General features: G+C 40.7%; 1 protein-coding gene across 1 annotated transcript; it reads left to right on the top strand.

The window, feature by feature from the left end:
- Window positions 1-4,288: 4,288 nt before the first annotated feature.
- Window positions 4,289-98,163, top strand: EIF3H (eukaryotic translation initiation factor 3 subunit H). Its single transcript, XM_048286805.1, has 8 exons — window positions 4,289-4,437; window positions 24,726-24,882; window positions 80,965-81,132; window positions 82,633-82,732; window positions 84,158-84,307; window positions 92,426-92,546; window positions 95,748-95,880; window positions 97,901-98,163. The coding sequence occupies exons 1-8, from the start codon at window positions 4,318-4,320 to the stop codon at window positions 97,996-97,998; spliced, it is 1,047 nt and encodes a 348-aa protein (XP_048142762.1). The 5' UTR covers window positions 4,289-4,317; the 3' UTR covers window positions 97,999-98,163.
- Window positions 98,164-121,853: the final 23,690 nt, after the last annotated feature.

Raw genomic sequence — 121,853 nt, 5'->3', positions numbered from 1 at the left:
CAACAGATATTCACATCACTCCTCAGTAATTTGCTTTTTGTAAAGATAATACACAAAGCTTTCAAATCTATTATCTCTTAGAATTGCATCTCCCTCAACACATGCAGATTTTTTAGGTGTAAATCCTCCTCCAAGAGCAGAGTCTTCTCAGCCATGCTGGGGAGCCCCCACTGCAGCCCAGGGCTGGCCCAGAAACAGGGCTGGGAATTCACGTCACTGTGGCATCAGAACTGCCAGAGGCGGCCACGGAAATGCACAGATGGAGGTTCCTGGGCTGTCAGAAATGGTTTGCCGGGGCCAACTGGCACCTGGACCAGGGCAGTGACCCTTCCCCTCCATACAGCACTGGTGAGGTCACACCTCAAATCCTGCGCTCAGTTTTAGGCCCCTCACTAAAAGGAGGGCATTGAGGGGCTGGAATGAGTCCAGAGAAGGGCAATGGAGCTGGTGAAGCCTGATGAGGAGCAGCTGAGGGAGCTGGGAGTGTTTAGCCTCGGGAAAAGGAGGCTCAAGTGGGACCTTATTGCTCTCTACAACTCTCTGAGAGTGTTGCCCAAACAGGTTCTTTCACCTGCTGTGCAAGAGGCCAATCCACACAGAGCTGAGGTATTTGATTTATTTACAGTTCTGTGCAGAAGGGGGCGCTGGGTGGCAAATCCACAAAGCCAGCACAACGACTACCAAAACTTTTCACTATTTATACATTTTAGCAAAGGCACTGTTATAAATGCAATTAGTAAGGTTGGCTTTTGTAAATGGTTAATGAGAGTTTCATGAAAATACATTCATTATTGATGAGTTCGTTGTTGGAATCACCATTAAATGTAATTGGTCGATTGTAAAAGTTCTAGAAATAGATGATGTAATCTTGTTCTAAAAGGGGGGTGTGGGTTTAACCTTCTTTACATAAAGGGATAAACGGGGAACCCCTATTGCACAAATGACAAGCCAATAAGAAGACCCTGGAGACAACGAGCCAATGAAAACATTGAAAGAAGGCAGTCAGGGAGGAGTTAGGTCAAAACCCCGGGGTATAAAATCTGTATCCCTTAGCTGAAGGGTGTGTCTCTGCCTGCATCCTGTCTGTCATCATCCACTCAGCGCTGTATCCCTCTGTCTTGGTTGGATAATTATTATCATTCGACCCCTATTTCAGTTAATAAACAATTAAAATTTCAAACCGAGTGAGTAGTTTTTCACAGGCACTAATGTTCATTTGTTAGAAGTTACTTAGTTTTCTTATTAATTAGTGTTCTATGTTCTATTGGTTAATGATTCTCTTGCTTCTCGTGTTAATTAGTCCACATGCTAAGTCTTTCTCTTCTTTTGAGTTGGTCGGTGTCATGGGTTAGCAAGCATAGTCCCGGAAGTGATGTCCCTGCAAAGGGGTGCTTACAGCTTCCTCTGTGACCTGACCTGACAGAACCTCTCAGCTGGCCAGTTTGAATATGGACAATTCTTTAAGCCACTTAAAGTTGTGACCGCCTCTGTGATCCACACTTAAGAATAGACAAACCCCCCCCAAGCTCTCTCTCGTTTCCAGTGCTGCAGGGCCCGTGCGGGGACCAACGGGCCTGGCCCAGGCCCTGCTTGGGCCAGGCCGGGCTGGGCCACGGCCATCCTGGAGCCGATGGGCCCTGTTCCAGCCGTGGAACCCCCCGCCCCCCCAGCCCTGCTGTGGGCTTGGCTCCCCCTCTCCAGTGCAGCCAAGATTCAGCTGAAGCTGCCCTGCTGTCTGGCAGAGATCATGTGACCAACAGCGATAAGCGACATTCCAGCTGCAAGGCCTAGGTGAGATTAACCCTTTTAGTGCTGTGAAGAGCTGAAAATCTGAGGGAGAAGAAAGAGGAGATGCTTAAAGCTGAAATTCGGTTGTAAAGCTATGATGCATCAGAGTACCCGTTGTAATTTCATGAAGACATGGGGGGTGGAGCGTTCAACTTGTACTTGTGAGCAAAAGCACCTGCGCTGAGATAGGCAGATGCTAAAGCAGCTGTAATTTCATGAGAAGTTTGAACAGGGAGAGATGGAAGTGATGAGGACTTTTGCTCCAAATGGAAAAGGAGAAAACCTCAGTTCCTAGAGATGCTCCCAGAGATAGTCCTAAAGATGAAGATGAGGAAGACCCTTTGCTTCCAGGGAAGGAGAAGGGCCTCTGTTCTTAGAGATGAAATGCTCCCAGAGATGGGTGAAGAGAACTTTTGTTTCTGAATGGCTCAACCTTAAATTTGTACCCCAGTAATTCAAGAGTGGATCCTCAAAAGCAGTTGTGGGAAAAGCTGCAAGTCGTGGGAAGGGACTCACATGCGAGCAGAGAACCAACCCGGGCAGCTGTCTTGTTGTGATAATGCTTTCATAGCATGAGCAAGAGAGACTCCTCTTCCTAAATGGACTGAACAAGGTTATTATGGAAGTGGTAAACAGACTGAACATCTCAAGGGTTGTCTTTTTACATTGTCAGTGGGAGATGGGAGAAAGGTGGGGGGGAAGGAGAAGTGTTCTGAAGGTGTGGTATGATTTTTCTTTTCTTCTTTTAGGTCTGTTAATAAACTTCTTTATATTCTTTCAAATTTGGTGCCTGCTTTGCGTTTCTCCTAATTCTTATCTCACAGAAGGTAAACGGTAATGAGTATTTTGGACCAAACGACAACACTAAAATGGTGTTTCTGCCCGGTTACAAACCAAACCCACTACAGTTGGTTTCTTGAGTTGGTGGTCATGATTTCCTACTGCCAGAATTGCCTTTCACCCCATTGCAGCTGATTCAGCACAGTTGCTGTATTGTCCTTATTAGTTTCTTCCTTATCTTGGGGGTTCTGCCAAATGTCCTTGTGGCCCATAAATTCTGCATTCTTTTTGTCCACTGTCAGTAGTACATTCTTCTTCCCGAGCTCCTTGTTAACCCCCTAGGTCTGAGATCATTCAAGCATGTCCATCACTAAACCTTAACAAGGCAACAAGTAATTTTTCTTTCTAATGCCTGGACATCACTTAGACTTTATCAGCTGCTATCTGATTCTCAGATTAAGTCTCCTTTCTTGTTTATTAGGCTTGAAAGTATACAAAGATCAAACATCAAAGAACATCCTTTCTCAAAAAAATTTTTACATACTCCACATTTTGGAACCAAAGAAGGTTGTAGCCAGGTGGATGTTGGCCACGTCTCCCAGGCAAATAGCAACAGGATGACAGGAACAGAGGACATGGCCTCAAGCTGTACCAGAGGAGGTTTAGGTTGGACATCAGGAAAAATTTCTTCACAGAAAGGGTGCTTAAGCACTGGAACAGGCTACTGAGGGATTGGACTCACCATCGCTGGAAGCGTTCAAGAAACGGCTGGATGTGGCACTTAGTGTTATAAATAAGTTTTACTTTTCTATAATTAATTAATTAAGTTGGTAAATATGTTAGTGGTGGGAGTCGGGTTGGTTGATGTTTTCTGTGTTAATTATCTTGTTAGACCAAGTTGTGGACAGTGTACCGGGTGTAATACCTGCATGTAACCATCGGGTGGCGGACTCAATACCATGGGGAAAGGGGAAGTTTTCCAGATTGTTCCAACAGATAAGAGTGATGTCACCAAGAACATGGATTGGACGTAGCATGAATCAATTGCTGGAGGTTCTCAGAAAATGATTGGTGAAAAAGGCATCGTTGAAATGGACCAATGACAGCAGGAGAAACGAGCCAATAGCATGAAGGATCCAAAATGGACCAATAGACTTAAAGGACTGGGTATAAAGACTGATTTGGGGCTCAGTGTCTGGTTCTCTGCCTATTCGCATGGGGTGGGGGAGCGCTCAGTGTTGTGCGTGCGCCGCTTTGCGTCTCTGCCTTGCTGTTGGGGTTCACAAGCTTAACCTCGGTACCCGTTCTTAGTTGCTGTTTAATAAAGTGGTTGTTCTTCGCGGTAAGGAGTGAGTGGTGCTGCTTGCCTCACCTACATCACCCTTCCTGTCAGTTAGTGCCATGGTGTAGGTGACAAGGTGGTGTTCGGTCATAGGTTGGACTCGATGATCTTAGAGGTTTTTTCCAACGTAAATGGTTCTGTGATTCTGTGGAGAGGAGTGCTGGCAGGGAAGGCTGTCTCGGCCCGTCCCACGCCGGATGAGCTGGGACAAGGCACAGCCTCTGCAGACGCCCCCGGGCCCGCGGGGCCGAGCCAGGCCCGGAGCCCTGAGGCGGCACCGCCGCAATGCCGGACCTCGCGCGCCCCCCGCCACGTTCCCGCCCGGGGACCTTTTCCCGCGCACCGCCCCGGCCGCGCCGCTGCTTCCGGTGTTGCACGTTTCCCTTTCCGGCTGTGCGGGGGCAGCGATGGCGTCGCGCAAGGAAGGTTCGGGCGCTGCCGGCGGCGGCTTCGGCGCCGCCAAGGGCAAAGGCAAAGCCGCCGCCGCGGGGGACTCGGCCGTCAAGCAAGTGCAGATCGACGGGCTGGTGAGCGGAGGGCCCGGGGCCTCCGCGGGCGGGGGGCGGGCGGGGTGACCGCGTGGAGCCGCCGGCGGGGCCCGTCCGTGGAGCGGTGCCGTGGCGGAGCCCCGTGTCCTGCCGGGACCGGTGCTTACCGACGGCCAGGAACGGCTTCGTACCCCTGCCGAGCTTCCCGGCTGTGGCCGAGCTCCTCTATGCTCGATCCTGGTCAGGGGAGCGGCTCCCGCCCTGTGCAAGCAAAGGCCGGGCCAGGGCAGAGTAAATTGCCTTTAAATGTCCCATTTCGTCTTTCAGCTCTGCCGCTCCTGTGCCCAGAGTTGCTATTTTCAGCTTTCATACATTATGCTCATATCATATACCCAGAAAGTTTCGCAGGTGTAAGAGCAGACAAGCACGGTGGGTTTTCCCTCACCCGTTGTGCTTTTTTCTTTCTCTGTCGCGGCTGCCAGGGGCTACTGCGTTTGCTTAATGAGAAATAAAATAAGCGGACGGGTTGAAGGGTCTTAGCAGAGAACAGAGCCATGTTAATACAGACAATATATGCAGACCTAAAGTGGAAGAGTATCTATTAAAGTTGGTTCCAGCTTTGCTGCTGGATCTTTTTGTGTTGGTTCGTGTCTTACAGAGTTGGTAATAACTATTAATGATGCAAGAAAAAAAGAGTTACTTTTTAAGGATAGAAGCATTGTTACTTTATTATGTTTGTCAAGTGTCAACAGAACACTGTATAGCAGAAGTGTGAAGGAGAGAGTTGGTACCCTGGTTATGAGAAAGAACATCATGGTTTTGAGACAAGCTTTGAAGCCTGCTTGACATTAATAGTGGTAGTCCTCAGTCATTACCCTGGAGTTACACGGGATAGTAAATATATGGGAAGAGAAAGAATCATGTATTTGTGCATAGTAGGTCTTGTGAAAGAGAAAATTTGAATCACATTTTTTCTGCCTTGTTCTGGCCAACTGTCTGTGTGTCTTGGCTTTGGCATTTTCAAGGAGTGGTGAAAACCGATCAATTGTGAAATATTCCTAAAAACCCAGCAGTGGATAGCAGACTGCTCCTGCAGCAGGCTGGTGCCATACACTTTGATAGCAACTGGTACATTTTATTTATTTTGCTTCTCATTTTTCTTTGTCCGGCATGTGATCTGCTTTGTGAGCTGCTGTTGATTCAGATCAACTGTGAGTGGCCCTGATGGTCTGCTTCTGACAGTCCAGCAAAGGCTTATGATTTTTTTTGTTTCATGCCTTTTTTTTACTTCTTGTGTTTTCTTCTGGTACAGCTCAGTGGTGCCTCTCGCATGGAGTCAGTACAGAGGGAGGTGATTTACTGAAAACTGTGAAAGCTTTCAACTTTCCACCTCCTGAAGATATCTCTTAGACCAAGTGTTCTCAGGACATTAGCACTGGTTCGTAAACTTCCATGACATCTGTGATGGAGAGAAATGTTGGCATAAATTTGCTTGCTTTTTAAACAAAGTGGCTCCTGTCACAAGTCCTTCAAATGCCTTACTGAAATTCTCCTGATGAGTTTCTAATACCTCACTGATTTAAATGTCTTCTCTGTGCTCTCACAAAGCAACAAGACTTCATCAGTCATCTTGATGATGACCAGAGTGATTACATGCCAAGAATTCTGAATTCTGGTGGGCATCAGGGAAGTTGGTGATCTCTTTTTCTTCACTGTTTTCTCACCTCTTGGCAGTGGCACAATTAATCTTTCAAATGGGGCTGCTTTGAAAGGAAAGGCATGTTTAGGTAGGTTGCTTTTGGGTCTGTGAGTGCAAAATAGAAGATGCATCAGTCATCTCTGTATGTGAGAATGTGAAAGTATGTTTAGAAAGCTTGGTATTTCAGAAGAATAGTAAAGTGAAAAAACCCCCAGTATTTGTAACAAAGAGAGAAGTTCTAAATGTCGGGATGTTTCCTTAAAACATAATGTGTCAGTATGCAGCAATATCTACTTTTCGGGCCTCCTTTTCAAATCTGGTACAGATAGAGTGTCCTGTAGTTAACTTCTTTCTTATTTTAATCTGTTTAATTTCTTAATGAATAAACTTACATTGAAAAGGGATTCCAGTGTATGTGGTCTAGGTTTTCTAAGAAATTAGAAAATGCAGGGTAAAAAATAATTCTCTAGAAGCTCACATTTATGATGTGCTTTTTCTTTCAGATGAGGTGTAAGAATGCATGTATTTGTTTTTGGCCATCATGACAAAAAGATCAGATGATTAATGCCATATACTACATCCTGTTATCTTTGCTTCCTGTTGTAGAAATTTCAGTAGAGATTCCATCATGTTTTCTCCAGTCAAGTAGCCTGAAGAAAGCTTGTGTTCATGGTAGTGAACAGTTTGGGAAAGAGTGACTGGTGGAAAAGAACCTGGGGGTGCTGGTTGACATCAACTGAACATGAGCCAGTGTGTGCCCAGGTGTCCAAAAAAGACCAACGGCATCCTGGCCTTTATCAGAAATAGCGTGGCCAGCAGGAGAGGGCAATGATTGTTCCCCTGTATGCGGCACTTGTGAGGCTGCACCCCAAATCCTTTTTTCAGTTTTGGGCCCTCCCCTACAAGAAGGACATTGAGGGGCTGGAGTGTGTCCTCAGGACAACTGTCCTCCTGGGCTGGTTGATGGTGTCACGGAGCAGGATGGTCCCCCTGTTACCCAGGAGGAAGTAGTCAGAGACCTGCTGAGCCACTTGGATGGTCATAAGTCTGTGGGACCAGATGGGATCTATCCCAGGGTGATGAGGGAGCTGGCAGATGAGCTTGTGAAGCCGCTCTCCGTCGTTCACTAACAGTCCTGGCTCACTGGTGAGGTTCCAGATGACTGGAAGCTGGCCAGTGTGATGCCCATTCACAAGAAAGGTAAGGAGGAGGATCCTGGAAATTATAGGCCAGTCAGTCTGACCTCAGTACCTGGTAAGGTAATGGAGCAATTTATATTGAGTGCCATCACACAGCACCTCAGGATGGCCAGGGGATCTGACCCAGCTAGCATGGGTTTAGGAGGGGTAGGTCGTGTTTGACCAATCTGATCTCCTTTTATGACCAGGTGACCCACCTGGTGGATGCGGGAAAGGCTGTGGATGTTGTCTGTTTGGACTGCAGCAAGGCCTTTGACAGTGTCTCCCACAGTAAACTCCTGGAAAAGCTGGCAGCCCACGGCTTGGACAGGAGCACTCTTTGCTGGGTCAGGAACTGGCTGGATGGCCAGGCCCAGGGAGTGATGGTGAACGGTGCTGCATTCAGCTGGCGGCCAGTCACCAGTGGTGTCCTTCAGGGGTCTGTGCTGGGGCCAGTTTTGTTTAATATTTTTATTGACAACATGGATGAGGGTATTGAGTCTACTATTAGTAAATTTGCAGATGACACTAAGCTGGGAGTGTGTGTTGATCTGTTGGAAGGAAGGAAGACTCTGCAAAGAGACCTGGAACAGTTGGATGGATGGACAGAGTCCAAAAAGATGAAGTTTAACAAGTCCAAGTGCCGAGTCCTGCATTTTGGCCACAATAACCCCCTGTAACACTATAGGCTGGGGACAATGTGGCTGGACAGTGCCCAGGCAGAAAGGGACCTGGGGGTGCTGGTCGACAGCCGATTGAACGTGAGCCAGCAGTGTGCCCTGGTGGCCAAGAAGGCCAGCGGCATCCTGGCCTGTATCAAAAGCAGTGTGGCCAGCAGGACCATTCTTCCCTTGTACTCTGCACTGGTGAGGCTGCACCTCGAGTACCGTGTCCAGTTCTGGGCCCCTCAGTTTAGGAAGGACGTTGAGATGCTTGAGTGTGTCCAGAGGAGGGTAACAAGGTTGGTGAGGGGCTTGGAACACAGGCCCTATGAGGAACGATTGAGGGAGCTGGAGTTGTTTAGGCTGGAGAAAAGGAGACTCAGAGGTGACCTTATCGCTCTCTGCAACTTCCTAAAAGGAGATTGCTGACAGGTGGGGGTTTGTCTCTTCCACCAGGCAGCAACTGACAGAATGAGAGGTTACAGTCTCAAGCTGTGCCAAGGGAAATTTAGGTTGGATGTTAGGAAAAAGTTTTTTACTGAAAGTGATAAAGTTCTGGAATCGTCTGCCCAGGGAGATGGTGGAGTCACCATCCCTGGATGTGTTTAAAAAAAGATTGGATGTGGCACTCAGTGCCATGGTTTGTCATGAGGTGGTGTTAGGGCATGGGTTGGACTCAGTGATCTTGAAGGTCTCTTCCAACCTGGTGGTTCTGTAAAAAGTTCTGTGAAAAATACAGAGAAGGGCAACAGAGCTGGGGAAGGGTCTGGAGCACAAGTCTGATGAGGGGCAGCTGAGGGAGCTGGGGGTGTTTAGCCTGGAGAAAAGCAGGCTCAGGGGAGACCTTATCACTCTCTACAATGCCTTGAACGGAGGCTGTAGCAAAGTGGGGGTTGGTCTCTTCTCCAAGGTAACAAGTGATAGGACAGGAGGAAATCGCCTCAGGTTGGTACAGGGGAGGTTTAGAGTGGCTATTAGGTAAAATTTCTTTACCAAAAGGGTGGCTAAATGTTGGAACAGGCTGCCCAGGAAAGTGGTGGAATCATCGTTCCGCAAAAGTGTTCGAAAAAACATGTGGATGTGACACTTAAGGACATAGTTTAATGGTGAATATCGTAGTGGGGTTGGGTTGATGGTGGGACTTGATGATCTTAGAGGTCTTTTCCAACCTAAACAATTCTCCAATTCTATGATTATCATAAGCTGTCTGAAATAATTGTAAAGCAGTGCCATAATTTGCTTACTGCTTTTTTTTTTTCGCAAGAGGTGTTGGTGAACTCAGGTTTGTTGTATTCAAGAAATTCTTCAATGGGACCCAATTTTTTGTAATTCAGCTGCTGAAATTAATGAGATTTGGTTCACTGATATTATGGCCTTTTCAGTAAGGTGCAATATATTTCAAACTATAAGCTGATGGATTTTAGGACATAAGAAATAATTATTCCTTTGAATGGAGAGAAATTTTTAGGTTAGCTGAAGATTCTAAATTTCCATCAAATATTGGAGACTTTTCTAAAATGCTTTCCTAGTGAAACTTCTAACTGTATTCCACTGTCTAAAATTGCAGTTATGGAGGGCTTCCTTGGCATATTAATGCATTTCTCATGATTTTAGTAGTGATATCAGCCAACATAGAAAACTGTGAAGGCAGAAGTGAACTGGTGTATCATTCAAAGGCCTAAGATCTGGTATGGTAAGTAGCATTTTTACAAGATGAGCATCAAAGTCTTTGTAATTCTGAAATTGAACTAATATCCAAAACCAAATACTCCATGTGGTAGATTGTGGGTTGTGTCAGACCACGAGTATGTAGACAATGGATATGTGGAAACTTCCTTTGGGAAAATAACAGCTGTGTGGTGGGAGATGGGGAACTCTTAGCAAGGCAAGTGTGCTGCTAGGCCAGATAAGTGTTTTTATTAATCACATTTGCCTTCAGAGTAGTTACGAAGCACTGTGTTGTTGCTGGGAAGGCGTTTCATTCTCTGCAAACCTTTTGCATGAGGTTATTCTAGGAAGGAAGGTAAAAGTAAAGGAAAATAATTCTTCATCTAACTAAATTCTTAAGTGTGGGGTATGCCCAGCCCCTGCCCTGGAGGGATGTCTGCTGAGATTGCACAATCCCCAGCAGGACTCACTGGGGAGGCAGCTAACCTTTTTACTCAAGGCGAGAAAAGACAGACCCAGAATCCTCTGGGAGATCCTTTGTAACCCATTGGCCTTTACCCTCTGAGACCCATCCCCTGTATCTCTATAAAAGCTGCCCTCTGCCCCTGCGAGAGGAGAGGAGAGCTCTCATCCCTGGCTTTCCCCTTCGCCAGAGGGGACCAACAATAAAGCTACCTTTTGTGTGGAGCCACACAAGCCTCTCGTCTCTCTGTGGTCTGGCATGGCCTGGAGGCTGCCCTGCAGAGCTGAGCTGGAATCACGAGCTGACAATCACTAAAGAGCTGACAGCTTCTGCACGGGCCCTCCTGCCAGCAGCTGAGGGAAGACACCGGGCCTCAGGAAGGTGATTCCTTTGGGGACCATCTCTCTGGACCGGTCACCTCTTCCTCGGTCAGAGCTACTGACTCCTCACCAGCTGTAATACTTAAGCACCAAAATTTCTTTTTAAATCTTGCCCTTGCATTTGTTTATGCATTCAAAAAATTACACCCAGTAATGATTTTGGAGAACAGTGCTGGCTGACTGAAAAAGGTTTGCTTATACATGGCTCTTGTGTAGCAATATAACTGGATCCTTAATGCTAAAGCATTAATATGTGCATTACTTTTATCATTTCATTAATGGAAATGATGGTTTTTTTACTCAACCACTGCATATGATTTCTTTTTATACTTACATCCATTGCACAAAATTTTTACATATTGTAGGAAGTAGCAAAAGTTATGTAGGCTTCTCAAAATGCCTATAGGTTTCTATTCCTACATTTTCTTAATTGCTAATGTGCAAACCCTTAATACTAGTAACAAATTACCACTAAACCTTAAGATATCTTTGTAAACTTATTTATATTAAATGCAAACATACATTGACCAAAACATAAATATGTCAAGAAGATGGTTAGAAGTTACGACTTGTCTGCGTTTGTGCACCACCATCACCAGTGTGGCTATAGTACCACATTCTCTTGTGTCAGATAAGACTCATTTAATCAAAGATTGTTATGTTAAGCTTCATTACATCATCCCTGATTTGATGATGGTGTAGTGTGCCTGGTGCTTTTTATTCTTATCTATGGTATGTAGAGGATTTATTTATTTATTTACAAAAACATAGATAAGGGTATGTGAGTCTACATTTTTAAAAACCTCCTCATCTAGTTTTTGAATTCTTTTTCAGTAGTTGCTCTATTCATAATTGTGATATTTAAGTTGCTTGTGCATTGTTTTCTTACTACCATCCATTTTTGCCCTAAAGGGTTTGGATAGATTGGACTGTATCCCCAGCTGTTAATAGGGAAAGCCTAGTTAGCATCTTGGGTGAGGAGCCCTTCAGAATATGTTTGATCACAGTAAATGAAGTAAGGTGCCATGGTTACTGAAATCAGTTTCTAAGACTTTTCTTGCAAATGTTTGTTTAATCACTTTTAAAAATGATAACTTTTGACACTCTTGAAAGAAAGCAATCAATTTCCATAGTATTTGAGTAGTTTTGTAGTACCAGTGAAGCCTGTATTGAACTGGCTGAAATCTCTGACATTTCTTAAGTTGTGAATATTGTGCTTTTCCTAGCATTTCTTGTGGTTTTTTTTTTCTTCTTTACCTTTTCTGAAGACTTTGCAAGAATGCACACGTGGTGGGTTCTGCCTGCTGTTCTTCATAGAGTTTTCTGACATTGCAGAGCTGTAGAAGAGTATTTTAGGATATAACGTCCTTCAGGCTGTATTGTATTTCATGTGTCTTTCAAAGGAGTTGAAATGGAATTTTAAGTTGAAGTTTAATCTTGTTGACTTTTCCTTGACCTCTTTCCCTAAAATATTAGCTCAAATTGTGCTGGCTCTGAGAGTTGGTGTGTGAATTGAATACTGGCTTGATGTATTCATGGATACCTTGAATCATGGAGAAGATAGAAGAGCTTTGTTTTATATTCTATTAATCTTCATGTGTTAGCAGCGAGTTGCATGAATCTAACCCAGAAAGGAGTTTCTGACATACAATCTGTGCTTAAATTCAGAGGAGAAAGCATTAATGTGTGCTGGTAAGTTGAAAGGGCAAGAACCTCCTTGGAATGTAACACTTTCCAGGCTTAGTGAAATTTCTTTAACGGCAGTGGGTAAAGTACCCGCATCGTGATAGTCTGAGAATGCAAATTTCCGTGTATTTTTTCAGTGGATAGCAGTGGATACTTGCTAACAGAGCACAAACTTTAAGTGATTTGTAAGAGTGCATTGGTGCACTCAGCATCTCCTAAGTGTCATGGTAACTGTACCCTAGCGAGGCATTTAGAACTGGAACATATGGTATCGCTTCACACCGTGAAACTAGTGTGCTGACAAAAGGAGTTAATCTAAATGTGGAGATGGCTTAAATGTGTTGAGCAGTGTTACACTTCAAAACTTGAAGGGGAAATTTCAAAACAGGCTTTTCTTTCTTTTGCTGTGTGCAAAGGGAAATAATGTGTTGCCCTCTACACTGCTGTCATTAGCAGTTAAAGTTCTCATTATTTTTTGTCCATCTTATGTGCATATCAAACTGGTCTCTGGTGTGGTAATTGTGTATTCATAGCTCCTGTGAAAACAGTAGATCGTGCTCTTGTGATTCCTATTTAGTTGTGTTGATACTGAGGACAGGAGTATTTCCACCAGATATCTTTCAAATAACTTCCTACCTTTTAGTGGTGAAAATGTTACATCTAAAACGCAGCAGATAATAATCATTACCTTTGTGTCCTGTTTGCTGTTAACTTTGACTCTATGCATCAGGAGGTGACAAGTGATGGCTTTGTTGCTGAGGCAGTGCATTATGTCTGCTTGCACGCTGAACATTGTTAAATGTTCTCCTTTGGTTTTCAGTTTATTGGAAGAGAATTAGAGCTTTGCAGCTAATGTTCAGTGTGATGTAGGTGAGGGAAGTGTACATGGAACTGCACACCCTGGGGAGAAACCCAGCAGGTACAGAACTGAAAGGCCCTTGGTGGTGTGTATGAAATGAACAACTCCTACACCCTTTTTCTTCCACCTTTTAAATAAATCTTACAGACTATATGAAAGACCTTGTAGGAAGAGGAGCAAACTCTTCCCTCCCCCCCCCCCCCCCCCCCCGTCTTTGAAAAAGGATGATGTATCTTCAACTTACTGTCGCTATAGTATTTTATCATTAATCTTTCTTTGCCAGAGATATTTTTTGGATATGGTTACTTTAGGTGTTGTTTTTCCATATTTACACACAAGCTGAAAATACCTTCTCAGTGACAGTACAGTTTAGAACATACTGTTCTTTCGTATTATTTTTAGTCTTCCAGCAGCATTCAGTTTGCAGAGACGTGATACTGGCTTTACTGACACTGTGCAACAGTTTCATTAGGTTACTGTATAACAGAATAATACCAGCTTTATGGAAAGTAAATAAACTGTTAATGTACCAAATGGAAAAACATTCAGGCTCATATAATAATTATTCCTGTTAGTATTTTGTATGATTATTCAATAATCTAAAACCATGACAATAGAGCTTAACTTTGATAATGTATTTTGTAATGTGCATGCACAAAATTACTTAAGCATAAGGTGGGAATATTTTTGAATGACTTGTATGTGGATATTTATTTCAGATAAGCATTCTATTAATTTCTTTTGGCTTAATCAAATTTTAAAGTTAATAGAGAGGCTTATTTACTCACTGGAGTTTGAAGATACACCTGGATTTTGCTTTATGCATGCAAAAATAGGCTAATTCTCTTCTATAAATATTTGCATTTTTTCTGGAAAGTGGAGGTTAGGATGTTGCTTTGAGCATGTAAGAGTTGTTGGTCTTTGCCTTTGTTCTGCTCACATGTTGTACTGTGCTTTGCAGCATGTTTGCTGCACATCCTTCCTGTTTCTTGGAACCCATATCTGTGCAATAAGCAATGTGCATACCCTTTCCTGTTAAGCAAGTGTTCTTTGGTGTTTAAGAACTTGGAGGTGTGAATCACTTATTGATATTTAGGGATTTTTTTATGCATACCTGAGAAAAGTATGCAGTCTCTGACAAAATTCTTCTTCATTGTAGGGTTGAGTTTTGAGCACTTAGGACTCAGGGTTTTTTACGATCACATTATTATCAATGCAAAAAAAAAAACCAAACTGTTTTAAAGCTTTTTAAACTTTAGATGAGACATAGGATATTTACTGCAGTTGTCATCACTCCATGAGAACAATTTGAGAGCCATACTGCCTTCTCCATTGGCATTCAGTGATAAAATTAGAATGGTTGTTTTTAATCTCATTGTCACAGTAGCTGTTATTAGAAATGGAACTCTTCTGGAAGTGATTTTCATGTGGCAGTGTTCAGATGATGATACAAAGGCAAATCTCTGTTTGAAAGATGGGAAAGCTGAAGCAATAACTGACGTTCATGGTTTGGTTTTGGTTTTTTTTCTCAATTTTATACTTTTAAGTCAGCAGGAAAACTGAGACTCCATCCAGGCTTGGTTCTCTGGCACTAGCTGTTACTAGGAGGATCTGTCTCTGTTGCAGCCCCTTAGCACATAACCAAGTGTTTGCCAGAAAGGCTAAGAGTTTCAGTGTAGAAAAAACTGTTGTGCAAAAAGTTATAAATTATTAAAATGATATGGAAGTCATGTCCGGTAGGGATTTTACTGATTACTTGGAAGCATCTGTTGAATGCATATGGAAGTCATGCTTCGAGGACACACCCTTAGATGGTGTATTTCAGTTTCGTTGTGCAGGGTACGTTTTTTGAAATAGGTCAGTAGTATCAGATGAGCTCCCACGCCCTCCTCCCCATCTAGGTCTGCCCTACTTTGCTAATTTTTGAAGGTCAGATGGATAAGGGTAACTGTCTTGCAGTTTTTCTTCAGCTTCAAAATGGTAACAGTCTGGCACAATCTGGTTAAAGAATAGGCTGTTAAATAAAATTGCTCCTGCTGCTTTTGGCTGTCATCTTTAATCTTTTTATAGGAAGCTGTTCGAAGTTGATGCTAAGGAAAACCTTGTAGTTGCAATACACTCCTCACTTGAGCGCCATGAATTTTGAATGATGGTGATTCACTAATACACAGAACATATGTGTCGACTGGATGTTGAAGTATAAATGTATAGCTCTGGTGTTTTGAGTAGAAAATGTTGAAACTGTGCCTGCCTCTACCGCTTCTATATAATTTCCATATGTTGTGCTCTGAAGGAGTATATTCATCAGCTTTCATTCTTGAAATGACGGCTAGATACTGAATTCATTACAAATAATAAATATGAATTATATTGGCAATTTGCAAAAGCTGCCTGAAATATACTGAATGTTTTCAAAAGTTTTTTGTTCAGTGAGATTTGGGAAATAAATAATACACTAAGTAGTCCTGGGGAAATGCTCCATCCCACTTGTAACAAGCAGAATATTGGATGTTAATCTCATTGCATCCCTATCACTGCCTCCTGACAGTGTGCTAATAGCATCTAATGCCCTGCCACTCGCACGATTGAGGTCCTGGGGCTGTCTTACAGAAATATTTCCACAAGAAAGTGATTCTGCAGTGCCAGTGGCCTTGGCAGTTTCCATGGGAATGTGCATGAGTCCATGTACTGTGAAATGTGTTATGAAACTTTGTATTGCGGAGAACTACATTATACCAGTGTGTGAACACAGCAATGGGGAGTCTCAATACACGTGTAATGGTGCATTTTTGCTTACATTGATGCAATATTAAAGTGTGCTAATGGCTTGTGATTAACCCTGGACATGGTTGTTAACCTGAACTGGTGTAAAATTCAAATGTAGAGGGACAATAATGAAGAAGAGTGGTCTATTTGGTAACCTTGATTAAAATTCAGTATTTTTCTGTGTTTTAATAACCTTTGCTTTTCTCCACCGTTTAATTAATTTTTCCTTTGATGTACTGCAGTTTGTGTTTAACTTCTTCCTTTTGCAAGAACAAGCAGCTCACTTGGACATGAGTAAATAAATTACTTAAACAGATATTTCGTGGTACCTACAAGACGTTAGCTGATGAATGTAGATTCCTGGAACAGTCAAGGAAAACCACAGCCTATGAAAAACCAACATGCCTCTAACCAAAACCCAGTAATCTTCCCTTCTAATGTTGTACTTGTGCAGAAACAGGCTTGGTGTCTTCACTATTTCAGTTCTTAAGTCTGAACTCCACCTACCTGTGGAGTCTTGTCTCAGTTTGTCTTTTCCATCTTATATTTTAGATACTAACCAGTTTTAGTTCTAGGTATTGAGAAATGGTCTCTTTCATGTTCTGTGTCTGGTTTTATATGAAATGAGTGAGTTTTGTAATTTGACATAGCTTTTTTAATAGGCTTTGATTTTGTTTTTTAAATCTTTGTGACTTTGAAAGTATCCCAGTAATAGAATGAGTGAGCAGCTAACCCATGTTTACAGCAGCCGAGCTTGCTTCCCGTGAATAGCGTGTGTGTCAGTCACTTGGCAGTGTCTGTAGGAATCTGGGCTTGAACTGTGGGAACGACCCCCTTGGCTGGAAACTGGGGCTGTTGGAAGGTGCAGCCAGGCTGTGTCGCTGTAAGGAGGCTCCTTCTTGTTAGGTTGGCTTTCCCTCTTGCTTTTAGGGAAATTCTAGAGCTCTTAAATCACAGCTCTTAAAACACAGTAGTTCTTCTTTAAATGAGAAGTAAAGCAACTGAAAGAGCAGGTACTCTAGAAGTATTTTCTGTGGGGCATTTTTGGTGGTGGTTAAAGCTTTTCTTTCAGTTTGTGTTGAATGTACTGCTGAGCTACACATAATCTGTGTAAGAGTGTTCAGAAAGTGAAAAATGAATGGAATGTCCACTTCTTCTAGACTAAGCTTCAGGGTAAGCAAGGTACAACTTTTCCAGCCATGCCCCAAACAATGCACATAAGCAATTAATGTTCAGGAAGGAGCAATAAAATGCTTCTTGGCCTGTCACTGACTTAAAATTGTGCTTTGAGTCAGCTGCTTACTGAGATAAAGTGGCAAGGGATGTTATATCTGGCTTATGGCTGTGTATGGATATTATCACCTTCTTTGTCCTATTGGAAAATAGCCCCAACCAAATGCTAAAGGAAAGTGAGATGGCTATAAGCAGGAGGTAATATGGAAAACCATCTAGATTCCTATAATTACAGGGTGAAATGGTTCCTAAACTAAGCAGAAGTGACAGAAAAGACTTACATTAAATCAATAATCTGTTATGATTTGAATAGTTTTCTTTAGCCTCATGTACATATTGTGGAGCAGAAAAGTTACTGATGTTCCCTCTTGCAGCTAAGTTATCTGAAGTCTTGAGGTTTACAAACTGAGCAAGTGTTGTGGTTTAAGCAAGTGATATAAGAAGACACCCAGGAAACAAAAAGCTTTGAATGCTTCTCATGTGCTTCCTAATACCAAAAAATGTTAATATAGTACAGAAGCATGTAACATCATTCCCCCCATAGTTCAAGATGGACTATCTTCCATTTAATTTAACATGGATTTCCAGAATGGTTTAATGCTGAGGAGCTACATGAGACAAAATTGTCAGACTCCTATAATTTATCATTTCAGTGTGAAAATAAATGTAGCATCCTCTGCTTGAGGACCACCTCAGATCAATACATATTGTTCATTGTTGGTGAATTCAGGCTCAGCTCCGAGAAACTTCCACTCGTGTCAAAAGGAGATTTTGATATTTGCACCTGATTGAGATGGTATGAAACGGCATGCATCATTCCGTTACGCTTCCTATATAATTATTGTTTTTAAGCCCCAAATTTCTGTCAAGTTCAGAAATAAGCTTTTAACATCTGGTGTTTAATTAGCTGTTGAGTGACATAAAATGTAAGCTTACTATTCCAAGAATTGTATTTACAAAGGCTTTATAAATGTTGGTGTTTGGGCTCTAGCGAGTCAAGATAAAGGTAAATTATTGTGGGGCGTTTGAGGTCGTCTGTCCAAAGGATGACTGCTACACTTGCTAGATAAAACAATGAGGGCTAAGTCTCGTTATTTCTGAAGTTGCTGTTCAAAACAACATTTTTCTGAAGTTACCTTGCTTTTAAAGTCTACTCGGTCTTGTCCTTTTGGCCTTAGATTTTTTGACAGAATGTTTAGATTAAGTATCTTTCTGATTGCTTCTCAGGGAATTAAAATACTTTTTTTTTGGCCACCAAACATAGTTGGGACTGAAAATATCTGCCAAAACATTTACTTTTAGGATGTTGAAGGTCTTAATGGAAAACTGTATTAAATTTTTTTTCTTTTACTTCTCCAGAGATAAAATTGGTCTAACAGCTTTAAGAACTTTTATTCTTAGTATGAAGAAGAAAAGAAAAAATGTCTAGACATCCTTCATGTCAAGAATGGTCAAAAATGCAGTCCTGTTCAATAAGAGAATCTAGAAAAATTCAAAGATCTCTGCAGAGGAGCTAGAATATGCATTTAAATGAATTCTGTGTTTATCACTAGAAATTGTCATATTTCTTGAGATTAGTGTAACCTGTAAAATTCAGTTTCACCTCTAATCTTCAGTTTCATAGAATGGTTTGGGTTGGAAGGGACCTGAAGAATCATCTAGTTCCAGCTTCCCTGCCATGGGCAGGGACACCTTTCACAAGACTAGGTTGCTCAGAGCTGCTTTGAACACCTTCAGGGATGGGGCATCCACACCTTCTCTGGGCAACCAGTGCCAGTGCCTCACCACCCTCACAGTTAAGGATTTTTTGTAATAGCTTATCTAGAGCCAGTCTCTTTTGAGTTTGAGGCCATTCCCCCTTGTTCTGTCACTACCTGCTTTTGTAAATCCTCTCTTTTACCCTTGTAGGCTCCCTTCAGGTGCTGGAAGGCCACAACCCCAAAGCCTTCTTCTCCAGGCTGAACAAGCCCAAATCTCTCAGCCTTTCCTCACAGGAGCGGTATTCCATCCCTCTGATCATCTTGGTGGCCTCCTCTGGATTCGCTCCAATGGATCCATGGCCTTCCTGTGCTGGGGACCCCAGAGCTGGATGCAGCACTGCAGGTGGGGTCTCATCAGAGCAGAGTAGAAGGGGCGGAATCACCTCCTCCACCTGCTGCCCACACTGCTTTTGATGCAACCCAGGATACACTTGGCTTTCTGGCCTGTGAGTGAACATTGCCAGCTCATGTCCAGCCTCGCATCCACCAGCACCCCCAAGTCCTTCTTGGCAGGGCTCCTCTCCATCTGCTCATCCCCCAGCCTGTGTTGGTACTGGGGGTTGCCCTGACCCAGGTGCAGCACCTTCCCCTTGCTCTTATTAAACCTCATGGAGGTCCTATGGGCCACTTCTTGAGCTTGTCTAGGTCCCTCTGGATGGCGTCCTATCCTGCAGGATTGTCAACCACACAACTCAGCTTGGTGCTGAGCTCATGCCACGACTTTATATGGTGACAGGTCTTGTGCCGTGAAGGTACTTATCCAACACCTATGAGACCGAGGTTATCAACCTGTTGATTTTGTGCTTTTGACATGTTATCTGTCACAGTGCTTCCTAGAACCCATTTCTGTGGACTGCACTGATTAAGTTGGAATTTTTCATGTGTGTCTATAAACATCTGTCTCCTTAATCTTGTGGAGGAGAGCGTTATATGTATCAGACATACGTTCCCTTACTCTTAGTCGTTGCAATGGTATCTTTAATTTACTTCAGAGTTCCTTTTCTCCTGGCAGGAAAGTTGAGAGTTTCTGTTACTGTCTTATCAAGTGGTGCTATACCCAGGAGACAAATCAGTTCAAGGCAAGTTTTTGCTTGGTCGGCTTCCAGACCTTGTCTTTTGTAAGTGTAGGATAAGCCCTTATCTGTAATGTGTACAAACCTCATCTGGAACTATTAAAATGTTAGCATTGCTCACGTTTCACGATATCTAGGTTTTTTGTATTTTTTCCCAAGTCTTTGTTTAAAAACAAAGCCATTGCGTGGTTACTTGAGGATTTCAGAACTGTTTAATTGAATTTCATTTTTGCACAGCTAATTGGTTGTTTCAACACGACACCAGTTTAGATTTGCTTTTAGTGTAGGGTGACCTGGGGAAGGAGACGTGGCCACTTAATTAGAGTAAAATGTGGTATGTCTTTATGTGGATATTAGTTGCTAAACAGTTCAACTCTATCCAGAGGTGGCATATGTGCATTTTATGTGTATCAAGTGGATGTTGATTCTGGGCATCTTGGAGTGAAACACAATTGCCTGAGTCATTGTTAGTAATGACCAACGTTGAGATTGATCCATTTACGAAACTGCATTATCAGTTCTCTCCTGAATTTGGTTTATGCTAGGAGTTTAAGTAAAATTGCTCATGCTGAAACACTCAAATATAGAAGTTCTTGGTTTGAGTTTTAAGAATTTGTGTGAAGGCTCCATATGTGATATGGATGTATTCAAAATACATCGCACATTCTTAGCAGTCATAGCTTTCAAGACCCTTTTGCCAAGCTGAATATTGATCACCTTTGCAGCAGTGTTAAGTACTGAGAGGATGAGAGAGTCATGGCACCTTCCACTTTGGTGCTAAAACCAGCTACATAACACAGAGTTACTTGATTCTCTCCCCATCCTCTTCCCCAGATGCTGGCAATTGATGCTAGTGGTTGTGACCACAAAGCTTTCTTGGGGAGGAAAAAACATTAAGCATTTAAAAAGATATAAATGCTTAATTTAAGACTGTAGATCAGTGTGCTACATCATGTATCCAGTGGGCTAGCAGAAACTCTCTCTTGTTTGATTTCACATGTGTAAGACACGGCACAGGTACTGGAAATCTGGTTTCAATATGGTGATGTTCAGCTCTAGGGAACACTGCCATAAGTGAATCGTCAGTGCTTTGATTTGCTGTTGTTTCTCTTTAGATAAATGCAGAAATGTGCATCTTGGTGTATTCATGTCCCTACAGTAGGATGTTCCCAGAACCCCCCAAAGGCTCACAATACTTGAGCTAAGGGTTCATGTTACACGTATTTCTATAATGAGGTACAAACTTTAGAAATTAACAACTGTCGGGATGTAGTTGAAGTTAAAATCTGGCAGTATGCAGTTAAAATATGTATCTTTGATGTTCTTAATAGTTTCAGAATGGCTTTTAATTTTTTTTTTAAATTTTTTTTAGTATGACTTCATTCTTGGTGTTTGAGCAGTACTTTGAAGATTTGGAGATTAGGAGCACTGCAGAACTGCAAGGTTGTTTTTTTTTAATTGAGGATTAGCGGTCATTAAAATCTGACAAATGGCTACTCCAAGTGATTCGGTGTTTTGAACATTAAATTTATAAGGTTGGGGGACTCTTTGAGTTTTATTTAGGAGTTACTTATATATCCTTTTCTAAAGAGTCATTATGTACGTGAATATTTCTTACATGCAAATTTGCTAAATCATGCTGCGCATAATTGTTGACTTGTCTTCAGAGTATTAGAGTTTAGAAATCTGAGGGCTTTTTTTTTTTATTTGATACATTTTCTCCTTAAGAACATAACCTTTCCTGGCTGGCCAGCTGCATTACTTAAATAACAGTAGCAGTTGAAATGCGGTTTGGTTTGGTTACTGTTAATTTTGTGTAGCTATGGCATAGCAGCGGAAGGTCTACAGGTATTTAAAAACAAGCATAGCTTGTACAAAGGGGCAATATCTCCTATTAGGCTATTGAATAGTTGGATGGGAATTACAGGTGGTATTTGGAAAATGAATCAGCATTGACTGAAAGATGCTTATACTGGTGTTCATTTAGATTTCTTTGCGATTTTTTTTGAAGTGTTATTTGGAAAAATTGGTCTTTTTCAATATGCTGTGTTACTTGCATTGTTTATATTAACACTTCTTGCATTTATTTTCAGACCAGTATAGCTACTCTGATTATGTTCCGATGATTCACAAACATAAAATATTTTTCTTTTAGGAAACGTCTAGATACAACTTAGTGCTCATTTTTCTTGGTTATATGTGGATTATTCAGTATGAAGCACTGGTTTGTACATTCAATCAGAAATGTCATGGCACTGGTGTTTGCATAGCTCTTCCTGCTGTATCTAGACTAGCAAACAAATGGAAATGACATTTTTAGTGTTGTAGCTGATGTTATTAGTAGAGAAATAGTTCTGCTTTACACCTGAAGGTCTGTTTTTAGTACTGAAACACAAGTTTCAGAGCACATTTCATGCTGGGTCATATGGTAGTATTTTGGAGGCAGGTTTTTCAATCTGAGTTGAAGAGTCTGCTGTACAAAAGACTGGTGTCTTATGTGCTAAATAAAACTGTCCAGAACAAAGAACAAAATCAAGGATCCTGTGTCATTGGATGTATCTTTTAATAAGTGATTTCGGTAGCTAATGTATTCTCCAGTGCAGGCATAAACACAAACTTCTGCAGTGCCCTAATGGTTACGAAATGCAGAGTATGGAGTTCATGACCTTCTCTGCTCCCTTTCTCAGACTCTGTTAGAAAACAAGGTTGCAGGTAGGCCTAAATCCCTGGGGTCTTTATCTCTCTGGATAATGTCTGCTTTGGTCTTCAGACTGGAGGTTGAAAACTGCAGACTTATGTAATAGCTTCATTGTGTATTGGGGTAAGAGCTTTGAACTCCTAGTTTTCTTTTGCTGAAAAATCATTGATACTCTGTGACAGCTCATGCGTGTTTCATTTGTGGCTGCTTTCTGTGAGCAATTATCATCAGAAACGCTGCAGCAAATTGGCATCGTATCACAAATGCTCCTGGAATGAAATCAAACAGGCAAACAGCATTCACATTAACAGGGGCAGTCAGTATGCGTAGAGAGCTCAAGAGAAAATGAGAAAAATACTGGAAAAAGTGAAGCTTACGAGACTGTAAAGATGCTGAGAATAGTTGTATAGTAGAGAGCTCTCTGTGCTGTAATCTGGCAGGTGACTATGGAAGACAGGGCTTATGGCAAATATATGATAAACCTTAACTTTACACTAAATTCAAGTTGAGTATTATTTATGTGCTGATTCTGTGGTACATTCATCTTCTACATCCAGGTGATCTCAAACTGGTGGTTGCTGTACTGCTTCCATCACTGTTAAATACTGCTTCACTGCCCTCTGATCTTAATTTGCTTACTGTTTTCCAATTAAATGGGATGTGTATTACCAAAGTATGTCTTTGTGTCTCTGCTCTGTAGACCTGTTTTAACAAATTGGATAAAAAGGTGTGGCTGCAAAGGACTTGAGTGACAGATGTGAATGTGTATGGGAGTGCAATGTTGTATTCTACCTATGACTGAGAAGCTTCAATGCAAGTATATCTAGATGCATGAGGAGGCACAAGTGAGTGATACTGTAAATAAACAAGGAATCAGTGGATGTTAGTCCATTTTGATACTTAAATCCAACTTCGTTGGAAATAGGTATTTCGTTTTGGTTTTACCCTCTCTGCCTTGCCTCCAAGTAGGCTGCGCATGAAGTTCATTTTCCCATTTTAGCCCAAGAAGTCAGTGTATTTGTAAATAATTTCTGTTCTAGTCTCCTTTTTCTTCCATTTAACCTGTATTGAGGTACTTTAATACGTTAGTACTTTAATGGTGTTTTACAAAAAGTGACATCTGCTAATCAACAGAGGAGAAGGCTCAAGTATATGTTCCTGACAAGTATTGAGCTTAACTTCTTTTTTTTTTTTTCCCCTCCCCTGTAGAATGCTCTCTAAATGCCAGTACTTACACAAGGTCTGTTCTAAGGGTGGTTGAGCTGAAATCTATTAAACTAGTCTGTTTGCCAGCAGACGTTAAAGTAGTATTGCTTTAATGAAGACATAATCATCAGACATTTTCTGTTGCATTTTGAATGGATGGATTAGGGTTTAGTAAAATAAACCCCACTTATGCTGGACAAAGCATAAGTTCTTTGAAGTCTGTGTTTGTGATTCATGTCTTACCTTATTGTAGTTCTAGTTAAGTATAAAATGTTAAGTATGAAGTGTTGCTAGCAAATGACTGGCTATTCTTGAGTGGTTTTGTTCATACTGTTCCAATTTACAGTATCATCTCATGAGAATTTTTCATTGTAGAGTTCAGAGTTAAGGAAGGAAGTAGCAATTATATTGTTAAAAATATAATGAGTAGTTCATGCATCTTTCTATTTCTTTGTTTTATCATTGATTTTTCTTAAATATTCTATGACATGGCATTCACAACACATAAATTGAACTATCATCTGAAGTAAAACAGCAATGAGATGTTCTTTGGAAGATTAATGCAATTGAAATTTGGTGTGGTCTCCACCTTTTAAAAAATTTCTACCTGTTTCTGAATAGTTTTTGAAGATGTTTTGTTAGTTTCTTGTGCACTGTTTCCCTTAAGAGGGGGCTTATTGGGTCTGCAAGATACTGTTAAAAACTCACAGTTACAGCAACAAGCTAAAGTAAAAAAGATCAATATTTCATTTTAGAATGGTGTTTCAGAAAATTGGTTTAGAACTGCATTTTGATGGTTTGTTTAATGGTCTATTTTTTTCTCCTACAGTATTAGGATGGCTGGCTATTTCTCAACCTGTATTAAAATTTCTGGTGCTTAAGGCAGTAGCTCACTTGGTTTGCAGCTCTAATCTGTGCAACAAATTTAGAATTCCAGATAGTTTGAGGACAAAAAGAATGCATTGCATATTGTGATTTTATTGTTTTGTGTTCTAGGTTGTGTTAAAGATCATTAAACATTACCAAGAAGAAGGACAGGGGAATGAAGTGGTCCAAGGAGTACTGCTGGGTCTTGTGGTGGATGACAGACTTGAAATCACAAATTGCTTCCCTTTTCCTCAGCATACAGAAGATGATGCAGACTTTGATGAAGGTAACAGTTACAGTTTTGTAAAACTTAGGCTAAAAAGAAAATTTGTATGGGCTCGAAAAGACTTTTTTCCCTCACAGTGAGCAGAAGCTTGTATGTACTCAGATTTTTTAAATGGGGCTTGAGGTGTCAGCGTGTTAATCACAGTGCCATCCTGAATATCCAACTTAAAGCTTGTCTTTATAAAGGAAGTTTTAGGGGATGAATACTGTATTATATGGACACATTTATTTTAGGATAAGACTGTCCACACAGGAAGTTAAATTAGTTTCCTGTCTATAATTCATAATCACTTTAAAGCTTTTTATGGAAATGGCCGTGCGTATGTGTATGCATACATACACACACATTGGGATGTAGCTTGGCACATGGATTGCCCCTCCATGGATTTATTTGTGCGTGTTAAGTGTTCACTGAAAGCCTGGAGAACAGAGCTTTGTAAGTTTTAAGAGGCTTTGGCTAACTTGAAGTCTGGGTGATCATTTTGCTTTTCCAAGTGAGCTAGAAAGTAGCATGGGTGGTTTCTATCTGTCTCAGTGTTTTTTGCTGGTCCTAGTGATGTTTTGTTACTGACACTGTAAGTTAGTATGACTGGCTTGGCACAGAATGACATCAAATTTATAAAGCAAACTTAAAAGGCTTACAGTTCTAATCTTGATACTGTAAGTATGTGTATGCGTATTTAATGATACTAGTAGGAAAACTTTATTAGGGCATAAAGAGAGTCAGTTTAACGTCAAGAGTAACTAAAGAGGCAATGTAGTCAAAGTAATTGCAGTTGATTCTATCTATTTTGATAATTCAGTTTGAGCAAGATTGCTTAATCTGTAAGTATAAACTGCTTTTTCTTGCTTATAATGAGATCAGGTATTATTAAATTAATATTTTATCTTATAACCAAAGAATCTTATCCTGCTTTTATAGCAGAGATAATTTTAAGAATTCTTTGCAACTTGGTAAGGTTTTGTAGCTGTTTATTGCTTCTTTTGTGGGATTATACAGTTTGCTCAAAGAAAAAAAAATGCAAAACAGAAAGGAATTTTAATTGTCCTACATTAACATGGTGCTTGAATCAGAACTATATTTTGTTAAAGCTTAAAAAATGTTTTAAAGATTCGTTCTCTTCTGGAGCTCTTCAAAGGATTGAAATAATCTAAATTTTTAATTAGACCCCATGCTTCATTTTTTTTGGTAGAAAACGGCTGAATTTTTTCCGTGTAGCTGGTAGGAGAGCAAGTATTGAAACGAATTTCTCAGTGTCGGAGATGGATGCAGCTTACCGTAGGATGGCTCCTATGCTGAGCTGTAAGCCTGTGATCTGGTATGCAGGGTTCAACTGTTCCTGTTTGGGAGAAACTTCATTCCAAGAAAGCAATTTTTGGTACCAGTCTTTCTTTTTCGCTTTTTCAGCAAGTAGGCAATAATCCTGGCTTTAAGTAAGGTCCAAAGGCAAAGCTTCTCTCACCCTTAGCTTTTCAGCTTCATGTTCCCATGCTGTGGGCACAGAAAGCAGAGCAAACTCTAACCCTAGTAGGAAGTGAGCCTGTGGCAGTGAAGCTGATGCTTCTGCCTCCAGCAGTGGTGGGGATCTGCAGCCAGGTCAGGGGAGCTTGCTGAACCCTTTAAGCCAATTCAGGAGACATTTCCTGTTGGCTTCCATCTTCCCTAGCGTCTACTACATGGATCACAGAGATACTGCCTCTGTATTCTTCTCAGTGAAATACACTTAAAGAGACTGAACCATTTAGGAAATGCAAAGTGCTCATGTTCAGTCTGCATTCCCTTTGCTAGGGGTCTGTTCAGCCCTTTAACCTATGTGGTAGAACTTAGGAAAGATGAAAACATGAACAAAATGGCTGTTGAGGTTGCCAGCTTGAGCCTTTGGTGTCTTTTTAGGCTCCTCAGAGTTGTCTTCTGTCTTGCCAACGTGAAAAACAATAGTTTTATAAATACCCCCTGTTTGTTTTCCCTGGAGCTGTGTTTCCCTATGCAAGCATCCTGCCAGATTTTCAAGCTATTTTTTTTTTTTTCTAGATGCAGATAATTCAGGTAGAGAAATCTCTTGTTACGTGCCAGAATGTTCAAATTCAGGATACTAAAAACCAGAGAAAGCAAGGCACCTCCTTCCCCCCAAGGCCTGTGTGTTACTTCAGTACCCTCTCTGGTTTTATATATTTGCACAAATTCAGGCCCAGAGATATGGAGGGGAAATATAAGGGCCTTGGCACTTCAGCACTGCTGTCACACAGAATAGTACTTAACGTTGTGCTCTATTGTCAGGATGATGTTGCATTGTCTTCTGCCTTAGTGTAGGCCTTAGTGGTCTTGAGATGATTGTTGTTAAGAGAATTGAACTTTTGTACAGGAGGGTGTTATTTGAGCAAACTGATGGAATATTGGCAAGACAAATTTAAGTGAATGTTTTCCTCTTTTAAGCTGTGCAAATCTAATATAAAACACATTTTTGAGGGCGCTAAGAAAATATCCTTAAATTGAGCTTGAAATAGGTATGCATGACATTTAAGAATCAGTTTGATAAAGATGTATTTAAACTTGCTTGTAACAACCATTTCTTCAGATATGCTTAGTTATGCTTTTGTTATGGTGTCATTTTGTCTCTTGCTTCTAACGCCTGAGATAATATCAAATTTCGACTGTTTGCTGTTACAAATTCCTTCAAAACTTAAATTTTTATTTAAAAACGTATCTGAACTTTTTCTTTTCATGCAAGAACATTCTTTAATGCAGCTTGAATTGAACTATTTCTAAAACTACAGAAAACACAAGAGGTTTTTAGCTTGAAGTAATTCTTATTGGAAATCTGAGGAGGCTATCCACCATTTATGAATTCACAGGTGTTTTTCATCTTAGAAAGTTTCTCCTGCAGTGATGTCTTCCTATGATTCTTTTTACAAAGTGTAATTTTTTTCGTAAGATTTCCTGTCAGGAAAGTCTTAAACACTTGGGTTGGCCTGCTGCAGCATGAGATTTTTAGTGGGGGTGAGAGGGTTCAACCCAGCTCTCTGTTAGAAATCTGTAGGTGAAGTTTAGTTGATGATGTGTGAGCTAATGGAGGAAAATTGCAGAATTGTTGTTGAGTCCTCAGCAAAAGATGCTTCAATGTGAATGTTTGGTATTTTAGGGCTGCACTTTGGGCTTTTGGTAAGGCATTTACTTTTCAGATAATTGTGTTTACTTATTGCTGGTGCACTTAAATCTTCATAGGCATTGACTTTATTTTTCAAAGCACTGATCTTTAATTATATGAAGATACTTTCAGTGATTTACACATACAGCCGCTATTCCTGTGCCCCTGCCTTCCCTTCCCCACATCCTTCACCCCACAGATTCAACTCTTGTTTAGGGAAAGTCATATTTCTGCTGTAAGGATTTTTGGCTTAGTTACTGCTGTGAAATTATGCAGTATTCCAGCTTGTCTTGTTAAGGATTGTTTTTTGAGAAGTGCTTTCACTTCAGGGCACTTCCAAGCCCTTCTCTGAGCATAGTTTTGCTGTCTTTCAGTTAAGGTTTACTAAAAACCTTCTTTTCTATATGTTCTTCCTGAGAAATAAATGTGTTTTTCATGTCTGTAAACTTTGTTTCTAAGCAGCATGTTAAGTTCAATCCTTTGCACTTAATTGATTTTTTCTTCAGTCATTTTCACTGAGTAGCTTTTCTCCCCACTTAAAGGAAATTTATATTCCCTTCTTGGAAATCCAACTGTTAAAAATGAAGTTTACATCTTGTCACTCATTATAGATGTTGTGAGACATTATTTTGAAACAGATTTATTTCAGTCTGATGTATTTTAGTAACTTAGTTACAAAACTAAGATACTAAATTAAGTCCTGTGGTAAATATGCCAGTCGAAACCTCGAGACAGTTCTATAATTATACATCAAAATAAGTTCTGTGTGGTTGTAACTTTTTCTTCTTTTATTAGATTCCCTCTGAAATGCTACAGAAGGAAAGCTGATGCTGCCTTCTCACCCTACCCCCAACATGATTTTTATTTTGTTACTTGAGAACATTCATTTTGGTTTTCAGGTTAGAAGTAGCTAGATGATTAAATGTTCTATTACCTTTAGATTTCTGTGCTTCAGGTTGTATTTAGTTGTGTAATCATTCAGTAACAACTAGAAATAATACAGTGCAACATTTCCACAAACCCACCATTTTTTTAGCCTCAAATGGGTACAGTTGCATGTGGACAAAGGTATTGTAGCTCATAAATAGTGCTTATTCAGGATTTACTTGGCCGGGGCAGCAGCAGTTTGTGCTGCTGAGCCTTACCTGCAATGCTGCCCGTTTGCTCACCTGTGACACGTGGTCCTTGCAGAAGCAGAGGGCTTCAGGTGGAATCACAGAGTTGTCAAGGTTGGAAGAGAACTACAAGATCATCATGTTCAACCATTGCCCAGTACTACCACTCTAACCCCTGAGCCACATCACCCGGGACCAGATCCAGATGCCTCCTAAACACTTTCAGGGTTGGTGACTGCCACCTCCCTGGGCAGCGTATTCCAGTGCCCGGCTACCCTAACACTGAAAAAAAAATTTCTAATACCTAATCTGCATCTCTCCTGTATCAGTTTAAGGCCATTTCCTCTGGTCCTCTCACTGCAGGCATGGCAGAACAGGGTGGCCCCTGCCTCACTGCACCCTTCTTTCAGATGGTTGTAGAAAGCAATGAGGTTCCTCCTGAGCATCCTCTTTTTGAGTCTGAACAAACACAGCTCCATCAGCTGTTCCTGTAAGACCAGTTTTCTAGACCTTTCATGAGCCTTGTTGCAATAGAGTCCAAATGGACTCTGTGAGGGTTGATTTCTTTTGCCAGTATTGCTATAGAAGTCCTGACGTCATTAAATCACAGCCCCCCAGCAGTGTTGGTTCATCGCCTGTCTGTAAAGGCTCCTGTCCAGGCTATATTTTGTCTGTTTTTCTGACCAGGAGTCAGAAAATCCTAAACCCTAAATCAAAGGTTTTATCATTGTAGGCGTATCTTGTATTTCTCTTGTATTGTTGCATGACAGACCTTGAACATGCAGTGACTCTAACTTATGTTCTGAATAGGCAGATGCAATTTTAGCTGACTGTTTTTTTCTTCTTTTTTTTGTTTGTATAGGATAATTCTCTTTAGATGTTGTAGCTCATGTGTTTTACTTAAGAAAATTAAATGTTTATGAAATGGAGAAATCAGGTTGCATGAAATTTGAGTTTTATTTCACTAAAGACAGGGACAGATGACCCAAAAGCTCCTAAATCACAGCCTTGGTTCTGGTTCCAGTTGTAGTCCATTTATCTGAGTTCCTCATCCGTGTTTTTCATAAGTCCTGTAGTAATTTAGGAAGAAAGCCTTACTATGTAAATGTTGACTTTTCAATTACTGAGTGCTGGTGAAAGCCTGTCAGGTTTGTGCATGCATTTATGAAGTTTCGCTTTGTGCTCTATGTAAAAAGGATATTGAATTTTGAGGGGGTTTTTTCTGTATCATTTGGGTGTAATGAGTGTGTGAAATAGTCCATAGGCTCAATAAGGTTTGATTTATATAAGGAATTCAGATGATTATGACAGAGGGTGGATGGTCAGTTTTTAAGTACTCAGAATAATCTCATCTGATCTTTGGTATTTTTTTATTTTTTTGTGGATTGCCAGAACTGATATTGGAATATACTGACGGACAAAACATTAGTTATTAGTTGTGCTTAATTGTCATCTAGTAAGATGTATCAGATATTCAAGATTCTTTAATAAAACTGCTAATCACACCTGAATTATTTTGTACTTTACCTGTCCCTAGTGCAAGCCCTTGATTTGTTTCCTGAAAGAAAGCTAGTATTGACATGGTTTGTATAATTGTGATGGTTCAGTGGAGTAGCAGGCATGCAGCATGTTAAATGTTTTGCCTAAGTTTTCATACTGTGCAGACTTACCTCTAATGGCTGGAGGTTTTTGTCTTTATTGAGCAGGAAAGAAGAAATCCCAGTAAAAGGCTACTTTATGGGGTGGGGGCCGAAGTGTGCCTTGGGTGTGTGGATGCGTGTACTTGTCTCTATCAGATGCGGCAGTGTATGCCACAGTATGTTTTTGTAGTCACAAGTGCTAAGGAACAGTGCTTTTAATTCTCGTGCTTGGGGCAAGTGAATTGTTGGTGTGTCCCCCCGTGCCCGTGCCCGTGTGTGTCCCCCCGTGCCCGTGTGTGTGTCCCCCCGTGCCCGTGTGTGTGTCCCCCCGTGCCCGTGCCCGTGTGTGTGTCCCCCCGTGCCCGTGTGTGTCCCCCCGTGCCCGTGTGTGTGTCCCCCCGTGCCCGTGTGTGTGTCCCCCCGTGCCCGTGCCCGTGTGTGTCCCCCCGTGCCCGTGTGTGTGTGTCCCCCCGTGCCCGTGCCCGTGTGTGTGTCCCCCCGTGCCCGTGTGTGTGTGTGTGTCCCCCCGTGCCCGTGTGTGTGTCCCCCCGTGCCCGTGTGTGTGTGTGTGTCCCCCCGTGCCCGTGTGTGTGTGTGTGTCCCCCCGTGCCCGTGTGTGTGTCCCCCCGTGCCCGTGTGTGTGTCCCCCCGTGCCCGTGTGTGTGTGTCCCCCCGTGCCCGTGTGTGTGTGTTCCCCCGTGCCCGTGTGTCCCCCCCCGTGCCCGTGTGTGTGTCCCCCCGTGCCCGTGTGTGTGTCCCCCCGTGCCCGTGTGTGTGTCCCCCCGTGTGTGTGTGTGTGTCCCCCCGTGCCCGTGTGTGTGTGTCCCCCCGTGCCCGTGTGTGTGTCCCCCCGTGCCCGTGTGTGTGTCCCCCCGTGCCCGTGTGTGTGTGTCCCCCCGTGCCCGTGTGTGTGTGTCCCCCCGTGCCCGTGTGTCTGTCCCCCCGTGCCCGTGTGTGTGTCCCCCCGTGTGTGTGTGTGTGTTCCCCCGTGCCCGTGTGTCCCCCCGTGTGTGTGTGTGTGTCCCCCCGTGTGTGTGTGTGTGTTCCCCCGTGCCCGTGTGTGTGTGTGTGTGTGTGTCCCCCCGTGCCCGTGTGCGTGTCCCCCCGTGCCCGTGTGTGTGTGTGTGTGTCCCCCCGTGCCCGTGTGTGTGTGTCCCCCCGTGCCCGTGTGTGTGTGTGTGTCCCCCCGTGCCCGTGTGTGTGTCCCCCCGTGCCCGTGTGTGTGTTCCCCCGTGCCCCTGTGTGTTCCCCCGTGCCCGTGTGTTCCCCCGTGCCCGTGTGTGTGTGCGTGTCCCCCCGTGCCCGTGTGTGTGTGTGTGTCCCCCCGTGCCCGTGTGTGTGTTCCCCCGTGCCCGTGTGTGTGTGTCCCCCCGTGCCCGTGTGTGTGTGTGTGTCCCCCCGTGCCCGTGTGTGTGTCCCCCCGTGCCCGTGTGTGTGTGTCCCCCCGTGCCCGTGTGTGTGTGTGTGTCCCCCCGTGCCCGTGTGTGTGTGTCCCCCCGTGCCCGTGTGTGTGTCCCCCCGTGCCCGTGTGTGTGTGTCCCCCCGTGCCCGTGTGTGTGTGTCCCCCCGTGCCCGTGTGTGTGTGTTCCCCCGTGCCCGTGTGTGTGTGTGTGTTCCCCCGTGCCCGTGTGTGTGTCCCCCCGTGCCCGTGTGTGTGTCCCCCCGTGCCCGTGTGTGTGTGTCCCCCCGTGCCCGTGTGTGTGTTCCCCCGTGCCCGTGTGTGTGTCCCCCCGTGCCCGTGTGTGTGTCCCCCCGTGCCCGTGTGTGTGTGTGTGTCCCCCCGTGCCCGTGTGTGTGTGTGTGTCCCCCCGTGCCCGTGTGTGTGTGTGTTCCCCCGTGCCCGTGTGTGTGTCCCCCCGTGCCCGTGTGTGTGTGTTCCCCCGTGCCCGTGTGTGTGTGTGTGTTCCCCCGTGCCCGTGTGTGTGTTCCCCCGTGCCCGTGTGTGTCCCCCCGTGCCCGTGTGTGTGTTCCCCCGTGCCCGTGTGTGTGTGTGTGTTCCCCCGTGCCCGTGTGTGTTCCCCCGTGCCCGTGTGTCCCCCCCCGTGCCCGTGTGTGTGTCCCCCCCCGTGCCCGTGTGTGTGTGTCCCCCCGTGCCCGTGTGTGTGTGTCCCCCCGTGCCCGTGTGTGTGTTCCCCCGTGCCCGTGTGTGTGTTCCCCCGTGTCCGTGTGTGTGTTCCCCCGTGCCCGTGTGTGTTCCCCCGTGCCCGTGTGTGTGTGTTCCCCCGTGCCCGTGTGTGTTCTCCCGTGCCCGTGTGTGTGTGTTCCCCCGTGCCCGTGTGTGTTCCCCCGTGCCCGTGTGGCCGCGGCGCCGGGCGGAGCTGCCGTCAGAGGGCGCTCGTACTCAGCGCACGGCCCCAGCCCTCGCCGCCTTCCCAGCCGGGAGCCCTGGGGGCTGCGGCGGCGCGGAGGGTACACGGTACCTTCATCTGATAAAGTGCACGTAATCTTTTACACAAATGAATTGAGAAAATATGTTACAAAGTGCACTGACTATCCCGGCTCTTGTTTTTTCGGTTCTTAAATCAGCCTAAATGTGCTGTGTGCTCTGAGGCTCGGCATAGATGGGAAGAATTTGATTCAGACCTCCTATGTGTGGGTATCCTAAAAGCAGGACAGGAGCTTGCTTGTTCTGCGGGTTTGCATCTTTGCCTCCCAATTCTACCACGTGTAAGAAAGAGGAGGCAGCAATTGTGATGGAACCCCTTGGCTTATCTAAGGGGATTTATAGTACTGAACTGTGCTCTCTTAAAGATTGTGTATCAACTCTTCCTTTTTGACAGTATTGCACAAACTGCTTGAAATGCTTTGTTTACTGCATTTCTGGATTTTCACGTTGATTTTTACCGTAGGGGCAATGCTTTAAAGTGGTAGGCTAATCCTTTTGTTCAACATCTAATTCTGTATTGAAAAAGAGAAATCATTTTGCTCTTTAAAGTACCACGCATATTACATTTTATTTAAACCAGGTTCCACTGAAATTTTGCAATTTTGCTGCAAAAGAAGTTAGTGTAATTTGATTTCAAATGCAAAATATTCCACTAGCTCTCAGCTTTTTTATTTTTTTTAAGAAAACATATTTCATGACATTTTTCCTTGAGCAATTTTAAACAGAAAAACGTAGCCTAAAATCTGTCATGGGTTGTTTGATTTTTTTTTTCCCCGTGATTCACAATTGCAGGCATATTATTATCATACTTAATGAACTTCCATGCTGTACTTTACTGAAAAGTGTATTTAAGAAGTTTCACTTGCTTAGCTGGAAAATTATGTTAAAGAAGCATCTGTTTTAAGAGATAGGTAGTTTAGATGTATGCAACCATTTTTTAGCAGCATTAGAATGAGCTGGGAGATTGTCTCCAACTCAGCTATGCATTTAAGCATTTCATTACATGGAAGATTTCAGCTTGAAACCAGGAATTTTTACTTGATAGCTTGTGTTCTATCTTAGCTGTATTCTTTATTTAAAATCATGATATACAATAATTTAGTTTGTTATATGGGTATTTCATATAATTTTGTAAGACTTGCAGAAACACATTAATTTTTATGTGGTCAGCAATATGAAAGCCCAGTTTCTTTTACCTTCAATTTTGGTAAAATATTACAAATGAGCCATTCTGAATTTAATTTTTTTGGTGCTAATATAATCAGCTCAGCTTTGACTAAAGACATAAAAGTGCGCAGAAGCGGATAACCAATTAAATAATGGAAGTGTGTGTGTGTGTGTGTATATATGTATACTTAATACCTGTTCTTGTGGCTACCTCTGTGTTTGAAGGAACTAAAGCTTCATCCAGAAGGAAGCCCAAACCATATGAAGACAACATTGTCAGTGCAGCTAAAACCTTTCAACTTCTTCATCCTTGATTATTATTCCTTGATGTTGGACAATGTGGTACAGGAGTGGCTGTTTCCACTGGACTGCCTGGATCACACTCTGTGCTTTTTGCATGTCTTGCTTCAGCCTGTAGCATGTCCTTTCTTAAGGGACCAATTGTCTGTGGTCCTTGTGGTCCCCCTCAGTCTTGGCCGTACATTTGGACTATACGGTCATTTGTTCTTTTCCCAATAGGACTGGACCCAAGAGGAAGAGAGAGTTCTTTTAACGCCTTCTTATTACCTCTTTCCATTCCCCCTCCTTTCCTTTTTTGCTAATGCAAGTATTTAGCCATTTCCTTTCCCAAAGAATGCTGTAATAAACTTGAGGGAGCTGAAGGAAAGCACAGCAAAATGATCAAATCCCCTATTTTTTTTTCTGAGAGCTAAAATTAAGGAAATGCCTATAGTGCTATTGAAAAGCAGTTCAAATCAATACATCTGTGTGAAAGGTAATAGAAACTGATTGAAATAAGTAGTAGCAGTAAATTATGAAAAATAATTTTCATTCTTATTTCTTGTTCAATAGTGTTTTATGTATTTATCAACTGCATAATGTGGAAAAATTATGTAGCATTATTCTCTAAGTAAATGTTCCATACTCAAAGTATAGTACACATGAAACCTAAGTTGCACCTCTTTTGTTCATAGTGTTTGCATTTGTTTTACTGATGGAAAGGCAGAGACAAGAAACTGGCCCAAGGTTGACGGCTGAATATGGAATTAAATACTTGAGGAACAGACTTGAAATCCATTTTGCTGGCGGGAAACCTACTACAGCAGTGGAGTTAGAGATAGAAGAATTTTTTTCATAAAAATATAGAACTTTTAAAGATCTTCTAGAAAAATACTAGTCTTTGATAGAAAAGAGAAAAATCCTTAGTAGAGTTTACATTCGTATTTTTATTTTAGTATTAGTTGTTTATGACTAGTATGTGTTGTGAAATCCAGTGGTGCAGTCAAAAATATATGGAGAAACTGAGAAAGCTCAAACTGAGCAGATCTTGCTTATCTCTGTAGTTTCAAGGTAAGCTGGTATATAGAATCTTAATATCAGCAAAATTTAAGAAAGTAAAAGCTTCTTTAAAGCTCTACTGAAGATGAGCAGGGTGTGCATAGTTGCATATGTAATACTGTATGGTAGCTTAAATTTATATAGTTCCTTATGGACTTTGTCCACAAAATGTATTTATTGCAGAGAAGGCTCTCACCCATCTAACTGAAGAAATTTACTCTGTTTTGGTTTGTGGTGTGTGGGTCGATAAGTTGCTGTAGTATGCAGCTTGTCTTTTGATTCACTGTGCTGAATACACAGTTTGATTTCTTTTATTGGATTACATGCTTCAGTACAGCATAAATTCATGCAGTAGAAAAACATACATGAAAATAGGTTGTTTACAGTAAAATACTTCTATGTTTTTGTAAGTTTAGTGTGGTAAATCCTTTGTACGTATTTATAGCCAGTATGCAGCCGTGTGGAGTTCTAGTCAGTAATAAAAATGGAAAGATTTCTTAAAACTTTTTTGAAAAAGAAGACAGGCATGTTCTTTGTGTGATATATTTAGGTCAAAAGGGACATCTGCTTAGGATAATTTTTTAACACTTGCTAACAATCCTAATATAATACGGCCTATTCATCAGTCATATTGTTCTTGACTTGGCTAGCATGGATTTTAGTGATTCCCGATGTGCATTTAGACTCTCTTAATTGCTAGTTTCTTGCTGTTCTATCTTATTGTTTTGTAGGACAATGCATAAGCGGGCACAGAATAATCAAAATGGTTTCCCTGGCCATATTAGGCACCTAACAAGAGATCTATTTGCTGTGCAATGTGTGCATGTTTTTGCAAGTAGAAGTCTCGTTGAAACAAAATAAATCATACCAGGGAAGTAATTCAACAGTATTTGAACATGCTAGTCAGTGTCTGTATATATATATATATATATATATATATTTATATATAAAAACCTGATCCGTGTGGTGTGTCTTGCAGGTTTTATAGTGTTCTTTTATGCAGCAGAGAAGTTGGAGGGGTGAGGGAGGAACTACAGACCCTGAACAACAGGATTTTGAAGTTCTCAATAAACTGTTAAATTGTGCCAGTTTTGTGTCTTTGGTTGAGAAACAAAAGCTTGTTTAGAGATATTTGCAGTAGAGCTGAGATCTAATCTTTTAGGTTTTAATGAACTCAGAATTTCACTTAGCTGCAAGGCATTTGACTCCTGAAGAGGTGCTTGAATTGTTCTTGCAGCTTGCACACGTGAGGCAGATTGTGCTGGGCTTCATTGTTTGAGGGGAGAGATGTTATGGTGAGGATTGGGGTTTGATGTTAGTGAAACAGGAAAACTGACCAGATAAAATTTGGCAAAACTATTGAAAGGGGTATTTGCTATTTGACTTCCACATGTAGATAGAAATACATTTTTTTTCCTTTCCCTGACTGTGTTGGTTTTTGTTTTTTTTTTTCTTTTTCCCAGTTTGTATTGCTCCATAGTACTCTTACCTACTGATATAATTATAGCTGTTTAATGCTTTAGGATAACTCTTATAATAATTAAGTGTTTTATCTTGATCTGTTTTCTGCCACTCTCAACAGTTCGTGATAGTGAAAGAAAAAAAAGCTAGAAATTGTAGCTTTTGTAGCAGTTTGGAGGCACTGCTTTCTTTGTAACTTACTCCAGGTGTTGAATCTTGGTTAAAAGTAAACATTATCCCTCTGATCAATTTTGGGAAGAACAAAACAATTTTATTTTCTAGATCTGTTACTCTCAACTAAGACTCAGTTGTCTTAGCCAAGCACAGTCGATCTTTAAAATCCTGCATAGCTGCAAAACATGAAAATTGTTTGTTGTTGGTTTGTTGTTTTGTTTTGGGGTTTTTTTTCCAATTCTTTTAGTGATTTTTACTTCTGTTCTAGCAAAACATGTTTAGGAAGACTGGTTTGGACTATTAAAGTAGTGCCAATAATCGAGAATAAATCAGCCTGTGACTGTGAAGTCAGTTGTTGAGTACAGTTGAAAGACCATGGTCTACACAAATGTTGATTTCATTCAGAGTTTAAATCTGTAGCTATGTGGCTTAATTGAAGTATTTTACTGGACTTGATATTTGTTCTCCACATTGAATAGTTGAAATTTTCATTCATCTATGCACAGTTGATTAAAACAGTTTGGCAAAAAGTGTGTGTAAACTACTTTACTTAGAGTATACGTGCTGTTTAAGCAGAGAACTGCTGATTTTCTGTAACTGCAGCCTGGGAGAAACGAACAAGGAAAGACTGAGAAGGGAACCAAAGACGCTGTTGTAAGGATGCAGTTTGGACACTGGGTGCCACTCCTGGTACACACTGAGGCTTGAAAGCCTTTCTCACACAGTGGAACAACAGGCACTTGTAAAAATGGAGGTCTTTGTTACTCAGGAAATTCTGAAGGTCTTCGTCCCGCGAGCCTAGTGGTTCTTGTAGTTGAGAAACGTTTTCCTCAGTCCTACAAGGAGTAACTAAAGATACAAGGGAAGGAATTTTTTTGTTGTCGTTATTTCAGTTCTACTGAGCATGATTTTCTAGACTTGATACATTGCTGTCTAGTTACATTCCTCCCATCAGGTATAAGAAAGACAAGGATGCAACACCAGCTATTCAGGAACTAGACCAAATGTGACAATTCTCAGAAATAGAAAAATAATTGCAATACCAAAAAATGTTAATGAAATGTCTATCTGCAAGACTATGTATATATATATACATGTGTGTGTATATATATACAATTTTTTATATGTAGTTTCATTCTGTCATGTGCTTTCTTTTTAGATTAGTTCAGTGTCAAATTGATTTGGTGTTACTGATAGAAGACTAGAGGAAAGGACAGTTGAGGACGGGTTTGGGATTGGTCAATTTACTAGACTTGAAGGCAGTGATGGTTTCCAATAGGCACCAAGTGTTGAAGATATGAGGAATGCTGATGAGATGGAATAAGGAGTGGGAGTAAGAAATGTTTAGATGTAAATTGGAATGAGGTTAGGGCTCCCACCCTGAAAGCTGTGTAGCTCTCAAACTAGGAAGCGTGACCTGATTTATGCTTTACTGTGCTCATGCCCAGAGGCGTCAGCTGGCTCTGGGTGTCCTGAACATTATACAAACACATACTTGCTCAAACATTTTAGAAACAGCACAGCACTTTAGGTGTCCAGTTCTTAATGGCTTTCAGTGGAATATTGTTGGCATCTCTACCTGGCTAATTTGGAAACTGAAATTTCGGTTATAACTGAAAGGCAAGTGGGGGTTTGGAAGGCGAAATACCATAGCATTTTAGAAATGTTAGACCTCTAAACCTGATTTCCATGCAAAAATTTTGTCTCTTTTGTATGAAAAGAAATGAAAATAGTGGGTCAGAAGATAAAATGTGCTTGGAGGGGAAGCAAGACACTACTTGAAATGATGAATGACAGGGTGGGTGATGAGGAAGCGCTTTGTAAAATTCTACTTTGTTGCAATGGTGTAAAATTAAAAACAAAATGTCCCTCTATCCTCAAGTGTAGGAATTTGAGCTCTTGGTTTTAATTTTAAAAATGACATTTGAAAAAAGGTTCCTGCTATTCACAGTGCTTCACTGTATGATACTTGATCAAATCTTCCAAGACATTTTTCTTGGAATGTTTCAAGTGAAAAATTAATTAATGTATTCGGATGCATAAAGCACAAAGTTAAAATGAAGAATAAATGTCAAATGAGCTTTTTTTCTCTTTGCCTGCTTGCTGCCAGAGCTTATAGTAATTTTTAAGGTAAAGACTTCCATAAGTAGTTAAAAATTTTGACTGTGTTTTTACATGAAACTTGCAGATTAAGTCTCTTAAAGTTGACGTTAAATTTGTAAATTTTTTGGACTTTTTTGGATAAACATATTGGCCCACAGAAAACTATGGCAAATATGAGTCATTTGGTATTCCTCTGTAATTAGCTAAGCTTTATGTAGATGGTGAATAATACAAAGACACACTGGTTTCTGTGGTTTTGCCAACTGTGGCGAAATGCCCGATTTTAAAATGAGTATTTTTTAACCTTTTTTTTTCTTTAATATTAGAGCTTCTTATCAAAAGGCACCAGATACATAAACAGAGCCAGAAATGAAAGAACTGGCACAAACCTTTTGTTGACACCTGGAAATCTATTAAATGGGACACTTGAAATAATGAGTACGGCATATGATAAGCTAGAGCCACCTGGGTTTTATTGGGCTACTCGATGCTTTGATCACAACTTTATTTAAAGAGGTGTCTGTTTACAGCATCAGTGTTCCTTGTCATCACTGTGATTTAGATTTTAATCTGACACAATACAAAGAGGAATTGCAAAAAATCAAGACAGTACTCAAATGGGAAACTGGTATGGGAGAGATGCTAGTTCAGTGTGTCAACCTGGGAACAAAAGCACCTGTTAAACAAGACCTGTAATCTGAAAGAGCAGTAGATGACTTTCAGCAGATCTGGGACACATCATGCCATGGAGAGAGTGGTAATAACTCAGACTTGCTGGGAGCAGACAGAGAAATTTACATGGAATGGGGCACTGCCATCTCGGACATAGGAACCAGGGTAGATGTCAGAAGGACATGTGTATGTTCGTGTGGTGCAGCCATGTCCCTTAGGAGCTGATGTCACAGGGAGTCATGGCTATAGGCCTGGTGCACAGCTCTGAAATGTACTTCTGGTCCAGCCTCGGGTTCCCAGGACAGCCCTTTGTACAATGCAGACATGCTCCTTAAGATTCCCTTTTGCTTTCTCTTCTTGCATTTAAATGGCACTTTAACATGAAAGAAGGAGCGCTTGGGTCCAGCCTCTGATCCTGCTCATTCTTGCTAATAAATTAATAAAATCGGATCCATCTTAATACCTTAAATAGGGGAAAGATCTGTTTGTATTCTTTCTATTGATAGAATTTTGATACAGTTTTGCAGACATGAAATAAAGCCATCACTATATGTAACTTGTGTAGGTTATAACTCTTTGAGGCTTTGCTGATTCGCAGAGGTAGGAGAGCTTCTTGTTTGTTGGCATCCGGGTATTTGGTTTGGTCATGGATACTTGAGCATATTATTGAGCCTCGAACAACACTGCTTTTCTTGCTGAGTTATCTGCTGCTGAAAATTCTGTCTCCCCTGCCTTCCCCCCCTTTTTTAGATTACAACTATGTAACAGCTAGTGTTTAATAGTAATGGCTACAGTAGTTAGTAATTGGAATTGTTTCTGTTGTGTGCTTTTGGTTTCTTCATTGTAGTGAGGGTGAAGGGACATTTGATTAAATCTCTGTAAAGAAGAATATTGTTGCCCAAGATCTTTTCCTGTGTCCCGCATGGTTGCAAGAAGCAGCAGTGGGTTTAGCTTGTATTGAGGATGAGTCACAAGGGGAAACATTGTAAGAGTGGTACAATAGGGCAGGTCGAGTGGAAACCTAGGGAGGTCGTGCAGGGTACGTTAGCCAGATTTTGCTACAAACAGTGTATAATGGGAGAAAAGGGCTATCAGATGACTTTTAGCTCTGTCGCTATGATTTTGATATTCTATTTATCCTGAATTTGAAAGAGACTTTTAACTGAAATTGATGCATTTTAACTACTGTAATTTGATCAACTTGTTTAGTAATATTTTCCATACACCCTCTTATATGTGGAAGTCTTCATTTGTGCAGGAGCTGATGAGAAGGTGGTTTGATTTCACTGGAAATATATGTGGTTATGAAATGGAAACCCAGCATTTGCATGAAAACATCTCAACTGTTGTAGTTCAGGTATCTCAGAATAGTATAAAGAAGAAATAATATTTTAATTATTTGGCATTTTATTCAGTTGTATGTGTTATAGTTTTTTCCTTTTTAACATAGAGGAAAGTAGTTGATGTGAACATGGTAAACACAGAGTAATGCCCAAATGTCTTTTCAGATCCACTACTTTATAAAATGAGAACAGGCAATTTTGGTAGGAAACAGGACAAATTTGGGGGAAATAGGGCAAATCCTCCCCATTATTAAATGTTTGATTTTGGTTTGGTTTTTCTTTTTCTGTTTCCAAACTGCATACAAAAGTTAGAGCTCCCATGTATATTTTATTGGAAAATCTGGTTTTTTCTTGATTTTTTTAAAGCAATTTTAGTGTTAATACTAAAATTCATTAAATATGTGCAAGTAACTGTTTCATTAGTCCACATTTTCTCATTCAGAACAAATAATGTTTAATAATTAAGCTAACTTATGAAATAAGTTTTACCACTGACTTTTTTGCATTCAAGGAAGTGCTACAATCTTAGTTGAAATGGCAGAAGGTCTGTATTTCCAGGGCACGCACATGCAGTCTGTCTATAACCTTCCTGCTTATTTCACTTTTCCTTGCTTCAGAAGTTCTCGTCATTGTGTCACTATGCTTTTGCTCACTTCAAAACTTAAGAGAACCTCTTTAAACACATGTCCACAGGAGATGCTGGACTGACTTGTGTGGACCTGTCCTGTCACTCCTCCTAGTGACCAGCTGGTGTGTACTTGGTGCCACTGTGTGCTCTGGGCCGGGCTGGGGTCCTGCTCCTGCGCTTTACACCAGCAGCAGTTCCAGCCAGATCTGTAGCCAAGCCCTTGCTTGTACAGGTGTGAACTGAGAAGTGCCATATAAATGGGGACAGGTGGTCACTGCTTGGGATTTCTAGATCTAGCCTGTGTATTTAAGAGACTTTCAGCTCTCTCTCATCAATTGGTATACTTCTGCCTGGATCAGGTCTCAAATGTGACACTCTACTTAATGTTAAAAAGGTACTTGTGAAAAGAAGCAAATGTTAGTGGTCAATTTTTATATTCAAGTGTCAAAGCATAATATTAATGTGCACTCCCAATCCCCATTAATTCATTAAGTTAGCTATAATAGTGACACAACTTCTACCATAGTTTTAAGTCTTTCAGCCGAATATGTGTGTTTTAAGTATGGAAACACGTTGGTAAAATTATTTGTTTATTGTAAACTTGGATAAAAATAGTGGTTGTCACTTCTAAGAGTATACTTTTGGATATGCCATTTTTAGGAAAGGTGCTGCTAATGTTCTGGGTCTTCAGCTCAAGCAGACTTTTTTGGTTTTATTTCCTAGTAAGGTACTGGAGATCCTTGGTAAAGGCCTATCCCTGTGTTTTTGAAAATTACAGCTAACGGTTATGGTTACTGTTACTGCAACTCTCCAGGTCACAGGTTGCCAGGAGTACCTCATACCTCTCCCCGAGGCTGGGGCCAACAGTTCTTTTGCAGAAGGTGTGCTGTGGTTGAAGAGCTGTGTCACCCGGTGAAGGAGCTACAGGAGGAAGCGAATAGGTGTAGTGGTTTGGTCCAAAATACTCATTACTGTTTATCTGCTGTGAGATAAGAATTAGGAGAAATGCAAAGCAGGCACCAAACTTGAAAGAATATAAAGAAGTTTATTAACAGACCTAAAAGAAGAAGGAAAAAAAAATTATACCACCTTCAGAACTCTCCTCCTCCCCCCACCTTCCTCCCTTCTCTCACTGACAATGTTCAAAGACAACCCTTAAGATGTTCAGTCTGTTTACCACTTCCATAATAACCTTGTTCAGTCCATTTAGAAAGAGAAGTCTCTTCTTGCTCATGCTATGAAAACATTATCACAACGAGACAGCCGCCCACTTCCAAATATTGTTCAGTCCATTTAGGAAGAGGAGTCTCTCTGCCTGCGTGTGAGTCCTTTCCCCCGACTTGCAGCTTTTCCCGCAACTGCTTTCGAGGGTCCACTCTTGAAGTTTTTTGGGGTACAGTTTTAAGGTTGAGCCGTTCAGAAACAAAAACAGAGGCCCTCCTCCTTCCCTGGGAGCAAAGGGTCTTCATCATCTTCATCGTTAGGACTATCTCTGGGAGCATCTCTAGGGACTGAGGTTTTCTCCTTTCCCATTTGGAGCAAAAGTCCTCATCTGGTTCATCTCTCCCTGTCCAAACTTCTCATGAAATTACAGCTGCGTCAGCATCTGCCTATCTCAGCGCAGGTGCTTTTGCTTACGAGTTGAACGCTCCACCCCCCATATCTTCATGAAATTACAACAGGATACTCTGATATATCATAGCTTCACAACAGACTTTCAGCTTTAAGCATCTCCTCTCTCTCTTCCCTCAGGTTTTCAGCTCTTCACAGCAATAAAAGGGTTACTCTCACCTCGGCCTTGCAGCTTTGCAGCTGGAATGTTGAATGTTTCTTATCGCAGTGGAGAGGGGGGAGAGCCGAGCCGCTCCGGCTGCCCACGGCAAGGCAGTGGGGGGGGGGGTTCCACGGCTGGAACAGGTCCATGGCTCCAGGATGGCCGTGGCCCGGCCCGGCCTGGCCCGAGCAGGGCCTGGCCGGGCCCGCTGGGCCCCACACGGGGCCCGCAGCCACCTGTCCCAGCGCCGGAAACGAGAGAGAGCTTGGAGGGGGGGTTTGTCTATTCTTAAATGTGGATCACAGAGGTGATCACAACTTTAAGTGGCTTAGAGAATTGTCCATATTCAAACTGGCCAGCTGATAGGTTCTATCAGTTCCCAGAGGAAACTGTAAGCACCCCTTAGCAAGGACGTCCCTTCCGGGACTATGCTTGCTAACCTATGACAATAGGCTACATGGTGTTTCAGCAAAGGAGCAAGAGATTGACCGGTTATTTTCAGAGACGCTACAGTCTCAAGACTCTTGGGAGTCTTAAACCTCCACTGTAGAGGAAAAGCAAGTGGATTCAGAACCCTGCAGGACTATTAGTCAAGGGTCTGTTCACGATGAAGGCTGGAAGCAGATCACTGCACACAGCAGGAGGAAGGTTTCTCCTCCTCGGAATTTGACAAGTAGGACTGGCACCTTCTACAAAGTTGTGAAGCTCTGGAACTAGAAGGCCAGACAACTGATGAGGTGAACGAAGATCTTTCTGGGATAGTGGGGCCTCCTAAAGCAATGCCACCTCTACGCTGCACCACGACCTCTTCTGTTAACAGAGGTGGGGTAGTTGCAATAGGAGACTCCCTTCTAAGGGGAACAAAGGACCCAGTATGAAGAGTGGACCCCACTCACAGGGAAGTCTGCTGTCCCCCAGGGGCTTGGGTAAGGGACATTACTGGAAAACTCTCCAGTGTAGTAAGGCACTCTGATTACTATCCCCTTTGGTTGTTCAAGCTGGCCGTGATGAAATAACAGAGAAGTCTGGGGGCAATCAAAAGAGACTTCAGGGCCTTGGGGCGATTGGTAGAAGCATCAGGAGCACAGGTAGTGATTTCCTTGATCCTTCTGGTAACAAGGAATAATATTGATAGGAATAGGCAGATCCATCAGGTCAATGCATGGCTCTGAGGTTGGTGTCAATGAAAAAATGTTGGGATTTTTGATCATGGCATGACCTACTCAACACCCAGTCTAACACCTCACAGGATGCATCTATCTCAAAGGGGAAAAAGAGCTCTAGCAGAGGAGCTAGAAGGGCTCATTGCTAGAGCTTTAAACTAGCTTGGAAGGGAGAAAGGGACTACCACACCCAGGCTTGCCAGTGATGAGTGATGGGGCTGTGTGCCAAAATTTGAGGAAAGGAGTACTAATGGATCCCCCAATCTGCTTTACCAGGTGTAGGCTATGACTACAGTCTACCACACCCCAAACATTTCTACACTAATACATGCAGTGTAAGGAACAAACAAGGGGAGCTTGAAGCTTTGGCCCAGTCCCAGAGATTTGCTATTACTGGCATAAGTGAAACCTGATGGGATGAGTCCTGTGTCTGGAGTGCCCTGTTGGATGGTTACAGGCTCTTCAGGAGGCACAGGCAGGGCAGAAAAAGCTGGGGACTGTCACTGTGTTTGAAGGGTTTGAATGTATGGAGCTCACAGTGGTCAATGGCACAGTTGAGAGTCTCTGGGTGAGAATCACAGGCCCAACAAATAATGCAGATGTCATTGTAGGAGTCTGCTGTAGACCTCCCAGCCAGGACAATGATGCTCATGAATTTGTTCTTTGAGGAACTGAGGGACACTTCCAAGTCAACAGCCCTTGTCCTTATGGAGGACTTCAACTTGCCAGAAATTAACTGGGAGCATCACACAGCTGGTACAACCTGGGCCAGAAGATTCCTAAAAAACCTGGATGACAGCTTTATGGACAAGGTCCTAAGGAAGCTGACTGGGAAAGATTCCCTCCTTGATCTGCTGCTTGTTGACAGAGTGGATCTCATGAGCAAAGTGGAGATTGGTGGCTGTCTTGGCCACATTGACCACAAAGTGATAAACTTTAAAATCTCTGTTGACAGGAAGAAAAGTGCCAGCAAAAACTCAGCTCTGGAAATGAGGAGGGCAGACTTCAGGCTGCTCAGGGAATTAGTGAGTAAAGTCCCCTGGGAAAATGTTTTTGCAGGTGCTGAGGTCCATCACTGCTGGTCACTTTTTAAACATCACCTCCTAAGGGCACAGGAGCAGGCAATTCCCAAATGCTGCAAGTGAAGCAGCTGAGGGAGAAGGCCAGCTTGGCTGAGCAGGGATCTTCTCTTGGAAATAAGGCAAAAAAGAAAGGTGCATGCCCAGTGGAAGCATATGGGAAGAATAGAGAGATGCTGCTTGCCACTCTAAGGATAGAATTTGTGCGGCCAAAGCTCAGTTGGGGTTGAAGCTGGGCAGAACTGCGGGGAACAATAAAAAGAGTTTTTTCAAATCTGTTAGTGGCAAAAGGCAGTGTAGAAATAATATCGTCCTGTTACAGGATGAGGATGGTCACCTCACCAACAGGGACAGAAACAAGGCAGAGGTGTTTAACGCATTCTTTGTCTCTGTCTTCAACACGGAGGAGGGGCCAAGGGGTGCTCTGAGCTGAAGGACCATGACTAAGAGGATGATCAACTCCTAGTTGACCCTGAAACTGTGCAGGATTTGCTGCTCTAGCTGGATCCCAGCAAATCTATGGGACCTGGTGAGATTCATCTGAGAATCCCCAAGGAGCTGGCTGATGTCATCACAGAACCTCTCTTAACTTTTGAGCTGTTTCAGGAATCCAGAGAGATCCCAGCTGACTGGAACTGGCAAACATTGTCCCGATTTTCAAGAAGGGAAAGAAGGAGGAAACCAGAAACTACAGGCCTGTCAGTTTCACTTCATTGCCTGGTAAAGTTAAGGAGAAGGTTATTCTGAGAAATACTGAAAAACACCTGGAAGACAGTGTAGATGTAGGTCACATCTAGCAGGGCTTCATGAGAGGAAAGTCCTGGTATCAAACCTGATTTCCTTTCATGTCAAGGTAGCCCATCTAGTTGATGAAGGGAAGCCAGTTGATGTAATCTTTTTGGATTCCAGTAAAGCTTTTGGTGCTGTCTCTCACAGGATCCTTCTGGACAGGACACAGCCAGATGAACGTATCATGGGATGGGTGAGCAGCTGGCTGATGGGTTGGGCACAAAGGGTTATAATGAATGGGACGACATCAGACTGGCAACCTGTCACTAGTGGGGTTCTGTAGGGCTTCACCCCAGGCTGTTCAACATCTTCATAAATGACTTGGATGCAGGACTGCAAGGGATACTGAGCAAGTTCACAGATGATACAAAACTGAGAAGAGCTGTTGACTCCCTCGAAGGCAGGGAGATCCTGCAGAGAGACCTTGGCAAATCAGAGGACTGAGCAATCCCAAACAATATGAAGTTCAATAAGGGAAAGTGTCAGATTCTGTACTTGAAATAGGACATCTCTGAATGTGTGGAAATACTGGGGAATGAGAGGCTGGAGAGCAGTGCCGTGGAAAGGGACCTGGGGGTCCTGATCAATGGCAAATTGAACATTGAGTCAGCAGTGCCCTGGCAGCCAGGAGGGCCAACCCTGTCCTGGGGGCATCAGGCACAGCATCACCAGCTGGGCAAGAGAGGGGGATTGTCCCTCTCTGCTCTGCACTGGGGTGGCCTTACCTCAAGTCCTGGGTACAGTTTTGGGCACCACAATATAAGAAAGATATTAAGCTATTAGAGAGAATCCAAAGGAGGGCAAAGAAGATGTTGAAGGGCCTTGAGGGGAAGCTGTATGAGGAGCAGCTGAGGTCACTTGGTCTGTTCAGCCTGCAGAAGAGGAGACTGAGGACAGACCTCATTGCAGGCCGCAAGTTCCTCATGAGGGGAAGAGGAGGGCCAGGCTCTGATCTCTTGTCCATGTTGACCAGTGACAGGACCCAACGGAATGGCCTGAAGTTGTGTCAGGGGATGTTTAGGTTGGATATCAGGAAAGAGATTCTTCACCTAGAGGGTGAAGGAACAGGAACAGGCTCCCCAGGGAAGTGGTCACAGCAGTGACAGAGTTCGAGAACTGTTCGGACAATACTCTGAGGCACATGGTATGGCTTTGGGGATATGCTGTGTGGGGCCAGGAACTGGACTGGATGATCCTTGTGGGTCCCTTCCAACTCAGCTTATTCTGTAATTCTGTAAAGTGGTAAAATAATACACCTTCCAGTCTCATCAAAGATCACTGTCATATCTTGATTAACACAAGGCCACCGTTCTGATTTTATCAAGATGTGGCTAAAAGTGATAAATGAACTGTAGACATGGATGAATAACTAGAAGTTTCATAAAATTTATTTACTAATGCTAAATGTGTTTTGTTTATACATCCAAACTCTTACATTTTAAGACCACCCTGCCCGCCCCGCATTTTGTTATGTAGGAATAGAATTAATATGGCATAACATGAAGAACATACTTGATCAGGTGTTTTTAAACACATCAGCAGTCTTTTAATTTAAAAAGTTTTTAACTATTTAGAAGTGCTGTTGATATTTTTCTTCCCAGAATGCTTTTCTCCTGTCAGAACTTTTGTAAAGATACATATGTGCTTCTTTTTGTCTCTGCATAGAAGAGAGGTGTACAGTGCACTGAACATCTATAAAATGCTATTGCTGTTGGCTCTGTGAAAAGGGAAAATTACTCAAAAGAGACTTGGAAGAAAAGAATGGAAAGGGATCTTGGTTTCAGGCTTGGGGAACTGCAAAGCACTTCTGAGCTGTGGAAGAAAAAAAAAAACTTTGTTTATACTAGTAAATCATAACTTGACGCTATAGTGAATGCAGGACTAAAGTGGATTTAGCCAGTGCTGTGTAACTTTGATCATCATTATGGTTTGTTTTTCATTTCCTTCGTGGTGTCCCAGGCTATCTTTGAAATGGCTTTGTTGTCATCATGTCATCCACACGTGCAGACTCCGAAACTGCTGCTCTTCTGTCCTATCTGGAACCTTGCAAATGCTGTATTTTCTTTAGCTTGCGCCTTATTCCGTCTTTTTGTATGGAATATCACTCTGTGGTAAATTCATTTTTACTGTCACCTCTTTTTTAAAGTCTCTCCCATTCCCCATCCAGATTATGGCATTAGGGTTATATTTGATTTATAGTTCTCTTTGTCTTTTGCCTTGATCTTTTTCTTTCCTTCCCCCAGCTTGTCCTGTTAACATAGAACAGATCTGCCCTTGCTTGCACTGCTGCTCTTTTTCCCCTGCACTTCCTGCTTGGAAACCTTTTTTCTACTTGATCTTCTGACCTGCAGACCAGGCTGATAAAAGCACTATCTCTTTGCTGCACTGTCCTTTTTGCTGCCTCTGCTGGATCTGTATCACTGGTGATCCTGAGTGTGAATTTTCCAGTGTTTATGTTACTTCCTCTTCTAAACTTAAAGTTGTTTTATTAATTTACAAGGAAGTCTTCATCTAATACATTATTTAAATAACATTATGATGAATGAAGTGTAAGCATTCTAACTGGTAATAGAACCAATGCATGTTTTGAAAAATATGCAATTAAAAGTTAAACTTGCAAGGGTGGCTGGTGGTCCTTTTGCTGCTTCTATGCTACAGCTTTTATGCTCATTAGATGGTATCTAGCAACATGTTACATGCAGCTGACAGAAGTTTCGTGGATCTCCTAATACTGCAGCCAAAAACACAGCCTGTATCCAGCTTGCAGGCTGTGTGTTTGGGCAGTCTACCTGAAGCTGCAGATGTTTTGAACCAAATGCCCTATTTTATGTAGGAAAGTGTAGGTAGCTGAACCACAAAAGTGCACTGTGTCTAAGATGTCTGCTGCAGGGAGTCGAGCCAACGTAGGTTGGAGAGAGTTTTAATGGCTGTAAAGCTGCCAACACTAGGTAAAAGGTGGGATAAGAGAATGATTTGTACATGGAGTGTGAGATTAATACCCTGCACTTGCATAGCACCTTTCATTTGACGATCTTGGGCATGCTTTATGATCAGTTAATTGCCTCATAACCTCTCTGTGAGGTAAAAACTATCACTAGTTTACAGTTAAAGAAGCTGATGCATAGAAGAATTGAAGTAACTTCCTTGGGATGCGTGGGTAGTTGTGGGAGAAATGTTTGAAGTTTGTCTCATGCTAATTTTGGAATGTCTAGCATCACAACACTGAATTTCCCTATACAAAAGGCAATAATTGATTCTTTCTCCTTTTGTTCCTCCAGCTCTTCAGTTGTGTGAGTTCCTTTCCTGTGCTTTTTTTCCCTGTGGTCCTTTGAACTGTGGTCTTACAGGTGGCAGCTGTAGGGAACTGTTGAAAAGGAAAATGAAGTTCTTTTAACTGAGTAATAAGCACTGCAAATTGTCTGTCTCTTTCAGATGCTGAAGAGCAGAGTTTTATCATGAAAATAGTTGAAGTCTTGACTTTCTTCCCACTTCTTAAAATGCAGGTGTCATAAAGCTTCCTCGCATATTCCTTTTTGTTCTTGTCCCTTGGAGAAATCATAAACCAGTAATCCTGTAATGCCCAAGTTGCCATGCTTGGAGCTAAATATGTCGTTTGCTGGTGGTGGTTGGGCAATTCTAGGTGAATTAGAAAGTAACTAACAATGCTCCCATGAAGTCATGGCTTTGTCTCTGTTAGAATTTATGAGCATTAAATAAAATTGCATTTCTCTTTTTGTGTATGGACACGCCTCTCTGTTACCCAAAGCAAACTTTCAGTTAGTTTTTTCCTATTGGTCTTTTTTTTCATGTTATGAATGAAATAACCAGAGCTATTGTTTTATTGTTTTAACCATGTCTGTGTAAAATTCCTGCTTGTCCATACTGGTTAGGAAAACAGGAATAAGTAGAAGTTAGCATGTCCTGGGAAAGGATACCTCAAGTAATATGTTGAAGAGGAATATGAAAATGAAATTTGTGTTTTAGGGAAACAGTGCTACAGGCTGCATCCTTCGTAGTAGTATATGTGTAAAGCTATCTTCAGAAAGGTGACTCAAAGTAGTAAATCTTAAGGTAGAGAAGTACTTTAGCCTTTTTTGGAGCTATGACAATTTATATTCTGGTTTGAAGTAAGCAAGGATAAAAATGGACACTGCATACATACCTCCCCACACCATAAAACATTATTTCCATATTACATGTACTAGTTCTTATTAGTAGTGACTTTCTTTTGGTTTTAACACACTGGACAGTCAAAGGTAGTGAGAAAAAGATGATAATGGTCATGTGCTCAGTAAGCAGAACACATTTTTTGACCTCAGCTTTGTAGAAGAAAAAGGAAAAAGTAAACAGGATTTTCTGTTAAAGTACTGTGGACTTGACAGAGCTGGAAATTGGTTTTAATCTTTCATTTCAGCTGCTTTGCCTCACAAGATGAAGTATTTTTTTTTCTACTTCTTAATAGGCCACAGTGCATCTCATGCTGCAAGGCAAAATCATAAGGTCAAGTATTCAAGATAGATGAATTTTTTTTTTTTTACTTACATCTTTTTTACCCCAAACCTGCTGTTTGTCTTTTATTTCTGATCTGCATCTCATGTAGGAAAGCCATACAGTGACTTTCCTATATAAGTAATACATAAGTATTATGTGTATATATAATACTTAAAATACATAAGTATTTCTTCCTTAAAATAAGAGCAACTAGAGCTCAACATAATTTAACTGGTTTCTGAAAGAGAAATATTTTGAAACAGATGTACAAAGCCTGTCTTTGTTACAGAGAACAATTTTAGAAGCTTTTTAAGGTGGCACAAGGGTGGTTGCTATGATGAGAAAGGTAATGGATTTTTTCCAGGGAGGAAACTTAGAATCATTAAGGTTGGAAAAGACCTCCAAGATCATTGAGTCCAGCCTTTGACTGAACACCATAGCACGTAGTGGCATGTCCAGACATTCGTTGAATACTTCCAGGGATGTGACTCTGCCACTTTCCTAAGAAGTCTATTCCAATGCCTGACTGCCCTTTCAGTGAAGCAATTCATCCCGATGTCCCGCCTGAACCTTCTGTGACACAGCTTGAGGCCATTTCCTCTTGTCCTGTTGCTTGTTGCCTGTGAAAATAATTTGGTAGTTTTAATTTCAAGTGACAAGTTTAGAGGTTTTGAGCTAAGTGCAGCTGCTGATGCTGTTTTTGAAAATTGTAGAATCATAGAATGATTGCCTGGGTTGGAAGGGACCTTAAAGATCACCTAGTTCTAACCCCTCTGCTGTGGAAAGTGATTCTATGAAACTGCTGTAATATATGCATACATATATCCTTAACCAACTCAGTCTAGTTCATCATCCAACTCCAAGAAAGTTAAGTAGGGTCACAATTTTATGTTACAAATTTCAGAGGTTCATACTGGTAGGTGTTCAAACTGGCATGGTAGAGAGTGGAACAGAATTAGTCCCTTGTAAGAATACCAGCAAACCTTCCGACCGTGGCTGTTCCAGTGCTTGGTACTTGTTCCGCATTTGGCATGTAATTAAAGAGTAGACATTACTGGAGTACCTGTTGCTGTAGGCTTGGTAGATTTATGGTCATCCTGAAGAGAAGCATCCCCTTTGGTTGTTTTTATCTTCTGTGTAGTACAACATGCATGGTGCTCTGGGCGGTTTACTCATTCCTGTGCTCCTTCTGTGTGGAATTTCTCTCCTGCCGGACTTGCATGCGTTTTTCATTGTTGAAATGGTAGTGGCACATCACCCATTTTCAGTGCTCAGTTCATTTGTCACACAGAAGAGAACTGACTCTGCTGCCATAAAATTTGTTTTATTGCCAATACATTTAAACACTTTTGATTAACTTTTATTGGGGCCATTTTATTAAATTTGATGCCTGCGAATATCATGCTGAGGTAAAGATTGCTACTTCAGATGCCACAAATTTTATTAAATTGTTATCTGAGAGCATGGTGGTTCTTTGTTCCTGGCCTGGACATCAAGTTGATTTAGAATCTGGCCAAAGAACATGTCGTTTCCTTCTTTTAAACTGGCATCCTGCTAAGTAGTAGGGCCTCCTGGTTGCTTTACATGATTATTTTTAAGATATGTAGAACGCCCCAGAAATATGAAGAAGCTTCTTTTAGAAGCTTGATGTTTCATTGAAAGATACATTTATTTGCTTATACAGAAGAGTTCGTAAAATAATAATGCCCAAGAAAACAGAGCTCTTACATGCAGTGTTATTGGCTTTACAGAAAATAATCCAGCTGACCTATTTGAAACACCTGTTTACTGTTTGCCTTCACAGTGGGCTGGAAATGAAGTTTTTAGCATTTAATGATTCAGCCCTGAAGGAAGAGATTTTATTTTTATTTTTTAAACTGAACTGACTACTTCTAGTGCAAGTTAATTAGACTTTACACCCAAGAAGAGTAACACTAGTAATCTCATTGCAGCTCAATATTAATTTGAAGATTACATTTTATTAATTTTTTTTAAAAATTAATACATTTTCCTTATTTAAGAAACTGCTGTGTAAAAGTAGGTGTCCTTATATTTATTGATAATAAGTAATTTTTACAAATATAATGGATGTCATATGATTCTTTATAATGGAGACTATGTAGTAATTACTTGATATCATAGCAGTGAAATAGTATTACAGGCCCATTCTGCTGAGGAACAGAGATGTTCAAGTCCCAGGATGTAACTGGTACAAGTGGGTTATTAATTTTAAGTAGTAAATGGACTACAAGATAATGCTTACTTAAATTTTAACTGGGAAAAGAATGTCTTTAATATGTTTTTTGAGAAAAATTTAGATAAATTAGACCTAATCCCCAGTGGTAAATAGGCAAAGAAGGATTGGCAAAAAATATCAGTGAGAAATGCAGATGATAGTGTACCACTTTTATATTTATAAGATGATAATTTACTAGTTTTGTATTTACTCAGTGAGAGTTGCATAAGTAAACAGGCAAAGCTTAAGCAGCAGGGACAATGGTAAGAAATATGGGCATTAAATTGGCTGAGTGGAGAGAGAGAGAGAAGAGAATTTATACATGAAGAAACAATATATTTACTGTAGTGGGAGTTGTAATTTGGTGTTACTGGGAGTGAAGTGGTGATGGAAAGTAGAAGTTACAAGGCAGGGTGTTGGTTTTAGTATAGTCTCTTTTGGTAAAGATAGGGCTAAAATGGGTAAATTTATTTTCTACATTGTAAAAATCAAAGGATTTTATTCAATGCATAAAAACCAGCATTTGAAAAATTTGATGAACTGTGTGCTAAGTGATTATTTTACCTCCACAAGAAACCCTGAGGCCTGAAAGTTTTTGACACTGAGGGAAATGTGTAATTTTTTAAAATAACTCCTGCTGTAAACCTAAGGGAGAACTTCCATATGGAAACCTAATATATGTGTTCCCTTACTCATGCCAGAAATGCAGATATGGCGTTTCATGTAGGCTTTTCTGTGGCTCCCACAAACACAATTGCTGAACCTCTGACAGCAAAGAATGTATTTCACCATAAATTGGTAATAAACTGTGTTTTGTATGAGAAGAGGATAATCTTTTGCCTCATGCCACCTAATCTGATAATGCTACAAACGCTAAAAAATCAAAATATGGGCATCTGTTCTAGAACATGGTGATTTCTTTTTTAATAGTAATTTCTACTTTCAGTTTGTGTCTTCTGTTCAAAAAAACTTTTTTAAGCTTTTTTTTCCCCCAAGTTTAATGGACTAATCCTTTCCATATGAACCTATGGCTTTCCTTTTCTAAAAATGAAGGGACTGGATATGAAATGTATAATTACTTGAGCTTTAGGTAGATCTTCATGTGAAGAGCCAAAGCATATCAGACTGCTCCCTTTTTGTCAGAGCAACATGCTTTGTATGCTTTTTAAAAATGACTAAAAGTACTTTATCATGGTGTATTCCATCATGGTAGACAGTATTTCACAAAACCCACATATAACCTACAGATTACAAAAACTTAGTGTACTCTGCAGATATTCTGGAAGGTGATCTGTCTACATACCAGGAAAGATGTTTGCTTCTACTCAACAAAACAAGATTATTTTCTTCAGCAAGAGAGCTGTTTATACAAAATATTGTCACTGCAGGACACATATGAAGTTAATGACTAGAATCTGTTTGAGGTGCTGTCAGATGGTAGTATACATTTTTGGCACACCATACTTACTAGTATTCTAATGTTTCAGGCCAGATTTTATTTTAAACATAATTTATCTGAAAACTGGGCATGTAAATAGTGCTCTCCCTCCTCACCAACAGAAAAATGCCTTCTAAAAATTTTCTTTGAGATTTTTAAATGTGTCATTGTAAAGCCAACTGGAGAGCAAGACCTGAACAAGTTACAAGAGTGTATTTGAAGTCTGCTCTGTCTGCTGCTTATCGTAGGTATATTGTTTTCTTTAGAAATGAAAAGAAATTAAATTTCAGTGAAATACTACAACTGGATGGCCTTCATGGAAGTTGAAAGAGAAATAGCTGATTCACTAATAGATTGTATAATTTGTTATTGAAAAAAGGATACTTCACATATATTAGAAGACCGGACAATATTATAATCAGTGGATTGTAAGTCATTGCAAAATAAAGCAAGCTTGTGGTTCTTACTGTGATACTGAAAAGGGAGAAAAGTAAAATCTTAAGAAATATTTTAATATGTTGGTTTTTTAAGTGTAATTAATGGCTCCTAATTCTTTTTCCATGTAATTTTTATAAGTCAATTATTACCAATGGTAAAAAAATCCAAACAAACCCAACAGATTTTCAGTTACTTTTTTATACAATTCCACAAGAGGTGAAGTCTGGTAACTTCACTATTCCATGCAGTGGGCAGATTGAAGCAGGATTTTTAAACATTTCTTTAGAATAAGCCAGCAACATACCCAGTTCTGAAAAAGTCCACTAGTCTCAGCTAACTGAGGAAAAGGACATTGGGAAATTGAGTTGGCCATCATCTAGTCACATTTAAGACCTAATGCTACAGGCACAAGGAACCCTACTGTTTTTCAGATGCCTTTTTTGGCTTTCTTAAATAGCGTGAAGGTAACATGCAGATTTTCCTAGTTCTTCTAGTTCTTTGAGTTTCTTGGTAGCTGCTGTGGAAGTGTGGGCTGTTACAGACAAAGGGAGCAGTTTACAGAGGTGGAGGAAGGTGGGGTAGAAGCTTGGGAATGTCCCTTAACAATATCTCAGAGACCAAATTTATTCTATTGAGACAGATCTCTAGGCTTACTTTCCATTTATAAAATTGTAAATTTATTCTCTCTCTCTCAGAGAGTAGTTAATTTGTTGGCAGGGAAGAGCTCAAATGACATTTCACCCTAGAATGAGAAGGTACCTGTAATCTGGCCATAAAAAAAGCACAACAGTGATCAGAATTAAGCAACAAATTATAAACCCCAAATATGTTAAATGTTTCAACCTGTGAAATGTTTGAAGTATTTACTGAAGGAGATGATAGTTTTTCATTCCAAGTTTATAAGGCAGTACTATGACAGTTACACCCTTGCAGAAATATGCAAGTAGAGAGATGATAAGGTGAGATATCTTCCATTTTACTAGATACAGGAACTGCTTTCAGTGTATAAATTTTAGGGGTTACACATTTGTTTTACAATAAGATACTAGCTTTTAATGAAGCTGATACAGTCTGATTTTTTGCAAAACCTCTCATGAGTTCTTTGTTTAAGCACATTTTAAATTGTAATTGCACTCTGTGTTCTGGTGACATGGAGAGGCCTGTATCTGTGAGTTTTGTTTTGTTGTTTGGTTGTTGTTTTTTAAGTATATGCTGAAACAGTTTCTTAAAAATCATTCTAGTGTTTGGATTCTTATGGTACCTCAGCCTTACAAGTCAAGTATTCAGTTTAATGAACTGTGTCTGTTAAAACACAAGCATGTTTTCTCTGCTGTGTTTTTATGTGCCTAGAAGTTGGGTATCTCAGAGGATTTTTAGAGTAATTTGTAAGCTACTCACTAATTTTTTGTGGAACTCAGTCTTTTTCCATAAATTGCATTTTGGTGACTCAGAAGTTGTGAATGGGTTCTTCAGTTCCTAAGCAAAGTGTCCTCCTTGCTGCAGCATCCATTTGATGGCGTAGCAGGTAAACCCCACTAGAATAGTGGCCCCAGAGGGTTTGCTGTAGTTTGCTTATTTGTGTCAAGATACCTGTAAACCAAAATGTGGTCATGTTGCATTTGTGTAATACAACAACTGCCCTGTTCCCTTGCTTGGAAGTGTTAGCGACTTGAGAGTTAAGATTAAAATAGTCCTGATAATTAATAGGTTTTTATCAAAGTTTCTCAAGCATCCTGACAGAGGAGTTGTTCCTCAAAGAAAAGTGAGAATCATTTGCAGCTGATTTTGGATAAGACTTCATAAGCAAAGATGGCAGTGTTCGGGTTTTTTATAAGAAATGTAGCTGAAATAATGCAAAAACGTGACGGGAATGGAGTGTGAGAATAGCAAAATGGAAATGAACCTTTAGTATCGAAGGAGTATTTACATGCAGAAAATGGAAACGCAGACAAAAGCTTAAAAGTAGAGAGATAAACTCATATTTGTTGTAACAACAACAGCTTTTCCCTTCTCCTCCATCCTTCTTTATTAGAGAGTATTAAAGCCATTGGATAGGAGAACTCTCTGTATTAGCTTTGTGAATTGATATGAAGAAATTATCTGTGTACTGGTCAAAGTCAAAGGAAAGCCAATTATAATGATTTTTAAACAAGAAAATTCCAAGAGACTGGATTGTTTATTTGTCTCTTTGTGGTACCTGTACATATGAATGGCTGTGTTTTATGTTGCAATTGACTTCTTTGTACTAGTTTGAAAACAAACCAGTGGGAGGCACCAAGTCAGAATAACAATTTAATAGGGAAATTAAAGAAAAGGGGGGAAAAAAAAAACCACCACTGGTTCAAACTGACAGAGTCAGGATACAACCTGACACCCTGTTAGTCAGGGTGGTGGTAGCAGTCCAATAAAATGGTGGCTGCAGTCCTCCTGAAGTGGTGGATGTGGTTCTGTTGAAGCAGTGATCCTGTAGAGAGGGGCTGCTCTTCCTCAGAAGGTCCAGTGGTGGCTGTGTAGCTCCTGTCCTCTGGGAATCCAGTGGAAAGGGTGTCTGTGGTGTTTGGAATCTCGGATTATATCCAGGATGGAATTCTTTGTTCCTTCCTCTGGGTGGAGCATCTCACAGTGGGATGATGAGTCATGAGGCCAGGCGTTGATGGGCTCGTTAACAGAAGATAGTTTGGAGGGAGTTATCTCTGAGTCATGTGGCATGGCATTGATGGGCCATTAACAGAAAGATAGTCTGGGGAGAGGAGGCAAGGAAAATACTGCCCCACCTGGTTTCAACAGCTCATGAGGATGGTAGTAGAATACACTGCAACCTAGGACATCTTTTAAGAATGTGTCTAGGAGAGAACTTGAGAGGATCTCCACATGCTGACTGTAAGCAGTATATTTAGTGAGCTTTACATATCAAAAAGAGCAGATGTGTTCCAAGGTGGATTTTCTATGCAAAGTAAAGCTTGCTTGGATTGAAAAGAAAATGAGCTGTAGGGAATGTGAAACTAAGGAAGAAAGGCAGCTGGGAGTAATAGTGAGAATATACACTGGCTAGTTTTTATCAGCTGTACTACTCCAAGAGGAAGTTGAGAGGTTTTGTGAAATGGGTGGAAGGGTTCAGTGGGTTTTATCAAGCCTGAGCTGGTGGGGTGGCATTCATTGAAGAGGAAAATGCCCAAGCATGTCACTTGCCTAGAAAGGGTATGGAGGTGTTAGCTAGTCCTATGGGAACATGCTGTTGTAATCCAGTCTGAAGGATCAAACTCAGTTTGGGGACTTTATCCTGCATTTGCTGTAAAATTAAACATATGCTTCAAGCCTTCTGGTTGTTCTGCTATTTTGCCAGTTTACCAAGAATAGAAATCTCTGTTCCCTTTCTTTGTCTCAAGAAATGCAATTCACAGTTGAAATTTGGATAATATTTTTTTTAATTCATATTGTCTGTGTAGCATTCTGCAGAGAGGAAGAAATTTTCTTTGATGGTTCCTGTCCTATTTCATGTAGTTAATTGACCATAGATTGAAATACAGTATGTACCATTATTTCCTCTGCATAACTTGGTCTTACTCCTACTTGCGGACAGCACGACAAAGCTGTGTGTATGGATGGAGATAGTGATTTGCACACACTGCAGGATGGGGAGGAGAATGCAGAATGACTTAAAGCAAGATATGTTAACGTTTTCAAGTCCTGCCACTCTGCTTGGCGATAGAACTTATCAGAAACTGTTTCCTAATTTAATTTTAAATAGAAATACTCAAATCAGTAATTCTAACACCAAGCAGCCTGAAGACCTTGACTATTAATGCCTTCTTCTATTGCAGTTTTTTCTGTTTCAGACTGGTTTGGAACTTTAATCATTAGAAGCCTTTTTGTATTGATACATGGTGCCCCCCCCCAAATACCTGTTTTAGCTGACAGAGCAAATGCTTGCTCTGTAGGCTTTCCACACAGAAGTGAGGGGTTTTGTTTGTTTGTTTTTTGTTTGTTTTGTTTGTTTGGTTTTTGTTTGTTTTGTTTGTTTGTTTTTTGTTAAGAGAAGATCTGTGTTTTGGAATTCTGACACTGCTTTTTAATCATTTGCTGCATAAATCGTGTGTCTGTATGTAAGGCACTCTAACTATGTATTTATCCTTCACATTGTAAATTCAGTGAATTAAAGTTTCCAGTTAATGACACAGGGCCCTTGCTTTTAGTTTAAAAATATTTTTTCAGTTTCTCAAACGTAAAAAACTTAAGGCTGTACATATGTATTATTTGATAAATTCTGTACTTTCTGGATGAATTTAAATGTTTTTTAAATGTCATGCTGGTGTTTTCCCTAATTAGTTATAGCTCTTGTTAGGGCACCCATTGCTAGGAGCAGACTATTTCATTGCTCTGCCATTTCTGAAGCAAATTATCATTGCTACAGGAAGACCTTTGTAGGTAGTGTTTAATTTAAATATGTTCTTGGCTGTTAAATTTTGTAATTTAAGCATCCCTGGCAAAGCAAATCTTAGCTAACTGAGGCATTTATATTGTGGCCTGAAAGCAACAGTGTATCAATTAAGTTAGATGATTTCAAGAATGGTAGATTAACTGTAACATGTAATTTATCCCTTCTTTGGTATTTTTTAGGACAGGTTTTTTTTGAATGATGTATAGCAAAAAAAAAAAAAAAAAAGGATTGGGTATTTCTAGTTACAGTGCTGTTCATTCTAAAAGGAGTGATCTGTTAATCTGCAGTTGAACTTTCATAATACATGTGATTTAAGCTATCAGCCGAGTGGTGGGGTCGGTCCCAACTGCTCCTCTGTGCATTTGGCTGTATATTCCTGTCTCCTGCCTTGTACAGGATCTAGGGCTTGCATGGCCACAAAGTGAGTCAGATCAGCTTGTTGATCTGCTGGAGAGTGAATCCAACAAATTGATGAAGCTCATGTAGCTGGAGGAAGATTGGGCATGGACCACCTGTTTCAGCAGCAGTTGAGGGTAAAGGATTGAGTGTGACATGAAACAGTCTAATTTTTGTTCCCAGCTTATTTACTTTGTTGTCTATTAACACGGCAGAGAGTTTATTTTATCATAAAATTATCAAGAGCTGTAAACATTATTGTGGTGACTTGTTTTACTCTTGGCTAAATATGCAGATAATGTCAGATACAGTAATTCTGAAATAAGCCTGAGCAAAATATTATCTGTGTCACAGCTGTAGATTTGTCAAATACTGTAGAAAAGCTAAGCAGCTGCTGTGACTGTCATTAAAGGAAGAACTAAATTTGAGCTCACAGACAGGTTATCTGAGCGTTTAGATGATACTTGGCCTGAGATTCATCCAAACTGCTCTGCTATGTACAAGGCAGTGTAAATAGATAATGATTTCCAGACCGTAGCATGTAAACTTCAGTTTGGTTGTTTGTGTTGGTTTCGGGTATTTGGGGTATGGGGTAGGTTTTTGCCCTACAGCTGCTTTGAGTTCTGAAAAGCTTTTGCATCACACTTGTCTTCAAAGTATTCCAAAATTATATCGCAAGGTGGATTATTTGCAACAGTTATTTGGAACAGAAGCTGGGGGTTGCTTGTTTTTTCTTAAATCTGAAGAAATGCAAGTGCCCCCTCCATGCCTGGGTTCTCACTGTGTCAGAAGTGGTCCCTCTTTGTCCATTATTCTCCTGCAACCTTTCATCCCTTTTCTGCAGGGTATCAAGGAGCAGGACACAAGTAACACCTAATAATTTGGTATGCTTGATATTGCAATTCTATTTCTGCATGATAGATTCTTGGTTTTGTGCACGATTTATATCATGACACTACTGGTCTGACCACGTTTTCTGTGGCCAGTCCTTAATCTCTGTTCCTTAGGTGATCACATTACATTCATCTCTTCCCTGTTTTTCTCCCATGTCTTGCATTAAATATATGTAAAACTTTTTTGATTATTATAATAAATGCATTTTTGCAAAGTTAAGTGGGAGAAAAGGGCCCTGTACTGAGGGAGTTTTCTGCAGCACAGTTTGTGTTACCATGTAGTCTATTTTTTGAAAAAGTTTCAGTGTTCCTCTGTTTAAACATCTTAATCATTTTCAGTTCTGCTATGAAATTTTTCTGTAAGAAAAATAAGTTTGACTGTGGATATCACTTCTTCATCTTCTGACTAATCAGATGCTCACTTGGGTATTTATGCTTCTGATTTTTGTCCCAGGTTTGATGTTAGAATTGTTTAGTGACTGATTTTGTTGGTCACCAAATGTTGTTTAGTGACCAGTTCTGTTTCCTCTGCCTGTAATGTTCCTACCACATATAACACTGTATAAAATCCAGTCTCTCTTTCGTCAGTACTAATGGAAGTGAATGATAGTATGAGGTGATGGAAACATTTTATTTCCTAAACACTTCCCAGTTTGCCGTTGGTTTCAGTTTCTCTGGAGGACTGATCTTTCACAGCTGTTGCAAAATGTGTGTTTTTTCCCTGCTGTGCAGATATCTGCCTTTTTCTAAACTCTCCATGGCACAAAAGGGTCTTTTTAAAATGTCACAAATATAAAGCAGTTTATGTTGGCATTAAATGTAAACATTTTTCTGTCATTGTTTATGGAAGAAATTGAAAGTTTAGGAGTGAATGGGTAAAAAAAAGATAAATATTGAGCAATCTCCTTATAGAAACAGGAATGTGACTTAGACATAGTTTGCTCCTTAGGAAATATCTTACATTCAGTTTTAATCAGTTACTGCTTGAAAATACTTATTACTTGCTACTACTTGAAAATTCTGTGTAATTGCAGTAACTATGCTGTCTACTCTGTTATTTTACAGATAAGTTTTGTCAAATGTAATGACATGGATGAATTAATTGTTGTAAGTTTGCTTGCACTCTAAAACTAGTGAAACTATACATATATGCACATATCTAGTTTTATCTATATATATATGTGTGTATATAAATATGCCTAGATAAATGGTTGCATGTGTTTAAAACTACCTAAAATTCCTTATGATATAAAATAATAGGATAGGTTTTAAATGAAATAACTTTACTTTTAGAAATTATTTTCCACTGAGGGTTAGCACTGGGCATTAATGCATACATATGGAAGCATAATGTTGATTCAGATGGAAGAGGAAATATCAATTTAGATTGAGGAATGTGTTCCCTATAATCCTCCCTGTTCTCAGTTATTCTTGTAGAGCTTTGCAAAGAGCTTGTAGCTATGGTGCGGGAATACTAACTTCAGTAGCAGATGTGAGCCTGAAGCTTATTACATGTTTCACCAGATGTTTCATTTATCTTTGGGGCAACCTTCTGGTTTGTTTTTTATATCAAACACTGTGAGAAATAAAATTCAGAATATATTTTAAACATGTAATGAATTTTTGGAGATAAAGGAAACCTTTTATAACTTGAAGAAGCACTGTAATGTCTCATATTAAATATATTTTTCTTTTAGACTTTATTTCAACAAGATATTTTCTGATTTTGTATAATGATCCAATCTGATTTAGACTAAGCTTGCCTGTAAAGATAATGTAACCCTAAACAGAGCAGATTTTGTATGTTTATGTAAGCTCATTGTCTACTTCTATATTTATTAATAGTTCATGTGATTTGATATCTTATGTACTTACTGCTAGAAGTTGTTCACAGCCTAAAGTAGTCTTTTGGATGAAGAAGCCTCAGCAATTTCAGTAATAATTGTGACTCTAAAGAAGAGATCCCTTAAGGTGATGCAGTTGATATTTCTTGAAGGAAATTGATCTTTGGGACACCTGTGTGACTCACTGGTTTTGTCTTTGCACAGTGGCCTTCACCTCTGTGCAGAATAGGGCATCAGAAATTCAGCTTCTGTGCACCCACACCTGCTCTCATGCTCAAACCATGTGCTGCCCTTGCTGTATTTGAGTTACAGCATTTTCTGAAAGCTGATGTGTGTCTGGTGTCTGTGAACAAAGTGTAACAAACCCACATTTTGGGAAGTTTTACCAGGGAAAATTGTAGAAGACAGCAAGTGAAATATTTATGAAGTGTGTTTAGTGAACTTTGTTCATCAAGCATGTTTAATAGCGTGGGGACGCATCAGGGACTGTCTCTGCCTTCTATGTTTTCTTTCATCACTGTATCTGTTCCATGAAAAAGAAATACCCCATTTGCACCTCAACAAAAAGCAGAGTGAATCGTTAGTGAGCTTCAGCTAGAAAGTAAGCAGGAACTGAGTAAACTCTTGACACGTGACTGTTCAGTAGATCTGAATATTACTGTGGAGTTCTGGAGCAAAAATGTTAGATGTCAAGAAATTAAGCAAAGATCAAGTGCAATTCTTGAATTTCAAATGCAGCATTGGAAAGCACATTCTTTATTGCTCTTGTCCTTGAAAGAATTAAAAAAGAGAGTAATTTTAAAAACACTTGGATCAAGAGTTTGTGAATTCCTGTGTAATATGGAGCAGGTCTTAACAAAGACTATTCTGTGTATATATTCTTTGTTTGTGGATCTCTCCTTTGTGCCTGTGCAACTGTCTTTTCCCTTTGGAACTTGATTACATAGTCTCCTTCTAGCAGCTACAAGTGGTTACCTAGAAAAGTTGTATCAGGAGAGTGTTTTGTGTATTTATAACCTTTTAAAACAGCAGATGGCTACCAGGGCCACTGTGTTGTGATCATCAGTTTCTCTCCAAAACAGAATTTGGAGGTCTGGGGTAGTATTCCTGATCCTCCTCATGCTTCCAAAGTAATGCCTAAGAAAGGAGGCTGTGAGAACTGACTTGGATTGCCACATGGCCTTTTGGGAAGAGAGGAGGAGAGGAGAAGGGCTTGGGTTCCTTCTCCTTTAAGGGACAACAGTGGAATGGGCAAAGTTTCAGTTGTGTTAGGGTGATCATATAGCTCATGTAGCCAGTTGCCTGGAAATCTCTCTGAGGAGTGGTTGTCCATTGCAGGAATGGGATAGTTCACCATGGACTGGGTTATGCTGAGTCACAGGTGGAGAACTGGGTTTGTGAAACCATTGTGAATTCAGCTCTCTGCAGTGCAATTGTCAGTTTGTTGCGTGTTTCTAACTCTCAGGACTTTTGGAAGGACATTTTTCTGTGTGGAATCCTCTCTTCCACCTGCTGAAGGAGTTTCAAGACCCCTCAACTCCTTAAGTGTAAAAATTGAAGAAAGATTATTTGTTAAAAAGTGTATTAGCTTAAGCTAAACAGTAACAGAATGTATTGGGCAGTAAAAAAGCCTGTTGTATTACGCTACCAATCAACATGATTTGGTTGATGTTGTATGGCTAAGGCTCTGTGCACATACACGACAAGCTCTGTGTCTGTGGATGCATTAAGGCTCTCTAATAAGCATCACTGTGATTCATAGGCTTCACACAGAAAGAAGGATTTTTTTCCAGTACCCTTGAGTATATTCTAATGATGAGGAGGTGTTTAAAACCCAAATTGCAGGTTTTTAAATAGTTGTTTAGAGACTCCTGAGAATGATCTAAACATCTTTCTTGTAAGGCAGAGTAAACTTCTAACAAAGTTTGCAGATTTCCTGCTGGGACTTGATACTGTGATTGTTATACATAAAAATAAAATACATTGGGAAATTTAAAATAATTAAGTAAGCAGAAGTCGAGCTTATTCTTACTGAATTGTCACCTTAGCAGATACCTCAAAGTTGACACTGTTCGACTTATTAAACTTGTATTAGTCTGAACCGCTCTCTGGTATAAATGTGTAACTGTGGCAAATTGAAGTTTTTTGGTTTTTTTCAGTGAAATACCTCAGGAAATAGCATTCTTTGTAATATCTTGCAGAGAAGGAGTCTTCAGCAGTTCATCTAGATTTAATTCTGGTTATATTAATATTAAAGAGAATTTACTGAGTTTGCTCTTGATGGCTGCAACACTAATTTTTTTTGTAATTTAAATGCAACTTTAGAAATAGGACACCATGGTCAGTGTACTAAAATGCTTTTTAATTTGTATTTCTTTCTGTCACGTCTCTGTTGAACAAAATGAATTCTCTAAGCCTCAATTTTCAAGTCCTCTTGACATTGCAGTTCAGTGTTATTCGGTCCTTGGCTTTGTTTCCTCTTTGTCCTTTGACAGTTCTGTATTTTCCTATTTGCTTACCATATTGAACTGCAGTTGCAAATATAAGCACAGTTTGTGTAACAAAATATTTTCAGACTGGCTTACCCATGTTAGTTTTTTGGAAACAATTTCTGTTACATTTTTGACATTCAGTGAGAGTGGCTAAAATGAATATAGTCTTGTGTCTGTTAACCAAAGATTTTGCACCTATTGTGACTCATGTCGTTTGCATTTGAAAAAGTATTTAGGCTGAATCCTTTGAGAATTATATAGTGCTCTGCATAATTGCTTTTAGCATTTTCAATAACTAGCAAAAAGATGAATGCAGAATGAAAATAAATGCTTTTGAAACACAAAAAGTCTCCTTCAGTGAGATTTCACGCTATGGTTGGTTGTTTCTAGAAACCTATATTTTACTCAAGCTAAACTTGGTTTACCTAGATTGTGATATTTTTATTTTAGCAATTAACAGAACTTTGTGATCTTGGCACCTTAAAAAAAAAAAAAAAAAAGACCAATAATGTTTTATTGAAACATCTGCATTGAAACAACTGAAATTAATGTTTGGCCTTTTTTTTTGTTATTTTTCTTTACTGTGTTCTAACATACTAAGCCATCTTTTCCAGTCATAGAATCATTGAATTGCTTGGAAGGAATTGGTTCAATCCCCCTACTCAGAGCAGTATCAGCTAGAACAGGTTGTTCACATGAGTTTTAATTGTCTCCAAGGGTGGAGGCTCTGCAGCTTCTCTGGGCAGCCTATTGTGGAGTTTGCCCTTCCTCACAATTTGAAAGCAAGCAGACAAATAAGCTATTTTGTCATATATTTAAGTTGAACTTCCAAAGTATTCATGCATATGGGTAAGATCCCTCTGAGTCTTCTCCAGCTCTCTCAGCCTCTCCTTGAATGACAGATGCCCCAGTCCTGAGTCATCTTTGTGGCCTGTCCCTGAACTCTGTGCAGCAGGTTCATGTCTCATACTGAGGAGCCCAGAACTGGACACAGCACCCCAGATGTGTCTCACCAGGGCTGAGCAGAGGGTATGGTCACCTCTCTCGACCTGCTGACAATGCTTTGCCTGATGCCCAAGAACTACCGGCCTTTGTGCAAGGTCCATTGATGGCTCAACTGAACATCCATCCAGGACTCTTTTCTGCTGAGTTTCTTTCTAGCCAGTCTGCCCCAGGATGTGCTGGTGCCTGGGGTTCTTCCTCCCCAGGATCAGGACTTTGCATTTCCCTTTGCTGAACTTTTTTCCAGCCTGTTTAAGTCACTCTGAAAGTCAGTGCAAACCATCTCCCGGTTTTGTATCATGGCAGACTAGCTGAGGGTGCACTCTGTCCCATCATCCAGGTCATTAATAAAGATGACAGAAGAGTATTGGACCCAGTCTTGATCTCTGGGGCACACAAATAGTGACTGGCATCAGCATGGGCTTCGTGCTGCTGATCACAGCCCTGCATGGCTCATCATCATTGTGTTTTTTATCTGAAGTCTGTTGGGATAGTATTAATCTTGTTGTATTCTTTTTTTTCCCCTCCAACTGCAATTTGAGTTTGTAAATACAATGCTGCTACAAAGGCATTTTGGCAGTCAGTGAAAAATAGGTGCCACCAAATGATTTGATGATTCATCTCTTCCTCAAATGAAGTTGTTTTACTTTGAAGCTTTGTTCAGAATAAGTGATGAGTGCTGTCCCAAGGGTTTATAGTCTTCAGAGAAGAAGAGGGAGTGGAAAGAGAGCACTTGTCCAGTGCCCATGAGGGAGTCCTTCAGCTGAGCAAGCAGTGGCACTGCAGCCTACTGCCTCCAGCTCTGATGTATGTGCTTTTTCTCTTACTCATTAAAGAATTGATTGCAGTGAATCTCCCCCTCTGCTTCCCAACTTGTTTCCCATGTAAAAAACCTTTAAGTTTGTAACTTCCTTCTTGGCACAGAGCACTTTTTCTGCCTGTTGAAACAGGGTGTGAGTTTAGTTCTTGGCTACTTTAAAAGAACAAGCCACACTTAGATATAAAAGTTGCAAGTGCTGTGTTGCTGAAATATTAGCTTTGGCTTGCAAAATCCTGCCATATGATGTTACAAGCCCTAGAATGAGGAGAAATTCATCCTGACTCTGTCTTGTGTAGCTTGATCGAAAAGCTATGAGCTTTATTTTCTAAATTAAATATTCTTAAATTGTTGTGGGTTTTAGTTTTGTTTAAATTATTTGATATCTTTGCATCTGAACATAATGCACGATCTCAAGTTGTTAGGTGCCAAAGGCTGCTCATGTGAAGGCATGACTGTCTTTTACCTCGATACCTAACCACTCCTGATTTTATTGTTCCTCTTGCTGAATTATGGAATAGACTTCCTGAATCCGGCCTGAATTCATTGGTTTTTTTTGAAGACGCATTGACGAAGTGATACTAATGCAGGCATTATTAGTGTTAGCTTGGGCTTTAGAAACTCATCTGAGTAATACCAGTGGTGATGCCATTCAATAGATGCTGTGCAGTGTTGTAGTTCCTTACTGCAGCCCTAATGCTCAGTAAGATGGGGATTTCTGTTCTGAGCTATCTTGGCCTGATTTCCCCTAACCATCACATTATTATCTGGGCAGTGGTGAGAAATCAAGTGGGAGTGGGGTAAGGATAGAGATGAACTTTGTAATACTGGAAACAAGTGCTGTCAGTCTTGTGTCTTGTTTGTTGTTGAGAAGTTGCTTTTACTGTACTTTTTCTATGTATATAAAAGCATGGTCACGTGCATTAATATTTACCATGGGAAATCCACTTTGATTCTTGGTTAAATTAGTATTTACGTATGGGATGTGTGTGTGTGTATGTGTATGTATGTGTATGTATGTATTCTTTCTCTCTCCCTCTTCTTCCACCCCCCTCACAGCTCTGTGTGTGTGTGTACATATATACACACACATACCTGAAAACAAGGCACCACTAAGTGATGATGATGCTTCTGATTTCCATGGGAAGAAAATGGGACAGGTAGTAGCTGACTCTGCAGGTTGTCCAAGACAAGGTTGGACATCTGGTATAGAAATAGTCTGGGGATTTGGAGAGTGTTAATGCAGTTAATGCACAGTTAGTCTGGATCTTGACCAGTTGAAATGTCATTTAGGTGTACCAGGTTTTACTTTTTTTACATCCATGTAGAAAACCTCTGAAAACTGAACCGTTCTTGCTTAAATACTGCAGTAGATTCCTGAGTGTTAAAAGAAGATCTGGTATTTGTGTCTCCCTGACTTTGATGATTCTTGTGTCAAACTGGAGCGATAGCTGTGTTATGATCTGGTTTAAACTCAGAAAAGCAAAGAAAGCTGTGTCTCTGTGCATAAACCGGAAAGAACTTAGAAAGTTCAAAATATTCCCAGAAATGAGATTAAAACCAAACGAGGTTAGATGTTGATGCCAAAAAATTGATGTATTTTATTTAATAGTGAAAGAGGCAAAAAGAAGGGAAGAGAAAAGAAAGAGAGAAAGAAATGGAAAGAAGAAGTGTGCATGGGGGGTGGGGGAACAGGGAGAGGTGACAGGGGTTAGGTGGAAGCGTATCACCCATCCGAGGGTCCCAATGACGTCTCGTTGCTCCCCTCCATCTGGTCTGCTGGTGGTGAGGGTCCCCGTCACCGCTGTGGCCACGCCGCCACACGCCACCACACCACATGCCACGCCAAAGAGTACAGAATTTTGTGGATTAATACACGCTTTGGGCCAGGTAGGAATGCCCATGTGTCTCTCTTGCGGGGGCTGGCTTGACACTGTCCCTTGCAACACTGAGGGTCTGTTGCATCATCTCTGGTGCTCTGGTGCAGGGTCTGGGGACCCCTTTGAGGGAGGCCCCTTTGATGGGCCACGTCACCTCCTTCTGCTGTGGATAAGCTTCCCCCTCCCGTGAGGACCCCTCAGCTGGGCTCCTCTGCACAGTGGAGGATGGGCAGTCACTGTGCCTCTGACCAGTGGCTTTTCCCAGATACCCAAAGCCTCTCCTCCCCCCACCCTTTGGTGCAGGGGGTCTGTGTGAGCCTGGCAGCTGATTAGCCCTGGGGCTGTGGTCTTCACCTTGGAGGTGTTAAGCTTGTGCTTTGTGAATGTCCCCAGCCCTGAGTTGTTACTTTATCTTATCTTCATCAGCGAGCAGTGTAAGCCCTCAGTCAGGTAGTCTTCTTTGCAGCTTTTGTAATACAGTTTTAAAAGTCCTTAAGTAAATGCTTAAGTCATAAACTATAATATTTCAGTCTCTTGACAAGCTGCCACTTTCAAAACTGTACCTGGTGGCTTTCCATGGCACCTGTGTTGTAAATTGCTAACCCTGTGTTAAAGCATCGTGTTGGAGTTTTTAAAAAGTCGGTGCTGTTATGCCTGAAACTGTACACTTTTTAAACCTTAAGTGCTTTAATACTCTTTCACTAATTAAATGTTACACATGCTAATTAATCGACAGCTGCTGTGGTAGCAGTCATGTATGGAAACAGTACAATGATGTATTAGTGATGTTCTTGAACATTTCTGTTTTGGAATTGGCATAAAAACAAGGTTTCACCTAATGAAGCATTACATCCTTCCTCAATTGATTAGCTCCTAAATTCTTAACACATTGGGTTTTTTCTAACATCGTTGCTTAGCTGTATGGGATGAGGTGTGTTGAAAATTTGGATGCCATCAGTTCTTGATGATGAGTTTCTGGTCAGAATGTCACGTCTCTCATCACTGTAAGCTCCTCCTCCTAGCATACGTGGCCACTGTATAACTTCTTGCATCTCCAATACCCTCTGCTAATGCTATCACCTGTCATGTTGAAATGCACATACTATTATATGTAATATATAGGGAGCAAAGGAGGCTGATTTTCACATGCAGGAGGGACTACCTCTATCAGAATTTGATTTAATCTGTTGTTTCTTGGTGCAGCCAACAGCTCCCGAAATTACTGTGCTATGACTGTTGGTTGGCAGGGAAGACTTAATAAAAAAGCTGAAAATGTCTTGTCATCTAATTGCAGTAATTTAAGAGTCTTTTGGGCAAATTCTTTCACAAGGTTTGAACCACTAGTCCTATTCTTCCTCTGAAATGGAATATTTTTCCTCAGGCTCCTTAGAAAATATTGATCAGTGTCTTCTACTTTTGAGCTCACATAAAATCAGTTTCCTTCATATTATTTCACAAACTCAAAACTATCCTGAAGAGAATTGAAAACAGGTCTTGGTAGCCAACATGCTACAATAAAATACTAGTGCAATGTATACCCCTCAAAAAACGGAGCTGTTTGGTATACTCGGTTCTGGCTCTCATTCGGCATCATCTCTGTATGGACCCATGGCCTCCACATGTGCAATGACAACCTTTCACTTCATCTAGAGAAATCTTTAGGTGGAAGGGTTGTTTACTTACCCTTTTGTAAGCCTGCTTGTTAAGAGTCTCTTGTGTTAGAGTTTGGATAATAAAAGCTGAGTTTTCCCTCTCTTTTAAAGAGTTGCCCAGTGATAAGAAGTGATGTTGAGTAAGTGTGTCTGCTGTGTAGTGGCTATCATTAGCTCAAGAACTAAACCAGAAGGGAACCTGTCACTCTAATCTGTCTGCAAGCTAAAGAAGGGCAAAGGTTTCTGTTGTGGCAGGCATTGCAAGCAACAGGAGTTGACTCATTTTATCTGGAAGTCAGTGCTTGGCAAAGCAAATGTCTGACCCTGGATCTTGTAGTGAAGAGATACTTTGTCATCTGTCTGCTGGGTAGGGCTTGGCTTGAATTCTGACTTATTGGTACCTTGTGTGAATTGAAGTTGTGTTGCTCATGGCTTGAAGACCTGGCTGACAGCCATGAGGAGCGTTTGTAGGTGGTCCTACAGCAGAGATCCAAGTGAAGCTGCCCTTGGTTAGAGCTTTCAGCTTAATCATTACTCTCTAAGCTGGTCAGATGGGATGTCTCAGTCTGTGTTATGGACTGCTCAATGGGATGTGTTACTTGGAGGTGTAAGTGGGGTTCTAAGAGTGTTGTAAGAGGTGTGCTGAAAGTTCATCTAGGTAGTAGACAAAGCTCCTAGTTACTACTTTAAATGAGGGGTGAGAGTTAGTGCTATTCTTACTGAAAAGAAAGAATTTAATGTGGCATTTTACAGCTGTTTGCTCAGTGAGTAACAGCACCTGGGCTAGACAAAACTGGTAGACTTTGTAAAACTAGTGTGACTTTTGGGGGTTGTGTGGGGTACTTCTGTCGTCCTGAGAGTAGCAACAGATGTTGACTGCTTCAAGCCTTCCTGGTGCATGGGGAGGTCTTGCTCTGCACAGTAGGCCCCCAGTGGAAGAAGCAGTAAGGGCAGTGCTGAAGATACAGTTGTCTTACTTTTTAGTAAGACACTTGTATAGTTTTGATTCAGAGGATGAGTTTATGGGGGTGACTACCATGTTCTTCTTCTGTTTTCCCAAAATTACAACTTCACTGATTCTCTCTGCCTAATGTTTAGCAATGTTATCCGTACATGATGGGCTGATGGGGGTCACAGAAAAATAGCTTGTGTAACTTTCACCTGAAGAAATAGGCAGCAGCAATGCTTTTTCTTTTAATGAATCCTGAATTGCTAAAAAGACAGTTCAGGAAGATTGCTGTGTGGGGGCTGTGTGTGCTTCAGTGTTCAGACTGTGCCTTGTGAGCTTGAAATTTAAGAACAGTGTGAGAAATTCTTGAAAACAGACTTGTGGATATTTAATACCAAGCCATCAGAAAACCACTTGCTTCATTGTATCTGGTAACACAAGATGGGTGCTTTGACTTTAAATAAGCGGTAGAAGATGTCCTTCCACTTCCCACTGCCCTTTGAATTTCAGCAATGCAAACAATGATTGGTAGAAAATACCCAAATTTTGAAGCTGTACAAAGAAGAAAAATGTTTTTTCTGCATTTCAGGGGGAGATGAGGAATTTAAAAGCCCCTAAACCCCTTATGTGAATTCATAATTTTTCTTCACTCTTTGAAAAGTTATTAACAAAATGAGACTGACTTTCTTGTGATGCATGCTGTATGAAATTACTGATTTTCAAAATGCAGGGGTTTCTGAGTTGTTTCCATTTCAGTGTCTGTTCCTGTTTTGCTTTCAAATTGTTGACTATGAAAATCTGTGTTAAATTAAAAAAGTAAAAGTGTGTAATTCTTTAAACATTCCTAAATTTTTCCAGATAATTGAATAACCTCTCTGAGTATTTGTGTAATACGAAATTACATAAAAAATACATTAATCTAATTGACATTTATGTAGGAAAGGAATTAGAGTTTCACCACACATTTTTGTGTTATGGTGTGGTTAATTGCTTTGTAACTTAGAGCACTAAGGTAGACATTTGTAAAGAATATGTTGATATTTTGTAAGGAAAGAGCTTTTGCCTGTTAATATAGCCTCACTAGAGTAAACAAGCAAAAATCAGTGGCTGTTAAACAAACTTAAGGATATCTTAGGAAACTTTAAAAACCCACATTTTTTTTAAAGGAGGTCCTTTGTTAGATATGAGGTTACTGTAACGCAGAGTTATTTTTTGACCATGCTGATTCCTTTTCATGCCTTTAATCCTACTTTGCTGTTAGCAGCTAGAATGATACTTAATGGACAAAATTGGTGTAAGTAAAGGCTTCAAGGTGCTGAAGTTCCTGGGAATACACTCCAAAGAGAAAACAGTTGATGCTTTCATTAGGCATGTGATGTTTATTAGGAAATGTGATATCATCTTCCTGCTTTCTTACAAGGAAAGCGAGTTTTAAGCCACACAGATGGCATTTTTAGTAGTACAGTTTCCTGCTGTCATGACAGTGTAGGCTGACTGAAACTTTTTCTCGTGATAAAGATTTCAATCTCATATCAAATTTGTCTTCAATCAATGTAGAAATAGTAGTGTAGTAAGCCAAATGGATGCTTAGACAAGAATAATATTACCTGCCATATAGGAGGAGATGGAGGATTAATTGGTGAGTGTTTGTAAGAGATACTGTGAAGATGGAGCTTTCTAGATACATGCAAAAAAAAATACTCCAAAGATATGGTAGAAAGTCTTCAAATATGTTGCTTTTTCTTTTGGCCATTGCTTCTTAATAATCATTGCCAACAAAATAGTTGAATTATATTGCTTGATTTTAACTTTAATTTCAAGATGCTAGTTTAAAATGAATTTATGAATTAAAAATGCTTTTTGAAAACTCCGTGTTTTAATATTTCTGAAAGATAGTATTATAATGCTTTTATCCTTTGGAATAATGTTGCATACATTAGAAGACAATTTTGCAGGTTACCTTGACAGTCTTGACCATCTTATTTAGAGTTGTCTTGAGGCTTGGATGTATTTATTTAAAAACAGAACAAGTTTCCATTATCTTGAGTTGTGTAGAGAATTGTGTGGTCGGTGAGATTTAGCTTGTCCAAGGATTTATCTGAGTGTTTGCTCATGTGTTAATAAAATGCTGTAATAGGTTGATGGGTTTGATTGCCTCCTAATTCAGTGGTTGTGTGCTTAGACCAGAGCCCCAAGCTTGCTGTCAGAAAACCCTGGGTGAGTGCCAGCACATGTGCAGGAAGTGGCGTGCCTCCATTTGCTACTTTCCCGTTGTCCTGTCACGCACATCCCTGTGCTCCCCATTCCCTTGTTTTACTCATTTGCTCTCAAAACTTGTCCTCATCCTCCTTTCTTCCCACCAGTGACAGAGCTGCCCTTTCCTACCTTGTCCTGCTTTGTCAGGAGCTGTGTCCTTGTGTTTGCCCATGGCTTGGAGGCACCTCTGTAAAGTAGCAAGGTGGTCATGGGCAGTCACTGCTGGCCTTGGTGGGGTGTCCTGTACCCCAGGAAAGTCATCCCTGTCCCTAATAATAGGACCATGGTCATCAGCTCTGGTGGGGACTGTGCTCTGGCAACTGCTGGCTAAACTGATAATAAATAACAGTCTGGAGATAAATGCTCACACTTGGGTAAGTATCTCCAGATAGAAGCACTCCAAAAGTTGTTTTTTATTTTATTATGTTCTGTTACTTTTCACTGTTCACCTACTGATTGTGGTATCTCCTCTGGGTGTCCTGTACTTTTTTCTGTAGAGCATAATTAATATCACCCAGTGCTGTCGTAAAACTAATATTGAATTGTGGTCAAGGTTAAAAATGAATGAGTTTACTGGGCATACATAATGAATCGTTACTTAAGAGTTTTTCCTCTTCTGTTTTTCTCTCATAAAATGAAGGATCTTTTTGTTTTAGAAAAACATTAAGGCACTAGCAAAGCCTCAGTTGCTGTAATAAGCATTCACTCAGAAAAGGCTGGCCTTGCTCTTACTAGAGCAATAGTGTTGGTGGCATGGATGGAGGGGGTTCCTAAAGGTTTGTAGTGAATTTATCTCATAGCCTATACCAAAACCACAGATCTGTGAATGTTCAGTTTTTCCACCACAGTTGCTAACGCATTAGAACACAAAATTCCTTAAAATAATTTGGCCAGATATGTTCTGCCTTTTTTTTATCCTTCAGTTTAGCAATTAAAATGGGGTTGAATTAAGTCCTTTGACTTGCTTTCAGTTTTGTGCTCTTATGACTATGACTCTTGGACTTTTGCCTATTTTCAGGTGATTTTTTTTCCCCATCCAGCTACCTACAGACCCTGGTCTGCTTAGCTTCCAAGTTTAGAGGAGATCAGGTGCTTTCAGCCCAGTATAGCAAAAGTGCATAAAATAGAGCACTGTTTTGTCGCCCTGACTTGATATTTCAGAGGAGGAAATTAATATTATTGAGGAAGGCAATATTTACTTTTAATTTTTTTTTTTCTCTGTGAATATAAGAATTGTTGAGTTACTGAGCTTGTGCATTTGTCTTGGGAGAAGTGTGTATGTGTGAGGTGGTTGGACATAGATAAAAATCTGTAAATATTTGTATGCATATGTGGTGCAAACTTTAGACAGAGAAATGTATTTCAACAGTGTCTAAAGGCTTTTTCAGATAAAACAATGCCTTTGCTGGAATTAATTCTGAATTCTTGTTTCTCTTTGCTCATTCTTTTTATTCATATTTTTTAACCAGAACAAGTTGGTTGTGGTATTCCTTATATTTGTATCTTCACAATTGGAATTGTTATCAATAGATGCAGTTATTGTGATTCATAGTTTTTCAGACAATTAATTGAGATTGTGTGTGTGGAGGGAAACGAATTAATCTGTTGTCTCCATAATTCTCTGTGCCAAATTAAATTAAATAAATCAATTTTCCTTCTTTTCAAATGCATACGCTGGTTCCTTGGACTAGCATCTGCTAACTTGGTTTAGTCATTGAAGATACTGTCTGAAGCATACATGTGGTTTGGCAAAGTTAATATGTATAGAAAAACCCAAATTTTTTCTGCTGCGAAGTGTATAGCACTTGTTCAGTATGCATGCTACCACATGGTAGCACTTCAAAACAGACAAATTGTTGCATCAAAAATACTGTCCACATTAGCAGCGGTGCTATAAAAGGAATATTGTGGCTATTTTTCAGTATATTTTGACCAGATTAACCAAAATGTGCCATGTTCATGTTGCCAGTTAAATTCAGAGAAGTGTTAGCACAGAAACTGGATGCTGTCTCTTCTGAGGGACTTCTGTCTCCCTTGGACAGTATGCCTAGTCTTGAGTAAATTTTAGGGAGTTTTATTTCATATGTTTTCTGGGTACTCAGCATTCTTCAAGGAAATAATATTCATCCTCAGATTCATTCTCCTCCAGAGAGTCTTTTTGAGGAGGCTGTAGAAGGTGAGGGAGCAGTAAAGGTCCACTTTGTTCTTGAACTAGTGACCTGCCCTCCTGAAGGCACACGTCATTTCTGCATTAGAGCACAGTTAAAGAACAAATTTGGGAGCCATGAGTCGAGACAAGCACTTAGTTGTGAAGGGCAGACCGAAGGCTACGCAGGTGTTAGTGGTTTGTAGCATAGAGTTGGTTGTTCCCTCCTCTGCAGAGGGTCCACTGCAGCAAGCTGGGTGAGGAGCAGCATAAAACCAGTCAGTCTATGGCACCTAACCCTGGCACAAAGTTCTTCCGCTTCAGTAGGGCTTGGCCTTTTAGGAGGCATGTGGATTGCTACTGTTAAAATCACATTTCTTAAGGTGTATCAACTTAAATTATCTTTTGGAAATTAAGGCCTTGAGCAGATGAGGTGTCATCAAATATATTGTCTCCAGGCCACCACTGATGAGGGTTTCACATCACAGTATTTACTGATAGTCTGAATGTGGCCAGGCTGAAATGCATCTCCTCTGATGGTAACAATAACTATTCAAGGACTAAATTTCAGCAGTGTGCGCATGCATATGTGACCCCGTGAGAGGTGAATTCTAATGAATTTTTGTTGGTAAAGAAACAATTTAGTAATAGATAAACGTGTATCATTTGCCAGTTGTTTTTGAGCTCTAGGGTCTTAGGTTTGTTTGCATTTTAGAATAATGATGGACCTTTCTTCAGTGCCTCAGCTGATTTGTCCTATTCTGGAATTAGGTTTTCAAATAGTGAAATTATTGACCAAGGATATTTTCAGGTATAGAAAACATGGCTGAATTGCCCCAGGGTTAACTTCTTGGCCTTGTATCTGATATATTATATGTTATATATTATATGTTTTTTATTTTGTGGTTTTTTTGGTTTTTGTTTTTTGGTTTTTTTTGTAAGGCAGGGTGTATATCTCCTATATGTTAAACCCCAGATAAAGTTTCTAATTTTGGCAGTACTTTCTAGAAAAGGAAAATGTCTTCATGTTATTCTAGTTTTTCTTTAATCTTTTACAAGATTTATTAAATTGGGTTTAGGGGAAAAAATACCCACCAAACTACTGTAATAAGGTTTACTGTCAAGATTTTTCAGTCCAGGCATTTTGGTAATACAAATTCACACAAGTCAATAATTTTCAAACCAAACACTCCTATAGTTTTGCACTTTATTTGCTTCAGACAAATTATGGTAACGCTTTCTAGCTTCCTTAATCTCCCCCCATTTCTTTGCAAACTAACAAATCACCATTTTAGAGGAAGGAGAGAGTTTTTTAATAATAGAAGAAGAGGGAATCTTTTGTTTATAAAAATCTACCTCAGAAAGGCGCTCAGGAGAGGGGTGATGGCTCAGGAGACAGAGGTTGCACGTTCTCAGTGCAAGCAGCACCACTGAGAAGTGCAAACACGGCTGTAGGCTTTCCTCATCATAAGGACACCCCATAACAAATAATTTGTTTTAAAATGTAGATACACTGTGTTAAATGTGAGGGAGAAGGAGGAAGCATCCTGGTCTGGCTGTTTCCCTGCCCTTTTCTTTGCTCACCTCAGTTCTGGGCACTCTCAGACTTAGTGGCTCTTTTAGTGTCAACTTTGCAGAGTGGCTTGGATAGGACTGTGACACGGAACAGTGAATTCATTAGAAAAAGTGCACAACTGTCCCAAATTCTAGGAGACTGAGTACTAAATACAAGGAGAAAGCTCTTGCCCAGTCTGTGCTAGGTAAAAAGAGGATATTCTGTAGACTGGGGAAACGATGTAAAGAAACAGTGGTAATAGTATCAACAAAAGCAACTTGGGGGCTGTTACCCATTTGTGCAAGTTGGCAGCTTGTAGGAGCTATCTAGCTACTAATACATGTTATAAAATATATATGTTTGGTTAAAAGAGTTTCCATTTCTCCCTGGTGGGGACTGCATCATGTTTTAATTTCTGCAGTTGTTTTCCCAAGGCAAAGATGTTAGCTATTGATGCTTTATTGGTTCTTTGACATTTTTTCCACTATTGCCTTCATTATCATCTAACTGCTAACAGTCATGAGGGGAGGAATTGCTGACATGAAATCTGGATGGTTTTCAGTGAGTCCTTTTTCTTCTGGACAGTATCTCTTACATCGTGTTTAGTTACATGTTGCTGGGTGTACTGTGTTTAAGAAAAGAACTTGTCCTGGAACTTTTGTTACAAGTTAGCTCTCAGATGAACACTTTTAAGAGCATGATATGCCTGCATTCAAGTTTGCAAAAGATCTGGATGTTTTCCTGCTCTTGATTATTACACTTCTCAAGGGGAAAATTGTCTGGATGTATCAGCCACATGATTTCATAGGAATCTATGTCTAAGTATCTCTTCCCCATCATTACATGACCACCTCTACTTTGACAGTGTCCACCATTACAGGAGAATTGCCACTGCAAGGAGCAGTCTAGCTCAGCTATCTAAAAGGCAACATTTCATTTAATTTCATTTAATTATCACAAAATCCTTTGTCCTTTTCAGCTGCTTTTGAAAATCCTTTCTAGTTTTTCCTCTTCATGACTTCATCTGGCTACAAAGGATCTAACTATAATTTCATTTTTTAGCATGTTGTAGCAAGTAATGTGAAAACAGGTCATACTTGCTTTCCACACAGATACACCTTTGAAAAGCATTTTTTAACCAAAAGAGTTTATTCTAGCTACATTTAATAACTGGACCATACACTTTCTTCAGTTCAAAATCATGGTTACAGCAGGAGTCTTCTAGTTTGTTCAGGAGGAGGACTGTGTTCTTGTTTTAATTACAAAAAAATTTAATTACAAAAAAAAATTCAGAAATTTACCATCTTCACCTCCAGAAAAATGCACCAAAACCTTTTAAGTTAAATGACTGAGCTTCTTCAACAAACTAGATCTTAGCTTGGCTTTTGAGACAAACACTCAGTGCTGAAGCATTGGGCTCTGGGTAAGGAGCTTCAGCCTGGCCTCTGTTTCTGGAAGTAGTACAATGAGCTTGCTTTGGTCTGGCAAGGGGGAAGGTTTTCATTCTGACTTGGAAATAGCTGTTGGATCAACTGTGCACTCTTCTGCCCTGAAGAGTGTAGAGGCATCTCCAGATTTGCCTTGGTATAGAGACAGGCACATGGTGCAGCCCTCTCCTTTACTGGTTGAGTGTTAGAGGATTTCAGAATGAAGCCTGGGTGGTTTTGCTGTATTAGTTTTGGGATGCTGTATTATCGTGGTGCCCTGGATAAAACACAAATTTTAAGTAATTTCTGTTAAGATGCTATGAAATAGAATGCAATCACCAGCATATACTGATAGAAGAAGTCTGCAAGGGTTTCTGTAAGTATACATGTGTACTTACAGAAATATTCTGTATTCTGTATTCAAAAATACAGTCAGATATGGCAATTTAATGAGAAGGGCCACAAGACTGCAGAATGTAGTTTGTGCTGCAAGGGTGAGTGATAAGTTGGAAAAATATTTGTCCAGTCTTGAAGAATGTCTCCTCATATCTTTAAACAGTATGTTTGGATTTTTTTTCCCCTTTTGCAAGGATATGAAGTGGGGTCTGAAAATGTACCACATTCTGCGTCTAATTAATTTGTGTTGCTTTCTTTTATAATGAGTATCATATTTTCATCTGTACAAGGAGAAGCCTTGAAAAAATAAACCAAAAATGAATGCATTGTGTGTGTGTGTGTGTGTGTGTGTGTGCGTTAGTTATCTTTCTAATTTTTGCAGCTGCAGACAAAACTTAAGGATTGTGTAGTGTTATTGCATTTGATTTCCTGTCAGTTGGCTCCAAGTGTTGGTTCATCTGATAATCACACTGAATTCTCTTTCTTTAAATTTAACCAAAAGGCACAGTGTCTGTTTAAATGGTCTGATAAGTGATAAGGTGTGTTGTTCTGTTTGATGGGATTATGTGAAATATTCCTGAATAGAACTGTGCTTCATGAAGGTGATCTGTTTGAATGAAGCATTTAATAGAAATAGAATTTATGTGTAGGTACAATGAAACATTGCAGCTGTTGGTGTAAAAAACCTTACCAAAAAATGTTCTCTGCTTGTTTAAGGTGACTTGCGGTGTATAGATATATGTGTATTATATACAATAATACATACATGCATGCATCCTTTGCATTTATATATGCCTAAAAAGAAGAAACAGTGTTGAAAATTGGAAAAAAAAATGCAATCAAAACTATTTAACAGCTACAGCTGGTTCCCCGAACTCTAATACTGAAAATGTAGTTTTATGTTGTGAAAAAGACAAGAGTTTATAATCTATTGCATATACTCATTAAATAATTCTCCTTTTGATTCCAAAAGTTACCTAATTCCAGACAGCATTGCAACTTAAATCACAATAAGTCTTTGTTACTAAATGGTAAAATGTAACTGCTTAATGAAACTCAGTATCAGATTTTTTTTTAATTAATGAGGAAGGTAATGCACGCTGTAAATGATGTGTAACAGTTTGTTGATCACTTTAGCAATTAACTGCAGCTGAAAAAAGTCTGCTTACTCAGGCTGGTCTTACTCTCATTCTCTGAGGAAACTCTGGATTTTAATGAAGACAGTCCAGTGAGTAAATAAATTTCTAGGCAGTTGCAAAAATGAAAATAAAATACAATTTATTCATTTAATATCAAGCTTTCTCTTTAAATACAGTTTGTGTAAGTTTACTTTTTAAACATACTTTTTATTTAATCTAGTTCAGTACCAGATGGAAATGATGCGAAGCCTTCGCCACGTAAACATTGATCATCTTCACGTTGGCTGGTACCAGTCCACATACTATGGCTCTTTTGTCACTCGTGCCCTCCTAGACTCCCAGTTCAGTTACCAGCATGCAATTGAAGAGTCTGTAGTTCTCATTTACGGTTAGTATGAGGTTTCCTTTATTACTCTTTTCCCCTCTTAATATTATTACTACTATTTTTGTATTCTGTCTTTTGCCTGTAAGAGTAGCCTGGCAGGCCTTTTCGAGTAAATACCAACCCTGTGTCTACGGCAGCCTCAGCAGCAGCTAAGTCTAGACAGGGTTTCCTTCTTTCTGTTTATTTTTCTTGCTATCAGAGCCCTGATGTGTACGTTTTGGAATGCTGGAGTAGCTGCTTCATTTTTATTCCTTCATCTCCCCTCCCTCGTGGAAGGGGCTGGTGGAACCCGACCAGATGTCTAACAAACCCCGCTTGCTAGCGTGTCTGGCTCTGTACGTGACTGACCAATCATCACACGAGTTGCCAAGTTTTTTTATACCTCTGACAGAAGCATACAAAACCTGGACTGTTTCTTAGCACAAAGATTTTTTTCTTTTCTGCCTATTTAATGGTGTTTCCTCAAGCTCTCCAGACCAGATGTTCTGTGCTGTATCAGAACCGTAGGCAATTTAACAGCTTTATAGCCTCCCCCTCCCCAAACACTCACAGTTTGCCATATCTGGCAGACTTGCATATAGTTTCCAGCTGAGAAGTAAATGTAACGTCCTGAGTATCTGTCAGAAAAAATACTAATGAATACGATCAATCTTATGAGCTGCCCCAAAATTGTTTCAGTATGTTAACAATTGGATTACAGTAAAGAACAAGTTGTTAAAGTATACTTATATTGGCTGGAAACATTGCATCATCAGACCTTGATGAATTTTCCACTTGTTTCAGTCTATTTTGGTTTTCATTTTATCACCGATTGCTAAAAGTTTTACTGTGTTAAGTTTCAGACAACATGAATGTTAACACAGCTTTTATTCTCGTGTTGGCATGCTTCAGCCGTTATCATGCTGCAAGTGTTAAGCTTCTTTGTCCAAGGAATGTAACAGTTTGTTTAGAAAATTTCCCCCTAAATTCAGCAGAGTATGTCAAGGCAAAATGAATCTTTGTATACACCAGTTACATCGTCATGCACAAAGCAGCATGGCAACTTGATCGGAATTAGCTTATTGCTACTCTAAAATTACTCTTTTTTTGGTGTAAAATGATGTTTAATTAATATTTTAATTTACGGCAGAATGACTGGAAGGGAGACTCTTTTTTTTAAAATGAGGTCACTCTTACATAAGTTCTGTGGATAATTCATATGAAGAAAGAAAATGTGAATTGGACCTTTAATGGGGAAATAATACGAGTAGAATGGGTCTAGATTCCCCTCAAGTTCTCTAAGTTAGGTTTAGTAATTGGCTTCACTGTATATTGTTGTATTTTACATTGCAGTACAATAGGACTACCTCTGCTGTAGTATCTTTTCTGTGTTTGTTGCCTTAATTTTTTTTTCCACTAGGACTTATTAGTAATTTTCCTTCTGTTCATGTCATTCAGATATTTAAAATGAAAATGGCACTCTGGGTTTGGTAATAATAGGCTTCCTTCCATTTTTAATAATAGATCCAATTAAGACTGCCCAAGGGTCTTTGTCACTGAAGGCATATAGGCTGACTCCCAAACTGATGGAAGTTTGCAAAGAAAAAGACTTCTCTCCAGAAGCGTAAGTAACTTCAAAGAATGTTTTCTCATAGGGTTTGCTAAATTATTTGGGATGCAGAACGGTACCCGGGATTATGGAACACTGTATTTTAAAATCTCATGTAATGAATAGTGTGTGCTGGGGAAAATGGGCCTAAATGGGCATTGATAGGCGTGCAGTGGCACAGTGCGCTGAGAAGGCTTGAAAGGCTGTCTGGGCATCTCTGTAAGTGGTGGAACCTAAACTGGGTTTAAGGCTAGTGAGTGAATGTGCTCTAAAGACCATAGGGTGTATAGCTCTATGTTGGAAAAGAGCCAAAAGTAGAAAAAAGAAATGTAGGAAGGGAAATAGTTGGTCTGTCTTAAAGCTCTTTTTTTTTTTTCCAGAATGAAAATAGAACAGCTATTTTGGAATTGCTGTCTCTGTGTATTTATTCCAAATTAACTCCCCCTTGTGGCCACAACCTTCTGGAGTAAAATGGGATAGTTAATTACTCTGTTTCAAAAGATTAGCTGCTTGATACAAGTGCAGGCCTTAGTTGGCATCCTTTGCCTCCAGCTGCTTGGTGTTCAACAGCAAAAGCGCAAGCCCTTGTTAAAATCACTTTGTTGAGGAAAAATGTAATCGTTCCATTGCTTGATGTCTAAAACTCTAATGATGAACAAACAAATCTGTGATCAGTCAAAAAAAAAAGGGGGGGGGGGGGGGAAGGGTTGGGGGGAGGCAAAAAGCAAAAGTTTTTGTTCCAAAATCCAGTATGAATATAAAGAAGTTAAAGCCCTATTTCCTTAGAAACTTCTAGATCATGCTTTTATTTCCAGATTTTATGAAGGGTATTACTGTCTACTTTATTTACTTTATTATAAAGCCATAGCAATAGATTTTTATGTGAATATTGTAACAAAATACACCATGAAAATTTTTGTTTTGATATTCACCATAGAATTTAATTATTCTAAAACATGCACTATTTTGTGAATCTTATTTTTTGGTTAGTAAAAATTTTAATTATTCAGCTATTGGGAAAATTGTTTTTCATTGTAGTAGTTACTATTTTAAAGGTGTTTTAGCATCATGTGTTAACTAACTGTTCAGTTCTGTTTAAGAAACGCTGATGGCAGGGGAATCAGTAAAATATTTTGGAAGGGGCAGAGTTAATCCTGTCAGTACAGTCTCTTGCTGGAGGCTTTTTCATGTAGGTAATCTATTAGCAAGCAAGGCAGCTGCTTGTCTTCTGAAAGTTTTTCCTAGAGCTTTTCCTTATCTTTTAAACGTGAGGTTTTGCCATGCAAATGCTTTCTTAACAAAACTCGACTCTTGTTTAATTGTGAAACTATGAAAATCAAGACTTTTTACAAAATTGTTGATTGTTGGAGCAACAATTCAACAAAGAGAATAAGAGAGTTACTGTTTATATTAGTAAATATTCCATAACTTTTTTCACAGCTTGAAAAAAGCAAATATTGCGTATGAAAACATGTTTGAAGAAGTGCCTATTGTAATTAAGAATTCATACCTGATCAATGTGATGTTGTGGGAACTGGAAAAGAAATCTGCAGTAGCCGATAGACATGAGTTGCTCAGTCTGGCTAGCAGGTAAGTACTTGTTACAATAATGGATGTACTTTTATTCGCTTTCCCAAACCACAGTTTAACACCTTGGGTGAAATCCCAGTCTCATTACAGTCCATGGAAGCTTTGCCTTGACTTCTAACGGGGTTAACACTTTACCCTTCATGTTCGTTTGCTGAAGGAAAAAAACGCATGGTAAAACTGAAGCATTAGATTCAAGGACTAAATTCAGTCTGTAATCCTCATATACTTGCAGTGCTTGAAATGTATAAATTTTTCAGAAGTGTGTTTCTTCAAGAAAATATGGGCACTCAGAAAATTCAGGCAAAAATAATTTGGTTTTGTTAAATATTCCTTAAGTAATTACATAAATTATTTTAATAAAAAAGAAATTGCATTTCTTTTGCTTTGATAGCAGGATGAATTCGAAAGTAAAATAATAAAGGGTCTGACAAACTGGCAAAAATGCCACTGATTGTCATGACAGCCAGCATTCATGATGTCAGAAATTGTTTTAAGAGTTTCTAAAATGATCTTCTCATAACTTTGTCTAGGAATAACTTTTTCTTCTTGTAGCACTTTGCCCTGAAAATACACTTTTGATAACAAAGTTGGCATGACTTCTAGCAGTATGATCAAAAATTTGGTGGTATTTAAATATTATGCAACACAAAACAGTTGGATTATTACTAATCTGACGAAAATAATGAGATACACAAAATAATGCAGTATCTTATTGCATGTAGAAGATGGGTTGTATTCATTAGTAGGCTTTTGGGGTAAAACACTTTACTTTGGCATCAAGGTATGGTCTGCCAAGATTCTGATCCTAGTGGCCTCTTTTCTTTTTCCTTTTTTCTCCTGCTCCCCCTCCCTCCCCGGCCATTTAAGGCTGAAGCTAATGGATCTATATTTCTAGTGGTCCCTATGTTGCCTAAGTTGGCAGAAATTTTCCACTTTCTCTACTTGAGCTTATGTGGATTTTCTGAGGGATCTGATAGCTTTTAGAGAAATTGATCAAGAGAGAACAGGTATAGGGTTGAACTCTGCTGGTGAATTTACAAATGCCACAAGTAATACTTAGTCAATAATTCTGTGTAGTAAAGTTGTTACTTGGTACATTGGAATTAATGAAGTGAAGAATTCCTGCCGAGATATTCAGTCTGCTTGACTCTGCAAGCATTGTGTAAGTCCTTTTCTTTCCTTGGTCAAAGATCACAAAGCTTTTCCCATTTGAGGAGAGGGTGAGCACTGGATGTAGGAAATGGCAGTGATTTGATTCCTCGTGAGCTCTGTCACTTTATGGTGAAATGGAGGACCGTGCTGAGAATACAGAAGGTTTCCAGGTGACCTGACAGCATTGCCCTTGGTTGTTTCTTTGGATTTGCTCCTGTATAAAGGGCTGGGACTTCCCGGCACCCTGGATCCTAGCAAGGGCTGCTGCTAGTGACACAGTACAATTCTGGAAATGGAAAGTAATTTGTACAGTTATTATTTTTATCTTATTTATTTTATTTTTATCTTATTTATTTTATTTGAGTCAGGACAGTGGCACAGAGCAGTTACTACATAAGACGTAAACCTGTGATTTGTGATCTATCCAAATTACTTTCCATTCTGGTGTTAAATGTCTGGTGCAAGACAGGCTTTTGTGTTGGTCCTTGTATCGGTAAAGGGAATGAGAGGTGAACAAGAGAAGTACCAGCCGAAAATTAAAGACAGACTTTCCTGGCAGATTTTTCAAGCTCACCTGGTCTCTTTGAGGAACTTAAGGTGCTTAGCTTGGTTTGAAGGAGAGAAAGTTTTGGAAATTACTCCAGTGGGTTGTTTGGAGGTTTTTGTATTTGTCCTTTTTTTAATATTTGATAGCTGCTTTTAGTTAGCAGGCATGTTACATTCAATGGTATCTTACATTGGTATAACTGGCAAAGCAGCTAGCAAATTAAAGTATTTTAATGCTTTTTTATTCAAGGTTAGGTGACTTGTACTGCCTGCTGAAATACTTAGATAGTTTTTACTTGAATTCAGCTACAAAGGTTACTCTGTCAAAGCGTATATTACCTGAAGTAGGGAGTTCAAACCCCCACTATTGTGGACTTTTATTTTCATGTTTCCTTAATTTTGTCTTTCAGCAGTTTAGGCTAAAACATTTCAGATAACAACTTTCAATTTTAGTGCACATCTTCCTCACTTAACTTTGCTGTTGTTGACAGTAACTTCAAAGCTACTTTTTGGTTTTGGCCTCATTTTTTGGGTTTTCTCTAAGTTTGTTATGTTTGATTGTGGGGATTTTTTGGTTTGTTTTGGTTTTTTGTTTGTTTGGGGGGGCGTTTTGTTTGTTTGTTGGTTTTTTTTGATGGTGGTAGTGGTTTTTTTTGTTTGTTTTCATTGTTGTTTTACTTCTTTGGAGTCTCAGGTTTCTTGGGCTTTTGGGGACTTCCTTGGCTCTTTGGGAGCATCCCTGGACTTTTATACTCTCTGAAGCAATGGTTTTGGCAATAAAATTATTTACCCATAGTTCTTCTCTTCTGGAGAGTTTGCTTCATCAAGATTTTCACATGTTCAGCCACCCACCTTGTCTGAATTTAAAGCTCTACCTATTTGAGGTACTTTGCTTGCACTTTAGTATCTTTCTGCATTTGAAGTACATTTGTGATAATTGTGTATAGTAATTTACTTTTTTGGACATAAAGTTGTGTTTCTCTTGGGAAATGTGAATTGACTCGAGTACTCTAGGCAAAGAAGTTGAAGGCAGACTAGCACAAGGCTAGCAAGTAATAGCAAGTAAAGGCCTTTTACTCAGTTATCCTGCTACCCTTAAGGACCAAAATGTCTTGAAGACCTTGGAGAGCTGCCAGTCTTTTGATAGAGACTCGAGAATTAAAATCCTGTCAGATAATGTTCCAGATCTTCAGAGAAATAATTACAACCAACTTTCTCATTCTCATCCATCTCTTCCGTGTTCTATTGATGATCTAGTTTAAATTAAAAAGAGCTTTTTTGTGGTCTAGCTTCATAATAGGGTTGTTCTATAATATCTCAATTTGTCTCAAGCAATTTTTCTAATAGTGTGCGTCAGTCGAAGCAAACATGTGCTGAACATTTACTGCACTAACATCTACTTGGCAGTTATATTTTTCAAACATCAGATGCAGTATTTTTGTAGAAGTGACAAAAGAAAGGTTGCTTTGGCTTTTGAAAACAATATTAACCTTTATGCATTGCACAGCTTGTTCAAAAATCTCAATGTGCTTAATGGATTATTAAGATGATTATGAAAATCTCTAATTTGCAGATGGGGGAACCTGACACAGAGAGAGTAAATGCATTGCCCAAAGGCACACATCAAAGTCAGAATAGAAAATGGAATGGAACTCAAGATTCTTGACTTATGTATCTCATTCAAACAAAATCCTCTTAAACAGCACAGGTTGAACTCAGGCTGAAATTCTGAGATGTAAAGAAGTTCTGCTAAGTGGTGGGAATGTACCTTACAAATTTTTAATCAAAAAGATGTGCTTTTCCCAGCAGTACTTCTCTAATCCACCCAACGCTGTTCCCACCAGGAGGAAAAATGCTGTACAGGATGGCACCTTTCCCAAAAAGCAGTCGCTGAGAGGGGCCTCAATGGAGCTGTTGGAAAGTGGAAAAAATGAGCAGCAGATACAGCATTTTCTAACCCTTCCTCTTGCTGTTCTTGTTGTCATCTTCCTTAGCTATAGTACAAGCAAAACACAATTAAATAAGTGAGGGGGTCCAATTCTGGTAATTGTAGGCAAGTTTAGGGGGCCGTCTTTTTTGCACATCTCCAGCTTCAGAATTGTTATAGCCCAAAATTCAGTGCCTGGGTGCAGCACGGTGACTCGGATCTCAGGGGAACAGAGAGATGCAGCCCCCCGGGCCAGCGCGGGTTCATGGGCTGTGCCAGCTGGGGCCCGGGAGCTGTGCCTAGAGACAGGCAAAGCCAATGAGCAGGGCACGGGCACTGGGAGCCACAGGAACTGCTGCTTCTCTTTGAAGCTTGGGTGTCTGACTTGAAGCTTCATTTTGGATGTTTCAGACCTTTAGCAAGTGTGTCTGGAGTCCCTTTCTGATTAAAGATGCTGAAGTAAATATGGGCTTCATGTGTAGTTCCCCATTATGAATGCTACAGAAGCAGAGCCAGTTTGAGGTTCCAGTCCCAGCTGCTTGCCTCGTTTCTCCCCATTACCCCTATTTCATCTCTACATCCCTCCCACCCTCAAAGATTTTAATTCCCTCATCTGTTTCAGAATATGGCTGTACAACTAGCTTTTGTGGAATAGTCTAATGGAAAAAATCAGACTCCCACTCTTCCCTTCCAGCCTTTCCCTCTGCCTCCCTGAAAAAAAAAAAAAAAAAGAAAGAAACCTCAACAGGGGGTGTTTTTGCATTTACAGTAGACTATTTCACTGAAAGGGTTTGAAGTGTGCCCACGCAAACAGCTGACTCCATATAGCTCAGAGTGCTGTAACCTTTGGGCAAGGAGGGAGAGGCAAGAAGATGCTGATGCTGGAACCTCTTAAACTGCCTTTGCTGGCAGCAGTGAACTACACCTTTGCTCTCCTTAAAATCTATCTGCAAAGGGAGGGTCTGGTGGTATGAGCACTCCCTGGGAAAGATGAAGGCTCACGTTCAGGTCTCTTAGTCAGATCTGTATCCTAAGAGGATGCCCTTGTGTAGTGAGTGATCTGTGAGTTCAGTAAATGTTCAGTTGTCGCTTTCTCCTTTTGTTGTTGCTGGACTGCATCACTGCCAACTGCAGGGTTTGCCAGCAGGAGGAACAAGACAGGAAAGACCGTGAGTGTTATCTGCAGATTAAGCTACTCTGCTCACAGGTTTCTACTTCTCACCCATAGAATTAATTGACCCTTGTATTTGATAGTTGTTAAACAAGGAATCAGAAGTAATCCATGTGTCAATGACCTGATCTTATATCTGCCCTTGTGCGTAAAGAATTATACCCCATCAAATGTAAGGCTGTTACAGCAAAATTGCACAGCACAAGGAATTGCTTTCCAGACTATAGTTTCTAGTCTGTTTTATGATGTAAAAAAGCTTTGACAGTTTCCCTTTGACAGTTTGTATGTGTTTGTCATTTTTGGGCATTTTTGATTATGCTATCTAAGCTACACAAGTCTCAAATGATAAATTTCCGGAAGTTCTACGGGTCACTCCTTACAGGTCCATGATCCTGGTAACAGTTCTGGTGAAGGAGTGCTCTCACATTAGATTATTCTTCATTAGATGTGTAAGAATCCACATGGCAGGTAATTTTTCTGATTTATTTGTGATGCTTAGTATGAAAGCAGTTCTGCAGCTGATAGTTTTCTTCCAAGAAGATTCACTGATAACAGAGGAGTTGTGGTCTCCTGGTGCTATCTTAAGGTGGAGCTGTCTTCTAGTTCAATTCAAGAGTGCTCTCAGATCATCACCACTGGGTGATCTCAGACCTGATTTGTTTCAGATGAAGCTAAGCTGTAAAGAGGCATTGGGAGGATAATTACTGTGCTTCAGCCACTTTTAGATCACCGGACCATGTCAGAAGTAGTGATAAGAACCCCCTCAAACACATGTAGCATGGACATTGGTTTCTCAGCACCAGCTGTTTTGCTTTATAGATCTGTTCCTGTTGGTCTGCATTACTTGCTAATTTAAATGTAAACTCAATTTAATTGACTCTTTTGCTGAATCTGCTGACTGAAATGCAGCCATTGAAATTGCAGTTTCTTTATTACTGATCCTCCCAGAACAACAGCCAATGCAAGTGCTGAGCTCCACATTGTCTACATTTGACTATGACAGAGCCTTGTAGGGAAGTGAGGATAAGGATATGAGCAGCTCTTACTGGCACCCCTTTTTAAAATAGATATATTTTTAATTTTTTTTTTTTTAAGTTGTATTGATGCATTTAGGTACTTGGCAGTATGATCTTTGAGATCTGCTGTAGGGAATGCACAAGGTAAGGAGGTGTCTAAAGGATCCTTTGGGCTAATTAAGCGTATGATGAGTGTTACGGGCTGGAGCAATGTGATCCAACTTCCTAATTACCAGAATAAACATCAGCTGAATAAAACTTTCTTAAACATTGTACGTACACGTTTTTACAAACTGCTTCCTATTTGTCTTTCTATTTTTTTAAGAGATGGCGTAAAAAAGGGTATCAGCTATATGAGAACTGAGGAAAAAGCTGGTCCTGTATTTGCAGCATACTTATCACTTCATGTCTCAGTTCACATCTGTTTAAGTTATCTGTTTTTTGTTGCCCTGGTAATGAGAGCAAACACTGTGTTACTGCAACTTCTGACAATAACTCTCTGTTTCTGTACTCTGCTGTGCTAAGCTGGTCCCAAAGAGATTCACATAAAATCATTCTTTGTAACCAGCTATATTTCACTTGGACACTATCTGTAAAATAATTTCTGTTGTGCACATACCTTACAAGGCTATTAGTGTGTACCTACACAGGCATTTCTGATAATACCCAGTTCTAACACTAGCTCCATACAATATAAACTCTATAAAAAACTGGAAACATGCATGCCCCTGGCCATGGCAATATTCCACAGTTCTAAATATCATGTGCTTGAAATATTCAACCAAAAAAAAACCCCAAGAAGTTTAAAAATAATTATTATAGTGGCGCCTTTCTTGCTGCTGTGCAGCTGAAATCCTCCTCACCATCTGCCTCTGTACGCAAGTGAGATTTAACACTCTGGCTTGTAAATAAATTGTGGTCTGAAGTTCCTGATGCAGCCCTTTGTTCAGTGAGCAGCTCAGTGAGTGAAACAGCTGTCCTTGCACTCAGAGATAAGGGTGTCTGCAGGCTCTGTTCTCTGCAGGTATTCCTAAGTGCAGCTTCTGTGTCCAGCTATGAGTTCTATGGATTTGGGGAGTAATTTACACTTACAGAGGGATGTGCACAGTATTACATGTGTGGTTCTCTTTTTACTTTATGCCTATGTCTTCCAGTTAGTTTCTCCAGTCCATAGGCTGTAGGATTATAGGAAAGCATTGTGAAAGACAGAGAGAATCTCAGATAACATGGTGAAACAGTGATTGAAGGATGTGATTCTGACATGGAAGTGCACTGAAGTTTTAATTGGAAAAAACCTCTCATGAATATTAGTGGATTTCAGTTGAGGAAGAGAAGGATGGAGTTTAGCTTTTGAGTTGCTGGTCTTCAGCCAAGCAGGACTGGGTAAGGCTTAGATCAGAGCCAACAAACTAGCTTCTGATCAAAGGGATCAATAGAGAGCAGACAGTGTCCTTCTTTCATTGCTCTACCCCGTAAACACAATTTAGGAGGATGTCTCCATGGGCACCAACCTAAAAACTTCCAAAACTTTGACTTGGAAGGTATACCTTAAGTTGAACATTCCTGCAAAATACTGAATCCATTGCTAAAAATGGTAACAATAAAAGTTGTTTAACAGACTGCATTTGTCTGGCCAAGGCAGTAGATCACATAACTGGAACTAGATGCGCCCAGCCTGCTGCTTCCATGTTGCCTATGGTATGGAATGTGGAGCTGGCTGGACTGGGCGCAGAACTCCCTCTCAACAGCTAGGATCAAGCAATGTCTGCTGAACTTCCAGGCATGGTTTGATAGACTACTTAATGAGATGGAGTTCTGAAGAATAATTAACTATTCTTATTCAGAATAATATTTAACAGAGGGTTAGTTAAAAATTTGTGAAAAACCAAATTCAAGTAGTGACTTTTAAGTAGTCATTTGAAACCAAGCTCTTTGAACACATCTCCTGGAACATTGCTTGGGTTGTATGTCACAAAAGCGTCAGACTTCTTCTTTTAGATGTGTGACCTGCATCTCTAATAACTGTAAATTCATGCAAGGTATTGTTTTTCCATTACTTGGAGGTTCCTGGAAAGACCAGAACATTTAAACTTGGTATTTGCAGTGAGACAAAGATGCTAGAGGAGGAGATGCCATGTAAAGTATCATCAAATAAATATTTTAACAAAGATAATTAGGAACTTAAAAATTTGCAAATAGTGCTGTTAGTGCAGAAATACTGGTCAAGAGACAGAATGAATTTTTAATTTAAAATCTTTCTTTTTTGTAGTAAATTTAATCTTTCATGAATATTTCTCATATTTCAGTAATCACCTTGGGAAGAGTCTGCAGCTGCTGATGGACAGAGTGGATGAGATGAGCCAAGACATTGTTAAATACAATACCTACCTGAGGAATGTAAGCAAGCAGCAGCAGCAGAAACACCAGGTTGGTAACATGGAAAAACCTGAATGAGAGCTTTTTTTTCCCCACAAAATATGGTTTGGGTTGTGTTATCCAAGACAGATGAATTGGGATCTAAGCAAGATCTTTCAAAAATACACCTGTTAAGCAGTGCGGTGCATTGACCCTGGCTGGGTACCAAATGTCCCAGAAAACCAGTTTATCACTCCTCAGCTGGGCATGGGAGAAAAAAATACAGAAGTCTCATGGATTGATCTAAGGGCAGGGAGAGATCACTCACCAGTTGCCATCTCAGGCAAAACAGGCTTGACGTATGGGAGTTAGTTTAATTTATTACCAATCAAATCAGTGTAGGGTGATGAGAAATAAACCCAAATCTTAAAGCACCTTCCCCTCATCCCTCCCTACTTTCTGGACTCAACTTCAGTCCCAATTTTCTCTCCTTCCTCCCCTCAGCAGTGCAGGGGGACAGGGAATAGGCGCTGTGGTCGGTTCATCACACGTCTCTGCCGCTCCTTCCTCCTCAGGACTAGGTCCTCTCACATTCCTCCCCTGCTTTGTGGGCTGCAGGGGCACAGCTGCCTCACCATGTTCTGCACCGTGGGCTGCAGGGGAGTCTCCTTCCCCACTGACCTTGGTGTCTGCAGGGCTGTTTCTCTCACATACTCTGATTCCTCTCTCTTGGCTGGCATTAAGGGCTTTCTTTTCCCCTTCCAAAATGTTTTATCCCAGAGGTGCTGTCACTGTTAGACTTGGCCTTAGCCAGTGGTGGGTCCATCTCAGACCCAGCTGCTGTTGGCCATGGGGGCAGCTTCTGTCAGCTTTTCACAGAATCCATCCCTGTAGCACCCCTGCTACCAAAATCTTGCCACACAAACCCGATATGAGAAGATTTATAAAATAGGTTAGTCAATAGGCAATTACCAAATAAATTCACTTCTAGTGACATGGTATGGATTTAGCTTTCTTTGCTATTTTACATGTTTATTAGTGATTTATGGTAAACCAAAATAATTTATAAATGCACCATGGACACAGGAATAAGAGATTCAGTAAATGAAAGAGGTGAAACTGCAAGTTTAGTTCCAAAACAAACAGTGTCTTAGTACCATCACATGTAGTCATGCACCTAGAAATAAACATAGTCCAGTGGACTGTGAAGAGGTTGGACTGTTCTCTGGTTGGAAAGGACATTTTAGTAATTTTTGTATCAATAAATAGTGATGCTGATTGGGTGATGCTGACTTTCAATTCCTGGTGCCAAAGGGCCTCTTTAAAATCCAAAGCAGTCTGATTAGAGAATCTTGAGTGTGGAGAGCAGCACTAGGTGATCCTGCTTGAGCAGAAGGGTTGGCCAAGGTGACGTCCAGAGGTCCCTTCCAACCTTAACTATTCTGTGATTTGGAGGCAGTATTACTTTCTTTGCTCTTGCTGCACAGATAAAGCAATGCTGTGTCTGACTGTAGGAGAATGGTGGTAAATTGGAAAAAAGCACTATGAGAATTATTTGAAAGCCTGGAGAGAAGATTTTGGTGAACAGCATTCACATCACGTGATAAGTTATCAAATTACATGCTTACTCAAGAGATACCTGCATGAAGAATAAATTGGAACTCTTTAATCTAGCAGACAGAGATATGACAAGATTCAATATTGGCCAACTGAAAATGGGCCAGATCACTTTTAAGATAAAATGTTGCAGGTATTGCTACACAAAGTAAGTGATTATTAAAAAGAGTATCTGTTGTTTATGTGAAAGGCTTCATCACTGACTTTTAGAATCAAAATTGCCTTTTTTACATAAGTAAACAGGGAATATTTTAGGGGAGCAGCACATGATCAGTGGTCTGTCCTGGCTATGTTATTTCCAAGGACATAGAAGCTTCATGTTATCTTCAGAAAATTTGTTTTCCTTTATTGCCTAGTTGGAATAGAAAGATGGCATCTACTTCAAAGTTTTTTCTTAATAACAAGGGGGTCTATTTATTTTGAAAAGCAGAGCAAAGTAGGTTCCATGGTGTCTCAATTTCTTTACTAACTATAGCTGCTTTAGTAGTGGCTCATTGCAGCATACTTAGTGGTCGTAACTTCATTTCTGAAATGGAGCAATTGTGATTAAGAGCAAGCCATTTCAATAAAGAATAATAGGCAGACTGCTGAGAAGTGAATGGGGTAATGCAAAGAAAGAAGAAACTACATGCAATTCACATACAAATATGGGCATTTCAGATTTTATTTTTAACATTGTCCAAAAACATGTATTTGTCACTACTACTGGAAAAAAATTATTTCATTTGATTATGCCACCAAGTAAGAACTGTTTTCAAACTCATTGGATCACAGATACATTTAAGTAAGTGAGAGAAAACACTCTGTACTCTTTGCCTCCTTGTTTTAAAGACTTTTTTGTTGTGTTGAGTATGAGGACTTTGAAGACAAACTTTATAACTAAATCCTCACTGCCACATACAGTATGAAATCTCACATAGTGTTTGAATTTATGAACTTCACAAGAACAAATGTTTATCTGATAGCTGCAGAAACGTTAGTCTCAATTTTTATAAAGTTTGAGTAATCTATATGGCAAAGAGAAGTACTGAAAAAAATGTTTTTATATATAGCAGAATAATTTCTACAAGCTGCTACTCTGCTATATTAATGGAGAACTGAACCATTGTGCTTGGTTTCAGCCACCACTTTGTTCTCAGTTTAGTTTTAATATTTTTTGGCTTAAAGCACCTTATTTAATCAAGTTCTCTTCCCCTTTCACATTAATATTGTTTTGACCTTTAACTTGCATAAAATGGAGAATTTCTGGTTTGTGTAACTATCTGAGGTAGTGGCTTCTTATACCTACCTATTCCAACCTTTCTGTTCTGTATTGTGTGGGGCCATGGAGGCCTTTATCAACCATGCTCTATTCTTTCCATCAGATACAGTATTTATCTCTGAAAAATTTTAAAAGCTAACCCCACAACCTCAGTACTACATGATTCTCCATTTTCTCACTTATTTAAGGTGCCAGTGTGTGGGATGGGGAATGCCTTGTTGCCAGTGAATTGATAAACTGTGAATTGCATTAGCATTGTTTGTAGTAACCTGAATTGCATTGAATAATATAATTTTTAAAACTTACTTACTGGTTCGTTGAAAATATCTGAAAAGAAAATTTTTTTGCAGCTTTGTAAGTTCTGCTGCATTTTGATTCTGTTGTTTTATTTTCAGTATCAACAGAGACGTCAGCAAGAAAATATCCAGCGTCAAAGCCGAGGAGAGCCCCCTCTTCCTGAGGAGGACATCAATAAGCTTTTTAAACCACCACAGCCACCTCCAAGAATGGAGTCACTCCTTATTGCAGGTAATGTTTAGCAGTGTTTTCAACTTACCTTTTAACGTAAGAATGTCTGCTTGTGAAAAAGTGCAGTTGTATCCTTTGAAAGCATTTTAACTTTTCATTACCTTTGCCATTATGGTGTGATATTTTGGCTTGGTAGCATTCCAAATCCTATCCTTGATATTTCAAATTTGAGATTTTAAAGGAGAGATGGAGAAATGCTCTGTGGGGCAGGCTTTCTGCAGGAATGGGTGTAACTGCTCCCTTCACTCATGCCCTCCCTCAGCTCCAGAAATTCGGGAGCTGTACAGACAAGAAGCAGGAATAAGCTGTTCAGGCTGGAATTTCTGATTCAGAGCAGTTTACAGCAGACCCAAGTTATTGATAACATTTCTAGGTTTGAGCTGGCTGTTGCAGCAGCTGAGAAAGTTTTGCTTTTAGTTTCAAATAGAGTGGGGATAATTTCTTTGTTTATATGGCCAGAGATGTAGGGAAACTATCTCCATCTTCTTGCACCCCCAGGTAAGGGAAAGTATAAATGGGAACAAAGCATAGATAGCTAGAGATACCACCCCACAATTTCGTCAGTTCACTGGTGGGCTGCAGGCATAGCCATCATCAGTGCCTGTTCTGTGCCTCCTGGAAGGGTAAAAATACCTGCGACCTCACAGTGTCAACAGAGAGCAGACAACCTAGGTGCCCTGCTAAGCAAAATAAGTTTGGAAAATGTCACGAGAAAGCAGATTGTTTAACTGTAGCAGGCTTTTTGGATAAAATAGCTGTCACCTTGTTTTGTACTGAGAGAAATTCAAAATCCTGGTAATGTACTATACATCAAAGAGTGCTTTGGCGTTAAAAAAAAAGTGAATTTGAATTACCTGAATTTTGAAGTGACCAAGAGATTGTTATTTTAACATTTAATAGTTTCATACTGATAATAAGTTCTGCTTTTAGAAGAAACAATGCTCTTGATTTATTATTCCTTACAGAGTCTTTTAAAAAACCCTATTGTTTTTATAGTTTTTAGCAGTTACTGAATCCTAGCAGCATTAAAGTATTTAAACATTCAGCTCTAGCATAGTTTATAAATACAATGGAAGAGTGTATGTGTGTAGATGTGTGTTTTATGAAAGTGCAAACTTAGGATGAGTCACCCCTTATGATAGAAAGAATTGAAAACTATTATACTTAAAGGAAAAGAGCAGTTTCTTTGTTCTTTTACCATAGTCAGGGGAAGAATTGAAAGCATCCACATCAACTTAGATGAAGTAAAGTTTGTGGATAAAGAATAAAACTTAGCTCTTTTGTCTCTGAGGCATTTAAAAACTTTTCAAATAGAGCATTAAATCAAGAGTTTATTTGCCTTCTAAACAGCCTTAATTTTGATTAAACTGGCTTCATGTTTTGCTATTCCTAGCTAACAAGGGAAATAACTTGTTGCTGTAAGAGTATAAAAATGTTTTGATGGGCACGTTTGATCTGTAAAGCACTGACAAATCTTCATACCCTGATGATTTTTGAAATAGCAAATAAAGTGAAATGTTAGGTGGAAAAAATGGCTAGCAGAATGTCAGAGAGAAATGGCACAATTTTCAATCTGCTGCTGCAAAATATTTGTTTAAAATATTTTAATAGAGAGAGCATATGCATAGGAACGGAACTGAAATTTAGTCTTGTAGAATTTTTAGAGAAGCTAGGTTGAAGAATTAATGTGATTGAGGTTTCTGTTCAGCAGCAAGAATTGCTTATTCTTTTTATTGTCATATGTATTTTCAGAAAGTATATGCAGTGTTGCTGGAAAATTAAGGGGTTTTTTGAGCATACCAGTTTACCTGTTCTCCTGATTTAGTTTCTTTTTCTTCCCAAACCTATTTGGGCATCCTGAAAATGTAAAAGTCCTAAGTGTGGAGTAGTGGAGCCAAGTTAGTGGCTTCTCTATAAATCCTCAGTGGTTCACACACATTGGCTTTTGAAAAATTATGTTCTAGGGTGTCTTTCTGAATTTCAAAACTGACAAGGGTTTACTCTTCTTTCCTTTTGACAGGTCAAATTAATACCTACTGCCAGAATATTAAGGAGTTCAATGCACAGAACCTGGGCAAGCTTTTCATGGCTCAGGCTCTCCAGGATTACAACAACTGAAGAAACTTTGCTGTAGCCCTCAACAAGAAGAGTTATTTACAGCTTTACACTGTTCATGATCATCTTGAAAATTTATTATATTGGAAGAAAAGTCTTGTAAAACAGAGTCAGCTTGGTTTATGTAGAATTCTCCTATAAGAAAAATAAAGGCACATTTTAACAATATTTTAGTATTTTCTTACTTGTTGGCCCTATTGAACTGGAATTTTCTGTGGTCACTCAGGTTTTATAAAGGTTTGGCAGTTATTCACGTTTAGTCATAGCGAATAATACAGGTTTTATTTAACTTGGAGTCAGAAATAAAAACAAATATTACAAATGTTCAGTATAACTGACTTAGAGAAGAAATTGAAGATTTCCCAGTTTTGGTTGAGAAGTTACAACTGTAATGTGCTAGACACTTGGGGCAGTTGCTCATTTTTATTTTAATCTCTTTGGACAGACTGGTGCAATGGTGCTTCTGTATCACAGATGTTTCTTAGACTTCACATTCAGAACACACAAAACCAGTGCGATGTGGAGACTGGTCCCTATCATATTGTGCTCTGTTCCCATTTCTTCTTGCTGCCACCAACTGGGTTGAAATCAGAATCTGGAATGAAGAACTGGAATGAAAACCAGTTAATAGTTGGACTTAGAGATCTTAAAGGTCTTTTCCAACCTAAGTGATTCTGTGTAATCCAGGGATGCTACTGAATTGTTCACGACAGAAAGCCCAGAAGTAGCTGGAGCAGCCAGTGCAGTGTAAAAGAGCAGCATCCCTCTCTGCAGGAACTTTGCCATGTGGATGAGCCTTTATTCCTGAACTTGGGCTACTTATCTTTTTAACAAGAAAGTTGAAGATTTAGTACATGGCAACTCACACATGTTGCTGTCATGATTTCCTCTTTTCTTTTTTTCCTTGAGTTCTTTCTTGTGTGTCATTGTGTCTTGAATTCCAAGAGCTTAAAATGGTTAAAGGAATGAATTTTAAAATAACATGCTCTAAATATGGACCTAGCATGGAATATTTCAGCCTCTAACGTGAATATTTTGTAAAGTCCTAAGTGTGTGAAAACTGGGGTTTAGACTAAGAATTTCCCATTTTCCAATCTAAACCATAGTTATTGCAGTATTTTTGTAAATATGCATGCAAATTTTGTTTAACCTTCACATATCCATCAGATTGCCAGGCTGATCTTTTACTCTGGAAACTTTGGGCACCTTTTTTGTGTTAGCTTTCATACAGTGAACCTACTACAGTGCCACATGATTGAGTTTCATTTCCTATACAGAAAATATTCAAACTGTGGTAATTGTTCTAGTTTTCCCTTGCACCAAAATAACCACCAGGGAACAGAAGTAGGAGCAGATAATTAGGCTGAGACATTTAAGAGAGAAAAAATGATCTTCTGGATAACTGGGAATAGAAGACTGACTCTGGAGCTTCCTGTGTATGGAAGGAAGCAGCAGTAATGTACTAGGAGGTCTGCAAAGTTAGCAAAACAAATACTTGGAACAGATTAAAAACAATCTGTGTGTTTTGAATTAGTTGTTTAAGATTGAGGACGTAAATGTGAGAAGGAAGGCAGTAATATTCTTCTGTGCTGAAGTTTAACAAGATCAGTGGATTTTATTTAGCCAGATTGAATGTGCTAAATATCAATTAAAGTCCATTAAGAAATATGGAAGACTTCAGTAGAGATTTGTGGCTTCTAAAGGCATAGACCTGTGTCATAGAGGGAAATGAGATGCAAAAGGAGCTGAGATGTAAGTAGATTTTGGAGATGATTTAACTGTTCTGTTCTGAATTATGCTTTGGTCTTCTGTTGCGGTGGAAATAATCAGAGGAAGCTTCTCTGGGCAAAGGAGGTGGAGTCACTTGAAGGTGTTGATCAGTAAAAGAGAATCGACATCTGTGGAGATTAGAAATTAATAGGGGTGGGGCTGTGTCTTCATACTGGATCCAGTCTGGACTTTCCCCACTATCTCTGTATTTCTGGAACTTTGCTTTTACTTGTTCTTTACCTAATGTAAGCGAGCTGGGGGCTCATTCACCATGACATAGGTCCTTTCCATTTCTGATTATTATAGCACTACCTGCTTTTTCCCATTCCTTGTCTGTGAAAGCCTTTGCTGTATACTAATGAAAATGTAGTGACATTAGTGTCTTTGAAAAATGTGTCTAAAGAAGTTAGAACTTCTTTTTGTTCAGCAAGCCATTGCAGAGGCAGGCAAGGCCTCTGCCCCATGGTTCCCTCTCCATTACATGTCCACAGGTAACACATATACACACAGGAGACCAAATGTGCATGCAAGGGAGAACCTGCCCTGTGGTCACTACTTACACACACAGTCTGCATCAAGCTGTCTCTCCTGTCAGATTCCTAACCATGCAGGTTTGTAATTGGTTTTGTATTTTTGCAGAACTGTAATCCTTGTAAGAGAAAGTGTTACTATGGAATCCGTCTCTAATTGGTGTGAATCTTACAGGCTCTCTAAGGCAGATGAGCAAGTCTTTCAAAAGTGACATCTGAAAGGAGAAAAAGGGGGACAATTATCTTAGTTTTGATACTGGAGAAGAACAGCATTTCTTCTAGTTTAATACTTAGGATCTTCACCAGTATAGCTGGTGAGATTTTGCTGTGAGATTTACTGCCTCTATTCCACTGCTACTTGTAAAATGTCTAATTGTACTGATAATTTGAGCCAGTGTGGACGTGAAGTGCCATCTCCCTTAACCACAGCACCAGCTCAGGTCCCAGTGCCACGGCTGCCTACTTATTGGGGCTGTGCTGCTCTCCCAGTGCCCTTGTCACGTGTAGACAAAAAGGCTTTGCTGGTAAAGGGTGGGGTGGATGCGACTTGGTGTTGCATAAAGGGTCAGAAAGTCAGTGCTCTGGTAGTTTGAGATAATCACAGTAATGAATGGTGCATGCTCCCACTCAGTCTCAAGGCAAAGTGGAACAGGTTAATCTCAGCATTTCTAACAGTCTGAAATGTGTCTGGTTGTACCGGCACCCCAGTTATCCTCAGGACAGGCCATAAAAAAAGGTGCTAAACTTTGGGCCATCTATTGGTTTAACTTAAAAAAATAAATAATCTTTTAGATATTAAAGTTAACTCCCACAGCTGTTGTCAGAATCTAGTCCTTAATATTTAAGGAAAATTAAACTAAATGGGAGAGCTTTTCTGTAATCCAAACATACTTTGTGTGACCTTGCCTTGACATCACAGTATGATGCACCATTTCCATTCTCTGCTTGGTGATCTCAAAGTTGGACCAGACTCCATCTAAACTGTGAAGCATTCTGCTGCTGACTGCCCACATGGAGGAAACACGGGATGCTCCCCCACTTCTACACAGGTTATGATGTCCTTTTTTCTTTTCAGCTCCACATGATGTTCTCCCAAACACTTAAACATTTAGGAGGCATAATTTCTATTCCTGTGTGTCCTGTCAAAGTCTGGACCTGTGTGCAGAGCTGACCAGTGTGGGTATAAGGAACTGCCATGTAAGGATGGGGTAGTATTTGTGCAGATGCAAACACCTGCACAGAGGGCAGAGTAGAGAAGGTCTGGGTGAGGTTGCAGGTGTTCTTTTTAGTGCTAACAAGAATGCTGGATGGGATTGGCATTGGCAACCAATAACACTTGTAAACATCTGACATCTTTGTGTTTATGCTCCTTATACTTTGCAAATTTCTGAGCCCATTCATTCATCTTGTTGGTCTGTATTGCTCAATTTTTTGCCTTCTGACAAATCTCTGATGTGACAAATCACTGGTGACAATCTGAGGCATCTTGAAGAAGCAAGCACTATTTAATGGTTCTCACTTGGCAGTCAAAGGACTCTGAGTGCTCTGTTAAGACGTCGTTAGGAGCTTGTGATGCAAATAATATCCCAGTCAAAATATGTGCAGTGTATGCAGTAAGAGGAATTGAATTTCTCTCTGTAGAACTGCTTCTCATCCGGTTTGACAGCCCTGGGGTGAGAGATACGTCCCTCATGATTTTTCATGCCTGTGCATTTTCTTCCCTTGGATTTTATGCTGCCTTTTAATTTTCTTCAGATTTTGCCCACAGCTTGTTGATTTTTAAGCAAAACCAGCATGCTGCTCTAAAACCCATGCATTCTGTCATTATATTTACTTTTCCATAAATTCTCCTGGAAAACTTTGTCTGCAGCTGGAAGGATGCTTTAAATGTTGTGATCTGAACATTCCATTTATGGTGGAAGTTTGAGTTGCTCAGGTGTCAGGTATGGTCCCAAATTCAACTTTCTCATGCCCCTGGTCTTCAGCTGCAGGGCCCTGAATGCCTTGGCACTGCTCAGGAGGTGCTGGTGCTGCTCCTTGGACTGTTCCAGAGGGACTCATTCAGAAGCTTTTCATATCGACTTTACAACTGGAAGGAGGTTTATACAAAGTTGGTCTTGAGTTTTATTTTTGATCTTTTAATTGACAGAACAGATTGCTGTTAACACAATGCATCATATGCCGAGCAGTAGTGAACTGTGCAGAGCTATGGAGGATGTCTCTAAAAACAACAGCTTGGCAAAAGGCTCCTTAGTGAAAGAAAAGTTAATGTCTTATTTCAATTAAAGCAAACATTTATATGTGAGGAAAAATGGCCAGATCCATTTTACAATGATATTAAAAGGCATTAGAGTGTCAGTAAAATAAACAAGGAAGAGTAGCAATGTATTCGTCCATCAGAAACACAACTGAAGACTTCCAAACTTTGTAAGATGAAAAGAATATGTGCAACAAGGATCGCCATTCTGGTTTGAATTATCAACTTACTCAATCTCTCTCCATTACTGAGGGTGATGTTCCTTAAATATCATGTGATACATCAATCTTTTGATTTTTGGGGGTTTTTTCCTTCTGGATTTGACCAATACAAATGTAGTTTTAGATGAAAAAAAAGTGTCATGTTTTCATTGTTCAGTGTGTGATTTCATCTGTTATCTCTCAGTAAAACTGATGGAAAGCCACATCCCACAGGTTAGAAAGTTGAAATCTGGTTGAAAAGTTCAGGGGTCTCATAACATGTGCAGTGTTTGCTTACTTGTGTATCATCATGTTTGAAAGCAAAGCACTTAAGTAGGTTTTCTCTGTCACAGAACTGATTAATTTTTTTGTTCCCAAATATTTCACTTGGCTTCTTTAACATTACCAAATTTAATTATTAGCTCACAGATTGCACCTAAGGCAGGAAAACATAATAACTGGAACTCACCAGTTGCAATACCCTTGCCTTTTTCAAGATGTGGTAATAAATGTGCTTGAAAGGGAAGTCTTGACTAATAACGACCAATTTATTATTTTAGAAGTAAGTAGATCAAGGCTAGTCTGTCTTGCAAGAATTTTAAAACATGAGCAGTTTCTGTTTTGGACCAAATGTGTGATTTCCGTACAGATACTTACTATTTTTCAGTTGAGGAAAAAAGAAAAGCAAAAAAGCATGATCATATTGACTGCTGTAACATTTCACATAACACAGAGGTCTGGCAAATCCGTTGTTTATAACTATGAAGAAAATAGTTTCCAAAATTATTAGCAATTACAAATTTCTACAAATTTCAGTGATGTTAATATCACTGTCCATGTTACATGGACTTTGCATGGACTACAAGGCCATATTAACGTTAATATTTTTTAACGTGACTCCTGAAATCATGCTTGACTATTAGGGGGGAAAAGCCCTTTCAGTTTATAGAAGAGTGCTTTCTGCAGTTGCATATGTGAGCACAAGCAATCATGGGCTTGTGCTCACGTGGCTTTTTGGTCGTCATAGTTCAACCACAAATAGCTGTTCACAATGACTCCTGCACGCTGGTGCCACGTTGGATTTCAGTTCTCTCTGCCCGAGTTTCTCTTGTGAGTGAGTGCTGCTCCAGCACTTGGCTGCAGCCGCCTGGCTCCCGTGGCCGCGGCTCCCAGCCCTCGGGGCCGCGTGTCCTGCAGGTCTGCTCGGGACCTCGACAGTCCAGCCTGCTGCTCTCTTCCCACTGCACTTGGCCAATGAGGTTAGAAGGTACTAGAGAGCAGTTAAGAGACTGCACGACTGCGTTAGCTCTGCCTTGTTAGAAAAGCTCAACATCACCCTTCATTAATGTTGACACCACCAGCTGTGCATAGTACAGGGGGTGTGTGAAGGGGAAGCTGTACAGATCTGCGTTCACAGGGACCACCAGCATCCATCCTGGGCTGGCTAACAGGGAGAGCAGTCAAACAAGCTATTTGGAAGTGAAAAACTCCCATTTGCAAATTGATTTTTTGTTAAGACTTCAGTGAGTATTTAATTAATCCCCACTCTCCAAGGAAAAATTTCTACTTAAGGGGGATACCCAGACATACTAGTTTCATGTATCTGTATAAGGGAAATCAGGTAGTTTATGAGAGGCTTCTGAATTGAGCATCAAACCGGTTCCATAGTTGTAAAGTGACTGGCTTGAGTTTGTCTACTAATTACACATGCTGGCAGAAAAGTCAGCATTTGTGAGTGTGAATATTTCTTAAATCATAAGAATTTTCATTAGATCACAGCATTAGTAGAAGAGACTCCTTTTGTATATATATGGTATTTTTCATCTATCTTAAATAAATCAGGTACAAATCAGGCATCTATATGAAATTTCTCATTCCCTTCATAGGTGGCTGCTGCTTCTTCCTGTCTTGGGACAACCAAAGCTTTGCTTTTCTCCTACGAAATATAGGAGGGCATTCCTCACTAAAGGAGGTGAAAGAGGACCTGGGCCATGGGCTTAAGCAGACTCAAAGGAGGACCATGCCTGAAGAGAAGCTTTTCCAAGTCCTGTGGCTCAGCAGCCACAAGCTCTACCTGCCACCAGGCCATAGCTGTGAACATGCCACTCCAGGTGCTGGAGTGTCACTAGTGCTGTTGATAGACAGGTGAATAACTTCTTTATGTAAAGGGCAGCTCTTCTTGATTTGAAACATATGAACTGCTTCTTCCTTCACAACTGCCCGGCAATATAGATGTGAGCCCAACAGGAATCCTATCTAAACCTGGATACAGTAGATCCAGATAACCACCCTGAGAAGGCACTTGAATCCCAGTGCTTAATTCCTCCAATACAATAAATAGGAATCCTCTCCTTTGTATTTTCTGAATGTAAACTCCTTAAGACAGATGCTGTGGTCTGTCATACGCATTTAAAGTGCTTCATGTGCTCAATCCAGCCCATGCTCAGCAGACCCTTGATACCATTTGGAGAATCTAAGTGTAATTGCCTGATTATTATATCTTATGGAGAAAATAGTTGACATAATTAGGCTATTAAAGGGTTGTGTACTGAGTAACAGGATGAAGATTGCACTGGCAATTCAGGTTTTTCCTGTCTCTTGGGGGCTCAGATTTCTAAAGTCTAGTAAAGCAGATTTTACTGTATGAGTTTGTGTAGCCTGCCATGCCAGCTGTATTTGAGGCTGTATTGGAGACACAGTTACTCTCTCTGAGAGCCAAGAGAGTGGAAAGCAGCAGCACAATGCAATTACCTGCTATGTGTACCTGACAGCAGAGAGGTGTTAATGAGCTGCTTTGCTGCTTGCTGAACAGCAAAGCTGTGTTGAGGCCAAAATGCATAGATGTGATGAACCCTTCTGGTCTTGTAATACAACTAGCCAGACAAGATTGTTCTGCCTCGCCTCTTCCTAGCACCTGATTTTAATTTCTTATGTCTCTTAATTCTGTAATTAGATCATTATGTTACTTGTTTTCAGCCATACTCTATGCTCTTTGTCAGCCTTCATCCTTGGTCATTCTTTGAATTTTAAGATCGAAACTTATTTTCCCTTATGGAAGCTCCAGAGCTTTTCATATGAAACTCTAGTTTTCTTCTTCTTTTTTTTTTGTTTTTTTTTTTCTTTTCTGTAACATCAGCCTTGGAAATAGCTGAATCCCTTGAGCTAAAACTTCCCAAAAAAGATCCTATTAGTCAGACAGCTAACATCAGGAATGTTTAGCCTGAATTGTTTAAAGTTATCCTGAAGCGGAGTATTACAATGGAAAATGTTAAGTAGCTTCCTCATAAGTGTGGCTACTTGTGCTGCCAGTAATATCCTTGGCCTTGTAGAGAATGTTCGTCTTCTAGTTAAATTAGATTAACCAGGAAATTTGCTCATTCTTTAATCTCTATCAGATTTGAGACTTGTAGGCTTAAGCCTGCTGCCACTAAAGCTGATGGTGAAACTGTTGGATTCTGTGTGAACATGGGCTTTTCAGGAGTGATGCCAAAATTTTGTACTGTTGAAATTTGTGAGTATTAAGAGTATAAGAATATAGACATTACAGTGCAAAACTAAAGAGAATAGCTTTCAGACCAGACTTAAGTGTGAACAAGAATGTGTATGACAATTCAGTCAGTTTTAACGTTAGCTTGTAAAAATCTTTAAGTGTATTAAGAACATAGGACTCCCCATGGCTTCTGGTAAAATTACATTTTTAATATTGTAGAAAAAAATTGTGTGATAAAGGGTTCAATTCCATTTTTCTGAATGCTTCATATCTCTGAAGAGTTACAGCCCTTGGGAGAGCATAATATAATATCTAAAGTCATATTGGTATTTAATGTTTTGTCATTGTAGTTCTGCTTCGGCCTCTGCACCTTATTCCATTACCCTCAGATATACTGTGGCATTATTCAGATTTAAATAGCTTTTACCTCTCTCTGCCAAGAAAGCAATTCCAAGTGTATTATCTGCATTATTTTTTTAAAAAAACCTGGTAGTATAAACTGCTGCCCTTTTCAACTGGAGATGGCTGCCTGGTGGCACTATTTAATAGCAGGTAAACAAGTAGCATCCCAGGGTCTCAGCTGGCCTGTTGTCACTTGGGTGTATAATGTGTGCTCTGCTCCTGAGAACAGGTGAGACATTTGCAGATTTAAAACACTGAGCTATTTTGTCCTGTATTTTGTACGTGTGAGGCAATTTTTTTGTCCCAGTGATATTCCAGAGTATCTTCAATGCTGTGTCATGTTGATTTTGAGTTCCCAGAGGCTTTTTTTTCCAGAGCTAATTACCTGCTGTGCTAGAGCATGGGCCAGCCCAGAGCTGGCTTTGGGAGCAAGTATTTCAGAGGCATGAATCATTGCCTGAGATAAGTCACCTCGCTGGACTGTGATACCCCAGCTGCCTGGAGCACTTTCTCTGTGCTGTGCATAGCACAGACAGCCCTCAGGCTGGGAGCCTCAGGGAACTCGCTGTGTTTGAACTGAGCCGCTCTGCCCAGCCTGTGGCCATTCCATGCAACCTGACAAGGAATCTAGAGGGAGGGCAGAAGTTTCAGTATATCCTCTGTGCCAACACTTCCCCAGTTTGAAAGCAAGAGTTGATGGTGACTGGAGCCAACAGTTTTACTGACCATTCATGGAGAGCAGAAACCTATTCCTGGCAGAGGAGATCTCAAATGTCCAGGGCAGAAGTAGCATCCAACCCATTCATATCTACCACACAGAATTCACAGCAAGTGCTCATACTTGACCACCTTGCAAAGTGATCAGCTCAACTACAAATGAGCTTCTCTCTTTTGGATCACTCTGCTGAGCTAAATGGGAGAACTACTTTGAAGGTTGTTCATGGCTGATTTTAATAGCAGCAGTCTCATTTTGTTGTGTGGGGCTTTAATTGTGCACATCCCATTAGTGCTAATGGAGTTACGCACCTGAATCCTCCACATGGAGATGGGACTATAAATCCAGGGTTGCAACCTCATTAAAGTTGTTTATTTCACATGTAATAGCCCTTTTGCCACCAGGATACCTTAATTCATTGCTTTATTTGTCCCTTTGAATGAAGTCTTCTCATCTCAAGATCATAACTACCTCTTCTGTGCCATGCCCTGAGATGACCACTCATACTTTTCTCCATCTCTATTTCTCAATATGGCAAAAAAAAAGCCCAGACCCACCTCCTGCGAGACCCTGATACAGAGAAACTATTTATTTTCTAAAAATCTTTTAGGCCTCACCAATTCCTGCACTGTTTTTCATTAGGAGTGCTGGGAGATGCTGCTAGGCTATGCCATTTCTCAGCGCAATTTCCCATTGCCTTTGATGCAAAACTCTACTCAACACTTCCCTGCAGGTGGCAAGGGCCGGGCACAGGAGAAGTGGGGGCAGCAGTGCTGGGCTCTGCTGGAGAAGGTGTGTGTGTGCATCAAGGAATGAGATGCTCTGGCCCTTGAACCTGGGGTAAAGGCAGGGGAAAAAGAGAAGGTGGGAAAGGCAGGATAGAACTGGGGTGTGCAGTGCTGATGAGGACCACCTTTAGTGAAGAGCAAGTGTCCACAACTAGTGGATAAAAAGATGGGTTTCCCCACGTAACAAAAGCAGGCTCAGATGTGATCATTTACAAAAAAATGGTGGTTTGTGAACAGATGCAGTGTGCTGTTGGCACACAGTCTGTGTGAGGTGCTGGGCAGAGGTGTTTGCTTTAGTTCCACACGAGAAGACACTACTGACAAGTAAGTACCTTGCTCTTCTGCTTTCTTGTGGTGTTTTTGGCTCTGAATCCTGTTCACCTCTGAAGGGTGATACATGCAGGAATAAAAGGGCCTTTTCTGGTTCACCACAGATTGTGCATAGCAAAAAAAAGTTACATTCTAATAGCCTTTGTGTGGAATACTCACAGCTTTTTACTGGCTAGGCTCGTAGTTCAATGCCTTAGAAAGCCTCGAGCAGCCTAGAGAGATAGCACGGGCAATCCAGCATTTCAGTGGCTCTAAAAGCAGCAAATAATAGCTGCAAAGCTGATACCACCAGTAGAAGCAAAGAGGGAGAAATACAGCTCTCAGCTTAAGCTATAGTCCTGCTTTCAATAAGAGACAGAGACACACAGATGTTCACAGAAGGAATGCAAAGCCAGAGAGAGGGGGCCCCCTCTTGGGTCCTTCTTTTATTCGGAAAAGGGGAAAGGGGAGGACTGGGGGCGGACCCAGGGTGACTGGCCAATCAGACACTGCTAAAGAGTTTGAGTTACATTGGTTTTGCCCGTGCTTGGAACAAAGGAGTTCAGAACACATGGCAGAGGCAAGTGCCTTGGGGAGGGGGAAGGGAAGCTTGGAACAGGCAGCACCAATTCCCTATTTTTTTTTCTTTAAAGCTGGGTTGTAACTCTTAGTAACTTAAAGTGCATAGAACAGTAACGAAACAACAGTACAAAACATCATTGGAATCTATCGTCCCTACAACTCAGCAGTACCTAGGATGTCTTTAAAGTAGTTCCCCAGTTAAAACTCAGGGGGTTAGTCAGGACATCTATGGTATGGGGTATCAGGACGAAAATTTACAAAATACAGTGCAAAATGTGCGTGCAAAACAGTGCAACTTAAGGGATTAACATCAAAATCTGGAGTAGGGGGGTTTTATGAGGGTGCAAAATCAGGATTCTTTTTATGGCGTCTCCTCCAGGAGGCAGTTTTAACCTCTTTGACTTTTGAGGAAGTGACATAAGGTTTTACCCATTTCCCTGGGATCCACCTCAGTCCTTGAGGGGTAGATACACTGGCATACCCACGTCCCCAAGTAACAAGTTTGTATGGTCCTTGGATTTTTTGTGTCTCTGGGTCCCAGATCAGGATTTCTGGATTCTCCTTCAGTTTCTGTCTCCTGGTGTTCTGGAAATGATGATAGATGGGAGGGTTTGGATCCTCAAAGGTGCCATTCAGGAAGTTTATGGTAAACAATGCTTTGCTGAGTCTGAGGACAGGTGAGTTGAGTTTAGTGGTCCCTGATTGTTGTAGCAGCATTCACTTGAGGGTTTGATGGGCACGTTCAACAATGCCTTGTCCAGTTGGGGAGTGAGGGATACCTGTAACATATCGAAATCCCCACTGCTGACGAAAGTTTTTAAACTCCTGAGAGGTGTAGGCAGGTCCATTATCAGTTTTTATCTCCTCAGGTATACCGAGCATAGCAAAAGCTTGGACAAGATGTTTTTCAACATCCTTAGCCTTTTCACCTGCATGTGCAGAGACATACATAGCACCAGAGAAGGTATCAATAGAAACGTGAACATATTTTAATCTCCCAAATTCAGGGAAATGTGTGACGTCCATCTGCCACACTTCACCGCTATTAATGCCTCTGGGATTGACCCCCATGCCCAGTGATGGAAGCTGTAGCTTCTGGCAGCTGGGACATGTTGCCACTATTGCTTTTGCTTGTGTCCACGACAGATGGAACATGTGGATAAGAGCAGGAATATTTTGATGGTACATGGCATGGCTCAATTTTGCTTGTTCAAAAACTTGGGGGATCTTTGGTAAGTCGGCTGATAGAACTATGTCTGCTGGCATAGCCAGAGCATCAGCTCTACGATTACCTTCTGCAACAAAGCCTGGCAGGTTTGTATGTGACCTCACATGGATGACAAAATAGGGATGCTCTCGGTGAGAAACTAGATAAATTAGCTTTGAGAGCAAATCATAAATTTTTTTGTTTGAGACTTCTTTTAGGAGAGCATGCTCAGCTCTAACAGTTACTCCAGCTACGTATGCTGAGTCTGTGACCAAACTAAAGGGTTCTTTGAACCTCTTAAATGCTCTAACAACGGCTGCTAGTTCAGCTACTTGTGGTGATCCCTGGATTACCTTGATGTCAGATTCCCACTTTTGCATCTTTGGGTTTTTCCATGTGATTACTGATTTTTTACTCTTTCTTGAAGCATCGGTAAAAATGGTAATCCCATCGAGGGGTTTTCTACTTTGAAAGAGAATGCCAGATTAAACATGTCATGTTTTGGGTAATGATTTCAGATTTGACCTGAGTAACTATCTAATGCAAATTGTAAATTTATATTATTTTGAAGTAGGTGATCTAATGTGTCTGTTGTTACAGGTAAGTAGATGCATGCAAAGTCACATCCTGCCAGGGTGCAGAGCCTTGCTCTACCCTTCATGATAATTTTTGCCATTAGTTCTTGTGGCTGTGTGATGGTCTTAGGCAGATGGAGTGGAAGGAACACCCATTCAATTATGATGAGGGGTTCCTTCTGCTCTTTGTCCCACTGAAATATGAGGCCGTGAAAGCGTGGTACCTTCCCTAGAACGACAAGCTAAAGGGTAGGGAGGGCTGATACCTGTGTGCTTGTCTGGTGGATATGAGCTCTTGTATCTTTTTGGGAGACTGCCTTGCCTCTTCTGTCAGGGATCTAGGGGATGCTGGACTGCCTTCCCCTTTTAACAGGTTTGCAGTAGGAGCTACATCCTCTGTGATGAGTCCTAACCGGGACCTTAAAGAATTCAGTCTCCCACAGATCTGTTGCACTTCCTCTAGTGTTTTTGGGTTATTATTAATGGGGAGGGGTGTTGGGGTGATAGAGGTTTCTGTGATTTTGAGTCCGAGGTATTTCCAAGGGCTTGTTCTCTGCATTTTTTCAGGTTGTAATTCAAAGCCCTTGGCCTCTAGGGCCTCAATCACCATGTTAAGTGTCTGCTCGAGATACTGATTATTGGGAGCACACACCAGCACATCATCCATGTAATGTAGGATGATGGCTTTCTCTGCTTTGGAACAGATGGGAGATAGAATTTTAGCAATATACTCTTGGCAGAGAGTTGGGGAATTTTTCATACCTTGGGGAAGTACAAGCCAATGATAACGTTCCATGGGAGTTTCATGATTAGTAGAGGGCACAGAAAATGCAAATTGAGGGGCATCTGCAGGGTGGAGTGGAATCTTTAATATCAAGAACAGCTAAATGCCAATGTTGTGGGAGCATTGAAGGTGATGGCATACCTGGTTGAAGGGGTCCTGTGTCTTCAATAACCCTATTGATTTCTCTAAGATCTTGGAGGAGCCTATATTTGTTCTTTCCTGGTTTTTGTATTACAAACACGGGTGTATTCCAGGGGCTATTAGCTGGTACAATATTCCCTTTAGCCAGTTGTTCAGCTACTAATGTTTTGAGTGCCTCTAAGTTTTCTTCTTTTAGCGACCACTGGTTAACCCACACTGGTTCATCTGTTTTCCAAGTTAGCTTTTGTGGTTGGCACTCAGCTCCAGTGGCTGCAAGGGAAAATTTTGATGTCCAGGGGTGATATCAATTTTTTTTCCCCACTGAGACATGGCATCCCTTCCCCACAGGGTGAATTTGCTGTCCAGGACATATGGACGAAGTGTTGCTATTTGTCCTTCAGGACCTTCAATTTGAATGGTGTTTTTGGATTGCTTCGCAATTTGGGTACCTCCAATCCCTTGTATGATACCCTGAGACTGCAATTCCCATTGCGCAGGCCACTTATCAAATGGAATGACAGATGCATCAGCACCTATGTCTATCATTCCCATTATACTGATTTTATGTGATCCATGATGGAGCTTACATTCTATTACAGGTTTGTCGTTTCCCAAAACCTCAGTCCAACAGATGGCTGGGATATGACCATCTGTGGGCAGGTGTTTGGGCAGTGGAATGGCCTGTGCAATGACTTGACCCTTTGGCATAAAGTATGGTGGATATATACATTGTACCATTAGGTTAGAACACCCGTTCTGATCCACTTTCATGAGTGTGGGTGTAACCTCTCTCCCAGCAGGTGTTTCCTGAATGTCCCCAATAACAAAAAGATATGTAAAGTCTGCATGTGGTTCATGTTTTGGAATGAGATGGGTATCACAGTCTGTTTGTTGTTGTTGAAATGGTGTGTTTCATCACAGGTTACCTTAAACCTGAGTCCAGAAGTCCAAGTTGCTTTGTCTGCAGCTCTATTTTTGTCTGAACGCAGAGCTGTTAGGACGCGTTGCCCTGCTGTTGACCTGGGGAAACAGTCTTTGGAGAGTTTTTATCATCAATTATAATTGTTCTGCAATTGCGAGCTACATGTCCCTTTTTCTGACAATGATAGCATATAAGGTTACCTTGAGATTGAGTTTCCCCTGTACCCATAGCATTCTCCACAACCCCCTCACCATCCCCACTTTTTTCAAAAAGGGAACAGCTGTATTCAGCTGCACCTTCTTTGTACAGACTTTGAAGATGGTTTCAACAGTCAGAGTTGGGCGCAAAGGAAGATTCAGAATGACTTGTTTGCAAGCATCATTTGTATTCACTTGGAGTAGTTCGAGTAGGAGCGCTTGTTGGAGGTCAGGGTTAGGGATCTGGGAAAAGATAGCTTCGTGCAAACGATTGTAAAAGTGAATAATATTTTCATTTGGCAATTGTTTGATGTTGGTATAATGAGATGTAGGAGTTTGAGATGGTAGTAATGTTAAGGCCTTTTCAGCAGCACGTGTGATTTCAGTAAGAACTGGATGAGGGATAAGCATTGCTTGTTTTTGGGGATTTGCCACATTATTGTCACCAGATAAAAGGTCTAATGCGATATAATTGTTGTCAAAGTCCAGGTAATTATTTGCAATAAATCAGATGAAATTATTTTCCATTGTTGTTTCCACAACACAAAATCACCAGGTGTGAGAAGAATTAGCATTATTGTAATCAGATCATGAGGTACAAGCGAGTTGCAAAAGTAGCACTTAAAAGGCTCTTAAAATAGTTACTATGCATACCAAACTCCTTAATTGCCTTGCACAAATCCTTAATAATAGAATAAGGGAAGGGTGGCCAGCCAGGGTTTGCTCCATTGCTAGTACGAGAGAGTGTAGTAGTAGCAGCTGGAGGTACTTTCTGGTAACCATGTGCTTCAGGATTTAAGGAGGTAGTCACATGACTGTGGGAACCTGGGGTGAGACAATGGGAAGCAGGGGCAGGGAGTGGAGGGGCAGGGGCGGGGAGTGGAGGAAAGGATGCAGTGGGAGGAGAGGAGGGGGTGGGGGCGGGGTTGTGGGAGGCAGGGGTGGTACTTGAGTCATGGGCGGGAACAGAGGGGGGGTGAAACACGACGCTGTGGGGGGCGGGGTTGGGGGCGGGGACAGGTTCCGATGCGGGAGTGGGAGGGGATGGGGACAAGAAGAGATTTGTGGGGTGGGGGAGAAAGGGATTGTGGGAGGTATAGTTTGGAGGTGATGAAACGTTGTGTCCGCCATTATTGGAGACAAACAAACTTGGAGAAAAGGGGTTGGGGGGAGGGGGTTTTTTACAGGATGCGGGCGCATGGCAATGGCTGTCCCTGGGAACAAAGAGATCAGGGGAGAAGGGGTTTTTATGTGCGCTTAAAACATGAGGGCTAGAAACTGGGGACAAAGGAGTGGAGAAAAGGGGTTGGAAAGGTCCTGGGATGGGCTCCGGATTCCCGTCCAAGGCAGGGTGCTGAGGAAACACGGGTGAGCCAGGAGGACGATAGCACTCCTGTGCTAAAAAGCAGTCTGCTCTAGCTGTGTTTTCTAGTGTAGGGGAAGAGGGGTCAGGGACACAGGGGTTGGAAGAGGGTGTAAGGGAATTAACAGGGTGTTTTTGCATTGGTTTTTCATGTACTAGGTTTTCTCAGGCAAAGTGAAACTTAGTAACAGGAGAGGAAAAAATTTTGAAACTGTTTCGTCTGCTGCACGCCTGAGAGAGGAGAGTTTTCTCCCCACTTTATCCCAAAATTCAGGAGATCTTATGTCCTCGGAGGTCAGATTAGGAAAGTACTGGAAAAGCCATCGCACAAAAGACTGAACTAGATTTTTAGGGTATTTATGCCCAGTACAAGAAAGGTAGCTTTGAACTTGGTAGTGTATTTCTCTGTGGTGTGCAGAAACCTCAGATCCCATTATGAAAGCAACACCACAAACTTCAGCCCCAAATTGCAAAAGAGAAGGAAAAAAAGAGGAAATTTGCACCGGAACCAGCTTAAGACAGGAGCCCCTAAACCAGCAGGGAAATATCACCAGAATTCTGGATTTACCACAGGAAAGCAGGTCTGGAGAAAAAAATAAGTGAAATGGGTCTTCTACTTTCCAGCCATTCCGTCGCCACGTGGTGTGGGGGAGGCTAAAGGCTGAGGCTCTGGGTTCACTGTTACACAGAAAGTAACAGCTCGCTACACAGAGCTGGCACAGCAGGAGGTGCAGAGCTAACTCAGCAGACACACAGCTGCTGAGACACCCTAAAAGTCTCTCAGAACCGAGGTTCAGAGATAGCATGCTGGGCGCTAAATGTGGAATACTCACAGCTTTTTACCGGCTATGCTTGTAGTTCAATGCCTTAGAAAGCCTCCGGCAGCCTAGAGAGGTAGCACGGGCAATCCAGCATTTCAGTGGCTCAAAAAGCAGCAAATAATAGCTGCAAAGCTGATACCACCAGTAGAAGCAAAGAGGGAGAAATATAGCTCTCAGCTTAAGCTATAGTCCTGCTTTCAATAAGAGACAGAGACATACAGATGTTCACAGAAGGAATGCAAAGCCAGAGAGAGGGGGCCCCCTCTTGGGTCCTTCTTTTATTCGGAAAAGGGGAAAGGGGAGGACTGGGGGCGGACCCGGGGTGACTGGCCAATCAGCTAAAGAGTTTGAGTTACATTGGTTTTGCCCGTGCTTGGAACAAAGGAGTTCAGAGCACATGGCAGAGGCAAGTCCTGGCTTGTCTTGGAGAGGGGGAAGGGAAGCTCAGAACAGGCAGCAACACCTTTGCTTTGAACTTCTAAACTTTTTTTGCAAGAATGATTTTGTTCACACCGGTCATGAAAAGCTTTGTCATCTCCAGGCCAAGACTTTCTCTAGCAGTTCATCAGCTGAGTGCCCATCACAGCTTGCCCTGACAAGACTGGTTTGCCAAAGACATGAAGTGAAGTCTGAACTCTCCAAAGGGGGTTTAAGAAGAGTAATGGCTATTTAAGAATATGGGAAGGGTTGAAAAACCTGCTTTAGGTCCATGTTTCTTGGTTTGGATTTGTATGAGTGTTGTGCTCTTGGCAGGAGGACACTGAGGTTACAGGGAGGGCTGGGGGAAGTGAGTGCCTGTTCTTTTTCCAGCCTGGCATGTTGGAGGGCAGTGGATCTGGGGCCAGCTCTAAAACAGGATGTGTTTCAAAAACACAGATAGGAAGGTGATCATTGAGAGGGTAAGCAAAGGGGGGATCATTTTGGAATGTCTTGGAGGGGAAGAGGAAAGGGGAGGAATTAGGGAGACACAGAGCTATTTACCTGCCCTAACGAATCAACTGACTTGAGGAAATGCCCGTATGTGAGGGAGACATTAAAAGCAGATGCAAAGGTGGGTTTTCATATTACTGAGTGGGAAGATTTCTGCCTGGAGGCCGCTCAAACTAGGTGTAGATATGAACATGAGCAGACTGAAGCCAGTGATGAGCAATCTTCTGCAAGCAGTTGAGACTATGCTGGTGAGCTGGGAAGAGAGAGTAGGTGTCTAAGTAGGGCAATGCTGGCTGGAAATGGACTTGGTGGAACAGGAAACTTTTTTCTCAGGTATTAGTTCACAGATGACACTTTACTTTGGAGAACTAGAATGTGTCCTCATCACTTAGGTCTGCAAACCAGAGCCCAACCCCTTCACCAAGGCTCCTGAACCCATCACATCCCCCAGCACCATCTTGCTGTTGTCCAGTGACTGCCATTTCTGTTTGTGAGTCTCTTTCAGAATAAGCTTTAGTAGCATTGCAGAGCTTCCCCTTCATGTCTGCACACTGTTTGTAATACCCAACTTACTGCGTCCATTTGCAAGTGTAGTTATCATGCAAGTGTAGTCATCTCATTTGGAGATGTATCCAGATGAGACAGCAGCAATATTGAACTCTGCATTGTGCCTCAAAACAATGACCAAAATGGAACTTCTCTACATTATTCTTTCCATTTCCATTTTATTTTCTTACTTATTTAAGTGAATGATTAGGATAGAGGCTGCTCCCAAGTACATGCTTCACCCAAGGTTGCATGGCACCCTCGGCAACTGGACCTCCCTAGAATCCCCCTTAGAGGTGTTTCAAATTAAAACTCTTAGATTTCAGGTGTACTGAATGCTTCTGTCAGCTCCACTGTGATAAAGGCATGCCTGCCCTTGGCACACTTTCAAGCTGCAGCATTGCAAACATGGCCAGTATCCAGGCACAGATCTCCTTCTCCCCATCCATAACTGAGACCACAATTTCCCAGCCGTCCCTCGGTGCCCTGCTGGCAAGGCAAGCAGCTCTGCCAGCAATGCAGTCATTCAATTTGTGCAAGCCTAGGGAGACCAGGAGGACCCTTCAGTCAAGGACTCTTCAGTGAAACTGCTGGCTCTACTCCTTTTGTGATAATCACAGACATTTATCTATTAAAAGAAACAAATTCAGACACTATAGGTTTGTACCAACTTTTTATTCTTCCACTCTGATCTGGTTTGTTGTTCCAGAAGCTGTGCAGTTTTTCATAATATTTAAGGGGTTTTATTTTGACCAAATCAGCACAATGTAGTAGTGACACTAAAAATGAGGCCATTTTATTTTAACATCTGGCTGTGAATTGTGTTTGACATTGGCAGGGAACAAATAAAAGCATTCTGTTGTTTCCCTGTGAAATGAGGGGGGTTTTGTTGTTTTTTGGGGAGCAGGGGAGTTTTTTGTTTGGAGTTTTATTGTCATCTAAGTCTGTAGTGTGCTATGCAGAAAGTGCATCCCATAGTTCCTCACGAAACTCTCCTGGTTGTGGGTCGGTAGGATAAATATTTAGCAATCAACTTGGCAGGGGAAGCACTGCTGGGAGCCACCACCCAGGGCGCAGCCCACTGCTTACTCCCAGAGCAGATCCAGCAAGACTGGTACCACTGAGATCCTGGCTGCCATGCCACCTGGATTGCTGGTTGCTGGCCTGTGCAAGCCCTTTGATGAGACCACACAGGCTGGCTTTGATCTAGAGGCTACCACCTGCCAAGGGCTCTTGTATATCACTTGCCCCCAGAGTGGTTAATCTCAGCTGTCTCCTGCTGCCTGTGTTGGACCTGGTCTTCTCTGTGCCCCTCTGTGAACTGTGTGGTAGTCAGGGGCACCTACTTTTGGATGGGATGTTTGTGCCCTGAGCTCTGCCGACTGCAGAGGAGGCACAGGGTTACCTGCTCAGGTGCACCCAGAATCAGTCAAATGCACATCCCCTGGTACCTCCGGTGAGATCACACTGGAGTTGAGGGTCCCACCTCGTTTTTTCCAGTTCATCCAATATCTTTCGGACGTAGATGAGATCTGCCCCTTCATGCTGGACATGTGATACTCTGAAAACTCTGAATTTGCACCTGGAAATGGAAATAAAGCAAGTCTGCATGCAAGGAGTGTCCTTGCTGTGCTGTGCTGTGCCACCCTCCCCTGCATCTGCCCGCAGGTGTGTGTGTGTGCCTCCATGTGCTTTGAACATGGAGTGAGTCCTCACAGATAATCAAACTCTGAAATCCAGTACGTGCCTGTCCTAGTGAGACAATTATGTTGGTTACATGATGTGTATTGTGCCTTTGTCGATATTTTTTAATAGCTACAAATATTTTCTATCAAGTTTTATTAAGTGAGACCCACATACTTCTCCCAGCTGTGACTGCGGTCTGTTCCTACATAGCTGTTCATCCCGCCCTTGCGCAGCAACACTTCACAGTCATGCTGTGGTGCAGATGAAGAATTTGGGTTTGAAGTTGGCAATCTGATTCCCATTAAAGCTTTATGGAAATTTGCCACACACCTGCCTAGGAAGCTGGAATAAATAATTCAGTGCTGTACAGTGATACCTAATGGCAAGCAGATAACTTGAATAACCTTGTACTTGGTTAAGCTCCTCTGTGCTCTGTCCTTTCATGGCAAAAGAAGGATAAAAACTCCAAGATGGACATGGAGAGGCTAGAAAGGGCTGTGGACTTTCTGAGCATGAGCTTTTAGCCCTTCCAAAGGGAAGGGACTGACATCTGGTACAGCTGAGGAATGCAGCGAGGAGAGCAAACTGTGAGACCCACTAACGCTCGCTGGGGAGAGAGGCACCAGTGGGGAATGCGGCCGAGTTAATTGCTACAAGTCAATAACCATACAAGGCAAAAAAAGAGCATGTAAGTCTTTGTGTCTTACTCCCATTTTCAGAAATACCTTTGGACTTTAGGAGCAAGTGTCATAAATAGAATTTAGACTCTTCATTGCATGGATTACTTTTGGAAGGAAGACCACCTTTGTTAGAATCAGATTCAGAATCACAGAATAGTATGAGTTGGAAGGAACCCACAAGGATCTCCACACAAATCTATTAACCATTAACTGTGGGAGACTGTTACAGTGCAGATACTGTAACACAATGTATCAAACAAGGAGGCCTGTGGAAAAGAAATATATATGGACCAATTCTTGATAGATGTTTCAGAAATGTTTATTTCTCCAGCCACATGGCCGGAGCTCTGCCGAGGAATTGTTACAGTCCCAGGACCTGAGGGTCCTTGCCCGCGCAGGGGAACACAAAACAACCGATGGGGAACGAGGCTGACCAAGGGCAGGGAAACCCCGTGCCTCCCCCCAGGACCCCTCTCCCAGGACCCCACGGCGGGGGGGAAGGGACCCCGACAGGAGACACTCTTGCTACAAGCATGACTGATTTGCCCTTACTCGGATGCAGCTACAGAAAGTTGTTTTGAAAGCTGGCATGCTGCAGCTGTGGGCAGAAATGTCCAGGTTTAGGTCCTGTGCTGCTTACAAGTCATTTGGTCATATTGGTTTCCTAGTGCTTTTTCACAGTTTTTTGCTATCTTTTCTGCATGCCTATCGACACCTGGTGATTAGTATCTGCAGTTAGAGCAAATGTCATCAGATCTAACTGTTGTTGCTTCATTTTATATTTTATGGCATGAGAGGTGAAGCCATCGTGTTTTTCTTTAGGAGTTCACAAGCTATATTTGAGAAAATAATCTTAACAAATATTGGTTTGCATTTAAAGAAAGCTTGATTTGCATAAAATTGTGTTAGTTTTTTTTTCTGCAGCGTCTTTTAATTATCATTCCTTCTTATTCTTGAAAACTAAGTGATTTGTGCCTTCAGGCTGGTGGTGATCTGTAAGTTACTCTTGAGACAATATATCTAATTCGGCAAGAACGATGCACTGACTTCAAAACACAGTGCAGCCTGTTAAAAGACATAATCTAATCTAAATGATAAATTTGAATAGATTAAGGATGTAGTAACTTTAAGAACTGCAGTTTGTGACTGGGCTCACAAGCTTCAATGACAGCTCCCTCCCTGTTGTCAAACCTACAGCTGCACCCGAAGCACAGCAGAATTGCATCTGTTATTATCACCAAAACCTAAATCTTATCAGCTGCATAGAGACACCTGTTAATCTTCTGCAACCCGTTTACACGCAGGCTTGCCCTTGCAGCCCTGGCCTTGAACAGGAGGGAGAAAAATTACCTCTTGGATGGCACCAGATATGCCAGCCCAAACTGGAGAGCTGCCTCACTGCAGACCTGCTTTCCCTCCTCTGGTGTCTGTGGGCTCTGTCCCCACTGTGCTGCCCCAGCTGGGGAGTGACCTGGGGAGAATGAATAACCTGTACCTCCAAACATAGTCTTGCTGTCACAGCAAGCAGGAGGGTAGCTGTGCTCTAGATAGGGAGAAGATTTGCTGCACAAGAAGGTGTCATTGTCTTAGTGTTGCTTCCCAGTGCTGTAAACTCCCTGGGCCAATGTAAATAATATCAGTGAATTAAACACAAGTGGTTTCTACTGTTACGTAGTTATTGTAACTATTTCCAAGTTGTATGTCAAAGAGATTTTTCAGGCATTTCTGTGCTTGGAGGGAAACTGTAGGTAGATCTGTGTGCTCAATTTCAGCATTAATCTTGGGACAAGTAGGTAACAAGTAGTCTCTCAATGACATTACAGTATATTGTGTTTACGATGTCAGACTAAGGCCATTCTGATTTTTTGACTTCTATAAAACACCCCATATACTGTACTAGGAAATAGTCACTTTTTTACATATGATGTGCCAGGTTGGTATGGTGAGACAGTTTTTGGTACATTTCCAAAGAAACTAGACTTCTGGGATTTTTTATTTCATTCCGCCCAATGCAATCTGATCTACTGCTGGTCCCATGTGAAGCCAGTTTATGTACCTTTGGCCACACAACTCTGCATGATTACTAGCTGACTTTCTTGGCTCTTAGAAAAATTATCAGGTAATTTTTTGATGTTAGCTCTCAACAAGAGAAACAGGGTGCTTACTGGTAATGCTTTAAATATGGGGTAATTTAAAAAAAAATCCCTGAACGACATTTTTCTTATATCTGGGCAGTTATAAGATGCTGGTTTCTTTATTGGGGAGAAACAACGTTCTTTTACTCCTAGTTGGAGACTGGAACAGGCTTTGAAACAGAGAAATCTGCTTTACTAATAAAATCTATCAATCAGCTAAACATGCATACCCAATAATTCCTCCAGGGTCAAGCAAATTGCTCACTGGAAAACTGCAGAGTCTATCATACCTGAAAATATTTCTAGATGTTATTATTTTTCAAGCTTTGTTTTCATTTGGTGATGTCAGGATGCCAAATTTATGAATAATGGGGTCCTTTGACCTTTTATTTAGCTACTGGATGAGCTGCATCTCTCAGGTGGTAGCTATGGTTTAACTCCATTGCCCTGTAGACTCTTCAGGGTCAGACATTTCTGGTCATACTCCTGGGCAAGGGATCATGGGTGGGATGATTCTGCAAGGGCAGATGAAACAGCACCATTTCTGGAGTGGTAGCACTGCCCACCCGGCATCTTGGCACAGTGGAGTCCAGTCCTGCTCCTGTCATGCTACTGACCAGGGCATTGGGACCATGGGTTTGGGACCAGAGTAAGACTTTTGAGTAAATTTGACTCAAGAGGCATATTTTGTGTGTTACTGGCCAGGGAAGATTCTGCTGATAGTTTCTGTGGGATGGAGGAACAGTGGGGAGGAGGTGGCCCATTCCTGATCCAGTGGGAGAAGACTCAGGCTTTGGGAGCCCAAGTCAGAGCTCTGCCCTATTTCAC

This window comes from Corvus hawaiiensis, chromosome 26, assembly GCF_020740725.1.
Source record: "Corvus hawaiiensis isolate bCorHaw1 chromosome 26, bCorHaw1.pri.cur, whole genome shotgun sequence".
Taxonomy (NCBI): Eukaryota; Metazoa; Chordata; class Aves; order Passeriformes; family Corvidae; genus Corvus; species Corvus hawaiiensis.
The sequence above is the reverse complement of the archived record's forward strand: the minus strand, read 5'-3'. Positions and strand labels throughout refer to the sequence as shown.

What these genes read in the sequence shown, in the direction of transcription:
- EIF3H (XM_048286805.1), top strand. Translation starts at nt 4,318, where the DNA reads ATGGCGTCGCGCAAGGAAGGTTCGGGCGCTGCCGGCGGCGGCTTCGGC. An exon ending in AAGTGCAGATCGACGGGCTG is followed by an intron (nt 4,438 to 24,725) that starts GTGAGCGGAGGG and finishes TTTGTGTTCTAG; the next exon opens with GTTGTGTTAAAGATCATTAA. An exon ending in TTGCTCAGTCTGGCTAGCAG is followed by an intron (nt 84,308 to 92,425) that starts GTAAGTACTTGT and finishes CTCATATTTCAG; the next exon opens with TAATCACCTTGGGAAGAGTC.